Genomic DNA, 144,179 nt, shown 5'->3' with positions numbered 1-144,179 from the left:
ACGTGACATTCCCACAATAAGTTGGGTGAATTTTGGCCCATTCCTCCTGACAGAGATGATGTAACTGAGACAGGTTTGTAGGCCTCCTTGCTCGCACATGCTTTTCAGTTCTGCTAACAAATTTTCAATAGGATTGAAGTCAGGGCTTTGTGATGGCCACTCCAATACCTTGACTTTGTTGTCCTTAAGCCATTTTGCCACAACTTTGGAAGTATGCTTGGGGTCATTGTCCATTTGGAAGACCCATTTGCGACCAAGCTTTAGCTTCCTGACTGATGTCTTGAGATGTTGCTTCAATATATCCACATAATTTTCTATCCTCGTGATGCCATCTATTTTGTGAAGTGCACCAGTTCCTCCTGCAGCAAAGCACCCCACAACATGATAATGCCACCCTTGTGCTTCACGTTTGGGATGGTGATCTTCGGCTTGCAAACTCCCCCTTTTCCCTCCAAAAATAACAATGGTCATTATGGCCAAACAGTTCTATTTTTGTTTCATCAGACCAGAGGATATTTCACCAAAAAGTACGATCTTTGTCCCCATGTGCAGTTGCAAACCGTAGTCTGGCTTTTTTATGGAAGTTTTGGAGCAGTGGCTTCTTCCTTGCTGAGCTGCCTTTCAGGTTGTCGATATAGGACTTGTTTTACTCTGGGTATAGATAGTTTTGTACCTGTTTCCTCCAGCATCTTCACATGGTTCTTTGCTGCTGTTCTGGGATTGATTTGTACTTTTGCACCAAAGTACGTTCATCTCTAGGAGACAGAACGCGTCTCCTTCCTGAGTGGTATGACGGCTGCATGGTCCCATGGTGTTTATACTTGTGTGCTATTGTTTGTACAGATGAACGTGGTACCGTCTGGCGTTTGGAAATTGCTCCCAAGGATGAACCAGACTTGTGAAGGTCTACAATTTTTTTACTGAGGTCTTGGCTGATTTCTTTTGATTTTCCCATGATGTCAAGCAAAGACGCACTGAGTTTGAAGGTAGGCCTTGAAATACATCCACAGGTACACCTCCAAAAGTCTCAAATGATGTCAATTAGCCTATCAGAAGCTTCTAAAGCCATGACATCATTATCTGGAATTTTCCAAAGACACAGTCAACTTAGTGTATGTAAACTTCTGACCCACTGGAATTGTGATTTATAAGTGAAATAATCTGTCTGTAAACAATTGTTGGAAAAATGACTTGTGTCATGCACAAAGTATATGTCCTAACCGACTTGTCAAAACTATAGTTTGTTAACAAGACATTTGTGGAGTGGTTGATAAACGAGTTTTAATGACTCCAACCTAAGTGTATGTAAACTGCCGACTTCAACTGTACATGTACATATTACCTCAATTAGCTCAGCTAACCGGTCCCCCCGCACATGACTCTGTACCAGTACCACCTGTATATAGCCTCGCTACTGTTATTTTCACTGTTTTACAGGTTTATTTTGGGGGGGGGGGGTTTCTTTACTTACATATTGTTTACCTAATACCTATTATTTTCCTTACATTGCACTGTTGGTTAGTGCTTGTAAGTAAGCATTTCACTGTAAGGTCTACACCTGTTGTATTCGGCGCACGTGACAAATTAACTTTGATTTGATTAAGAATAATGGTGGAAAATGAAAGCAGAGTGAGCTGTATGTTGGCTCGAATACAGGAGAAATTATGAATCTGTTAAAGATGATTTTGTGATGGAGTGACATTTTTGGAAAAAGTGGATAGTTGTCTTTTGGCTGATCCATGTGTGGTTTCAGGGTGGGTGAAAACAGAGTTGGGTGCTGTGGAATCGGTGAAGGTAACCAGAAATGGTCTTGTGATAATTGTTTGTGTTTCTGCTGGTCAGAGGGAGCAGGCGCTCCACGTCAAGCGAATGGGAACAAGTGATGTAAATTGTTTTGATCTCAAGAAAAGGGCACCATTGAAAGGAGTGATTACTGGGGTAGCGGTGAATGTGAAAGTTGAACAACTGAAGGGTATTTGTGATGCTCGTTGTTTGGTGCGATGCAGACAGGGTGGCGTGAATGGTGAAACAGAAAAGTCGTTGTCTGTTATTGAGTTTTTGCCGAATACATTACGCTGTTACAGGTGTCAAGCTTATGGGTATGTGGCAGCTCTGTGTAGTAGGGAGGTTCCTAGGTGTGAGAAGTGTGCAGAAGGGCATGAGACAAAGGAATGTGTAGCATTGGGGAAAGAAGCTGTATGTGTTAATTGTAGTGGAGCCCATGTGGCTGGGGATCAGAAATGTCCGGTGCGAGAGAAGCAGGTTGAGGTTTCCAGGGTTAGAGTAGTGCAGAGGTTGTCGTGTTCTGAGGTTGTGAAGAAAGTAGAGGAAGATGGGTCAAGGTGGAGGGATCCTGAGAGGAGTGGTGTGAGTAGTAGATCTGTACCAGTACAGAGGAATAGGCAGGCCAACAAGTGATATGTTTCAGTAAGATTTGATTTTTTTGTTGTTGCATTTATAGCCATGGTTATCAACTGTACTGTAGGGATGGAATGTACGTCGCAGAAAATTGAGGTTGTGGTGGCAGCTGCAGAGAAGTATTTAGGTGTACGAGACTTGACGTCAGAAGAGTTAGTGTGTTGAGTGATGGTGTCCTATCGTTTCAGGCTGTAGGCCTGAGGTAGGACTTGATAGATTTAAATAGTGGAGTATGGCGGTGGGTGTTTAATGAGTGTAAGGTTAGATGTTAGGGTATTTGTTGATTTATTTCGTCATTTTGTATTATTATTTTTTAAGCAAAGTATAAGGGAGTTATACTCCAGTCTAGTACGTGGCGGTAATGAAACATTTATTGGATGCCGTTAACCATTGAAAAAAAGGTTAGTTCCGGTCTACTTAACTGGGTGTGACACCAATGCAATAGTAGCTGGGTCTGGTATTATTTAGTTCATTGAACCAGGGGAAAAAAGCGATTGTGTGTCTCGCTTCCTCTTCCGTCTTTGTTGGAGCGCTTGTGTCAAATATTTTTTATAACTAAACCAAGATAGACCACTGCTTGTCGTTTCTAATAGGAACAAATGAGTCATAGTGGGCAGAACAAGCAAGGATGGGGCAGAGCCAAGCACGCATTACCGATATCCATTTGCGCGTTCTAGCATATAGCGGCATATTTCCCGTTAGGGAACGCCTACTCTGAAGTGCGCGTGTGCAATAACTCAATTAGCTTTTGCACTCCTAAACAGCGCGATTTCTACTCTTGCAAGGGGTAATGTCTAGAAAATTTAGCCCACCCTGTTCATGACCGATTTTGCGAATAGAAAACCGCATTAAGATCAAATGTTTAATCGATGAGAAAATGTGCAGAATGTCAGCCAAAATCCCCCTCGTTACCTCTTCTTCCACTGCGCGCCAGTAGGCTTCCTCTCGCTACCATATTTGGTAGTGAGTGGAAACGCCAACCGGATGCTTCACATTTATACATCCAGTGAAATATCTGTTTCATTGTTCTATCTTTGCTTGTGTAGTGTTGACGTGTCTCTAAAGCGCTTTCTTTCTCAGCTGTAGAGCAATTCGCCGGTAGTCAGAACGAAAACTGGAGAGACCTATTGACACATAAGGACCACACACTCAAAGATCGTAACGCTTGGGAAATCATCATGGGCAGTGAGTATCCCCCAGACTAAAGTAGCTAGCTAAAGTGAAGGACTATTTCACATAATCGGGGAACTTTTGACGAATCCGATGCAGGCTGTCATTTTTCAATGATTGGATCTAAGGCCATTTTCATTGTAGCTAGAGCTAACTGTTAGCTAGCTGGATGACAAGTGGTCTTTGTTTCACGAATATTTTTAACTCCTGTCTTCAACAGCATTGTCTGCAAGAAAATGGCTAGTTTCGTCAGTTGTCAAGAAACGGAAGTTTAAAAGAGCTAGCTAGTTAGCCAGCTAACGCGTTAGCTATCAGTGTCACTTGCTAACTAACGTTAGCTAGCTAGTTTGCTAATGTTAGCTGTACAGATGTTAACTACTTTTTATTATGTCCAGTCAGCTAACGTTACATTGATAACTATATCACATCAATCAGTGTTACATGGTAATTGATATCTCGGAGCATGATAACTACTGCATGCTAGTTAACATGTAACGTTAGCTAGTATAGCTAACGTTAGCTATATTGGATGCAGACGGACACATCCAGATTAGTGATGACGACGCTTAGCTAACAGCCGGTGTTTGACACAGGTTTAAATATCTCGTATCATAAGCAGTACTTGTTTACTGAAACACATTCGCTGGTATGCTAAATGTTTTACATTGGATTAACAATTGTGTATAGAAAGATCTGTTTTCATTGTGAATTCGTTTAGTTTATAGCCAAAGATCCAATCCGCTATGCATGTACCGCTATGCCACGTCCCCCTATAAATTGTTAGGTCCTTCACTGGCCTTTATGTTTATTATGGCGAGTCTATTGAATAACATCCCTCCTTTTGTCTGTTTTCAGTCAAATTCCTGGAGGTAATAAAGCCGTTCTGCGCAGTATTACCTGAAATCCAGAAACCTGAAAGAAAGGTACAGTATTTACTTTATGAAGACAAGTATGTTTTACTTTCAACTGTATAAACCTCTGTTGTTCCTGCTGTCATTGTTGCTTCCATGTCTCACTGTAATTGCTGTTTTCAACAGATCCAGTTCAGAGAGAAGGTACTATGGACAGCCATCACGCTCTTCATTTTCCTTGTGTGCTGCCAGGTAAATATCTGCTGTATTGTTCACACACTCTCTCTTTTCTAGCATTTTAATTGAGTAGAATAAAAAGTCACACCTGAATCTCTGTCACCTATCCTCCAGATTCCCCTTTTTGGCATCATGTCCTCAGACTCTGCAGACCCCTTCTACTGGATGAGAGTCATTCTGGCCTCCAACAGAGGTGGGTTGTCACTTTTGCAATGTAGATACAACAAGTGAATAAATTAATGTCTCTGTGAATTGATACCACAATCAAGGGACATGGCAATGAATGAGTCAATTAGTTAGTTACTGAGTGTGTGAATTGATAGTGTTGAGTGAATGATGAATTGATCGATAGGAGTGAAATTTTATCTCTGACTTGAGTGGGTAATTGGTATTATTTCTGATTGAATGGCTGAACAACTCTATGGCTCTGCTCTCCTGTTAACGTTCTCTGGGTCTCTCCTGTCCATCCAGGTACCCTGATGGAGCTGGGTATCTCTCCCATAGTCACCTCTGGCCTAATCATGCAGCTCCTGGCCGGGGCTAAGATCATTGAGGTTGGAGACACCCCCAAAGACAGGGCCCTCTTCAACGGAGCACAGAAATGTAGACCACAAGCCCCACTTCTTGTTCCTAGTTTGACCTAATTCTGTCAAGTTTAAGCATTACTGTGATTGAGGCCATATAATTTCTAACCCATTGCTATCTCCTACAGTGTTTGGTATGATCATCACCATTGGTCAGGCCATCGTGTATGTGATGACTGGAATGTATGGAGACCCCTCCGATATGGGCGCTGGGATCTGTCTGCTCATCATCATCCAGGTGAGCCCTCCTCTCCACCCCTCTGTCATATTCTTATCCCCCCTCAGATTCAGGACTTGGTCCAATACTCCTTTCTTGCTACATTTTCAGAGGTTATCACTATTAATCTGTAAGTGATTATATAATTTAAAGCGAGGTTCACATCCTAATTTTTAACCAATCCAACCTTCTCCGATTACTTCAATGAATGTATGAAGAAAATGTCTATTTAAAGGAAGTCAAACAGGGCTCCAGTGTGAGTGGTTTGTCTCGGTCTCTAACCCACCTGTCTACCCCTCCAGCTGTTTGTGGCAGGTCTAATCGTGCTGCTGCTGGATGAGCTGCTGCAGAAGGGCTATGGTCTGGGCTCTGGTATCTCCCTGTTCATTGCCACCAACATCTGTGAGACAATTGTCTGGAAGGCCTTCAGCCCCACCACTGTCAACACTGGCAGAGGTAAGACACCAGAGCAGACGGCTGTGGGAGAAGGACAGCAGGTCTCATGGGCTAAACTGAGGCATTGAAACTGATGTGCCCTGTCTGGGTGTACATTTAGGACAGACTTACTAATTTCCACTATCAGAGATAATACCTGGTTATATGCAAGTGGTAATTTCACATAAGACCAACTATGGCTCCTATAGATCGACTTGGTCTTGAGAAGAACCCCAGGGGTCAAGGTTAGTTTAGGTGGTCTCTAGATGTGAGGCTGATGTTTTAGTCTCTTGTGTTTAGGTACAGAGTTTGAGGGAGCCATCATTGCCCTCTTCCACCTGCTGGCCACGCGAACAGACAAAGTGCGCGCCCTGAGAGAGGCCTTCTACCGCCAGAACCTGCCAAATCTTTTGAACCTCCTCGCCACCGTTTTCGTCTTTGGTGTAGTCATATACTTCCAGGTCAGTAACTGTCTTTCTTCCTTTAAACCTGTTAAAGGAGTTGAAGACATTTGTTATTGTCAGAAAACAACACAATGCATTAAAAAAAAAAGTTCTTTACCTTTTTATTAATGACCATTTAGACACTATATATTTATGATATGGGTATGTTCTACTCTCTCTTACCATGTCTCTCTTCCTCCCGTCTCTCTACAGGGCTTCAGGGTGGACCTGCCCATCAAGTCTGCCCGTTACCGTGGCCAGTACAACACTTATCCCATCAAGCTCTTCTACACCTCCAACATTCCCATCATCCTCCAGTCTGCCCTCGTGTCCAACCTGTACGTCATCTCTCAGATGCTCTCCACTCGCTTCAGTGGCAACTTCCTGGTTAACCTGCTGGGTACCTGGTCTGTAAGTACACACCATTTTAAACCATTTCTCTGAACTACCATGTCCGAACTCTAAACTCAAGGTTTGTCACATTAACATCCGCACAGTACCCTGAACTTAAGCCACTGTTACTAGCCCGCTACAATCCTGTATTCATCCCTGTACCTTAGAGACTGCTGCCCTATGTACATAGTCATTGAACACTGGTCACTTTAATAATGTTTAAATACTGTTTTACCCACTTCATGTGTGTATACACTGTATTTTATAGTCAAGACTCATCGTATATAACTACTCCTGTACACACCTTTCTATCTATATAATGTCTATACACACCATAATATACATACAGTATATATTTATATTCTGGACACTGACATTGCTCATTCTAATATTTCTTAATTCCTTTTTATTTTGGGGATTTGCGTGTATTGTTAGGTATTACTGCACTGTTGGAGCTAGGAACATACACCTGTGATAACATCTGCAAAATGTGTACACGGCCAATCAAATCTGATTTGAACATATCCAGCAACACAGAATGTATAAGCTGACCAGACTTGTGTGTTTGTAGGACACATCGTCAGGCGGTCCAGCTCGTGCCTACCCAGTGGGTGGGCTCTGTTACTACTTCTCTCCCCCGGAGTCGTTTGGCTCGGTTCTAGACGACCCCATCCACGCTACCATCTACATCTGCTTCATGCTGGGCTCCTGTGCCTTTTTCTCCAAGACCTGGATCGAGGTGTCTGGCTCTTCTGCCAAAGATGTAAGTCCTTCTACCACATGTGCTGTACATTTGTTAGACTATGTAATCATAAATTCATAATTTTGATGTAGGACTCTCCTAAAATGTCTACGGCATTTGAGGATAGCATGTTTCAGAGGACCTGTACATGTGTTACGTAATGTAATCCATGAGTGTGTGTTTGCTCTCCCAGGTGGCTAAGCAGCTAAAGGAGCAGCAGATGGTGATGAGGGGACACAGAGAGACCTCCATGGTTCATGAACTCAACAGGTAAACTATCTTAGTCAAAACTCGAACCTTTTAGCCATAACAATCCATGTCTTAATTTAACAGGGTTTAATATTACACTTTTCCAAACATGCTTTCTTCAGGTAATGATTGGTGCACTACTACTTGAGTTTGCCTTCTGTATCAAGCTGAAATCTTGCCTCTGTGCTTTCCAGGTACATCCCCACAGCGGCGGCCTTTGGTGGTCTCTGTATCGGCGGTCTATCTGTCATGGCGGACTTCCTGGGTGCTATTGGCTCTGGCACGGGTATCCTGCTGGCTGTCACCATCATTTACCAGTACTTTGAGATCTTTGTCAAGGAGCAGAGTGAAATGGGCAGCATGGGAGCCCTGCTCTTCTAGTCAGACACCTGGCTGCAACACCTGTGACGAAGCAACCCTCTTAATGCACATGGACATGCCCCAGATCAGACCAAGTCCTACCAAATGCTTATTATTCACATTATTTTATGTCCATTTACATTTTTTTTTATCTGCACAATGAATCTGTTCTCTCCTGTGTCATTTTCCGGATGCTTTCTGGCATCTCCCCTGACATGGCCTACAGGAGGTTCAGCCCAAACAGAATGGTGTGTGTGTAGTGAAGTGGTGGGACTGACTACATCCTGACATTCACAACACTCTGATCAACCGCTCTGTAACAGTTTACCTGAGACTGGTTAGCCTCCTCAGGGTCATCTGAAGTGTTTCATATCTATTAAAATGGTCTGATCCACAAGCGTTTATGCGGGGGTGTTGTCCCTTTTCAGACTGCGACAACAGCTCTGTAGTATACAAGCATGTATACTGCACTGGGATGAGGGAAGTCCCTCTTACTGGATTGACTTCATACAACCCAACACAGTATACATAGGAACGCTTTGGATTTCTGCTTAAATTCCATCACCTCAATTACCTGGAGGATATAGGCATGAATGTAGAGTGTACCTTCACAACTGGGCTCTTTGGTATGTTTTTTTGAATGGCCATCAGATTTTGACCTGATGGCCACTCATTTCACTGATTGAGTAGCAAGGGAAGGTTTGGTCAAGACTCTCTGAATATAACCATGTTTGTCCACCAGACATGTGACTGTTTAAAGCCGCGCTCCAATAATACTGTAGGTCAGAAAGTGGAGCGTAGGGCTCTTAGAATGTGGTGCAGCTTTGTCAAGTGTTTACTTTTTATGAAAGTGTGCATTGGAAGAGTTATCAAGTGAACCACTCATAGGTCCCCTGAAACTGGGCTGAAGGGAGGTGGTGTACGTTTAGGGAGATGTAATCGTACTTATATGCCACATTCATACCTTTTTGCCCATTTTGGTGGGTGATTTTTATTTTTGTCTGCTTTGAGCATGACTGTATTAAACACTTTCACACCGTGAATTTTGGTTTTCTGTATATACCAAGCATTGAATTCATCTACAGTGTAAAATAACAGGGGGGGTTTTATATGTAAAAATGCTGTTCTGAACAAATGTATTCTGGGAAGAAAAAAAATAATTCTCAATAAAAACTCATTTTGGGGAAAGTTTTCTTTTTTTCTTTGAGTGAAGACTAGAGATTTTCTTCTTCTCTGTTGAAAGTTTCATAGTTTCTAGCCAATCTGTACCTTTCAGCTCACGTTGTTGGCCTCGCTGGCCTAATGTGCATTTTGTCACGTCCTATTTAATAAGCACTGGGGGGGGGAAGGGGCATTCCCTCCCTTTGTCATAATGTCTGTGCTCACGTGGGTGTGGTCACTGACTGGTTAAGACTTCATATGAAAAATACTTCTCATTTAGAAGGCTAACATCACATTACATCTTCTGACAAATTATTTCATATTTAATCTAATCATATAAGTCCACAACATCTAGATGTGAATCTGATCAATGGGAAATATACACACTCAGATGTTATGTTGTTCTGCTGTCCTTAGTTACATCACAAATTAGTAATGAATTTGACATGATTGTTTAAGTACCCATGGACCCTTCCAACTGTTTGGATTACAGAAATATTGTTTAATTATTCAACTTTTTGATGTTACGTACTGCAACGTCTCTCTCTGGTAACAAAGGGTTTTAACTTCCATTTCTGAAAGAGTGGGAGAGAGAGTTTTCCTGCAGGTATTTACGACCGTCATAAAACTGTGGAGGGAGAGAGAGAGAAGGGGGGAGGATCTGGCGCCTATGATCCTCACCTAAAAGGGCAAGTCATGACAATAGCCATCACTAGCTGGCTTCCAACCGGTTACTCAACCCTGCACCTTAGAGGCTGCTGCCCTATGTACATGGACATGGAATCACTAGTCACTTTAATAATGTTTACGTACTGTTTTATTCATTTCATTTTTACCTTTATTTAACTAGGCAAGTCAGTTAGGAACAAATTATTATTTACAATGACGGCCTACCCCAGCCAAACCCAGACGACGCTGGGCCAATTGTGCACCGCCCTATGGGAATCCCAATCATGGCTGGATGTGATGCAGCTTGGAATCAAACCAGGGACTGTAGTGACACCTCTTGCACTGAAATGCAGTGCCTTAGACTGTTGCGCCACTAGGGAGCCCTAAAATGTCATATGTATATACTGTATTCTACTGTATTTGAGTCACTGGCACTCCGACATTGCCCGTCCCAATATTTATATATTTCTTAATTCCATTCTTTTACTATTAGATTTGTGTGTATTTTTGTGAATTACAATACAGCAATACCATCTGCTAAATATGTATATGTGACCAAATAAAATTTGATTTGATGCTCTGTTCTCCATATTGGGATGCAGCTACCCCCTTCTCTATCAGTGTGACAGTTCACTACGAATTACATCAGGAACTAAGAGGGGCAGATAAAAGGGGTCCTTCGTTCTTATGTCCTGCCGTCAAAGATTTTTATAACTAAGCCAAGATGGAAACGACAGGCTGTGGTCTAATGGAAGCAAATGAATCATAGTGGAGCAAGCAAGGAGGTGGGCAGACAAGAGCAGGCAGAGCCAAGCATGAGCTAACAAGATGCTTTTGGCGCATTCTAGCATATATTTGCATATTTCCGTTAGGGAACGCCTACTCAATGAAGTGCACATCTGCACTAATTCAATTCGCCCTTGCACTCCTAAATAACTGGCAAAGGGTAAAGTCTACAAAACTTAGTCCACTCTGTTAGTAACAGATTCTAGTTTTGGAAACAGAAATGTATTGATATCAAAAGTTTAATCGATGAGAAAAGGAGAAGAATGTCGGCCAAAATCCATCTTGTTCCATTTTCTTCCACTGGGCAACTGGGCTTCCTCTCATCACCATATTTGGTATTGAGTGGAAACGCAACCCAGATGCTTCGTATTTTGGCTTATTGTTCTCTCTGTGACAGTACAAGATAGGTAGCAACTCCTTCTCCAATAGAAATCCCGATCACCCTTGTAGGTGATGTCATGGTGACATTGGCTAGCTGAGCTCATGCGCAGAAACACGCCGGCACGAGAGGATGTTAGTAAGGTCATCTTGCGCCGAACTGTGCATGTCGTCAAATCATTTGATGTAAAGTTGTTTTTTACAGAAATTAAAACGTGCCAGTTTGTCACTTTCACGAGGTTGGAGTAATAACATGTTCAACTACATAAGACATTGGCTCGAATCTAGGTTGTGCCTTTAGATTTCGAGAAAATGAACAACTAAGGAAGAATTTTTCACTTCTCTCATTGACTTCTCAAACCCGGCCTGGTTTGCTTGGGTTCCCGGAAGTCTCGCGATCTTGCGCCTCTGGGTTGAGAAACTCTGTGCTGACGTCATCAGATGCACCAATACAAAAACGGTGTACTGTAACCCTTTTCTTAACCTTAACCTAACTCTCCTAACCTGCTGTAAAAATGATCCTAACCTGCTATGAAAAAGTCACTCCAGGTCGTAGCTGTACTCCCTCTAGTCAGAACAATATGAAAGCGCTAGAAACCAGTGGAGGCTGCCGAGGGGAGGACGGCTCATAATAATGGCTGGAACGGAGCAAATGGAATGGCAATTCACCATGTGTTTAATGTATTTCATACCATTCCACTTATTCCGCTCCAGCCATTACCACGAGCCTGTTCTCCCCAATTAAGTTGCCCACAAACCTTGTGTGTTAGCTACTTAGTTGTGAAACTTATCTCCAGGAAACTCGGAACCACATTGACACCTTGAACAGCACAGATAGATACCACATCGAAGAAATGTCCTGGTCAAGGAGGAAGGTAGCCTAACGTTTACTTTACGTATAGCCCAAAGCGCAGCAGATGACGATATTGAGTTCATCTTACCGTCCAAATGACTTGTATGCAGCCGGCAAAACAGTCATATCCCCTGTGGACCGGTTGGAAACCTAAAACATTCTCCATTCAGGCTGCAAAGGCTTCGATTTCCTCAACTTTATTTAATGGCAAAAATATACATACTTTCTTTATGAAACACCATTTACACCACCATGCTAGAATATTGTTTTTGACCAAGGACGCATCCACCAAATCCACCTCCATAAAATCACTCAGCCTATCTATAAATATACAATCACTGTAAAAGCATACCCTATATTGTCTACTTAATCTACTTACATGAAATAGTATATATAGTTAGTGTGTGTAATGTAGAAAAAGTATTGTTGTCCATCAATAATGAGAAACCACCTGGTATTGACAACTTAGATGGAACGCTACTGAGGATGGTAGCGGACTATATTGCCACTCCTATTTTTTATCTATTTTATTTGAGTCTGGAGAAAAATGTTTGTCCTCAGACCTGGAGGGAAGCCAAAGTCATTCCACTATCCAAGAATGGTAAAACACTCTTTACTGGTTTTTAACAACCAACCAATCAGCTTGCTGCCAACTCTTAGCAAACTTTGTAAAAAATAGTGTTTGACCAGATAAATATTTCTCTGTAAACAAATTAACAACAGACTTTCAGCATGCTTATAGAGAGGGGAACTCAACATGTACTGCATCGACACAAATGACTGATTATTGGTTCAAATAAATAAGAAGAAGGATATGGGCGCTGTACTGTTAGATTTCAGTGCAGCCTTTATATTATTGATCATAACCTGTTTTAAAAAAAACTTGTGTTATGGCTTTTCAACCTCTGTCAAATTGTGGATTTAAAGCTATCTATCTAATAGAACACAGAAGGTTTTCTTTAATGGAAGCTTCTCTAATGATAAACATGCCGCATAGCAGCTCTATTGGCCCTCTACTCATTTTTATTTTTACCAATGACCTGCCACTGGCATTAAACAAAGCCTGTGTATCTATGTATGCTAATGATTCATCCCTATACGTGTCAGCAACCACAGCTAGTGAAATCACTGCAACCCTAAACAGAGTTGTAGTCAGTTTTAGAATGGGTGGCTAGTAATAAACTAGTCCTAAACATATCTAAAACTAAGAACATTACATTTGGTACAAATCATTCCCTAAGTTCTAGACCTCAGCTGAATCTGGTAATGAATAATGTGGCTGTTGAGTGAGACTAAATTACTTGGTGTCGCCTTGGATTGTAAACTGTCATGGTCAAAACAGGGCAGCAGCTACTCTTCCTGGGGTTCAAACACACCAAAGCACCCACTTTACATATAAAATAAAAGATAAATCAGTTGAACTATGTTTGTACTGAATGAGCTAAAGATAAAACAGTTCATCACATAACATCCCTACACCACCACATATCCACAACACAAAAGTTTCAATACCACCATACAACAATACCCCAATTTGTGCATATTGATTCAATGGTTGTGAAGATGGGAGTTGTAGCGTTGTAGCGATGAGACAAGATAGTAATTACTAACAATTGGATACCATGAAATTGGGGAGAAAAAGGGTGTAAAAGTTTTTTTTTTTAAAGATTTTAAAAAGATTTTAAAAAAAGCAGAGCATCTTTTTATGACGGACAGACCTCTGTCCGTCATAAAAAATTGCTCTGCTTTTTTTTTCTCTTAAAAAAGAAATAATTTTAGCCCCTTTTTCTCCCCAATTTCGTGGTATCCAATTGTTAGTAATTACAATCTTGTCTCATGGCTACAACTCCCGTACGGGCTCGGGAGAGACGAAGGTCGAAAGCCATGCGTCCTCCGAAACACAACCCAACCAAGCCGTACTGCTTCTTAACTTAACACAGCGCGCATCCAACCCGGAAGCCAGCCGCACCAATGTGCCGGAGGAAACACCGTGCACCTGGCGACCTTGGTTAGCGCGCACTGCCGCCGGCCCACCACGGGAGTCGCTGGTGCGTGAAGGGACAAGGATATCCCTACCGGCCAAACCCTCCCTAACCCGGACGACGCTAGGCCAATTGTGCTTCGCCCCACGGACCTCGCAAACCCAGAATCTCTGGTGGCACAGCTAGCGCTGCGATGCAGTACCCTAGACCACTGCGCCACCCGGGAGGCCCTATGCTCTGCTTTTTTGACACCACACTCCACAAATCAAGTCATGCAGGGTCTAGTTTTATCTTATCTTGATTATTGACCAGTCATATGGTCAGGTGCTGCAAAGAAAGACCTAGAAAAATTACAGCTGGCCCAGAACAGAGTGGTACATCTTTCTCTTCACTGTTATCAAAGGGCTAATATCAATACTATGCATGCCAGTCTCTCTTGGCTAAAAGTAGAGGAGCAACTGACTGCATCACTTCTTGTTTTTATAAGAAACATTCATGTGTTGAAAATGCCAAATTGATTGCATAGTCAATTTACACACAGCACTGACACCCACACTTACCCCACCAGACATGCCACCAGGTGTCTTTTCACAGTCCCCAAATCCAGAACAAATTCAAGAAAACTTAGACTATTATATAGAGCCATGATTGCATGGAACTCCATCTCAGATTGCTCAAGTGAACAGCAAACCTGGTTTAAAAAAAACAAAACAGATAAAGCAACACCTCACCGCACAACGCCTCTCCCCTATTTGACTTAGGTATTTTGTGTGTATGTACTGATATCTAGGCTGTGTAGGGGAGAATATAATATCTATATAATGCTATGTTTTAAATGTATGTAGTTCTGTCCTTGAGCTATTCTTGTCTCTTAATGTTCTGTATTATTTCATGTTTTGTGTGGATCCCAGGAAGAGTAGCTGCTGCGATCACAATAGCTAATGGGGATCCTAATAAAACACCAAATACCAAATGTAACAACATAGTGTGGTCAAAGACTTATTAACTTAGTTGTAGTCACAATCTGGTTACCTATAAGTACAAACATCGTTATGTTTTGGGGTTATTACATATTTATTAACTTATTTCCGGATATCTTCTAAACTATCCACAATTTACTATTTCTCAACATCATATGTAGGATCTACTCGGTGCTATCTCAGTAGCTAGCTCAAGCTGACTAATGTTAGCCACACCTCATGCTCTTCACAGACATTGTGCTGTGTTATCTAGTGGGAACCCTTTAGCACGGTAGGCTCTGGTGCCTTCTTGACATGGGCTCAAAATGAAAGAGAAATTCATACCTGCTTCTCTAATTGTGTAGTACCTCGTCTGTTCTCCTTTTAGTTTTATAAACTTTTCGCCATGTACTCTGTGAAGTAGGCTTCGGGAGTTTTGTAACTTTTTCCACCTTGGCTTAGTGCTAGAGCACTAGCTGACTGACATCTGGAATCTATCTATTTAGGATTTATTTTCCAGGATTTCCCTGACTCTATCGGCCCGTTGAAGCACCGCCTCCCCCTCGCTTTGGTTGCTAACTCAGCCTGCACTCTTTTAAAAGTTTTAACATCAGATGGGCCCCAGCCATCAATCTGTAAGTCTCTGCTCTCTCTTTGTTTATGTTTTAGTTGTGTATCATTAATTGGGTTCTAGCTGGTCTCCAGTAGTTGGGCTCTAGCTTGACAACAATAACCATGGTGGTTGGCTAGGCTGGTTAAGCTAATAGCTAGGTGGCTAAATAGCCAACGTTAGCTTGCTGGCTAGCTTGCTGGCTGTGATAACTGCATAAAGCTAACATTCTTCGATAACTGGTTAGATGGCGTTCTGTTTTTCCAAAACGTTGGTTTATTTTAATGTAGCTGCAAACTAAGTGTTGATATCACTGAATGAGTCAGCCAGTTGCTAACGTAACATTAGCAGTCTGGTAGGGCTAACATTAGCAAGCTAGTAGGGCTAACGTTAGGAGGCTGGCAATCTTGCAAGTTGATTTGTACGTTTTCGTGCGAAGACAGATTCTCGGGATGTCTCATGGTCTGACAAACACTGCTGTAGCTCGGCCACCTTCCACTGCAGATGCGGAAGGCTGACATATGCTGATGCAGTGGATTGAGACACAGACCAAGCAAAAAACATGATATCTATAGCTTAACTGACAGATTTTGATGGGGATTTCTTTATTCTATTATTTAGATTGAATCACGGGTGGACTCTTAAGGTGTGTTTGTGTGGGGGTAACATGGGCCTTGCCAAAGGTTCTGAGATGCGCATGTGAGTGTGTTTTTCTTTTGTGTAACTGAGTTACATGTTTTAGCTGAGTGGTCAGAGGTCAGTGCTCGTTTGCATCCTAAATGGAACCCTATTCCTTAAGTAGTGTACTACTTTTTATTAAGGCCCATAAGGCTGGCTCTAGTCATAAGTCATGCACTACTTAGGGAATAGGGTGCCTTTTGGGATACATCCCCAGTGTTTGTCGACTGAAGCGTGTGCAACATCATGTTCACTAGAAAATAAATTATTACCACACACCCTTCTCTGGCTCTGCCCTGCTATTGGTGGGGTGAGGAGGGGAAAGAGGCCAGATAGCCAATGGGAGTGGCGATAGGAGGGTGACCCTTATCTCAACCTTATACAGGTAGCTGTCCCACAGACTACAGACCCTTTACTCTGATAAACAGTTGTCAGCAGTGAGCTACAGAGCTGCGTGCCCATTTTCCTGCGTTCCCAGACATTGTGTGTCTCTCTGGGTTTGTCTCTCCTCTGATCCTGCTTAAATTGCCCATAGTGTGACAGGACACAGTGGACAGGATGTCAAACCTGAAGGAGTTGTGTAGCGGCCTGCCTCTGGACCCCATGCCATCCAATCGGGGCCGGGACCCCAGTGTGCCACATGCACCCGTCAGGATGCCCAACCTCACTCCAGAGGAGGAGAGGGTGAGTCCACAGACGTACTGTCACATCTCTGAATGCAGAACGTGTCAACGAGCATTGACGTCATACTCAGGGATTTATCTGCAGATTTAGTATTGCAATACTGAAGTATTTTTGCTTTTAAGGCCTCTCTGTATATCTATGAGTGAAACCATGATGCTTTTAATGTGGTATGTTAGTAGTAAACTAGACCAAAGATGCATATCTTCACAAGATGATTATACATCTACACTGAGTATACCAAACCCGACCCCCTTTTGCCGTCAGAACAGCCTCAATTTGTCGGGGCATGGACTCTATAAGGTGTCGAAAGCATTCCACAGGGATGCTGGCCTATTTTGACTCCAATACTTTGCACAGTTGTGTCCTTTGGGTGGTGGACCATTCTTGATACACACGGGAAACTATTGAGAGTGAAAAACCTAGCAGCATTGCAGTTCTTGACACAAACCAGTGCGCCTGGCACCTACTACCATACCCAGTTCAAAGGCACTTAAATCTTTTGTCTTGCCCATTGACACTCTGAATGGCACACAATCACAATTAAATCAAATCAAATCAAATGTTATTGGTCACATACACATGGTTAGCAGATGTTATTGCGAGTGTAACAAAATGCGTATGCTTCTAGATCCGACGGTGCAGCAGTATCTAACAGGTAATATCTAACAATTCCACAACAAAACATAATACACACAATCTAATAAAGGAATGGGATGAGGATATATAAATATAAAACATGTGGATGAGCAGTGACAGAGCGGCTAAGATGCAATAGATAGTAAATAATAGATAGCGAAGGATGCAGTATACAGTATAAAATGTACATATGAAATGAGTAATGCAAGATATGTAAACATCCTTAAAGTGTCATTATTAAAGTGACTAGTGCTCCATTTATTAAAGTGGCCAATGATATCAAGTCTGTAGGTAGGCAGCCGCCTCTCTGTGCTAGTGGTGGCTGTTTAACAATCTGATAGCCTTGAGATAGAATCTGTTATTCAATCTCTCTGTCCCAACTTTGATCACCTGTACTGACCTCGCCTTCTGGATGGAAGCGGGGTGAACAGGCAGTGGCTTGGGTGGTTATTGTCCTTGATGATATTTTTTGCCTTCCTGTGACATCGGGTGTTGTAGGTGTCCTGGAGGGCAGGTAGTTTACCCCCGATGATCTTTTGTGCAGACCGCACCACCCTCTGGAGAGGCCTACAGTTGTGTTTAATAGTCACAGTGGGTATAACATCTCCAATACATTTCCTTGTAAACTCGCTCACCGAGTCAGCGTATACGTCAATGTTATTGTCTTAGGCTACCCGGAACATATCTCAGGCCACGTGATCGAAGCAATCTTGAAGCCTGGATTCTGATTGGTCAGACCAGTGTTGGATAGACCTAAGCACGGGCGCTTCCTGTTTTAGTTTATGTCTATAGGAGGGAAGCAACAAGATGGAGTCATGGTCAGATTTGCCAAAAGGAGGGCGGGGGAGGGCCTTGTATGCATCGCGGAAGTTAGAGTAGCAGTGGTCAAGTGTGTTACTCACTCGTGTACTGCAATCGATATGCTGATATAATTTAGGTAGCCTTGTTCTCAGATTAGCTTTGTTAAAATCCCCAGCTACAATAAATGCAGCCTCAGGATATATGGTTTCCAGTTTGCCTTTAGTCCAGTGAAGTTCCTTGATGGCCGTCTTGGTATCCACTTGCGGGGGGATATACACGGCTGTGACGATAACCGAGGAGAGTTCTCTTGGGAGATAATACGGTCGGCATTTGATTGTGGGGAATTCTATGTCAGGTGAACAAAAAGACTTGAGTTCTTGTATGTTGTTACGATTATATCATGAAACACTCCCGCCCTTCTTCTTACCAGATAGATGTTTGTTCCTTTCGGCGCAATGCACTGAAAATCCCGTTGGCTGTACGAACTCCGACAGCATGTCCCCAGCTAGCCATGTCTCCGTGAAACAGAGTATGTTACAATCCCGGATATCTCTTTGGAAAGCAACTCTTGCCCTAATTTCGTCGACTTTGTTAACCTCTCTTGGGTACGTGAGACGTTAGCGTCCCACCTCTTCAACAGCCAGTGAAACTGCTGGGCGCAAAATTCAAATACAGAAATACTCATTATAAAAATTCAGAAAACAAAACATATTTTACATACGTTTAAAGATTAACTTCTTGTGAATCCAACCACGTCAGATTTTAAAAATGCTTTACGGCGAAAGCATACCTTACGATTATTTGAGAACATAGCCCAGCAGACAAATCATTACAAACAGTAACCAGCCAAGTAGAAGAGTTACACAAGTCAGAAATAGAGATACAATTAATCCCTTACCTTTGATGATCTTCATATGGTTGCACACTAAAGACATTCATTTACTCAATAAATGTTCCTTTTGTTCGATAAAGTCTCTTTATATCCAAAAACCTCAGTTTTGTTCGCACGTTTTCTTCAGTAATCCACAGGCTGAAACGCAGTCAAATCAGGCAGACAAAAAATCCAAATTGTATCCGTAAAGTTCATAGAAACATGTCAAACGATGTTTATATTCAATCCTCAGGTTGTTTTTAGCCTAAATAATCGATAATATTTCAACCGGACAATAACGTCGTCAATATAAAAGGTAAACAAGAAAGGCACTCTCTCGGTCGCGCACATGAAAAAGCTCTGTGACACTTTAGGGTCCACTCATTCAGACTGCTCTTACTTCCTAATTTTTCAGAATGCAAGCCTGAAACAATTTCTAAAGACTGTTGACATCTAGTGGAAGGCATAGGAACTGCAATTTGAGTCCTAAGTCAATGGATACTGTAATGCCATTGAATAGAAAACTACAACAACAACAAAAAACTACTTCCCGAATGTATTTTTCTCAGGTTTTTGCCTGCCAAATCAGTTCTGTTATACTCACAGACACTATTTTAACAGTTTTGGAAACTTTAGAGTGTTTTCTATCCAAATCTACCAGTTATATGCATATCATATCTTCTGGGCCCGAGAAGCAGGTAGTTTAATTTGGGCATGCTTTTCATCCAAAATTCCGAATGCTGCCCCCTACCCTAGAGAAGTGAACTAAGGACTGGATATTAGAGAGTAATATACTTGGAAGCGGTGGGTGGTGTGCGCGCATCCGAAGATTCACTAGAAGACCGCTCCAGCACCCTCTCCTCCGATGGCATTGTTTTGGGTCGGCCTCTGGAATCAGTTCAAATGCCCTAGGAGGTGCAGACAAGGTTCTGCTTTGGGAAAGTCGTATTCCTGGTCGTAGTGCTGTTTGTGCTGGTAAGTTGACGTCTCTCTGATATACAATAGTTCTTCCCAGCTGTATGCAATAACAGTTAATGTTTTCTGGGCTAACAATGTAAGAAATAATACATAAAAAAACTAAATACTGCACAGTTTCCTAAGGACTTGAAGCGAAGCTGCCATCTCTATCAGCGCCATCTTACAATCCATGTCACAATTGTCTCAAGGCTTAAAAATCTTTATCTTCTTTAACCTTTCTCCTTCCCTTCATCTACACTGATTGAAGTTGATTTATTAACAAGTGACATCAATAAGGGATCATAGCTTTTACCTGGATTCACCTGGTCAGTCTATGTCATGGAAATAGCAGGTGTTCTTAATGTTTTGTATAAATGTACATTTTTGTTGTAGTTTGCTTTTTGCCGCTATAAAAAGGTATTTGCTTGTCTTACCTGATCCAGACAGAGGTAGAGTGATTGTGAATGTAATAAAGATAGGAATTGGCAGTTAATGTGTAAAATCATACCCAATGTTTTATTACTCGTTGAGAGTGAATCTTTAAAGCTGAAGGGGTTGAGATTCAAGCTTGTGGAATGTTGTATCCACATACTGTTGGAGAAACATGAGGACACAGAACACAACAACGCACAGTGCATGTGAATTATTTTATTCAATCTATTGGGATCAATAAAGCACGGTTCACATACTCAGCACAGTGGAATGTTTTGGCTTAAGGGTAGGAGACAGCGTTGGTTCATCCCCTCAGAACCTTCTATCAGCTTCGCTAATGTTTGGGAGCAAAGGGCACTGTCAATGATTAAGAGAGATAAGAGTGAGTGCTTTCATGGATAGAGAGTGGGAGTGAAACACAAATGACCAGAAAGTTAGGGGAAAAAAGGATGCAAAAGAGGAAGAGGGCCACCCCATTCTGAACTCTGATCTCACCTCCTCATCTACTCCCCCTCTCTAGCTGGCCCTGAGGAATGTCCTGCGCTACTTTCCCCCCTCCCACCACAACATCCTGGCTGCTGAATTCGCCCAGGAGCTCAGGCAGTATGGACACATCTACATGTACCGCTTCTGCCCCCTCATACATATGAGGTACGTACAGTATAATCACCTAACACCACCTCTCATCTCCCCATCTGTAGTATTCCTCTTTATCTGTTGATGCCGTGATATGGTCTACCACACCCTGATCAGTCCTTGTGTGTGTGTGTGTGTGTGTGTGTGTGTGTGTGTGTGTGTGTGTGTGTGTGTGTGTGTGTGTGTGTGTGTGTGTGTGTGTGTGTGTGTGTGTGTGTGTGTGTGTGTGTGTGTGTGTGTGTGTGTGTGTGTGTGTGTGCATGTACTGCACGGGCGTGCGTGTGTCCTCAGGGCCTACCCTATAGATCAGTACCCCTGTCGTACACGCCAAGCTGCCTCCATCATGCTCATGATCATGAACAACCTGGACCATGCAGTTGCCCAGGTAACCACCACTCTCACATAGTGTACACAACAGCTCACTTTATTTAATTTAACTAAAACAATGTATTAATCCACCTAAGTCACGCTATCTATGGCTGCTTTATCATCTTCCCATGCTCTGCTCTCCAGTTTCCCCAGGAGCTGGTTACCTATGGGGGAAATGGACAGGTGTTCAGTAACTGGGCCCAGGTAAGCACAGAACATGCAATTATGATGGCATTATGTAGATATCTTTGTATGGTAATGTGTGTGTAATTTTATTTGTACGGCGTGGAGACCGAATTTAATGAATCGCTCTATATCTTTGCGTATGTGTGTTTGTGTGTAGTTCCGCCTGGTGATGTACTACCTGAGTGAGATGACAGAGGAGCAGACTCTGGTCATGTACAGTGGTCATCCAGCAGGGCTGTTCCCCAGCCTGCCCTCCTCCCCCCGCGCTATCATTACCAACGGCATGGTAACCACACATCCCTCCCTCAGCCTCTCCTCACTATACTCTTGGAAAAAAAGGGTTCCAAAAGGGTTCTTCAGCTGTCCCCATAGTAGAACCCTTTTTGGTTCCAGGTAAAACCCTCTGTGGAAAGGATTCTACATAGAACCAAAAATGGTTCTACCTTGAACCAAAATGGTTATATCTAGAACCAAAAAGGGTTCTTCAAAGGGTTCTGCTATGGGGACATCCGAAGAACCCTTTTAGATTCTAGATAGCACCTTTTTTTCTAAGACTGTGCTCTACAGCATTTCAGTTAGATACTGATTTGGCATTACCATTTAGGTTTTCCCAGTTTGATCTCCCTCCTTCTCTCTGCCATCATCCTCCCATCCTCTCTCTCGCTCCCTCTCAGGTCATTCCAAACTACTCCTCCAGAGAGCAGTATGAGAAGATGTTTGCTTTGGGTGTATCAATGTAAGTAACAAATATAACCCAGTTAGTTTTTTTTACCCATTCATAGTTTTTTTAACCCCCCAAAGATGTGTTTTTTGTTTGTTTTCCTAGGTATGGTCAGATGACTGCTGGTAGCTACTGCTACATTGGGCCTCAGGGGATTGTCCATGGCACCATGGTAAGTTCTCACAGTCAACAGTAGAGGGCACTATCCCCTTTGAAACTCACATTGAAGTTGTCTTAACATTGTGTCTGTCTCTCTTTCCTCTCCTTCCCGTCTCTCTCTCTCCCTCCCTCTTTAGCTGACAGTGTTGAATGCAGGGCGGAGGTATCTGGGGTCTGATGACCTGAGGGGGCGGGTGTTGGTGACGTCGGGGCTGGGGGGAATGAGCGGGGCACAAGCCAAGGCTGCTGTCATCGCTGGCTGTGTGGGGGTCATTGCCGAGGTCAGTGTGTTTACTTTGTTATTGGCCAATAACACCCTCCCTGCTGTTAATCTACCTATGTGATGGTAGCGATGTCTGTTTTTTTTTTGTGTGATGGAGAGAGTTGGGGTGTGTGTTAATGTGATATGTGATTGTGTTTTGCATGGATCCTGTTTAGGTAGATGAGGTGCCCCTGAGGAAGAGACATGAGCAAGGCTGGTTAATGGAGGTAACCAGTGACATAGAACACTGCATCCAACGCATTAGGTAATAGCAGATAAAGACACACACACACACACACACACACACACACACACACACACACACACACACACACACACACACACACACACACACACACACACACACACACACACACACACACACACACACACACACACACACACACACGTCATGACTTTAGCACCTGTGTGTTTACGTTATGTGATTTATCAGATCGTCCCTCTGATTTTGTATTCTACAGAGAAGCCAAGAGATCCAAGACTCCCCTCAGCTTGGGTTACCATGGCAACGTTGTGGACTTATGGTAAGTATGGGATGTCAACCAAGGGCTGGACTTAAGTAATACCATGTCTATATGGGGCATCTACACCTCAGTCACTATTAGTATAAATACCTTTGGGATCCCTTGTTTCCTTCTCTGCCAGGGAGCGTCTGTTGACGGAGTATGAGAGGACAGGAGAGCTGCTGGTGGACCTGGGCTCAGACCAGACCTCCCTCCACAACCCCTTCAGTGGAGGGTACTACCCAGCTCAGCTCAGCCTCCACCAGGCCAAACAGCTCATGGCCACAGACCCAGTACGCTTCAAAACCATGGTCCATGAGAGGTTAGACCTTGATGCTGTACCTTACCTTTTTTGAAGGCAGTTGGTGTAACGTCTGGAGAGTGATGGGTGTGGAGTCAGACGCAGAGAGCAGAAGGTAGAACGGGAAAAACACTTTAATGTCCTTTCGTAAAGTAACTAGTCACAAACATGGGTGAAGCCCAAAACACAGGTGCAACAAACCCAAAACCATAGTTACAAAAATACCGGACAGCGAAAACCCAAAAGAACACAAACACCACATACGTCAAAATAACAACAAGCCCGCACAAACACCAGCGGGCTAAACAAACTTAAATAACACCCATCCCAAAACCCCAACAAGGAACAGGTGAAAACAATTAGACAAAACAAACGAAAAGGAAAAAGGGATCGGTGGCAGCTAGTAGACCGGCGACGACGACCGCCGAGCGCCACCCGAACAGGAAGGGGAGCCACCTTCGGTGGTATTCGTGACAGTACCCCCCCCCCCCCCCCTGACGCGCGGCTCCCGCAGCGTGCCGACACCGGCCTCGGGGACGACCCGGGGGGCGAGGAGCAGGGCGATCCGGATGGAGGCGATGAAACTCCCTTAGCAAAGTGGGATCCAATATATCCCCCACCGGGACCCAGCACCTCTCCTCCGGCCCGTACCCCTCCCAGTCCACGAGGAACTACAGGCCCCTCACCCGGCGTCTCGAGTCCAGAATGGCCCGTATCGTGTACGCCGGGGACCCCTCGATGTCCAGAGGGGGCGGAGGGACCTCCGGAACCTCACCTTCCTGCATGGGACCAGCTACCACTGGCCTGAGGAGAGACACATGAAACGAGGGGTTAATACGATAATACGAAGGGAGTAACAATCGATAACACACCTCGTTTATTCTCCTCAGGACTTTAAATGGCCCTACATACTGCGGACCCAGCTTCCGGCAGGGCAGGCGGAGGGGCAGGTTTCAGGTCGAGAGCCAGACCCTGTCCCCCGGTGCAAACTCGGGGGCCTCACTGCGGTGACGGTCAGCGCTCCTCTTCTGCCGTCCACTCGCCTGACGCAATGATTCCTGGACGGCCCTCCAGGTCTCCTTAGAGCGCTGCACCCACTCCTCCACCGCAGGAGCCTCAGTCTGGCTCTGATGCCATGGTGCCAGAACCGGCTGGTACCCTAACACATACTCAAACGGTGACATGTTGGTAGAGGAGTGGCTTAGTGAGTTCTGGGCCATTTCAGCCCAGGGGATGTATCTCACCCACTCCCCTGGCCGGTCCTGGCAATACGACCTCAGAAACCTACCCACCTCCTGGTTCACTCTTTCCACCTACCCATTACTCTCCGGGTGATACCCCGAGGTCAGGCTGACCGAGACCCCCAGACGTTCCATAAACGCCTTCCATACTCGTGACGTAAACTGGGGACCCCGATCAGAAACGATATCCTCGGGCACCCCGTAGTGCCGGAAGACATGGGTGAACAGTGCCTCCGCAGTCTGTAGGGCCGTAGGGAGACCGGGCAAAGGGATAAGACGGCAGGACTTCGAGAACCGATCCACAACGACCAGGATCGTCGTATTCCCCTGAGACAGGGGAAGATCCGTAAGAAAATCCACCGATAGATGGGACCGCGGCCGTTGTGAAACGGGGAGGGGTTGTAATTTCCCCCGTGGCAAGTGCCTAGGAGCCTTACTCTGAGGGCACACCGAACAGGAGGAGACATAGAAGCGCACGTCTCTCAACAAGGTAGGCCACTAGTACTTCCCTCTAAGACCTCGCACCGTCCTCGAAATACCCGGGTGACCTGACGAGGGTAGACTATGAGCCCACCGAATCAATTGATCATGAACAGCGAGCGGCACATACCTACGACCCTCCGGGCACTGTGGAGGCGCAGGTTCCTCCCTTAGTGCCCGCTCGATGTCCGCGTCCACCTCCCATACTACCGGTGCTTCCAGCTTGGCAGCCGGAATGATGGGAGTAGGATCGATGGACCGGTCATCAGTGTCATATAGGCGGGACAGCGCGTCGGCCTTAGTATTGAGGGAACCTGGTCGATACGAGATCGTAAAACGAAATCGGGTGAAATACATGGCCCACCTTGCCTGACGAGGATTCAGTCTCCTAGCTGATCGGATATACTCCAGGTTACGGTGGTCAGTCCAGATGAGGAAAGGGTGCTTAGCCCCCTCAAGCCAGTGTCTCCACACCTTCAGGGCCTTAACCATGGCCAACAGCTCCCTATCCCCCACATCATAATTCCGCACCGCTGGCCCGAGCTTCTTTGAAAAAAAAGCACAGGGGCGGAGCTTCGGTGGCGTACCCGAGAGCTGTGAGAGCACCGCTCCAACCCCAGCCTCGGATGCGTCCACCTCTACGATGAATGCCAAAGAAGGGTCCGGATGCGCCAACACTGGCGCGTCGGTGAACAGAGCCTTTAAACGACGGAAAGCTCCGTCCGCCTTTGCTGACCACGGCAAATGCACCGGACCCCCCTTCAGCAGTGAGGTAATAGGAGCCGCTACTTGGTCAATGCCCCGGATTAACCTTCAGTAGTAATTGGCAAACCCTAAACTCCGCTGCACCTCCTTTACCGTGGTCGGAGTCGGCCAATTACGCACGGCCTTGACGCGGTCACCCTCCATTACCACCCCCGAGGTGGAAATGCGATAACCCAGGAAGGAAACGGCTCATTTGGAAAACTCACATTTCTCCGCCTTCACGTACAGGTCATGCTCCAGCAATCGCCCAAGAACCTTGCGTACCACAGACACATGCACGGCGCGTGTAGCGGAGTAAATCAAGATGTCGTCAATATACACCACTACACCCTGTCCGTGCAGGTCTCTGAGAATCTCATCAACAAAGGGTTGAAAGATGGCTGGAGAATTCTTTAACCCGTACGGCATGACAAGGTACTCATAATGGCCAGATGTGGTACTAAACGCGGTTTTCCACTCATCTCCCTCCCGAATACGCACCAGATTATACGCGCTCCTGAGGTCCAGTTTCGTGAAGAATCGCGCCCCGTGAAATGATTCCACCGCCGTAGCGATGAAAGGTAGTGGGTAACTGAAACCCACAGTGATAGAATTTAGACCTCGATAATCAATACACGGACGGAAACCACCATCCTTTTTCTTCACGAAAAAGAAACTCGAGGAGACAGGTGACATGGAGGACCAAATGTACCCCTGTCCCAGGGCTTCCGTGACATATGTCTCCATAGCCAACGTCTCCTCCTGGGACAAAGGATACACGTGACTCCTGGGGAGTGCAGCGTTTACCTGGAGGTTTATCACGCAATCCCCCTGTCGATGAGGTGGTAATAGGGTCGCCTTCTTTTTACTTAAGGCGATAGCCAAATCGGCATACTCAGCAGGAATGCGCACGGTGGAAACCTGGTCTGGACTCTCCACCGTTGTCGCACCGATGGAAACTCCTAAACACCTGCCTGAACACTCATCAGACCACCCCTGGAGAGCTCCCTGTTTCCACAAAATCCTAGGATTGTGTATAGCCAGCCAGGGAATCCCCAGCACCACCGGAAACGCAGGTGAATCGATAAGGAACAGACTAATCCGCTCCTTATGATTCATGTGCGTAATCATCTCCAGAGGAATCGTGGCCTCCCTGACCAGCCCTGACCCTAATGGTCGACTATCTAAGGAGTACACGGGGAAGGGGGGTTCTACCTTAACTAACGGAATCCTCAACCTCTGAGCGAGTCCGCGATCTATATATATACTCCCCGCTGCGCCTGAATCGACTAGTGCCTTATGCTGGAGAGAGGGGAAAAACGTCAGAAAACAAATTAACAAAAACATGTGACCAACAGGAAGCTCTGGGAGAGTGTGGTGCTGACTCACCTGGGGTGACCGAGGAGTGTTCTGCCTGCCCCCTCGACTCCCAGATGGACTCCTCCAGCACCAACTGGAAGTGTGCCCTCTCTGGCCACAATGGCTACAGGAGGAGCCTCCTCCTCCGGTCTCCCTAGATGCAGCCCCCCCTAGCTCCATCGGGATGGGAGCGGGAGGGCCAGGAGGTGGAACTGACAGGACCCTTTCAGAACGTCCGCGAGCAGCCAGCAGATGGTCTAGCCGGATGGACATGTCGATCAGCTCATCCAAGCTGAGCGTAGTGTCCCGACAAGCCAGCTCCCTGCGGACGTCCTCTCTTAGGCTACACCTGTAATGGTTTATCAGGGCCCTGTCATTCCACCTCGCTCCAGCGGCTAAGGTCCGGAATTCCAGCGCGAAGTCCTGCGTGCTCCTCATCTCCTGCCGGAGATGGAACAACCTCTCACCCGCCGCTCGGCCCTCCGGAGGATGATCGAACACGGCCCGGAAACGGCGGGTGAACTCCGGGTAGTGGCCCTTCGCTGAGTCGGGCCCGTTCCAGACGGCATTGGCCCACTCCAGGGCTCTACCCGTCAGGCAGGAGACGAGGACACTCACGCTCTCCTCGTCCGAGGGAGCCGGCCGAACGGTGGCCAGGTAGAGCTCTAGTTGTAACAGGAATCCCTGGCACCCCGCCGCCGCTCCATCGTACTCCCTCGGAGGCGTGATACGCAGAGCGCTGGCACCAGATCCCGCTGGAGGAGATGGTAGAGTTGCTGGTGGGAGGGTAGGTGGTGTAGTAGGGAGACCACTCCTCTCCCAACGATCCATCCTCTCCATCATTTGATCCATCGCTGATCCTATGCTATGGAGGATGGACGTATGATGAAGGACTGGTCGCTGCTCCTGCTGACTCCATATCGGGGTGCGGGCTTCTGTAACGTCTGGAGAGTGATGGGTGTGGAGTCAGACGCAGAGAGCAGAAGGTAGAACGGGAAAAACGCTTTAATGTCCTTTCGTAAAGTAACTAGTCACAAACATGGGTGAAGCCCAAAACACAGGTGCAACAAACCCAAAACCATAGTTACAAAAATACCGGACAGCGAAAACCCAAAAGAACACAAACACCACATACGTCAAAATAACAACAAGCCCGCACAAACACCAGCGGGCTAAACGAACTTAAATAACACCCATCCCAAAACCCCAACAAGGAACAGGTGAAAACAATTAGACAAAACAAACGAAAAGGAAAAAGGGATCAGTGGCAGCTAGTAGACCGGCGACGACGACCGCCGAACGCCACCCGAACAGGAAGGGGAGCCACCTTCGGTGGTATTCGTGACAGTTGGTCTAATTCAGGCGTCTGCTCCAACTCTGGTCCTGCAGAGCTACTGGGTGTGCTATCTATGGTTCCATCCCAGTCACACATCAAACAACTGATTCAGAAAATCAACTATTCATCAAGAATTACCATGATTGAGTTGGAGACCCCTGATCTGTTTGTGGTTAAGGTTGAGGGGGTTGTTCTCTAACTTGTGGTGGTCTTCCCATCCTCTCCCCCAGCCTTTGTAGACAGGTAGCTGCCATCAACAAGCTGTCTGAGGCAGGGATGTTCTTCTGGGACTATGGCAACGCCTTCCTCCTGGAGGCCCAGAGAGCAGGTGAGTCCTACAGTTAAACCACCACCACCACCATACTGATTCACTGACACAGGGTCGGATATTATATCACCCCCCTAATGGTTAATATTAGCATTGGGAGTAAGGTAATGTGATCCAAGATCTGTGGTTAATGCTAAGGGGTAACTTTAAGGTCCCGATACACATGCTGAAGAATAGACTGAACACAGCATGTCTAGTGATGTCCACAGTCCTCTCCAGTTTGATAACATCTAGGTTTGTGTTCATTTCTTTCTTTCTTCAGGAGCGGAGGTAGAGAAGGAGGGAGGCGGAGCGACAGAGTTCCGCTATCCATCCTACGTCCAACACATCATGGGGTGAGTGGCAGGGTGAGTTTTCTGGTCAGGTCACATGATCAGGTCAAACTCTTGGCCCTAACCCTTGACCACTCTGCAGTGACATCTTCTCCCTGGGCTTCGGACCATTCCGCTGGGTCTGCACCTCCGGTGACCCCCGTGACCTGACACTGACTGATGACATCGCCGCCACTGTCCTGGAGGAGATCAGCGCCAATGTGACTGAGCGTGTGCGACAGCAGTACAACGACAACATCCGCTGGATCCGTGAGGCCGGAAAACACAGCATGGTATTAATTAATAGGACACATATAAGACACAATGTTAATCATTAATATCCTGATACTAGATAAATAAGAAATGTATTATACAACTGCCAATGCCATTTCTGAATGTTCTCTGTGTGTAGGTGGTGGGCTCCCAAGCCAGAATCCTCTACTCAGACCAGAAAGGCCGTGTGTGTATTGCCTTGGCCATCAATCAAGCTATTGCTGATAGGAGAGTTTCGGCAAGTCTTACTTACCCATCTCTATGTTATGGTTGTTTATATGTTCATATAAAGTTAAATGTTTTGGTTGGTGTCCAGTCAGTGGGTAGGTAAATCTATGGTGATAGAGAGTGTGTGTGTGTGTGTGTGTGTGTGTGTGTGTGTGTGTGTGTGTGTGTGTGTGTGTGTGTGTGTGTGTGTGTGTGTGTGTGTGTGTGTGTGTGTGTGTGTGTGTGTGTGTGTGTGTGTGTGTGTGTGTGTGTGTGTGTGTGTGTGTGTGTGTGTGTGTGTGTCTGAGAGAGACAGTGGGAGAGTGTGTGTGTTCACCACTTAGCCTACCTTCTCCTCCAGGTCCCGGAGACCAGCAGTAAGCTAGCAGTAGGCAAACAGACACAGTGACACTGTGTGTGTTTTCTGTCCAGGCTCCTGTGGTCATCAGTAGAGACCACCATGACGTCAGTGGAACAGACAGTCCCTTCAGAGAGACCTCCAATGTGTACGACGGCTCTGCCTTCTGTGCAGGTACACTAGAGCACACATCATTTAGACAGACATTATTTTGTCATGATCATCATTATATTAGTCAGTGTGTTAGTCTAGATGGCTAGAAATCATCCACTTTGACTGAACTCGGGTATGTGTAAGTGTGAAAGTGTGACTTTGTCACTGTGTGCCTGTCTTGCCCCCTGACAGACATGGCGGTCCAGAACTTTGTAGGCGATGCATTCAGAGGAGCCACCTGGGTGTCCCTGCACAACGGTGGAGGGGTCGGCTGGTAAGATCTGAGTTTCACCTTTCAAACTGGGGATAGGAAGGAAGAAAGAATGATAGGATAGCACACAAAAATCTATGAGACCAAAATCTATATATTTTTTTTCACCTTTATTTAACCAGGTAAGCTAGTTGAGAACAAGTTCTCATTTACAACTGCGACCTGGTCAAGATAAAGCAAAGCAGTGCGACAGAAACAACAACACAGAGTTACATGGAATAAACAAGAGTACAGTCAATAACACAATAGAAAAAAAATAAAGTCTATATACAGTGTGTGCAAATGGCATGAGGAGGTATGGCAATAAATAGGCCATAGTAGCAAAGTAATTACAATTTAGCAGATTAACACTGGAGTGATAGATAAGCAGATGATGATGAGCAGATGATGGTGTGTAAGTAGTGATATTGGTGTGCAAAAGAGCAGCAAAGTAAATAAAAACAATATGGGGATGAGGTAGGTAGATTGGGTGGGCTATTTACAGATGGACTATGTACAGCTGCAGCGATCGGTTAGCTGCTCAGATAGCTGATGTTTAAAGTTAGTGAGGGAAATGTAAGTCTCCATCTTCAGCGATTTTTGCAATTCGTTCCAGTCACTGGCAGCAGAGAACTGGAAGGAAAGGCGGCCAAATGAGGTGTTAGCTTTGGGGATGACCAGTGAGATATACCTGCTGGAGTGCGTGCTACAGGTGGGTGTTGTTATCGAGCTGAGATAAGGCGGAGCTTTACCTAGGATAGACTTGTAGATGACCTGGAGCCAGTGGGTCTGGCGACGAATATGTAGCGAGGGCCAGCCGACTAGAGCATACAGGTCGCAGTGGTGGGTGGTATAAGGTGCTTTGGTAACAAAACGGATGGCACTGTGATAGACTGCATCCAATTTGCTGAGTAAAGTATTGGAAGCTATTTTGTAGATGACATTGCCGAAGTCGAGGATCGGTAGGATAGTCAGTTTTACTAGGGTAAGTTTGGCGGCGTGAGTGAAGGAGGCTTTGTTGCAAAATAGAAAGCCGATTCTAGATTTGATTTTGGATTGGAGATGTTTGATATGAGTCTGGAAGGAGAGTTTACAGTCTAGCCAGACACCTAGGTATTTGTAGTTGTCCACGTATTCTAGGTCAGAACCGTCCAGAGTAGTGATGCTAGTCGGGCGGGCGGGTGCGGGCAGCGAACGGTTGAAAAGCATGCATTTGGTTTTGCTAGCGTTTAAGAGCAGTTGAAAGCCATGGAAGGAGTGTTGTATGGTATTGAAGCTCGTTTGGAGGTTAGTTAACACAGTGTCCAAAGAAGAGCCAGATGTATACAGAATGGTGTCGTCTGCGTAGAGGTGGATCAGGGGAATCACCCGCAGCAAGAGCGACATTGTTGATATATACAGAGAAAAGAGTCGGCCCGAGAATTAAACCCTGTAGAGACGGCCAGAGGTCCGGATAACAGGCCCTCCGATTTTACACACTGAACTCTATCTGCGAAGTAGTTGGTGAACCAGGCGAGGCAGTCATTTGAGAAACCAAGGCTATTGAGTCTGCCAATAAGAATACGGTGATTGACAGAGTCGAAAGCCTTGGCCAGGTCAATGAAGACGTCTGCACAGTACTGTCTTTTGTCAATGGCGGTTATGATATCGTTTAGTACCTTGAGCGTGGCTGAGGTGCACCCGTGACCAGCTCGGAAACCGGATTGCACAGCGGAGAAGGTACGGTGGGATTCGAAATGGTCAGTGATCTGTTTATTAACTTCGCTTTCAAAGACTTTAGAAAGGCAGTGCAGGATGGATATAGGTCTGTAACAGTTTCGGTCTAGAGTGTCACCCCCTTTGAAGAGAGCGATGACCGCGGCAGCTTTCCAATCTTTAGGGATCTCGGACGAAATGAAAGAGAGGTTGAACAGACTGGTAATAGGGGTTGCAACAATGGCGGCGGATCATTTTAGAAAGAGAGGGTCCAGATTGTCTAGCCCAGCTGATTTGTACGGGTCCAGTTTCTGCAGCTCTTTCAGAACATATGCGATCTGGATTTGGGTGAAGGAGAAGCTGGGGAAGCTCGGGCAAATAGCTGCGAGGGGTGCGGAGCTGTTGGCCGGGGTTGGGGTAGCCAGGAGGAAAGCATGGCCAGCTGTAGAGAAATGATTATTGAAATTTTCGATTATCGTGGATTTGTCGGTGGTGACCGTGTCGCCTAGCCTCAGTGCAGTGGTCAGCTGGGAGGAGGTGCTCTTGTTCTCCATGGACTTTACAGTATCCCAGAACTTTTTGGAGTTAGAGCTACAGGATGGAATTTTCTGTTTGAAAAAGCTAGCCTTTGCTTTCCTGACCAAAACCTATAAGACAATTACTAACTAGGAAACATTGTGCCCCTGACAACCAAAATGTTGAGGTCTTTCTCATGGATGGACAATCTTTCAATGTCTTTGTTTCTCCCCGAAGGTCAAATACAGTTACCTAATCTGAATATGGAACCACAGTTTAGAGCCCCGGTCATGTTCCCTCCTCCGCTCAGTCAGACTGTGTTGTCTGTCTCTTGTCTCTCTCCAGGGGTGAGGTGATGAACGGAGGGTTTGGTCTGCTCCTGGACGGGACAGAGGAGGCAGCGAAGAGAGCCAGTCTGATGCTCAACTGGGACGTCTCTAACGGGGTGAGAGAGGGGTGATAATGGGGACTGGAGGGGGAAGCTATCTTGGATATCTATTCATATATACTGTTCTTAGAATTATTATGACAGAATAGGTTGAAAGGGTGCATGTAATATAAATCGCATTGTGTCACAGATCCTATTAATAAAGGATTTATGTTTTATACTTGAGTGACATAAAACTCCCTGGCACCTAATCCCTGCAGGTGGCTCGTCGGTGCTGGTCGGGGAACTCCAACGCCTATGAGACCATCCAGCGTACCATGGAGGAGCAGAAGCAGCTTCGAGTCACTATGCCCTACCCTGTGCAGGACGAAGATGTGTTAGACAGGGCCCTGAAGGGCTAGATCAGCACACTGCTCACAACAAAGCTAGCTAGTCACAGGGAGTAGCATGATCAAGGACGCAAAACAGAATATTCATTGTGTCAATCCACACCACCATTCACAATACTAGATTGTCCTGAATTAAGAGCAGAACCAAGATGATCACTTGATCATGGATATCATACAGTTGAAGTCGGAAGTTTACATACACTTAGGTTGGATTCATTAAAACTTGTTTTTCAACCACTCCACAAATTTCTTGTTAACAAACTATAGTTTTGGCTAGCCGGTTCGGACATCTACTTTGTGCATGACACAAGTAACTTTTCAACAATTGTTTACAGACAGAATATTTCACTTATAATTCACTGTATCACAATTCCAGTTGGTCAGAAGTATACATACACTAAGTTGACTGTGTCTTTAAACAGCTTGGACAATTCCTGAAAATTATGTCATGGCTTTAGAAGCTTCTGATAGGCTAATTGACATAATTTGAGTCAATTGGCAGTGTACCTGTGGATGTATTTCAAGGCCTACCTTCAAACTCAGTGCCTCTTTGCTTGACATCATGGGAAAAATCAAAAGAAATCAGCCAAGACCTCAGAAAGAAAATTGTAGACCTCCACAAGTCTAGTTCATACTTGGGAGCATTTTCCAAATGACTGAAGGTACCACGTTCACCTGTACAAACAATAGTACGCATGTATAAACACTCTGGGACCACTGAGCCGTCATACCGCTCAGGAAGGAGACACGCTCTGTCTCCTAGAGATGAACGTACTTTGGTGCGAAAAGTGCAAATCAATCCCAGAACAACAGCAAAGGACCTTGTGAAGATGCTGGAGGAAACAGGTACAAAAATATCTATATCCACAGTAAAACGAGTCCTATATCGACATAACTTGAAGGCCGCTCAGCAAGGAAGAAGCCACTGCTCCAAAACCGTCATAAAAAAGCCAGACTACGGTTTGCAACTGCACAAGGGGACAAAGATCGTACTTTTTGGAGAAATGTCCTCTGGTCTGATGAAACAAAAATAGAACTGTTTGGCCACAATGACCGTCGTTATGTTTGGTGGAAAAAGGGGGACGCTTGCAAGCCGAAGAACACCATCCCAACCGTGAAGCACGATGGGTGGCAGCATCATGTTGCGGGGGTGCTTTGTTTCAGGAGGGACTGGTGCACTTCACAAAATAGAGGACATCATGAGGAAAGAAAAGTATGTGGATATATTGTAGCAACATCTCAAGACATCAGTCAGGAAGTTAAAGCTTGGTCGCAAATGGGTCTTCCAAATGGACAATGTCCCCAAGCGTACTTCCAAAGTTGTGGCAAAATGGCTTAAGGACAACAAAGTCAAGGTATTGGAGTGGCCATCACAAAGCCCCGACCTCAATCCTATAGAAGATTTGTGGGCAGAACTGAAAAAGCGTGTGTGAGCAAGGAGGCCTACAAACCTGACTCAGTTACGCCAGCTCTGTCAGGAGGAATGGGCCAAAATTCACCCAGCTTATTGTGGGAAGCTTGTGGAAGGCTACCCAAAACGTTTGACCCAAGTTAAACAATTTAAAGGCAATGCTACCAAATACTAATTGAGTGTATGTAAACTTCTGATCCACTGGGAATGTGATGAAAGAAATGAAAGCCGAAATAAATCCTTCTCTCTACAATTATTTTGACATTTCACATTCTTAAAATAAAGTGGTGATCCTAACTGACTTCTAGACTAACTTCAAACTTTTACATGGATTAAATGTCAGGACTGATGAAAAACTGAGTTTAAATGTATTTGGCTAAGGTGTATGTAAACTTCCGACTTCAACTGCATATATATATATATAAGTCTTATTGCCAATCATCAATTGAAAACAATGAGTTAACATGGTGTTCTTTGATGTACAGTGCATATGGAACGTAATTCAGACCCCTTGACTTTTTCCACATTTTGTTACATTACAGCTTTATTCTAAAATTGACTAAATTTTTTTGTTTTTCTCATCAAATCGACACAATACACCATAATGGCAAAGCAAACCGTTTTTAAAAAATGTTTGCAAATGTATTAAAAATAAAAATCTGAAATATCACATTTACGTAAGTATTCAGACCCTTTACTCAGTACTTTGTTGAAGCAACTTTGGCAGCGATTGAAGCCTTGAGTCTTCTTGGGTATTGTCACGTTCCTGACCTGTTTTCTGTTAGTTTTGTATGTGTTAGTTGGTCAGGACGTGAGTTTGGGTGGGCAGTCTATGTTTTCTGTTTCTATGTTGGTTTAAAGGGTGACCTAATATGGCTCTCAATTAGAGGCAGGTGTTTTTCATTTCCTCTGATTGAGAGTCATATTAAGGTAGGTGTTTTCACACGGTTTGTTTGTGGGTGGTTGTCTCCTGTGTCTGTGTCTATGTTGCACCATACGGGACTGTTTTCGGTTTGTTTGTTCGTTTCGTTTTATGTAGTCATTTTTCCTGTTCGTGCGTTCTTCGAGTCACATGTAAGTTCTTACGTTCAGGTTTGTCTACTCCGTTTGTTGTTTTGTTAGTTATATCAAGTATAGTTCGTTTTCGTCTTCGTCTGTTTTGTTTAATAAATATCATGTCAAATCGCAACGCTGCATTTTGGTTTAATCCCTGCTCCTCCTCTTCGGATGAAGAGGAGGAGGAACGCCGTTACAGGTATGATGCTACAAGCTTTGCACACCTGTATTTGGGGAGTTTCTCCCATTCTTCTCTGCATATCCTCTCAAGCTCTGTCAGGTTGGATGGGGAGCATTGCTGCACAGCGATTTTCAGGTCTCTCCAGTGATGTTAGATCGGGTTCAAATCCGGGCTCTGGCTGGGCCACTCAAGGATATTGAGAGACTTGTCCCGAAGCCACACCTGCGTTGTCTTGGCTGTGTACTTAGGGTCGTTGTCCTGTTGGAAGGTGAACCTTCACCCCAGTCTGAGGTCCTGAGCGCTTTGGAGCAAGTTTTCATCAAGGATCTCTCTGTACTTTGCTCCGTTCATCTTTCCCTCAATCCTGACTAGTCTCCCAGTCCCTGCTGCTGAAAAACATCCCCACAGCATGATGCTGTCACCACCATGCTTCACAGTAGGGATGGTGTCAGGTTTCTTCCCGATGTCACGCTTGGCATTCAGGCCAAATAGTTCAATCTTGGTTTCATCAGACCAGAGAATGTTGTTTCTCATGGTCTGAGATTCCTTTAGGTGCCTTTTGTCAAACTCCAAGCGGGCTGTCATGTGCCTGTTACTGAGGAGTGGCTTCCGTCAGGCCACTCTACTGTAAAGGCCTGATTGGTGGAGTGCTGCAGAGATTGTTGTCCTTCTGGAAGGTTCTCCTATCTGCACAGAGGAATTCTGGAGCTCTGCCAGAGTGACCATCGGGTTCTTGGTCACTTCATTGACCAAGGCCCTCCTCCCCTGATTGCTCAGTTTGGTAGTCGGCCAGCTCTAGGACGAGTCTTGGTGGTTCCAAACTTCTTCCATTTAAGAATGATGGAGGCCAATGTGTTCTTGGGGACCTTTAATGATGCAGACATGTTTGTACCCTTCCCCAGATCTGTGCCTAGACACAATCCTGTCTTGGAGCTCTTCGGACAATTCCTTCCACCTCATGACTTGTTTTTTGCTCTGACATGCACTGTCAACTGTGGGACATTATATAAGCAGGTGTGTACCTTATGGTATGTTACATTTAGATTGGTATGTATAAATATGTGGATTTCCATCACCCATTTTGTGTGTATACGAATCACAATTCGTATTATATGTTACGAATTAGCAAAACGTACAATATGTCACACACTTTTAAAACATACTATATGTTACAATTTGAAAAACGTATGATATGTTAAAAATTCTTGATAGGTGGCTAGGTGGCTAACTTTAGCTAGCTTGCTAACGTAAGCTAGGCTAGGGGTTAGGGTTAAGGTTATGATTAAGTTTTGGAGTTATGTTAAGGTTGAGGTTCGGGGAAGGGTTAGCTAAAAGGGTTAAGGTTAGAGTTAGGGGATGGGTTAGCTAAAAGGGTTAAGGTTAGGGTTAGCTATCGTCCTAAGTAGTTGCAAAGTAGCTAAAAAGTATTAAATACTGGAAAAGTTGCTAATTAGCTAAAATGCTAAAGTTGTCTGTGATAAGATTCTAACTTGCAACCTGTGGGTTGCTAGACGTTCGCACTATACGCACACCCAACCACTCTGACCAACCATCTTGCTTTTGGTTTTCTTAAGTAACCATATGTAACCATAGCAAACTTACATATCATACCAATAATTTGAGTATCCCAGATTTACATTTACTATGTTATGTCTAGTCTGTGAGACCAGACGGACACTACTTGACCACTGCTCACTGGTGACAACCTGCACTTATGGAGTGGCCACTGAGCAATGCATGGTTATGCATGGTTACCATGCATAAACATGCACGAGTGGAACCCGCTGCGCTCCCTAACAGTTGACAGCCTTGAGAAGTCACCAAAATGCTGAAACCAAAACTGCTGTCTGTATTTCTCCATTTGAATAAGATAAGAAAAAAAGAAGAAACCCGCACACTGCTCTTGATAGTATCATTGCTCTTTAATAAGCTTTAGGTATCGGCGACAAAGCAAATATACATCTAAAACCATTTCATTTTACAAGATCTATAATCTCAAGAGCATAAAAAATAAAAATGTATGATTTGGAGATAGATGAACAACTGGCGCGGATTAAAAAGAGAGATTTAGTGCAGACATATTTCTTCAAAATAGCAAGCAGAGTGTTCGGTCCCACTAAAACAAGGGACAGGATTTTCATCGTGTCACGGATGCCCAAACGACCCGTGTGCATGCTTAAGCCTGCAAGCCAAGTGCCGACAAAAGGTCGACATGGGTCAGTGGCGGCCATAGCATCAGGAGCACGGGACAGAGACAGTAGTACTTCAAGGACAGAGATGCCTTTGGATTTTAATGACGCCACACACCAGGACTGGGTTAACCAAAGGAGGTCCATTGTCAAGAGTTGGATAGTCTATGAGATTTGTCGAAGTGGGCAAGCTGACGGTGACCGAGTGAGCAAGCTGACGGTGACCGAGTGAGCAAGCTGACGGTGACCGAGTGGGCAAGCTGACGGTGACCGAGTGAGCAAGCTGACGGTGACCGAGTGAGCAAGCTGACGGTGACCGAGTGAGCAAGCTGACGGTGACCGAGTGAGCAAGCTGACGGTGACCGAGTGAGCAAGCTGACGGTGACCGAGTGAGCAAGCTGACGGTGACCGAGTGGGCAAGCTGACGGTGACCGAGTGGGCAAGCTGACGGTGACCGAGTGGGCAAGCTGACGGAGTGGGCAAGCTGACGGTGACCGAGTGAGCAAGCTGACGGTGACCGAGTGAGCAAGCTGACGGTGACCGAGTGAGCAAGCTGACGGTGACCGAGTGAGCAAGCTGACGGTGACCGAGTGAGCAAGCTGACGGTGACCGAGTGAGCAAGCTGACGGTGACCGAGTGAGCAAGCTGACGGTGACCGAGTGGGCAAGCTGACGGTGACCGAGTGGGCAAGCTGACGGTGACCGAGTGGGCAAGCTGACGGTGACCGAGTGAGCAAGCTGACGGTGACCGAGTGAGCAAGCTGACGGTGACTGAGCTGGAGATGTTGGTTGAGGAGAGAGAGAAAAAGATTCAGAGAACTCCCTCACTTGTCCTGCGTTTTACTTTGACACCCTCTGAGGCTTATAAGGTAAATCATCAATGAGTAGTGCTACCATGGCTCTTAGAGCCCATTAAATTAATTGTCTTACTCACTTTTCTTTGTCTCTTCTCCAGGCCAGAACACTTGCCAGGCTGACCGGTCCTTCTCAACGGACTAATGTGCCTTGTGTGTGAGCAGTCCGGTCCACACAGTGCAAGGTTAACAGGTACCCATGCACTCACGATCTCCGACCCTCTGAAGTGGTCAAAACGCTTGACAAACATGGCAAGGGATGCATCAGTCAGAATGACCCCCAAGCTGTGTTTGAGAAGGTAGTGATCTTAGCAAAAATAACATGGCAATCATTATCTGCCTAAGTGTAGGCCTATGTGTGTGTTTATTAACATCGATGCAACCCCATCAGCAGGGCATCCCTGTAGTGTCAGAGCGTCTGGATGACCTGATGTCCAGTCCAAGCAGAATGGAGGGGGGCAAAGTGACAGTGAAGGATTTGGCTGAGGGCATCAAGGCCTGGAGCCAGGTGAGGGAGTGGGAGGAGAGGGCCAGCTGGGGTCACAGGAGCCTGCCAGAGAGAGGGGAGCTAAGACTACCCCTGGAGCTGGAGAAGGGGGGTAACGGACATAGAGAGAGTGAGGGAAAGGGAGCAGTGGGCCCTGAGCCCCCCAGGTTAGTAAAGATGGAGACATGATCTTCTCAGCTCATCACCCAAACAGCATTGTGTAGCATTGTGTTAGGTTGTATGATGTGATTGAATGGCTACAAATGCAGTGCTAGAAATAACTCCCATTGTCTACTCCCCCCTCCTCTCATCTACTGTCCTATCCTCCACTCTCCTCTCCCCTCCCTCCACTCCTCTCAGTGCCAAGCCAATATGGAGCTGTGGTTTCAAGGAGGGCTTGGGGAGGCAAGGTGCCAAGCTCCTATCCCTCCCAAGCCCTGAGATGTGTCTGGAGACTCCCCTGTCTCAGGAGCAGGCTGTCATCCAGCAGCAGCGCCACAACAGAATCAAGGTGAGGGCAGGACCATTACAATCAAATCCTACAGGCAGGATGCCTCCTGTCCTGAGACAGTTGTCACTACAGAGCATCAAGGCTCTTAAGGTCACTCTCTCTTTCAATGGCCCTATCATGACCTAACCTCTGACCTCTAACCTTGTCGGCACTAGGGCATGCAGGATAAGGAGGTGCTGGCCATCATGCGGACAGTGTGTATAGGGAACCCCACCCAGGACGCGCACTCCCACCCGTCCTCTCTGGGGGGAGACATGGCCAGAGTGGTGGACAGGTTTAGGAAACAGTGTCTGGGGGAGTATCTGGACTCACCGGACCAGTGTCACACAAAGCGGGTCACAGTTCCTCAAGGTTCCGTTTTAGGACCACTATTGTTTTCACTATATACTTTACCTCTTGGGGATGTCATTCGAAAACATAATGTTAACTTTCACTGCTATGCGGATGACACACAGCTGTACATTTCAATGAAACATGGTGAAACCCCAAAATTGCCCTCGCTAGAAGCTTGTCTTTCAGACATAAGGAAGTGGATGGCTGCAAACTTTCTACTTTTAAACTCGGACAAAACAGAGATGCTTGTTCTAGGTCTCAAGAAACAAAGAGATCTTCTGTTGAATCTGACAATTAATCTTGATGGTTGTAAAGTCGTCTCAAATAAAACTGTGAAGGACCTCGGCATTACTCTGGACCCTGATCTTTCTTTTGACGAACATATCAAGACTGTTTCAAGGACAGCTTTTTTCCATCTACGTAACATTGCAAAAATCAGAAACTTTCTGTCCAAAAATGATGCAGAAAAATGTATCCATGCTTTTGTTACTTCTTGGTTAGACTAATGCAATGCTCTACTTTCCGGCTACACGGATAAAGCACTAAATAAACTTCAGTTAGTGCAAAATACGGCTGCTAGAATCCTGACAAGAACCAACATTTTGTATCATATTACTCCAGTGCTAGCCTCCCTACACTGGCTTCCTGTTAAGGCAAGGGCTGATTTCAAGGTTTTACTGCTAAGCTACAAAACATTATATGGGCTTGCTCCTACCTATCTTTCCGATTTGGTCCTGCCGTACATACCTACACGTACGCTACGGTCACAAGACGCAGGCTTCCTAATTGTCCCTAGAATTTCTAAGCAAACAGCTGGAGGCAGGGCTTTCTCCTATAGATCTCCATTTTTATGGAATGGTCTGCCTACCCATGTGAGAGACGCAGACTCGGTCTCAACTTTTAAGTCTTTACTGAAGACTCATCTCTTCAGTGGGTCATATGATTGAGTGTAGTCTTGCCCAGGAGTGTGAAGGTGAACGGAAAGGCACTCGAGCAACGAACCACCCTTGCTGTCTCTGCCTGGCCGGTTCCCCTCTCTCCACTGGGATTCTCTGCCTCTAACCCTATTACAGGGGCTGAGTCACTAGCTTACTGGTGCTCTTTCATGCCGTCCCTAGGAGGGGTGGGTCACTTGAGTGGGTTGAGTCACTGACGTGATCTTCATGTCTGGGTTGGCGCCCCCCCTTGGGTTGTGCCGTGGCGGAGATCTTTGTGGGCTATACTCGGCCTTGTCTCAGGATGGTAAGTTGGTGGTTGAAGATATCCCTCTAGTGGTGTGGGGCTGCCCTTTGGCAAAGTGGGTGGGTTTATATCCTTCCTGTTTGGCCCTGTCCGGGGGTATCATCGGATGGGGCCACAGTGTCTCCTGACCCCATATGTCTCAGCCTCCAGTATTTATGCTGCAGTAGTTTATGTGTCGGGGGGCTAGGGTCAGTTTGTTATATCTGGAGTACTTATCCTGTCTTATCCTGTGTCCTGTGTGAATTTAAGTATGCTCTCTCTAATTCTCTCTTTCTCTCTTTCTTTCTCTCTCTCGGAGGACCTGAGCCCTAGGACCATGCCTCAGGACTACCTGGCATGATGACTCCTTGCTGTCCCCAGTCCACCTGGCCGTGCTGCTGCTCCATATTCAACTGTTCTGCCTGCGGCTATGGAACCCTGACCTGTTCACCGGACGTGCTACATGTCCCAGACCTGCTGTTTTCAACTCTCTAGAGACCGCAGGAGCGGTAGAGATACTCTTAATGATCGGCTATGAAAAGCCAACTGACATTTACTCCTGAGGTGCTGACTTGCTGCACCCTCGACAACTACTGTGATTATTATTATTTGACCATGCTGGTAATTTATGAACATTTGAACATCTTGGCCATGTTCTGTTATAATCTCCACCCGGCACAGCCAGAAGAGGACTGGCCACCCCTCATAGCCTGGTTCCTCTCTAGGTTTCTTCCTAGGTTTTGGCCTTTCTAGGGAGTTTTTCCTAGCCACCGTGCTTCTACACCTGCATTGCTTGCTGTTTGGGGTTTTAGGCTGGGTTTCTGTACAGCACTTTGAGATATCAGCTGATGTAAGAAGGGCTATATAAATAAATTTGATTTCATTTGATTTGATGACAGTCAACCAGGCCACACTGGAGAGAGGTGAGAGCCATAGGAAAACACACACACATACATAAAATATACTCACACCCACAGTACACAAACACAGTACACAAACACAGTACACAAACACACAAGAAAACACCTTGAGGCAGGCATTAGGTAAAGCACACACATATACTCCTTTGGCTATACACACAAACAATTCCAGATGATGTTGACACCTTTTCTGTTCTAATCACATAACCTCATGTCACACAAGTACCCTTCATTACTGAGTAATAGCACTTTAAAGCTCCATGATTGCACTTTAAAGCACCTTGATTGCACTTTAAAGCACTTTAAAGGCCCAGTAACCGTACTTTAAAACACCAGTAATCACACTTTAAAGCACCAGTAAAAGCACTTTAAAGCAACAGTAATCACACTTTAAAGCAACAGTAATCATACTTTAAAGCACCGGTAATAGTACTTTAAAACACCAGTAATCACACATTAACGCAACAGTAATCACACTTAAAAGCAACAGTAAAAGCACCTTAAAGCAACAGTAATCACACTTTAAAGCAACAGTAATCACACTTTAAAGCACCAGTAATCACACATTAAAGCAACAGTAATCACACTTTAAAGCACCAGTAATCACACATTAAAGCAACAGTAATCACACTTTAAAGCACCAATAATCACACATTAACGCAACAGTAATCACACTTTACAGCAACAGTAAAAGCACCTTAAAGCAACAGTAATCACACATTAAAGCACCAGTAATCACACTTTAAAGCACCAGTAATAGCACTTTAAAGCACCAGTAATAGCACTTTAAAGCACCAGTAATAGCACTTTAAAGCACCAGTAATAGCACTTCAAAGCAACAGTAATCACACTTTAAAGCACTAGTAATATCACTTTAAAGCACCAGTAATCACACATTAAAGCACCAGTAATAGCACTTTAAAGCACCAGTAATAGCACTTTAAAGCACCAGTAATCACACTTTAAAGCACCAGTAATCACACTTTAAAGTAACAGTAATCACACTTTAAAGCACCAGTAATCACACTTTAAAGCAACAGTAATAGCACTTTAAAGCACCAGTAATCACACTTTAAAGCACCAGTAATCACACTTTAAAGCACCAGTAATCACACTTTAAAGCAACAGTGATCACACTTTAAAGCACCAGTAATCACACTTTAAAGCACTAGTAATAGCACTTTAAAGCACCAGTAATCACACTTTAAAGCACCAGTAATCACACTTTAAAGCACCAGTAATCACACTTTAAAGCACCAGTAATCACACTTTAAAGCACTAGTAATCGCACTTTAAAGCACCAGTAATCACACATTAACGCACCAGTAATCACACTTTAAAGCAACAGTAATAGCACTTTAAAGCACCAGTAATCACACTTTAAAGCACCAGTAATCACACTTTAAAGCACCAGTAATCACACTTTAAAGCACCAGTAATCACACTTTAAAGCACCAGTAATCACACTTTAAAGCAATATTAATCACACTTTAAAGCACTAGTAATCACCCTTTAAAGCACCAGTAATCACACTTTAAAGCAACAGTAATCACATTTTAAAGCACCAGTAATAACCCTTTAAAGCACCAGTAATATCACTTTAAAGCACCAGTAATATCACTTTAAAGCACCAGTAATCACACATTAAAGCACCAGTAATAGCACTTTAAAGCACCAGTAATCACACTTTAAAGCACCAGTAATCACACTTTAAAGCACCAGTAATCACACTTTAAAGCACCAGTAATCACACTTTAAAGCACCAGTAATATCACTTTAAAGCACCAGTAATATCACTTTAAAGCACCAGTAATATCACTTTAAAGCACCAGTAATCACACATTAAAGCACCAGTAATAGCACTTTATAGCACCAGTAATAGCACTTTAAAGCACCAGTAATCACACTTTAAAGCACCAGTAATCACACTTTAAAGCACCAGTAATCACACTTTAAAGCACCAGTAATCACACATTAACGCACCAGTAATCACACATTAACGCACCAGTAATCGCACTTTAAAGCACCAGTAATCGCACTTTAAAGCACCAGTAATCGCACTTTAAAGCACCAGTAATCACACTTTAAAGCACCAGTAATCACACTTTAAAGCACCAGTAATCACACTTTAAAGCAACAGTAATCACACTTTAAAGCACCAGTAATCACACTTTAAAGCACTAGTAATAGCACTTTAAAGCACCAGTAATCACACTTTAAAGCACCAGTAATCACACTTTAAAGCACCAGTAATCACACTTTAAAGCAACAGTAATCACACATTAAAGCACCAGTAATCACACTTTAAAGCAACAGTAATCACACATTAAAGCACCAGTAATCACACTTTAAAGCACTAGTAATATCACTTTAAAGCACCAGTAATAGCACTTCAAAGCAACAGTAATCACACTTTAAAGCACTAGTAATATCACTTTAAAGCACCAGTAATCACACATTAAAGCACCAGTAATAGCACTTTAAAGCACCAGTAATAGCACTTTAAAGCACCAGTAATCACACTTTAAAGCACCAGTAATCACACTTTAAAGTAACAGTAATCACACTTTAAAGCACCAGTAATCACACTTTAAAGCACTAGTAATAGCACTTTAAAGCACCAGTAATCACACATTAACGCACCAGTAATCACACATTAAAGCAACAGTAATAGCACTTTAAAGCACCAGTAATCACACTTTAAAGCACCAGTAATCACACTTTAAAGCACCAGTAATCACACTTTAAAGCAACAGTAATCACACTTTAAAGCACCAGTAATCACACTTTAAAGCACTAGTAATAGCACTTTAAAGCACCAGTAATCACACTTTAAAGCACCAGTAATCACACTTTAAAGCAACAGTAATCACACTTTAAAGCACCAGTAATCACACTTTAAAGCACTAGTAATCGCACTTTAAAGCACCAGTAATCACACATTAACGCACCAGTAATCACACTTTAAAGCAACAGTAATAGCACTTTAAAGCACCAGTAATCACACTTTAAAGCACCAGTAATCACACTTTAAAGCACCAGTAATCACACTTTAAAGCACCAGTAATCACACTTTAAAGCACCAGTAATCACACTTTAAAGCAATATTAATCACACTTTAAAGCACTAGTAATCACCCTTTAAAGCACCAGTAATCACACTTTAAAGCAACAGTAATCACATTTTAAAGCACCAGTAATAACCCTTTAAAGCACCAGTAATAGCACTTTAAAGCACCAGTAATATCACTTTAAAGCACCAGTAATATCACTTTAAAGCACCAGTAATATCACTTTAAAGCACCAGTAATCACACTTTAAAGCACCAGTAATAGCACTTTAAAGCACCAGTAATAGCACTTTAAAGCACCAGTAATAGCACTTTAAAGCACCAGTAATCACACTTTAAAGCACCAGTAATCACACTTTAAAGCACCAGTAATCACACTTTAAAGCACCAGTAATCACACTTTAAAGCACCAGTAATATCACTTTAAAGCACCAGTAATATCACTTTAAAGCACCAGTAATCACACATTAAAGCACCAGTAATAGCACTTTAAAGCACCAGTAATAGCACTTTAAAGCACCAGTAATCACACTTTAAAGCACCAGTAATCACACTTTAAAGCACCAGTAATCACACTTTAAAGCACCAGTAATCACACATTAACGCACCAGTAATCACACATTAACGCACCAGTAATCGCACTTTAAAGCACCAGTAATCGCACTTTAAAGCACCAGTAATCACACTTTAAAGCACCAGTAATCACACTTTAAAGCACCAGTAATCACACTTTAAAGCAACAGTAATCACACTTTAAAGCACCAGTAATCACACTTTAAAGCACTAGTAATAGCACTTTAAAGCACCAGTAATCACACTTTAAAGCAACAGTAATCACACTTTAAAGCACCAGTAATCACACTTTAAAGCACTAGTAATAGCACCTTAAAGCACCAGTAATCACACATTAACGCACCAGTAATCACACTTTAAAGCAACAGTAATAGCACTTTAAAGCACCAGTAATCACACTTTAAAGCACCAGTAATCACACTTTAAAGCACCAGTAATCACACTTTAAAGCACCAGTAATCACACTTTAAAGCACCAGTAATCACACTTTAAAGCAATATTAATCACACTTTAAAGCACTAGTAATCACCCTTTAAAGCACCAGTAATCACACTTTAAAGCAACAGTAATCACATTTTAAAGCACCAGTAATAACCCTTTAAAGCAACAGTAATCACACATTAAAGCACCAGTAATCACACTTTAAAGCACCAGTAATCACACTTTAAAGCACCAGTAATCACACTTTAAAGCACCAGTAATAGCACTTTAAAGCACCAGTAATATCACTTTAAAGCACCAGTAATATCACTTTAAAGCACCAGTAATCACACTTTAAAGCAACAGTAATATCACTTTAAAGCACCAGTAATCACACTTTAAAGCACCAGTAATATCACTTTAAAGCACCAGTAATATCACTTTAAAGCACCAGATATAATATTGTACTTGCATAGGGTAGTTCAAATACTTTTTTGATGTTGGAATATGGAATATGGTTACTGGGCTATTATTTTGTATGTGAAGGTAATAAAGACTAACACTGACTGACTAGCATTTTTGTCCTTTTCAACTTTTTGTTTCAAGTGTAAGGATAAGAATTGGATGTTAGTGATTGGTTTGTAATGCATGACGAGTTCCTATGAACAGAGATCTGTATATAATGACGAGACACCAATGTATCCGCCCTAACAATGGGAGTAGTTGTCCCAAAGGCGGGAAGACAGGCGACAAGTTTACATCCAAAATAAGCTCATTGTAACGTATTGGGTTTATTTCGGACAGATTTTGGCGAGAGTGAAAACTCTCGCTTCGCCTCTTCCTCTCTGCTATAAACTGCTATGCCTTCTTTACGCGTGGTGGCTCCTTAAAGATAAACGCAGTGAGAATGAATTTGAGCCGTGCTGCGCTGACGTAGGGGACTTTGGCGTAGACCCAGACGAGGGTACAGGAGAGGAGAATAACGGAGAGAATAAGGACTGTTATCCTGGTTTTATTTGGCCTATGGTTTTGCAGGAAATGTTCTTGGCATTTTGATCAACCAAACTGGACATGCGGTACAAATTTATTTGCTGGGGTACAATGACCTGTGTTCCATTTATTGAGATACAACATCATATTTTACATAATCAATTGTAAACTATACCACAAATTAGAATGTCCTTCATAGTGACGTTCAAAATGCTTAATTGAACTATTCTAGATATACAATCTGAAAACGTATTATTCTGTCAATGTGCCAATATTATTATAGAGTAGCTACTCCTCGAAAGAAATAAAACAATTGGGGATTAGTTAGCCTATTTTTGCGCCATATTCTAAAGTAAAATCGACGACGGTCTCTGAAAAATATATAACTGAGTCTCAGAGAGAGGGAGGGGTTCAGTGACCCTGCGGCCGGACATTGGAGAGGGAGGGGAAAAGTGACATATCCCCAGGACACCACTGCCTCTTCTTGCGCTCTCTCTCTGTTCCCCTGGAGAGCACGGAGGGGGACTTGAACGGCAAGAGACACATCATGCAACATAATGGTAATGGGAAGGAGAAGCAGTCGGTGAACCAATCCGACCCTCAGCTCCAGGGGACGACTGGTGGCAGCGGACCACACATCCCAGGCAATGACACCCTAAGCGGTCCCACACTCTTCCATCTGCCCGCTCATTCCCAACTGGAGTTCAAACGCAACGCGGTCACAGAGGACTACAAAATAACAACTCAAGTACTAGGACTGGGTATCAACGGGAAAGTGCTGGAATGCTACTGCAAGAAGACAGGGGATAAATGTGCGCTCAAGGTGTGTGTGTGTGTGTGTGTGTGTGTGTGTGTGTGTGTGTGTGTGTGTGTGTGTGTGTGTGTGTGTGTGTGTGTGTGTGTGTGTGTGTGTGTGTGTGTGTGTGTGTGTGTGTGTGTGTGTGTGTGTGTGTGTGTGTGTGTGTGTGTGTGTGTGTGAGAGAGAGAGAGAGACCATCAGTCATCAGACCCAAGTGGAACCATGTATTTTAGGTCTTGCTTGCTTTCTTTCCTTGCCCACTGATGTAAATGACAGGACACATGATAATGTATTTGCAGTGGTGATGATAAGGGGGAGAATAGTAATTAATTATTCACTATTCTTCCATCTCAGACAGTCTCCTCAGTCTCTTGCATCTTTCTTATTGGTTTGCTAGTACCAATGGAATCACGTCCTTTGTCTGATTTGCGTTGGAGTTGTATGAAGGACATACGCCCACCTTGGATATAATGCTAAAAACATATGATTGCCAGTCACATCCCCAATAATTTACAGTACATACGTGGGCATCAGTGCACATGCATGCAGTATACAGTGTCTGATGTGCAGAAGTTGACATTCGTGCAGGGAAGTTACTGTCACCTGAGTCTCCCCTTCTTCCTCCCTCTGATATATTTACTGTACCAACAAACAAGACGAAGTTGCCTTTCTCTTTTAAAGAGGTCCACTTAAGCATTGATAACACCAATAGATCAGGGCAGATGAAACTGTCTCTCTGTGAGCCGGTTTGGAGAGGAGCCACAGGCGGCAACAGTGCTGCCCTTTAAACTAACTAGATTACTCCTGCACATACATATAGTGGATTAATCTGGGGAGAGACAGGGATGTGCTGTCTGGGACCAGGTCTTATGCAGAGGGTTTTTTGTTAGTGCCTGTGGTCAATGTAATTTTGTATGGACATTGCCATGCTCTGTCTGGACTGATTCTATGTTCCATCTAGGAGGATTTACTCTGGTGAGGTCCTAAATTAGGGATGGGCAACAGGGACCACAGTGTGCAGACTTTTGTTTCAGCCATGCTCTGACATACCTGATTCAACTCATGAAGGCCTTCAGTTTACATTGCTATTAGTTAAACCTGGTGTGTTTGTACTGGGCTGGAACAATAGCCTGCATATAATGTGACCAAAACTGTCCATCCCTGTCGTTAAGTTCTGCCTTGGCATGCACTCTACGCTCTTATCTATCCTTCTGGACACGGGGTTCTGTGGTCTGATTAACTGTTGAGTGTTTACTTCCATTCTTTGAAGGTCAACCACTGAAACCACTGTGAATACATGCTTATGTTCTGTTCTGTCAGTGTTTGTGTTATGAACAATGTTTAGGCTGAGTATTAGGTTCCTCCTCTATAAACAGTTTAATCTCAACCTGCCCTCTCCTTCCTGTCCCACAATGCACTAGTTCCTGTCATAAACAGAGGAGAGGCTAGTTTCTCTGACTGTGGTGTCTGGGGATATGGGATCCCTCCCAACCTCACATCCAATCCCTTTGCAAGGTTGTTATTACTGGTACATTTTGAATGCACTCATAAAATGCAGCATGCATTCTTAAAGTTCTGCAGGGAATCCTCCTGCAAAGCAAATTACATTTTTTTTCAATCACTTTGGTGCAATTTGAAGTATGTGGTACATATTAAAAACTCTAAGCACAAAAATCTAAACAGAATCTAAATAAAAAATCTAAACAGATCATCAAATGGCTCATGTTTCAAAATTCCAAGCACATTTTCAATTGACTGAGTACAACAAATACCTATGGGACCTATGATTTCTTCATCCGGCTCGGTATGTGCCACCATTTGGAATTATACTGTAGTGTAGTGTACAATGCACTGCTGAAATGCCTGGATTGTACTAGGCTCCCGAGTGGTGCAGCGGTCTAAGGCAATGCATCTCAGTGCTAGAGGCATCACTACAAACCCTGGTTTGATTACAGGCTGTATCACAACCGGCCGTGATTGGGAGTCCCATCGGGCGGCGCACAATTGGCCCAGCGTAGTCCGGGTTCGGGTTTGGCCATGGTAGGCCGTCACTGTAAATAAGAATTTGTTCTTAACTGACTTGCGTAGTTAAATAAAGGTTAAATAAAAAAAGAAATAATAATATATAACAATATATTCCAATCGTTATCTGAATTTCTGTTATACAATGTAAGCCGATAGATTTCAAGCAGAGAGACGGGAGAGGCGATACTGTATCAGTTAACAAGTCACGTAGAAAAGGTGATCTTTTTCAATGTTGCATGGGACAGGAATGGCATACAACACCGTGCTCCTTTTTTTACAATAGCCAACTGCTTTAAAATACCCCTATTTCTTATGATTTGTCTTACATTTGTGCTCTATAAGGATAATGAAACTGTAAGAATGACATACTTCTCAAAATGCCCACAAACTGCAATTGGATACACATTATAAAAATAATGTGCTTGTCAAGTTACAGTATTATCAAATGCTGTATGAAAAATGATATTTACCATCTACTATTCTTTCTATTCAGCACTTCAAAAAGAACAGTTTTGAAATGTATATATATATACATTTTTTTGCTATTGGATTAAATGGTAGTTAAAATGACTAAATGGTGAGTATCAATATCTGATGTATTGGTGACTAAACTAAATGTATTTTATGGAAAACTTAGATTTTGCATGAATGACTCAGGGATGAAAGATGTGTGAAACCCCAATGAATGCAAAATCAAAGGTTCTGAACATGAAGTACAATTGTTTTCAGTTAAGAGTTTTGTACTTAGAGTTTAGAAAATATACCACTTACATCTGAAAAATGTGCCAAATTGACTGAACAAAAACAGTAATATGAATGAATGGTTCCGGTTTGTATTTTGGATGATGGAATGACTGATATGAGAGTATGGAGAGACTGTGTACGTGTGTGTGTGTTAGAGTGAGAGAGAGCAAGAGTGAATGAGTGAGAGAAAGGGAGGTGAGAGAGAGAGAGCTGTGGGACAAAGATTGGTCACAGGGCTTTTAACCTGATTGAAGCTGTTATTATGCTCTTGATCAATTCCTCCAAGTGGCTATAGACAACATGTACGCATGCACACAAAAACACACTCACAGCACATACATGTTGCACATTCACATTCACGTTCCAATACAGATACAAGCTGCACCCATCATCATACCTTGTCATAGTAAATACTGTATGTTTCTGAAACCTGCACAATATTATCTCCCTTCTTTCTCTGTGTTTCTATCCCCACCTCCTCTGTGGTTGCAGATTCTGCATGATAGTCCTAAGGTGCGGCGGGAGATGGAGCTTCATTGGAGAGTGTCAGGGGGTCCATACATTGTTCGCATCCTCAGCCTGTATGACAACATGCACCAGGGGGAAAAATGCCTGGTTATCATCATGGAGTGGTAAGGAACACACAGACTACATAAACCAGAATGCATCTGTCTATGATGTATGTATTCTCTCTTAGCTTATCTAGCATGTCAGTCTAGACTTTAAAAACATTACTAATGACTAGGGCCAGGAGTTTTTCCTGGCCAGGTCACGTGGTCAGAAAAAAACTCCTGGCCCTAATGAAAGTCTACACAAACATCAAATGATGTTCCTTGGTCATTGTGTTTGGGCTCTGTAGATTGGGCTCAGTAATTGCCTAGTAATTACTAAGGGACAATGCTTGCCTTGTTTAGTGGAATAGCTTTGTTGTCTTGTTAAAAAACTTCTTATGGCTGCAGTCCCGTTAATGGGATCGATATGACAACAGCCAGTCGAAGTGCAGGGCGCCAAATTCAAAAAACAGAAATCTCATAATTAAAATTCCTCAGACATTCATGTGTCTTATATAATTTTAAAGGTAATCTTGTTGTTAATCTCACCAAAGTGTCTGATTTCAAATAGGCTTTTCAGCGAAAGCACTACAAACGATTATGTTAGGTCACCACAAAACCACAATAATCACAGCCATTTTTTCCAGCTAAAGATAGCTTCACAAAAACCAGAATAGAGATAAAATTAATCACTAACCTTCGATTATTTTCATCAGATGACACTCATAGGACTTCATGTTACACAATACATGCATGTTTTGTTTGATTAAATTCATATTTATATAAAAAAATCAGAGTTTACATTGAGGCGACTAGATTCACTAGTGGCAAAAACATCAAGTGACTTTGCATAGCCACATCGTTTCAACAGAAATACTCATAAATATAGATGATAATACAAGTTATACACATGGAATTATAGATATACCTCTCCTTAATGCAACCGCTGTGTCAGATTACAAAAAAACTTTACGGAAAAAGAAACCCACGCTATAATCTGAGACGGCGCTCAAAAGTAAAACACCACAGCCGCAAAGATGGCGTCAACATAAACAAGAAAATATATGATAAATATTCCCTTACCTTTGATGATCTACATCAGAAAGCACACCAGGAATCCCAGGTCCACAATAAATGTTTGTTTTGTTCGAAAAAATCCGTTATTTTTGTCCAAATACCTTCTTTTGTTAGCGCGTCTGGTTTACATATCCAAACGCTAATTCTGGTCAGCGTTATATCGGACAAAAACTTCAAAAAGTGATATTACCGGTCGAAGAAACATTTCAAACTAAGTACAGAATCAATCATTAGGATGTTTTTAACATATAGGTCCAATAAAGTTCCAGACGGAGTATTCTTTCTTGTCTTCATGAGCAATGGAACTTAAGTGACTTCCATGAGGAAAAAGCATGATCAGAAAATGGCTGCTTGATGGACACCTGACTGATTCTGCTATCATTCTCTCCCACAACATCATAGAAGTCTCATTATAATTTCTATTGATGGTTGACATCTAGTGGAACCCCTAGGCAGTGCACAATCATATCTCAAGGGGATTTCATTTGGGACTCTGGTGAATACATACAAGCTCAGATTTCTGACTTCCTGTTTTGATTTCAACTCAGGATTTTGCCTGCCAATATGAGTCCTGTTAATCTCACAGACATAATTCAAACAGTTTTAGAAACTTTAGAGTGTTTTCTATCCAATACTACTAATAATATGCAAATATTAGCAACCATGACTGAGGAGCAGGCCGTTTGATATGGGCACCTTTCATCCAAGCGTGTCATTTACAGTGCTCTGTGATTTACAGTGACCCGTATGCTCTATGTTAATCAGATTTATGTCATGGCTTTTAGTCAGAGGCTTCAGAGATCATGAGGGACATAGGTACGGCCATCGAGTACCTCCACCACATGGACATAGCTCACAGAGATGTCAAGGTGGGACTATACTCCTAGACACACATCACTCACAGACATGTACACCCCTGTATCTCTTTCATCTGACACTCGCTGACAGGTGTCTTTACCACTGGTGGTTTTAGTGATGATGAACTTATTGCTTTCGTCTTTTTTACACCTCCCTCCACACGGACATAAACACAACAGCCTGAAAATCTGCTCTACACCACCAAGGAGAGCAATGGTGTTCTGAAACTGACTGACTTTGGCTTTGCCAAGGAGACCACCCTCCACAACTCCCTCCAGACACCCTGTTACACCACTTACTATGTTGGTGAGTGGTTGGGTCAGTTACACCAGTAGTAGTGTAGTATACTATCCAGATGTGAATGGTGTGTAGGCTATAACGTTTTATGGTTGACTTTTCCCCACATATTGTCCCTGTCTCTGCCTGTCTGTCTGCCTGACTAGTTGTCTCTTGGTCTCTATTTGTGTCTGTCTGTCTATCCATCAGCCCCCGAGGTGCTCGGGCCAGAGAAGTATGACAAGTCATGTGACATGTGGTCTCTGGGCGTGATCATGTACATCCTGTGAGTACCTAGTGTGTCTTTGTGCTATAAGTGTGAGAGTAAGTGTGTGAGAATCAAGTCACAGGCTTCTTATTCACTCTCACTCTCCCTACTGTTCCCTCCTGGGCCTCATTCCTACTCTCCCTTCTCTGCACATCCTGGTTCTCCTCTCCCTCTCTTTCAACACTCGGTTCCTCATGGTCCACTACTTGCTTTCTACCTCTCCTTCTCTCCCTCCTTGTATTTAGTATGAATGACTGTTAAATGATTGTTAAAGGACGGTTAAATTACTGTTGAATTGCTGTTGAATGAGTGTTAAAGGACTGTTAAAGGGCCGTTAAATGAGTGTTAAATGAGTGTTAAATGAGTGTTAAAGGACTGTTAAAGGTCCGTTAAAGGACCGTTAAATGACCGTTAAATAACTGTTAAAGGACTGTTAAATGACCGTTAAATAACTGTTAAAGGACTGTTAAAGGACTGTTAAATTGCTGTTATATTGCTGTTGAATGACTGTTGAATGACTGTTGAATGAGTAAAGTGTGTGCTGTATCCCCAGGCTGTGTGGATTCCCTCCGTTCTACTCGAACACGGGCCAGGCCATCTCTCCAGGGATGAAGCAGAGGATCAGGATGGGCCAGTACAACTTCCCTAACCCTGAGTGGGCCGAAGTGTCGGAGGAAGGTCAGACTAGAGACAATTGAATACTGTGGGGTTGAATGGTCTATACTAGAGGCTTCACTGCAATACAAACTATGTTCTGCTAATTACAAAATATTTTGGACGGATTCGTCTACGGTTGTGATTTGTAGGTCCTTTGACAAACATCTTGTCTAGTTTACCTGATGTTCATGTTTTATTTGATATGCTTGTTGACCTATGACCATACCCTCTGTAGCCAAACAGCTGATCAACCAGCTGCTGAAGACAGACCCAAACGAGAGGATGACAGTTCATGAACCACCCCTGGATCAATGTGAGGGTGCTGCTTACTGCATGTCTGAGAACACTGTCTGAGTGCGGTTGATAATATGAGATTGTGTGTGTGTGTGTGTGTGTGTGTGTGTGTGTGTGTGTGTGTGTGTGTGTGTGTGTGTGTGTGTGTGTGTGTGTGTGTGTGTGTGTGTGTGTGTGTGTGTGTGTGTGTGTGTGTGTGTGTGTGTGTTTGTTGACATTAAAGCAGTCGATGGTGGTTCCTCCGACTCCTCTGCACACATCCCGTGTTCTGACAGAGGACAGAGAACTGTGGGACGATGTCAAGGTGAGTCTAGAGAGCTGTCAAACACTGACACTCCGTGGTATGAAAAACACTGCATATCAATGGCCCAGTTTAATCTAACTCTAACACTAAGAAGCCACTAGATGGTGTTAAACAGTAAATTTGTAAAACCCATATTGCAACTATCTACAGTGCCTGTGGAAAATGATCATACCCCTTGACTTATTCCAAATGTAAATAATGTTGTTGTGTTGCTGCCTGAATTCAAACTGGATTAAATATTTTTCTCACCCATCTACACACAATACCTCATAATGACAAAGTGAAAACATGTTTTTAGGAATATGTGGCAAATATATTGAAAATGAAATAAAGAAATATCTAATTGACATAAGTATTCACACATCTTTTCTATGACACTCCAAATTGAGCTCTGGTGCATCCAATTTCCTTTGATCACCCTTGAGATGTCACTACAACTTGATTGGAGTCCACCTGTGGCTTATTCAATTGTTTGGACATGATTTAGAAAGAAACCCACCTGTCTATATAAGGTCCCGCAGTTGACACTGCATGTCAGAGTAGAAACAATATTATGAAGTCTGTGGAACTGTCCGTAGATCTCCGAGATTGTGATGAGGCATATATCTGGGAAAGGGTATAAAACATTTGTTGAATGTTTCTGGTCTCCATCATTGGCAAATTGAAAAAGTATGGAACTACCCAGACTCTGCCTAGAGCTAGCTGTCTGACCAAACTGAGTAACCAGGCAAGAAGGACCTTGGTAAAGGAGGTGATCAAGAACCCAATGACCACTCTGACAGAACTACAGAAGCCCTTGACTGAGATGGGAGAACCTGCCAGAAGGACATCAGTCTCTAGAGCACTTCACCAATCTGTGATTTATGGGAGAGTAGCCAGACGGAAGCAACTCCTGAGAAAAAGGAACATGACAGCACGCCTAGGCTATGGTGGTGGCAGCATCATGCTGTGGGGATGCTTTTCAGCGGCAGGGACTGAGAGAAAGGTAATGATAGAGGGAACAATGAATGGAGCCAAGTTCAGCCAAATCCTTGATGAGAACCTGCTTCATAATGCAAATGATCTTAGACTGGGGCGAAGATTTACATTCCAACAGGACAATGACCCCAAACATACAGCCAAAGCAACATTGGCTTCAGAACAAGAATGTGAAAGTCCTTGAATGGCCCAGCCAAAGCCCAGACTTGAATCCCATTGAAAATCTGTGGAAAGACTTGAATATTGCTGTTTGCCGCTCTCTATCTAACTTAACAGAGCGTGAGAAAATCTGCAAGGAAGAATGGGAGAAAATCCCCAAATCCAGATGTGTTAAATTGATAGACATACCCAAGACGACTTAAAGGAAAATTGCCTACTAATTGCCTACTTATTTTCCTCTACCTTTTTCATTTAGAAATGTCCCTTTAAAGCTGTAATCCAAGGCAAAGGTGCTTCTACAAAGTATTGACTCAGGGGTGTGAATACTTACTCAGTCAAACGTTTGGACACAAAAGTTCACGGCAATTGGAACGAAAAATCTCAAATTTGGACTCATCAGACCAAAGGACAGATTTCTACCGATCTACTGTCCGTTGCTGGTGTTTCTTGGCCCAAGCAAGTCGCTTCTTCTTATTGGTGTCCTTTAGTAGTGGTTTCTTTTCAGCAATTTGACCATGAAGGCCTGATTCACGCAGTCTCCTCTGAACAGTTGATGTTGAGATTTGTCTGTTACTTGAATTATGAAGCATTTATTTGGCCTGCAATTTCTGAGGCTGGTAACTCTAATGAACTTATCCTCTCCAGCAGAGGTGAAACTGGGTCGTCCTTCCTGTGGCGGTCCTCATGAGAGCCAGTTTCATCATAGCTTGATGGTTTTTGCGACTACACTTAAAGAAACTTTCAAAGCTCTTGAAATTTTCCAGATTGACTGACCTTTAGGTCTTAAAGTAATGATGGACTGTCATTTCTCTTAGCTTATTTGAGCTGTTCTTGACATAATATGGACTTGGTCTTTTACCAAATAGGGCTATCTTCTGTTTACCAACCCTACCTTGTCACAGCACAACTGATTGGCTCAAACGCATTAAGAAGGAAAGAAATTCCACAAATTAACTTTTAACAAGGCACACCTGTTAATTGAAATGCACTACCTCATGAAGCTGGTTGAGAGAATGACAAGAGTGTGCAAAGCTGTCATCAAGGCAAAGGGTGGAAACTTCGAAGAATCTCAAATATAACATATATTTTGTTTTGTTTAACACTTTTTTGGTTACTACATGATTCCATATGTGTTATTTCATAGTTTGATGTTTTCACTATTATTTTACAATGTAGAAAATAGTAAAAATGAAGAAAAACCCTTGAATGAGTAGGTGTGTCTAAACTTTTTACTGTTATTGTATGTAAATTAGATATTTCTGTATTTATTTTTCACGAAATTTGCACAAATTTCTAGAAACATGTTTTCTTTTCACTGTCATTATGGGGTACTGTGTGTAGATGGGTGAGCATTTTTAGATTCAGGCTGTAACACAACAAAATGTGGAATAAGTCAAAGGATATGAATACTTTCTGAAGGCACTGACCTTCTTTAAGAGGCTCCTCTGTCCTCCACTCGTTACCTGTATTAATGGCACCTGTTTGAACTTGTTATCAGTATAAAAGACACCTGTCCACAACCTCAAACAGTCACACTCCAAACTCCACTATGGCCAAGACCAAAGAGCTGTCAAAGGACACCAGAAACAAAATTGTAGACCTGCACCAGGCTGGGAAGACTGAATCTGCAATAGGTAAGCAGCTTGGTTTGAAGAAATCAACTGTGGGAGCAATTATTAGGAAATGGAAGACATACAAGACCACTGATAATCTCCCTCGATCTGGGGCTCCACGCAAGATCTCACCCCGTGGGGTCAAAATGATCACAAGAATGGTGAGCAAAAATCCCAGAACCACACGGGGGGACCTAGTGAATGACCTGCAGAGAGCTGGGACCAAAGTAACAAAGCCTACTATCAGTAACACACTACGCCGCCAGGGACTCAAATCCTGCAGTGCCAGACGTGTCCCCCTGCTTAAGCCAGTACATGTCCAGGCCCGTCTGAAGTTTGCTAGAGAGCATTTGGATGATCCAGAAGAAGATTGGGAGAATGTCATATGGTCAGATGAAACCAAAATATAACTTTTTGGTAAAAACTCAACTTGTCGTGTTTGGAGGACAAAGAATGCTGAGTTGCATCCAAAGAACACCATACCTACTGTGAAGCATGTTGGTGGAAACATCATGCTTTGGGGCTGTTTTTCTGCAAAGGGACCAGGACGACTGATCCGTGTAAAGGAAAGAATGAATGGGGCCATGTATCGTGAGATTTTGAGTGAAAACCTCCTTCCATCAGCAAGGGCATTGAAGATGAAACGTGGCTGGGTCTTTCAGCATGACAATGATCCCAAACACACCGCCCGGGCAACGAAGGAGTGGCTTCGTAAGAAGCATTTCAAGGTCCTGGAGTGGCCTAGCCAGTCTCCAGATCTCAACCCCATAGAAAATCTTTGGAGGGAGTTGAAAGTCCGTGTTGCCCAGTAACAGCCCCAAAACATCACTGCTCTAGAGGAGATCTGCATGGAGGAATGGGCCAAAATACCAGCAACAGTGTGTGAAAACCTTGTGAAGACTTACAGAAAACGTTTGACCTCTGTCATTGCCAACAAAGGGTATATAACAAAGTATTGAGATAAACTTTTGTTATTGACCAAATACTTATTTTCATAAATTCATTAAAAATCCTACAATGTGATTTTCTAGATTTTCTTTTCTCATTTTGTCTGTCATAGTTGAAGTGTACCTATGATGAAAATTACAGGCCTCTCTCATCTTTTTAAGTGGGAGAACTTGCACAATTGGTGGCTGACTAAATACTTTTTGCCCTACTGTAATTTGCTCCTACCAACATGCACAGATCAGATCGAGAGGATGAGCACTACTAGGCTATTAAAGTTTCTTACAGGGTGATCAGCTTAAACTTCAATAATTAGAACTATAGGCCCATCATTCAGGGCAGGTGGGGCAGAACCTGTTTGCATTTTATTTTGGCATTTATTCGTGTCACATATCAGTTTGCAAATACTGTAAAAACAAATGTATTGAGTGAATAAAGCCTCATACAAACATGGTCTCTTTCTTGCTTTCTTGAGTAAGAAAGGGGCAGCCAGTGGAAAATACAGAGCATAGGTGTTGGTAATCTTCTCTAGTTGCGCCGTGATTGGCTCAGTGTTCTGTCACTTATGGGGACACTCCGTCACCGCAGAATCTACAGGGAGAGCTAGGCAGTTCAAGCCCCCTTGGGTTCTGCCATAGATTTACAGTAGAAGTGCCCATCCAAGAAGGCTCAAGGTCATTGGCCACAGATAAAATGACGTCAAATCACGTTATACAGTATCTACCGTAGCTTTGATTGGACTGAACATGTCAACATCATACTTTAAAAATCTTAGCTAGCAAGCTAGACAAGCAGTCATCTTCATGAATCACATCGGCAATGTACTAGAAAATCCTTTTCAATCCTTGTCACATGAAGAGGAATTATAAATATAAAGTATCAGTGCTCATCGGTCATTGGACATAAACATTACACAACAAGTCGGAAATCGCAAATTTAACAATGAGTTGGAAGGAATTAGTGGCTAACTGCAAGCGTTGCAAAGCAATCACTATTTTGCTTCCCCTGCCTGCAGCTCGGTAGAGAGGGTGTGTAGTTGTTAAGAAACCTGAAAATAGCTGTGCAGCGACGCTTCCCATCCAACCTGACAGAGCTTGAAAGGATCTGCAGAGAAGAATGGAAGAAACTCCGCAAATACAGGTGTGCCAAGATTGTGGCGTCATACCCAAAAAGACTCGAGGCTGTAACCACTGCCAAAGGTGCTTCAATAAAGTACTGAGTAAAGGGTCTGAATACTTGTGATATTTCCGCTTTTAAGTTTTTATACAATTGCAAACATTTCTAAAAACCTATTTTTGCTTTGTCATTATGGGGTATTATGTGTAGATTGATAACAGCAATTTAATCAATTTTAGAATAATGCTATAACGTAACAAAATGTGGAAAAGTCAAGAGGTCTGAATACTTTCTGAATGCACCGTAATATGCCAGGGAGATATGTATACTGTAGCTAAGAAAGTAATACTGTGTGCATGTTGTGTAGTAATCTGTTAGTAGCCCATGTGCCTCACCCTAATCATTTTGTCCCTTTCCCCCTCAGAACTTAACCTACTCTTCTGACTTGGTAGTGCACAGGTAGCCTATAGCTTGTTTAAAGAAAATGTCATCATCGAATATTGTAAGAGCTTTCATTGTCTGCTTATATGCCCCCTTTATTTATCCTATGGTTCTGGCTTGGTGTATAGGGAGAATACTGTAAGAACGGCCCATGTTCTGAATTCTGTCGCTGTACTTTTCAGAAGTGCTGAACAAATAGTTATATTGACTACGTCCATCTTTGCTCGCTCATTAATGTCTTAATCGAAATTACTGATTGCCTCTTATGCACTCATCGTTCCCTTATGCCATAGTTTGTACATCAATTGTTATAGGCCTATTGCTTATATAGGTCTATCTCATTAGTATCTTATTCATCATTTTAGGCAATGTTGGAATGATTTCATTGTTTTGCTTTCTTTGTGTATTATAATTAGCTCATAGGCTTTTCTTGACGAGGAGGAGATACTATATAATGTTGTTGGGCCAGTTAATATTACAAGGGTGTCACATTCTGACCTTAGTTCCTTTTTTATGTTTTTATTTTAGTTGGTCAGGGCGTGAGTTGGGGTGGGCATTCTATGTTGTTTTTCTATGTTTTGTTCTGTTGTTATATTTCTATGTGTTTAGCCTAGTATGGTTCTCAATCAGAGGCAGGTGTCAGTCGTTGTCTCTGATTGGAAGCCATATTTAGGTAGCCTGTTTTCTATTGTGTTTTGTGGGTGGTTGTTTCCTGTGTTAGTGTTTGCACCATACGGGACTGTTTCGGTTGTTTGTTTGTACTTTTGTTATTTTGTTCAGTGTTCTGTGGATTTATTAAATATCTCATTATGGACACTTACCACGCTGCACATTGGTCCGATCCTTGCTACTCCTCCTCAGACGAAGAGGAAATCCGTTACAAAGGGTTGTTTTCTGTGCGTCGGTATGTTGTATATAAAAGTGGATCCTCATGATTGTATTTTCCTTCCTTTTTAGACCACATAGGCCTAATAAAATACTTCAAATGGTAGGCTAACCAAATCTCTCTCACACTCTCTCTCTCTCTGTGGTGACTTAAAGAATAGTAAAGTTAAGGCCTCAACATGCTGAATTTATCTGAACTAACATCTATCTGAATTTCTGTCGGTGTCCATTTTGAAAGTGCTGAACAAATTGGCCTAACTCGTCACGGCTCATTTGTTTGCACTTGCTTATACTTAGAGCTAAGTGTTAATGATATAAGAATAAACATGAATTTCGGAACATGAATGTAATAATGTTTGTGTATGGGTCAAAACTCATTTTGGTGTTCGTTATAATTGAAGGAGAATGTGGTTCTTATCCACATACACAAATCCACAAGGAGTCAGTAATAACCACATTTGTTTAAGCAAGTCAGCCATATCAGCTATGGTTTTTAAAAAGGCAGTAAATGAGGCTGTATTAACTGTGTCGCTGCCAGACAAGGCACCGCTGAAAGCCAGGTGTAGCGTGGTAAGGATTCACTCCATGTTGCTGAAAAGAAATCTCTGCTGTTGGTCCGGCTTATGCAGGCCCTAACAGTTTGTGGGCACCGTTTGTCACCGTTACAGTGCAATTAATGTATAGTTTAGTGTTGTGCCTTTCCTGGCATGCATAAAACATAATTTGTTTTGTTTGCCCCACCAAGATTTACAAGCTAAAATCGGCACTGTATAGACTACATTTCTGTCTAATTTGTGACACTACGCAATGAGCGTAACCTACAGTAAGCCAAGCCGCCACTTCTCCAGACGCGCAATATTTTCTGTGGGACAGTTTCAGAAAAGCAAACTAAATGGTCCTATACTACTGTGACACACAAAATGTAGGCCTATCTGAAATGCAGCCATATACACAATAACTGTCATTTTGCACACAAGAAAGCACGCGATGTTGAAGAGAAGCCCCATGGAGACTGGTAGCCCATGATGCGCTCATTAAAACAGCACACACCATAACCATGATTCAGGACCATGGACAGAAGGCTACTGCCAGTCAGCGTGATGAAAGGATGTGCTGCCAATTTCAGTAACACTGAAGTGGACATCCAGGACAATAGGGGCAACGCACTAGGCCTCACCTCAGAGCACAACCAATAAGCTACATTGGTTATTGTCCCTATACCCATAAAATAACGCAAAGCTGATGTAACATGGTCAGTTTGTGTTCACTGAATAGGTTCTTCAGGGTGGAGAAGGAATTTTCGCACATTGCTGCAGATGCCCCTAATGGTAATCCATGTTTCAGTGCCAACAGCATTGCTGACAAAGGCCCACCGTATCTTTGAAGAACACTGAGTGGGGTCCATTTGTTGTTGCTGGCTATGGTTGCAATTTCACTTTTCAAGAATGTGCGAGCCACAATAAACTCAGCTTCCACTGGTTCAGTTTTGGTAAGATACAACAATGGCCTGACCTTGTTCACATCCAAAAAGTCTGGGCTCTTTGGATCCATGGCACACAAAGCTTCCACCAGTTGATTATTTTCTTCCCTAAATTGTGATGACATTTCCCCCAGCACAGCATCCAAAGTGCTAAAGAACTGTCATTAACACTCCCTCTTGTCTCCATCATCATGCTGACCCACTGTGCTTTCAACTACATACTCTTGCAGAATTTTACTCATGAGTCTCTGTCGTTTGCTTGGAGCTGGTGTGCTCATGCCCTCCTGGCATGCCTCCCAAAGCTTTTTGAATTTAGCATCACATCACAGTTTTTCAATGCACCCATACGTACTGCAAACAAGTTTTACACCGGTGTGCAGATCAGTTGCTTCAGACTGCAGTAACTTGTTAGGTGGGTCGAGGAGCCCCAGGATTTTGTGTCATATTAGCAAGGAACTTCTAATAGTTCTTTGGGCTGCAAGCCCGAAGCCGGGCGCAATATGACAACAGCCACTTCAAGTGCAGGGCGCGAAATTCAAAATATATATTTTAGAAATATTTAACTTTCACACATTAACAAGTCCAATACAGCATATGAAAGATAAACATCTTGTGAATCCAGCCAACATGTCTGATTTTTAAAATGTTTTATAGCGAAAACACCACGTATATTTATGTTAGCTCACCACCAAATACAAAAAAGGACAGACATTTTTCACAGCACAGGTAGCATGCACAAAACCAACATAACTAACCAAGATCCAACCAAACTAACCAAGAAACAACTTCATCAGATGACAGTCCTATAACATGTTACACAATAAATCTATGTTTTGTTCGAAAAATTTGCATATTTGAGGTATAAATCAGTTTTACATTGCAGCTACCATCACAGCTACCGTCAGAAATAGCACCGAAGCAGCCAGAGTAATTACAGACACCAACGTCAAATACCTAAATACTCATCATAAAACATTTCTGAAAAATACATGGTGTACAGCAAATGAAAGACAGGCATCTTGTGATTCCAGCCAATATTTCCGATTTATTAAGTGTTTTACAGCGAAAACACAATATAGCATTATATTAGCTTACCACAATAGCCAGAAACACAAGCCATTTCCCAGCAGCAAAAGTTAGCGATCGTAACAAACCAGCAAAAGATATATAATTTTTGACTAACCTTGATAAGCTTCATCAGATGACAGTCCTATAACATCAGGTTATACATACACTTATGTTTTGTTCGAAAATGTGCATATTTAGAGCTGAAATCAGTGGTTATACATTGTGCTAACGTAGCATCTTTTTCCCACAACGTCCAGATATTTTTCTGACACTCACATATTCTGACCAAATAACTATTCATAAACATGACTAAAAAATACATGTTGTATAGGAAATGATAGATACACTAGTTCTTAATGCAATCGCCGTGTTAGAATTCTAAAAATAACTTCATTACAACATCCAGCTTAGTTATAGCGAGAGAGTGCCCAAAATCTGGGCGCAAACTACTAGTACAACATGTTCGACAGATATATGAAATAGCATCATAAAATGGGTCCTACTTTTGATGATCTTCCATCAGAATGTTGTACAAGGGGTCCTTTGTCGGGAACAATCGTTGTTTGGTTTTAGAACGTCCTTTTTCCCTCTTGAATTAGCAAGCACACTAGCCAAGTGGCGCGAAGCTCTCCTTCCTGAACAAAGGCACACAACGCAACACGCCTAACGTCCCGAATAAATTTCAATAATCTAATAAAACTATATTGAAAAAACATACTTTACGATGATATTGTCACATTTGTCAAATAAAATCAAAGCCGGAGATAGTAGCCGTCTATAACGACAGCTTCTCAGAAGGCAATCCCAGGTCCCTCCTCGCGCTTTCCAGGAAACAGGAAATGGGTGACACGTCATGCCAAGAGCTTTTATTCCACCTCAGACCAAGATAAACACTCCATTTCTTCTCTCACTGCCTCTTGACATCTATTGGAAGGTGTATGACGTGCATGTATACTAATACATATCATGCCCATTTATAGGCAGGCCCTAGAACAGAGCATCGTTTTCAGACTTTCCACTTCCTGGTCAGGAAGTTTGCTGCCAAATGAGTTCTGTTTTACTCACAGATATAATTCAAACGGTTTTAGAAACTAGAGAGTGTTTTCTATCCAATAGTAATAATAATATGCATATTGTACGAGCAAGAATTGAGTACGAGGCCGTTTGAAATGGGCACCTTTTTCCAAGTTACTCAATACTGCCCCTGCAGCCATAAGAAGTTAAAGCTCGGCTCTGTCACTGCTTTCAATAAGTCTGTGGCCTCAAGTGTCACATCAATGCCATATGCGTGAGTAGATTCAATTTAACTGAACATCTCTGTGATGTTGTCACTTGATTTCAAAATAACTGACACCATGGTGAGGTTGCCAGTCCATCTCTGATCAAGAAGTATTTTCTTTTTTCCCCCATTGTACTGTGTAGCCACCATGGGTTTCCTAAAGAAATTGTACAGGGAGCTACACACATTGAAAATGGCCTCTATTGCATCCTCAGACGACAGTGTGTACCACAACCAAATGCAGACCTTATACCAGGCACTACAAAAAGCCCACTTTCTCCGACTGTAAATGCAGCCCGAGTAAGACAAACCTGCCCTGGCTCCTCATCACCTACTGTAGGTCGTCAGGTGCTAGTTGCAGGGGTAACGGAGGTGCAGGTGCTTGTTGTGATGTTACACTCGTGCTGCTGGTGCTAGGCTATGGCTTTTCTCAGTCTTGTTGGTCAGCAGGTGGCATGGGGGATGAGCGGGTATTGCATTTGCTGCTAGGCTCCTCAACCTTGTTGGTCGGGCTAGCAGGCTGCTCGGTGAATTCGGCATCGGTTTCAACATGCTGGTCCTCAGTTTTTTTGCTCTTGGCAGTGCCCCGCCATTTTTGGATATCCATGGTGATCAAAACTAGTTATAATTATTCAGTACGCCACTTCCAAAACTTAACAAAGCTAGCTGTAGCTGTCTGCAAATGAGACAACCATTTTCCCTCTCTGTGAGAAAAAAATTTGCTTAACAAGTCACATAATAAGTTGCATGGACTCACTCTGTGTGCAATAATAGTGTTTAACATAATTTTTTAATGACTACCTGATCTCAGTACCACACACATACAATTATCTGTAAGGTCCCTCAGCATTGAATTTCAAACACAGATGCAACCACCAAAAATGTATGTTGATTTCCAATGCCGCGCAAAGAAGGGGGCACCTAATGGTAGATGGGATTTTTTTGTTTGTTAAGAGCAGACATTGAATATCCCTTTGAGCATGGTGAAATTATTCATTACACTTTGGGTGATATATCAATACACCCAGTCACTACAAAGATACAAGCATCCTTCCTAACTCAGTTTCCGGAGAGGAATTTCACCATGAGGCCAATGGTGACTTTAAAACAATTACAGAGTTTAATGGCTGTGATAGGAGAAAACTGAGGATGGATCAACAACATTGTAGTTACTGCACAATACTAACCTAATTGACAGAGTAAAAATAAGCAATCCTGTAAAGAAAAATATTTCAAAACATGCATCAAGTTTGCAACAAGGTACTAAAGTAATACTGCCAAAAATGTGGCAAAGCAATTCACTTTTTGTCCTGTATACAAAGTGTTGTGTTTGGGGCAAGTCCAGTACAATTACTGAGTACCACGCTCCATATTTTCAAGTATAGTGCTGGCTGCATCATGTTATAGGTATGCTTGTAATCATTAAGGACTGGGGAGTTTTTCAGGATAAAAAGAAAACGTAATTTAGCGAAGCACTTGCAATATCCCAGAGGAAATCCTGGTTCGGTCTGCTTTCCACCAGACACTGGGAGATTAACGGATCCCTTTTCCTAAACAACTGCTGAGTTGCAGGGCGCAAAATATTACTAAAAATATTTATAATCATGCAATCACAAGTGAAATATACAAGTGAAATATTTTGAAAACACAGCTTAGCTTGTTGTTAATCCACCTATCATGTCAGATTTTGAAAATATGCTTTACAGCGAAAGCAATCCAAGCTTTTGTGAGTGTATCAATCAATGCTAGAACAGCTAGCCCCAAATTAGCATGGTCACGAAAGTCAGAAAAGCAATAAAATTAATCGCTTACCTTTGATAATCTTCGGATATTTGCACTCACGAGACTCCCAGTTACACAATAAATGTTATTTTTGTTCGATAAATATTACTTTTATAACAAAAAAACGCCATTTGGGTTGCGCGTTATGTTCAGAAAACCACAGCCTCGTTCCGGTCCTGAAAGGCAGAAGAAAATTCCCAAACGTATCGGATTAAAAAATATTACAAAAAATATTTATAATCATGCAATCACAAGTGAAATATACCAAAACACAGCTTAGCTTGTTGTTAATCCACCTATCGTGTTAGATTTTGAAAATATGCTTTACAGCAAAAGCAATCCAAGCTTTTGTGAGTGTATCAATCAATGCTAGAACAGCTAGCCCCAAATTAGCATGGTCACGAAAGTCAGAAAAGCAATCAAATTAATCGCTTACCTTTGATAATCTTTGGATGTTTGCACTCACGAGACTCCCAGTTACACAATACATTTTATTTTTGTTCGATAAATATTAGTTTTATAACAAAAAAACGCCATTTGGGCTGCGCGTTATGTTCAGAAAACCACAGCCTCGTTCGTTCGACGAAAATGACAAAAAGTATCCGTAATGTTCGTAGAAACATGTCAAATGTTTTTTATAATCAATCCTCAGGTTGTTTTTAACAAAAATAATCGATAATATTTCAACCGGACCGTAACTTATTCAATAAAAGAGAGAAAGAAAATGGAGAGCTACCCCTCTCGCACGCAGGAACTAATCAAAGGACACCTGACTAGTTTTGAAAAATCTCGCTCATTTTTCAAAATAAAATTCTGAAACTATGTCTAAAGCCTGGTCACAGCCTGGGGAAGCCATTGGAAAAGGAATCTGGTTGATACCCCTTTAAATGGAAGAAAGACGGGCAATGAAACACAGATGAAAAAAAATAAAAAATCACTTCCGGGTTAGATTTCCTCAGGTTTTCGCCTGCAAAATCAGTTTTGTTATACTCACAGACAATATTTTGACAGTTTTGGAAACTTTGGAGTGTTTTCTATCCTAATCTGTAAATTATATGCATATTCTACGATCTGGACCTGAGAAATAGTCCGTTTACCTTGGGAAGGTTATTTAAAAAAAAAAAAAAAAAATCTGACCCCTAGCATCAAGAAGTTAAGTCACCTTTCAGCAGGACAATAACCTAAAACACAATGCCAAATATGCACTAGAGTTGCTTACCAAGAAGACATTGAATGTTCCTGAGTGTCACTACAGACACCCTGGTTCGAATCCAGGCTGTATCACAACCAGCCGTGATTGAGAGTTCCGTAGGGCGGCTGTAACGGCTCTCGTTTGTTGAAGGAAGAGTGGACCAAGGCGCAGCGTGGTAGGCATACATCGTCTTTTTATTGATGACACCAAAACAAAATAACAAAGACAAAAAAACGAAAGCGAACAGTTCTGTCAGGCACAGACACTAAACAGAAAACAAGATCCCACAAAACCCAAAAGGAAAATGACAACTTATATATGATCCCCAATCAGAGAACGATCGATAGCTGCCTCTGATTGGGAACCACACTCGGCCAAAAACAAAGAAATAAAAACATGTAGGCCGTCATTGTAAATAAGAATTTGTTCTTAACTGACTTGCCTGGTTAAATAAAAAAATACAATTTACTGGTACTATTTTAATTAAATAAATCTTTGTTTTTAAGGAAGTTTGGGTCAGCATGCATCATGTATGAAGATGTGGTCTCACATGGAGTACAGCACCTTCACTCAGTACTTCCTCATGCAAATGTGTGTAACTGTATACATGGCTGTTTAAGTGACTGATGTGTGTGTCAGAGAAAAACAGTACTATGCCTGTATATTTTTATCTGACATACGCATCAGTCCCTCAAACACCATGCATACCCATACAGACATTTGCATGAGGATGTACTAAGTGAATGTACTGGACGGTAAGCGTAATCACATTTTGTGCACTGTAAATGTACTTGGACAGCTTGGATCTCTGACTGAGACTGCAGTGTGTGGTACATAGACAGAAATTGTCAGTGAATTGCTGATAAAAAGAGAGAGACAGATAGAATAAAGAGAGAAGGAGTGAGGGATGGCGTGCAATGGGGGATGTCCAGTTTTCAGCAACCTCTTGACGGTCCGTGAGAACGCTTTGCTCTTCACTCTCCTGGGAGCCAAGTGTAAGGTCAGTTTAACCCCTAGAGGCATCTGTAACATTCTTCCTTCTTTCTCTCTTTGTTCACACTTTCTGTTGCTGGTTATCCCTCCGTATTTATCCTCATTCTCTCATGTATCTGAGCTCTTGACAGCCAGTGAGGACTCACTCATTTCCCTGTTTTTCTCCAGTCAACCACATGTACAATCCACTAAGTATTTATTTGGACAGTGAAGCTAAAACGTTTAATTTGACACTAGACTCCATAATTTTGGATTTGAGATGAAATGTTTTATATGAAGCAACAGTACCGAATGTCACCTTTTATTTGAGGATATTTTCTTACATATGTTTTGTCGTTTAGAAATGAAAGCACTTGTATCTAGTCCCCCCATTTGAAGGTGTCATAATTGGACAAATTCACATATAGTATATTAAAGTCAGTCAAACGTTTATTATTTGGTCCCTTATTCCTAGCACGCAATGACTACATAAGGCTTATGACTCTACAAACTTGTTGGATGCATTTGCAGTTTGTTTTGGTTGTGTTTCGTATTATGTTGTGCCCAATAAAAATGAATGGTTAATAATGTATTGTGTGATTTTGGAATCACTTTTATTGTAAGTAAGAATAGAATATGTTTTTGAACACTTGTACATTATTGTGGATGCTAGCATAATTACATATAATCATGCATCATGAATAATGTTGAGTGAAGAAGTTACAGGTTACAGAGGCATAAATATGATACCCCCAAAAAATGCTAACCCCCGTTATTGGTACTGGTGAGAGGTTTAAAATGCATTTGGGTCATGATCTTTGTGCATCTGTAACTTTCCCACTCATCATCCACTTTGACATTAGAGTATTTTGTGTAGAATTTTGACCAAAAAATGACAATTAAATACATTTGAATCCCACTTTGTAACACAACAAAGTGGTGGAATACTTTCTGAAGGAACTGTACATAAAGTGCATTCATTTCTCAATGTTAAAACAGATATTTATTCAAATACCCTCAAATAAAAAGGTGACATTCTGAACTGTCACTTCAGAAAACATTTCATCTCAAATCGAAAATGCTGTAGTATAGAGACAAATTAAAAGTTTTAGCTTCATTGTCCAAATAAAAACCATATCCTTGGTTTTAAAAACTTTGCAGACAAAATATTAGGATGAAATAAGTAACAAACAATAATATATAGTATCCAGTCAGTGATGGTGGGTACTTTCCATTGTTATCAGTCCTAGTGAATCACATGTGAAGCCCTGCAGGTGAAAGGGCTGTGTGTGAGGGCAGAGGGGATAATTTGGTTGTGGTTGATACAAATGCCATCTATTTTGAATACCACGACCTAGTAGTAAGTTACAAGTGAAAATGTACAATCATATAGATTGCACATCCAGGTCACCCTTGATACAAGTCAGTATTGGACTATCAAGGTCACCCTTGATACAAGTCAGTATTAGATGACATAGAAACCGGCCACTAGGGCCTTCAAGTATTTTTTGGTTAAGCATCTGATTCCAAAGGTTGTACGTTCTAATCCAGCGATAGACAATTTGTTTGCGATTTTTTCATTTAAGCCTATCCCAAACCTTAACCCTTACCTCAACCATTTGGAGTTAATGCCTAACCTTAAGATTTCGGAGTTAATGTCTGAACTTAACCGTCTAATTCTGTCGTGAGACTGTGAGAGCTAGTGTGTTAAACAGTGAACCTAATCTGTAACCTGTTACAAATTGTGAGTGTGTATATGTGTGTGTGTGTCCGTTTCAGGCAGTGGTCTCAGCAGTAGCCCAGGTGTATGTGTCCGTCCCTGGGCGTCAGGTGTGGAGGCATGAGGGCTGTGGGGTAGTGTGTCTGGTCGAAGACCGCTCACAACACTCCTACTTCCTGCGTGTGTACTGCGTCAAGGTCAGAGGAACCACCACCAAACGAGTCATAACACCTGCTTCACCAGACACTCAGACCTTAAGAGGAGTTACCACTCTCTCTCTCTCAATACTTACACTATTTACAGATTTTTTTTTATCAGCAATCAGAATAGTATGAGACCATATAGTGTGCATAAATATCATATTTTATTTGTTATTATTTTTATGGCTGTTACGGTGTCATGGCTGTTTTCATTGTGTCTCTGGTTTAAAACTAAAAGCAGGAAGTGCTTCTGACCTCTGGCAAGTCTCCATAGAGCAGGCCTCATTGGAATCTCTTTATCTCTCTCCGTGTGTGTGTGTGTGTGTGTGTGTGTGTGTGTGTGTGTGTGTGTGTGTGTGTGTGTGTGTGTGTGTGTGTGTGTGTGTGTGTGTGTGTTTTTTGGCTATGACAGTTTTCTCATGTCTTTACCAGTCACCGTGAGCACACAGGTTCCTTAAAAAACAATAGGCTTTGTGTTAAAGGGTGTGTGCATGTGTTTTTGCTTTGTATATTACTGATGACTATTAACTGCATTTTATTTAAAAACAAAAACTAAGTTTTAAATGAGACGTAGAAATTGGTCTGAAGCCGAAAAAAAAGGAAATTCACATGAGCACCACAATTCCTACTCCCCCCATGCTCTATCAAGGTTTTCCAATACATAGCTTTTACCTACTACAGTAGCTATGTTGGTAATGTACTTCAAACTATGTGTATGCAGGTTGCTTAGAATTCAAACCTTAAAAAGTCTAATTCATACTCTTAGAGGACGTGCTTCCACAATAATGAGATTTGTACCGCGTACAAGGTAAAGTATTGGATTCTTCACACACCAGTATGACATTATCCGATTACGCTACCTTTTCAAGATTTTTTTAATGAAATGAAAGCAAGCTTTGCTTTTATACTTACAAGCCATCAGGCTTGGGCTGTTTTGGCTTGTAGTAATGTGGTGCATGCCTGTATTTCATTAAATCTTTATTTTAGCAATACATAATCATAATAACATATTTCTTTGGTCAGTAGGCACCCAACATAACATGTGGTGGTGTGTTGGACACAGTAGCTCATGTAGATAGAGCCTTTTTGCATTCCTGATCTCTGTAACTATTATCTTAACTGTGTAATATTGACATAAGCTCAGAACCACTGGTGTTTCAGAAATGGTCCTGTTTTATAAATTGCTGTGCTGATGAATGGACAGTTCATTACCTCTGTCAAAATAATATGTAGCTTAAAGTTCTGTTTGTACTTGTATTTCTTTTTGCAATAATGATGGGGACGCAACAATAATACACATTTAAAATAGGCCTATATCTAAAAATAATTACAGCAACATGATATATACAGTGTGAAGAAAAAGTATGTGAACCCTTTAGAATTACCTGGATTTCTGCATAAATTGGCCATAAAATTTTATCTGATCTTCATCTAAGTCACAACAATAGACAAACACAGTCTGCTTCAACTGATAACACACAAACAATTATAATTGTTCATGTCTTTATTGAAGACACTGTGTAAACATTCACAGTGCAGGTTGGGAAAAGTATGTGAACCCTTGGATTTAATAACAGATTGACCCTTCTTTGACAGCAATAACATCAACCAAATGTTTTCTGGAGTTGCGGATCAGACCTGCATAACGGTCAGGAGGAATTTTTAACCATTCCTCTTTACAAAACTGTTTCAGTTCCACAATATTCTTGGGATGTATGGTGTGAACGGCTCTCTTGAGGTCATGCCACAGCATCTCAATCAGGTTGAGATCAGGACTGACTGGGCCACTCCAGAAGGAATATTTTCTTCTGTTCAAGCAATTCTGTTGTTGATTTACTTGTCTTTTGGGTTGTTGTCCTGTTGCGTCATCTAACTTCTGCTGAGCTTCAATTGGCGGACAGATAGCCTTACATTCTCCTGCAAAATGTCTTGATAAACTTGGGAATTCATTTTTCCGTCAATGATAGCAAGATGTCCAGACCCTGAGGCAGCAAAGCAGCCCCAACCCATGATGCTCCCTCCACCTGTGATGATGTTTTGATGTTGGTGTGCTGTGCCTTTTTTCCAAATATAGTGTTGTGTGTTCCTTCCAAACAACTCAACTTTAGTTTAATCTGTCCACAGAATATTTTGCCAGTAGCGCTGTGGGACATCCAGTTGCTCATTTGCGAACTTCAGACGTACAGCAATGGTTTTTTTTGGACAGCTGTGGCTTCTTCCATGGTGTCCTCCCATGAACGCCATTTTTGTTTAGCGTTTTACGAATTGTAGACTCCTCAACAAAGATGTAGGTGAACGGATGATCTCACCGTGAAGCATTGAGGAGGAGAAGTGATGGTGTGAGGTTGCTTTGCTGTTGACACTGTCTGTGATTTATTTAGAATTGAAAGGCACACTTAACCAGCATGGCTACCACAGCATTCTGAGACGATACGCCATCACATCTGGTTTGCGCTTAAAGGGACTATCATTTGCTTTTCAACAGGACAATGACCCAACACACCTCCAGGCTGTGTAAGGGCTATTTGACCAAGAAGGAGAGTCATGGAGTGCTGCGTCAGATGGCCTGGCCTCCACAATCACCTGACCTCAACCCAATTGAGATGTTTGTGGGATGAGTTGGACCACATAGTGAAGGAAAAATAGCCAACAAGTGCTCAGAATATGTGGGAACTTTTCAAGACTGTTGGAAAGGTATTCCAGGTGAAGCTGGTTGAGAGAATGCCAAGAGTGTGCAAAGCTGTCATCAAGGCAAAGGGTGGCTACTTTGAAGAATCTCAAATATAAAATATATTTTGATTTGTTTAACACTTTTTTGGTTATTACATGATTCCATATGTGTTATTTCATAGTTGTGATGTCTTCACTATTATTTTACAATGTAAAACATTTTACAAATAAAGAAAACCCTTGAATGAGTAGGTGTGTCCAAAATTTTGACTGGTACTGTAGCTACTGTAGTAGGTCAAAGCTGTGTGCTGGAAAACCTTGGTAGAGCATGGGTGGAATAGACATTGTTGTGCTCATTTGAATGTCCTTTATTTTTTGGCTTCAGAACAATGCCTACTTCTCACTTAAAATATTTTTGTTGTGCAAGGGACCTTGTACAAGGGACAATAAAAAGCCACTCTAAAATGTGTCACACAACACAATGCCACAGATCTCTCAAGTTTTGAGGGAGTGTGCAATTGGCATGCTGACTGCAGGAATGTCCACCAGTGCTGTTGCCAGAAAATGTATGTTAATTTCCCTAGCATAAGCCGCCTCCAACGTTGTTTTAGATCATTTGATAGTACGTCCAACCGGCCTCACAACTGCAGACCACGTGTAACCACGCCAGTCCAGGACCACCACATCCGGCCTCTTCTCCTGCGGGATCGTCTGAGACCAGCCACCCGGACAGCTGATGAAACTGTGGGTTTGCACAACCAAAGAATTTCTAAACAAACTGTCATAAACTGTCTTACGGAATCTTATCTGCGTGCTCGTCGTCCTCACCAGGGTCTTGACCTGACTGCAGTTCGGCATCGTAACCTACTTCAGTGGGAAAATGCGTACCTTCGATGGCCACTGGCACGCTGGAGAAGTGTGCTCTTCACAGATGAATCCCGGTTTCAACTTTACCGGGCAGATGGCAGACAGAGTGTACGGTGTCATATGGGCAAGCGGTTTGCTGATATCAACGTAGTGAACAGAGTGCCCCATGGTGGCGGTGGGGTTATGGTATGGGCAGGTATAAGCTATGGACAACGAACACAATTGCATTTTATCGATGGCAATTTGAATGCACAGAGATACCCCGATGAGATCCTGAGGCCCATTGTCGTGCCATTGATCCACCACCATCTCCTCATGTTCCAGCATGATAAAGCACAGCCCCATGTCGCAAGGATTTGTACACAATTCCTGGAAGCTGAAAATTTCACTGCATACACACCAGACATGTCACCCAGGTAGCCTAGCAGTTAAGAGCGTTGGGCCAGTAACCAAAATGTTGCTGGTTCGAATCCCCGAGTCGGCAAGGTGAAAAAATCTGTCGCTCTGCCCTTGAGCAAGGTGTTTAATCCCCAACGACAACCGGGTGCCAATGATGCTAATGTCGATTAAGGCAGCCCCCTGCACCTCTCTGATTCAGAGGGTTTGGGTTAAATGCAGGAGACACATTAGGTTGAATGTGCTCAGTTGTACAACTGACTAGGTATCCCCTGTTGTGACTTTCCCTCATGGGTGAGGATCAAAGAGAGCCCCCCCCTCTCTCTCCCACCAGAGAGGAAGGGAGGGAAGTTGGGCCGGTTGTGTGACTTAATGACTGGTCGTAAACTTTCTCTCTCTCTTGCCTTTGCAGGATTGAGACTGGAATGTCTGAGTGTTACAACAGAGAGAGACTTTGCAATACTTTAACATCAAAAGATTGGACATTGAAACAATATTTCTAACATAAATAATTTGGGAAATGGTTAGTGGGGCTCCAAACAATAATCATGTCAAATCAGTTGTTGTTTTATGATATCATTAAGGATAGTATAACTAAATAACTGCATCTCTGGAGGTGTACGCATTCAAGGGATTAGGTTTACATCTAAATGTTGTAAAACTTATATGATTAAATATGAAACTATTTGTGAAAAGACAGCAATATGTTTTTAGCCTTCTAAATTAGATAATTGTTGTCATAGAAAGCTTTACCCAGTCAGTAACCTTGCCGACGTGAGAACAGACATTATGCCAACAGGATGGAACGCCTTTTTTTTACAGAGTGCATAAAAGTACTTCTAACGAAATGTACATTAGACCAGTACATTGCCAGGTTGCTACTGGCATGTAAAATGGTTTAAAACTACTAGACCAAAACATGCCGGGTTGCTGCCGGTGTGTAAAGTGATTGTAGCTGTACCCTGAATAATCAACCATTGAGACCAGTACATTGCCGGATTGCTACTGGCGTGTAAAATGGTTTAAAACTAACAGACCAGAAGGCGGTGGCTATACGTTGAAATGGTTGCAATTTAAATACAGACCAGCGTGACCGACAGCATGAGCTGAATGTTAGGAAATGGTAAGACCCTCTGAAACTCAACAGAGAAGAAGACTAGACTAAGACACACATCTAGATGGCCGTGCGGTATTTCTGCACCCTGCCCGGCCATCTAGATGTGTGAAAGTTAGTGTATAAGCTAATGATCCATCATGTATGACATTCCTGGGAGTGTGTAAACTTAAATGTTTTATTACCATAGCATTTTTGTATGTTCTCTATAGTTATGTAGTTGAAAATGTATCAATTGACCAACTCCTGGCAGACTAGATACAAAATATTGTGCAGTAATGTAATTCTTCACTGGATCAGTCTGAAACATTCCACACACACTGCTGCCATCTGGTGGCAAAAATCTAAATACACCTAGACTCCATTCTGAAAGTATTGCCTTTCTCTTGCATTTCAAGGATTCTGAAAAAATAATAATAATAGAAAATGAATGATTTTTCTTTGTATTATCTTTTAACAGATCTAATGTGTTATATTCTCCTACATTCATTCACATTTCCACAAACTTCAAAGTGTTTCCTTTCAAATTGTATCAAGAATATGCATATCCTTGCTTCAGGACCTGACCTACAGGCAGTTAGATTTGGGTATGTCATTTTAGGCAAAAATTGAAAAAAAGGGTACGATCCTTAAGATCCTTACTGTAGCTTGGTCTGTGCAATGCAAATGAATGTGATTAGCAAGGCAGTTTCTCAAAGTTTGGTGGTTTTAAACTGAACGTAACTAATCTTACCTAGCTATGTTTTGTGTAAGAAATTATGATATTGTGGCGCATGAACAGGCTATACACGTTAGCTAACATTACAGTCTTACGTTATCATAGCAGCCAAGGACGTTTGCTAGCTTATTTGTGCATATTTGTTTGTTCTCCAATTACACACAACTGTCTAGCTAAGCAGTTTGCACATGATATAACTTCACCCTTATATGAAAACTTTACTTGAAAAAAAATATAGCTAAGTAGCTTTCCTCACTTGTTGGTTAGCGACCATGCCAATGTTCTAATCTGACTGGTATAGCTACATAGCTAATCAAAATAAAACCACATTCATTGGCAAGCTTATTTTATTTTCCTGTTCGTTTAGCTAGCTTTCAGCTAACTGGTGTTAGCTAGCTACAGAGGCTAGCTGCTGAACTTTGTACAAGCTAGCTAGGTAACATTAGCTAGATAGCTACGTAGCTAATCAAAATATCTGCTTGTATTTATTGACTAACCTCAGCTTGAATACCACCATATAGCTAGCTATCTACAGTAGCCTAGATGTGTTTGCATATATAATTATTACGACTGGCAACCTGATGCAAGCAGCTGTGTTGTTGCCAAGCAACCGACACAGTGTTAAAACTTTGAGCTTTGGCTAAAAAATTTGTTAGCATTGTCAGAAATGCACCTACAAATTTAGTCAATACAAAAAAAAAAAAAATCTAATGATCACTTTATGGATGCTATAGTCTCGTTTTAACCCGACATCTAGAATTTGAGCTAGGTAGCCGCAGAAAATACTATGAAAACTAATTTGCTAACGACCCTGTTAAAAATCCGGTATGTGGTTCTTGGTAACAGCCCGGCGGCTCATGATGAGAGGTGGGGAGTGTGTCTTGTGTACCTTCAATCAACTTTATGTACACTTAATTATCTAATCTACTCTCTTTCTCCTTTAACCTACCAGAGATCTAAGTTGCTGTGGGAACAGGAGCTGTATGTTCCTTTTCAATACTCTGCACCCCACCCCTACTTCCACACCTTCCCTGCAAATGTAAGTAACATGCCCAGAAATCACATCTAAAGAGTTAAATTATTCCCTTATCAAACAGAACTCTATAATTATGTTTCAACCCTGATGACCAAAGCAACAAAACTGCTCATGGAACAGCTTTTAAGGGCATATTAACCATTCTGCTTTTAAATGGGTTAGGGTTGTGGTGGCTGAGGATTAGAGTTGAAACAGGATGTGGACATGAAGCTAGGGTTATGGTAATGTTTAGGGTTAAGGTTGAGCCTGGGGTAGACATGAAGCTAGGGTTGAGCCGGTGTGTGGATATTAAGCTAGTGATAGGGTTAAGGGTTAGGGTTATGCTAGGGTTAGGGTTATGCTAGGTTTGGGGTTAGGTTAATGTTTAGGGTTAGGGTTGAGCCTGGTGTGGACATGAAGCTAGGGTTAGGGCTGAGGCTAGGGTTGAGCCGGTGTGTAGATATTAAGCTAGTGATAGGGTTAGTGTTGAGACTAGGGTTAGGGTTATGCTAGGGTTGGTGTTAGGTTAATGGCTAGGGTTAGGGTTGAGCCAGGGTGTGGGGCTAGGGTTAGGGTTAGGCCTACAGGGTTATGTGAGTTCATTGGTTGGTTGGTTCTGTAACATGCTCATAATAACACTGGCTCTATAAAGGCTTTGGCTAATAGCATAGCTCTGAAAATGTTATTGTTCTGGTCCTTGATGACCTCCCACCCTGGTTGTGTGTGTTTGTTTAGGACTGCCAGGCGGCCCTGAACTTTGCAGATGATGCAGAGGCAGAGAGGTTCTATGCAGCCGTGGAGAGACAGATCCAACAAGCCCCAGGTTTGGAGAGAAACACATACACGTCAGATTACATTTACATTATAATAAGCTCTCTCAGCTTCAGGCAAGCCAGTCCTCTTCTCTTTCTTACTCTCCCTTGTCTCCTCTTCCCCCATCTCTCTGTCTCAGTCTTTCACTCTATTTCTCCCATAACATTTTATATTTTGCTCTCTTTTGCTGAACCCCCCATCTTTTTCTCTCTCCCCCTCTCTCAGACAGAGCTAGTGGGCAGATGAACCATACTGACAGTGTGGACTTCTCCTCAGGCTGTATCTGTGAACAGGAACAGAGCCCATCTGAGATCAGCACTCCATCTCCATATGTGTCAGAGTGAGAAATATAGTACATCTGCACACTGGAGCTCAGACAGACTCAGACAATTCACTATTAGAGATATTTTATGATGCAGCATTAGAATGGAGTAAAAGACAAATGGCTGATTTAATCTTCTCTCTTCTCCACAGACAGGAGTCCCAGGTGAGAGTAGACCCAGAGCAAGGGCTTAGTGTGAGCACAACACTGACACCACTGTTGTTTTAACACATCCATGACACAACCATTATTATGTAGCTGTCAGATGAAAACCTCTTATCTCCAATTAACAATTATGAAATTCAGAAAGTATTTTGAATATATTTTATTGGTCCTAGAGTCATGAAATGTACAGAGTACATTGATGAGAGTAATTGCTTTTAATACAAGGTTTTGATCCGACAGCGTATTATGATCATCATAGAATAATTCATAAAATTCTAATTGCACATTTATATCTGTTATATCACAGTCATCAATGCTATTGTAATGTCACATGCATCATCATCCTCGCCTGTGTGCAGACTAGAGAGCTGGACCCTGCTCTGAGGAAGCTGGTCAGGATGGAGAGGCAAAACGAGGAGGATATGACAGACAGACACACATCTAAAGTCATCTGCAGCCTCATCTACAGTCTGGGGGGCATGAAGGCCGACAGCAGGGACATGAACAACAGAGGTAGGCCTCCTGCTTGCTAAGAGGGTTCATCTTTTGCATTGCCTTGATTATTAGTTGAATCAGGTGTGTTAGTGCTAAGCTAGAACAAAAGCCTGTGCACCCACTCTGTGTGTCTCCAGAGCCAAGACTGAAGAACACAGGACAGAATCATTTTGGTGTCTCTCACAGGTCCAGCCTCTAAGACCTTACCCAACAGATCTACAGGGACCTCCACCTCCCTGGCCCTGAAGAAGGGGCCTCTGCCTCCTCTCCCGTCCCCCCTCACACGGAGTGTCAGCTCTCGAGATGTCTCCAAGAGCCCTCTCCCACCCTGGGTCCCCCAACCTCCCTCTATGCCCGCCCCCCCTCCTCCTGCAGGGGCACACGCTGAGAGGATCAGAAAGACCATGAGCTTCAGACCGGTGAGAGAACATGACTGGGGCATGTCAATCAAAGTCGTAGACTATGTCCAATGAATGGCGATGTGAGGTTGATACAATGTTGTGTGTGTGTGTGTGTGTGTGTGTGTGTGTGTGTGTGTGTGTGTGTGTGTGTGTGTGTGTGTGTGTGTGTGTGTGTGTGTGTGTGTGTGTGTATACGTATGATAGGTGGGCTCACCCTCTGCTGTAGAGTCTGACCTGGTCCTGAGTGCACTGAGGGAGATATTCCAGAAACGCCAACACCTCCAGCATCATAAAGGTGGACCTACTGTATCTCTCTCTCCATCTCATCTCATCCACAGTCTGTGATGTCAGCTTACCCTGGGGTAGTCTCAAGTCAGGCCTGTTCTGCAGCTCATCATGTCTGTCTTCTCCTCCGCAGATGACACCACAAGCCAGTCAGAGATGGATTCTTACAGCGGGCAGTGGCTGTAGAGATAACAGGTTGAGAGGAGAAATATCCCCCTGCTTTCACAAGCATGTTGTTTCACAAGCATGTTGTTATTTGAAGTCTTCACTTTTGTCTTTCATTTTGAATTAATTCACTGTTAAATAATGATGGATCATTGAAAAAATTGTTTTAGTGAAGAATACCATGCTCAATCAAGCCCTTTCTAAAATAAAATCTGTAAAATCCTCCATCGAACTCTGACTAAAACTTCCCTTGAATTGTGTGTGTGTGTGTGTGTGTGTGTGTGTGTGTGTGTGTGTGTGTGTGTGTGTGTGTGTGTGTGTGTGTGTGTGTGTGAGTGAAAGAGAAAGAGAAAGACAGAGAGATATGAGTTTATGAATTATCTCAATCTTGCTGACCTCATCGCCACTCAACTCTTATTGGGACCCCTGATCTCATTGCCACATAGGCTTGGTTAAACTAACAGGGACATTTGTATTTTAAAAGATAATTAATTTATGGTAGAGTGGCTCACATAGCCTACCTCAGTGGCTGTGCTTAAAACACAACGGTTGTAGCGCATCTGCTGCTGCGTTTGCGCACTCTGTAATCCTCTCCACACTCTACGTTCAGTGTCATTGAACGCCGCGGAGAGACTCACATTAAACGAAACCACGCTGGCAACTAGCAACTGCTCTCCTTCAAACCTGGACAATGAGAGTTTCATGCCGTCCACGAGCCACGCGAGACATGGCAGGTAGGGTACAACGCCGATGGAGTTTTAGCACTTGTCATTTCATGCTGGATGCGATGAGGGAGTTTCAACGATGTGTGCAGCATCCCTATTGCGTTGCGTTTGCTAACTAGCGGAGGACGTAACAAGCTCGTCACGTAAACTAGTTTTCCAACAACAGAGCCTTATTGCCTGCTTAAATCATTATAAAGCGATGTCAACAACATTTTTTTAGAAAGCAAGGGGCGAATATTTGTCATTAATATACTAATTTAGCGTTCGCAAAGACTGTTGTTGATAGTGCCTCTGCTAGCATCGCAATGTGATTTAGCTAGTGGAACGTTAATTGTCCATTATACATCTTTAGGGTAGCCTACATGTTGCATTTTTATCAGCAGATGGGCTATTTGATAAAAATGCATTTATGTTGAAATGTTGTTCAATGATAATGGTATGTTAGATGTTATTTGTTAGTAAATGTAGTACATTTCTGATTTGAACCACGCATAGCCTATCACGGATTGTTGTCGGTCAGTCATTGCCCTGAACGGGACTGAAGCTTCGTTTGGGCATCTCATTTGCAGGACTGGAGAAGTGGGGCATTTGCCATGTTTACCATAGTAGTGGTCAGCTGTAAACAAGCTGCCTGTTGATGATGTAATATTTATGTAGGGGGTTGCCCTTAGAAACGTCTTGTTAAATTGTTTAAAATGGGATTTAAATGTGGTATTTTAAATCCCAATCCTTGTCATAGAATGCTGTGATTTGTTATTATATTGATTGAACCATGTGTCACTGTAAACCATGGTCCTCCTGTATGTCAGATGCAAGCATTTCAGTGCTGCACATATCTGCTGTTCTATGGGATTCTAAAAGACTTGGTGAACTCAAGTCTGTCTGTGGCATGACAAACTGCTCTTTCTCTGTTAATACAAAAAAAGAATGGCAAAAGAATATATATTGTCACATACACCGAATAGGCACCGTGAAATGTTTTGTTTTGCAGGGTCAGACATAGTAGTATGGTGCCCCTGGAGCAAATTAGGGTTAAGTGCCTTGCTCAAGGGCACATCAACAGATTATTTACCTTGGCGGCTCAGGTATTCAAACCAGCGACCTTTCAGTTACTGGCCCAACTCTCTAACCGCTAGGCTACCAGCATATACAGCTACACCTTCAGTTTAATTTACTGACACTGTTTCCTGTTACGAGAGTGCTATGTCTGTTTCTTGCATATGTGGGAGTGTCAAACTATGCCAGCAGAAGATTTGGCTGATTTCTTTATGAACAATCAATGCCTTGTCCCATATAAGGATGAATCATGAACTTGACCCTGAATATAGCCTATATTACAATTTCAGACTGGCCACATAGGCTGGGGCTTGAGTGCACAAACAGTGCTTTTTCACTGAGTGTCCGCCAATGGAAAAACAAACATTACAATGTTTGCAGTTGAATAGGTATATTTTCTTCTGCTGTTGTCAGGCTACACAGTATAACATGTAGTACTATATCCATATTTTAACATCTGATGTGTTATTCCATGACTCAGTCATTACGACACTGCACTATTATGCAAGACCTCTCTTTCTGGGATATGGAGCCTGAAGGCTTCCAATGATGACATCAGCAGCAGTAACATCATCACCACCCTCTTTCTCAGCCATCTATTTCCTGTGTTTGAGGGGGGCAAAATCCACTTGGCACTTAAATCCCGCTGGATTGATTGCTTCCATTTTACTCAGGTGACTTTTTCATACTCTTGCTTGTGCCTGTCGTTTTTCCCTGTTAATGTTACGACTGCGGAAATGTTTGTAATGACCTGTCAAACACACTCCGCAATGTTTGAAATGAGCTCAATGGAATACATTGTCTTTTTATTGAATTTATAAGAACTCTAAAGCTTTTTCTGGGATTTAAAGCACCGTCTCGATAATTACATCAATAGAAAGAGAAGAAAGATTTTTTGTGGAATTGAAAAAAGTACTAATTTAATACAGTTGAAATGAAGGCAACTTCGAATATGAACAGTTGGATTATAGTGATTATGTTATCTCACAAACATTGTAAAGTATGTTTAGATAGGCGTAATTTTATTTATTTTTGTACTTTTTTAAATTTCACCTTTATTTAACTAGGGAAGTCAGTTTAGAACAAATTCTTATTTACAATGACAGCCTTCCCCGGCCAAACTCGGACGACGCTGGGCCAATTGTGCGCTTCCCTTTGGGACTCCCAATCATGCTTGGTTGTGATACAGCCTGGAATCGAATCAGGGTCTGTAGTGATGCCTCTAGCACGGAGATGCAGTGCCTAAGATTGTTGCGCCACTAGGGAGCCCAAATCTAGAGTAATCTAGAGCCAAGCGTGTTGATTTTTAATCCGAGGGTATCCTGCTATTGACACTTGTTGAATTCTGCAAGAGAACGTAACAACAACAGTAATTAATGAGGCAGTCTAGACAGCGCAGGTACTTTAGACAGAGCATGTGCTTGGTGGTTGCAGCGCTATTCCACCCCTTTATGTTAATTTATTAATCTATGCAAACACACATGCTGTATTTAATAATATGAGCCTCATTTGCATATCTTTATTTTAGCACAAATGTTTTTTCAATACTTGATACATTTTCCTATTGTATGTCTTGAGTGCATTCTAAGAAGAAGAAAAAAGAAATTATTTTTGGGGGGTGTATCTTACTCTATTGTCCAACTGTTGCATTTATTAGAATTGTTTTAAACTTTTTTACAATTTAGATGACAGTGGCTACTTTTCTTCAGAATTGTTCCAAGTCAGGTTGGACCACGTGACCTGATCATGTCACCTGACATGGTCCACGTTCAGTTGTCGAGTGTTGCAGGTAGAAATGCCATGAATATGTTGGAGAGGCTTGTTTGTTCTACATTTACATATCTGAATGCTCCAAAACATCCTGCGCCCCCCAGGGAAAACTCCAGGGCCCAGGTTATATGGGCAGAAAAAACTCCTGGCTCTACTTATGGCCCATGTCGATCCACTGAGTCTAATTTTATTCTTATTTGATGAATGTAAAGTGCCCTTCACAGTGGTGCATGAGATCACAAAATGATACAGAGAAGAACAGACACAATAAAAAGCTGATTAGTGACTGCAAGCATCAGTCAGACCACACAGAGGGAGGTAGCCTAGTTGCAACATTTGCCAATTCCCTATTAGTCATTTAAACATTGACATTGTTTTTAGACATTGTGGGCCACCAAAATATTTGCACTGTCTCGGATGTAGAGCCAAAGAATCAGAATCAGAAGAATTTAAGGATTTTGGGCACTGGCCAGCCGGGCTAGTATACCAACATTTCTACTTGCCTGGTCCAAAATCTGCTATGCAATAATCGAAAAGACTAAATTTCACCTGCATCTCGGGCTAGTTTGGCACATTTTCTATTAGCCCTGTCTGAAAAGTGCTAACTAGCCTCGGGCTAGTGCGCTAGCTTAATTTCCATCCCTGTCTTAGACACTAAATAGCCTAGCTACTGAGGTCAGAGTGACCGAGAGGCTGTTTAGCCCCTCATCCCAGAATGTTTTTAAGGTTATGTGAGTGTGTATGTTAAAAGATTTAGGGGTCCACCTGTTTCTATGTCAGGTATATACAGAAGGCGGTGATTTGGAGGTCTGTGCTGTGGTAAGGAGAGGACCGAATTGGTAGGATCAGGTCAGTAATGTGTTCACTGTGACTGTATGCCACGGCATATTCATCTCTCTGGGCTGCTGCTCTGCCAACAACAGCCTCCAGGTTTATAAAGCGCTTGTAATCTCCCTTTCTATCCTTTTTTCTTCTTGGCCCATCACTTTCTCCCTTATCCTCATTCTCTGCCTCCCTCTATCTGTGTGAAAGTTCAACCCACACTCAGAATCCCATTAAAGGCTCCAGGGAGGGATTTGTCTACTAGTGTGTGTGTAGGTGTGTGTGTGTAGGTGTGTAGGTCATAGGGCTCAGCCTTTTTATCCCCATCCAGATAAGAATGCATTGTCTTCCTAAATAGCATAGCGTACATTGCATAATGAACAAAGAGTAAGAGTAGCATGCATTGAATGTATTTTATTACTAACATGCACAAATATAATGTCCTTAGGCTCATTTCATCAACGATAAAGGCTTATTTAATTTTCTCATTGATACTAGTCTAATGAAGCGGGACCATGAGGTAATTGTTTTGACTATTCCATGAATCAATATTAGTTAGGTCAGAGAGAGGCTGATGAAATTGGTTGTATGGGTGTGTTTTTGGTTTGTGTTAAGGCTTGCAATGCAGAGCTGTGTTCATTGGCGTAGCACAGTTTTGCAATGCCAGCAGGCAAGATCCGAGCAAGCCCCCCCAAAAAAGATATTTGTTTGTTTTAGGAATTGTAAAAAAAAAAAAATTGCCATGGGGTTGAGAGAAAATGTTGCTGTTTTTAAAGCTAATTTCCTGCAATAAACAGATTTTGCCATGGGGCAGATTAAAAGTGTGCTTTTTTAATAGCTAATCTCATGCTATACACATTTTGCCATGAGGTTGAATGAAAATGTTGCAGTTTTAAAGCAAATTTCCTATAATTCGAAACATTTTGTGTTCATATAGCTTCAATGCCATACAACTCTCCTTCCGTGGCCTCCAATTGCTCTTAAATACAAGGAAAACTAAATGCATGCTCTTCAACCGATCGCTGCCTGCACCTGCCCGCCTGTCCAACATCACTACTCTGGACGGCTCTGACTTAGAATATGTGGACAACTACAAATACCTAGGTGTCTGGTTAGACCGTAAACTCTCCTTCCAGACTCACATCAAACATCTCCAATCCAAAGTTAAATCTAGAATTGGCTTCCTATTCCGCAACAAAGCATCCTTTACTCATGCTGCCAAACATACCCTTGTAAAACTGACCATCCTACCAATCCTCGACTTCGGTGATGTCATTTACAAAATAGCCTCCAAAACCCTACTCAATAAATTGGATGCAGTCTATCACAGTGCCATCCGTTTTGTCACCAAAGCCCCATATACTACCCACCACTGCGACCTGTACACTCTCGTTGGCTGGCCCTCGCTCCATACTCGTCGCCAAACCCACTGGTTCCAGGTCATCTACAAGACCCTGCTAGGTAAAGTCCCCCCTTATCTCAGCTCGCTGGTCACCATAGCAGCACCTACCTGTAGCACGCGCTCCAGCAGGTATATCTCTCTAGTCACCCCCAAAACCAATTCTTCCTTTGGACGCCTCTCCTTCCAGTTCTCTGCTGCCAATGACTGGAACAACTACAAAAATCTCTGAAAGTGGAAACACTTAACTCCCTCACTAGCTTTAAGCACCAGCTGTCAGAGCAGCTCATAGATTACTGCACCTGTACATAGCCCATCTATAATTTAGCCCAAACAACTACCTCTTTACCTACTGTATTTATTTATTTATTTTGCTCCTTTGCACCCCATTATTTCTGTCTCTACTTTGCGCTTTCTTCCACTGCAAACCAACCATTCCAGTGTTTTTATTTTTTATTTTACTTGCTGTGTTGTATTTACTTCGCCACCATGGCCTTTTTTATATTTTTATTTATTTATACATATATTTGTTTGCCTTCACCTCCCTTATCTCACCTCACTTGCTCACATTGTATATAGACTTATTTTTTTCACTGTATTATTGACTATTGTTTGTTTTACTCCATGTGTAACTATGTGTTGTTGTATGTGCCGAACTGCTTTGCTTTGCTTTATCTTGGCCAGGTCGCAATTGTAAATGAGAACGTGTTCTCAATTTGCCTACCTGGTTAAATAAAGGTTAAATAAATATGCTATCTGGGGGGGTCCATAAAGCTTGGGGGTCCCCCCGGTTCGCGGTGTGCTTCCTACGCCACTGCCTGTTCTATTGTTAGGGCCAAGGAAAAACTCCTGGTCCTACTACAGAGTAGAACCAACCAATGCAGTGAAATTAAGACTGATTAATGTCATTGCACTGCCAGCCCCTCACTTCATCCCATTTTAGCTGGAGGAGAGTTGATGAGGTGAGTGGTGGTTGTTGTGACAGAGTAATAAGTCATTGATATTTCACAAGGACCAGAAAGAGCTTGACTTTAAAAGCAGAGTCTGTTCTGTCTGTGGGGTGGCTGGGTCATCTCTAAAAGCTTTGACTGTGGCCAGTACCTTTACATTGGGACATGGTGTCTGTGTTGATGCAGCCCACTGTGTATAATAAATACACAGCTAGTTTCCTTGATCATCACACATTCTTTTTTTAACTTGTTTCTAAAATGATGAGTATTGCTTCCTGGTTCCTGCATGTGACATGGCGCTCCTACATTAGACCTTTTAGAAGGTCTAATGGTTATTCCAGAACTACCCTTGATCCGGCTGGTTTGGCAACTCTGTGATGTGTTAATAACTCATGCCTTACTTGCCTATAGGACGGGTTAGCTGACAATGTCACAAGAACAATGCACGCGCTTCAATGGGTCAGAATTCCATGTGTTGTGATTCTGGATGGCCAGATAGCTAGCAACAATGACAAGAAGCTGCCATGTGGGGAATCATAGGTGGCTGTTTTGATTTTTTTTGACTGATGTCAAGTTTATGCTAATATAGCCAAAATTCACTAGGTAGTTAACCAACAACTGTAATTATGTATTTGAGAGACAAGCAGTGCTCATTGTGCATATTTATTTTTGTTTTCAATAAACATTTGAGACTAAATATAGCGTAGTTTACATGTTGTCAACAATCCTAAACCAACCCTGTCTGTTTTTCCCCATTGTTGCGCACATGTCAGTTTTCTTGCTAAACAACCAACCCATCTATAAGCATGCATCTCTTTCTCAATCTCTCTCTCAATTCAATTCCAGGGGCTTTATTGGCATGGGAAACATATGTTTACATTGCCAAAGCAAGTGAAATAAACAATAAAAAGTAAATATTACACTCACACAAGTTTTTCAAATGTCATATGTCTATATACAGTGTTGTGACGATGTGCAAAAAGTTAAAGTAAAAAAGGGAAAATTAAACATATGGGTTGTATTTACAATGTTTTGTTCTTCACTGGTTGCCCTTTTCTTGTGGCTACAGGTCACAAATCTTGCTGCTGTGATTGCACACTGTGGTATTTCACCCAATAGATATGGGAGTTTATCAAAATTTGATTTATTTTTTAATTATTTGTTGGTCTGTGTAATCTGAGGGAAAGATGTGTCTCTAATATGGTCATACATTTGGCAGGAAGTTAGGAAATGCAGCTCAGTTTCCACCTCATTTTGTGGGCAGTGTGCACATAGCCTTTCTTCTCTTGAGAGCCAGGTCTGCCTATGGCAGAGGCTATGTTCACTGAGTCTGTACATACTCAAAACCTTCCTTAAGTTTGGGTCACTCACAGTGGTCAGGTATTCTGCTACTGTGTGCTCTCTGTTTAGGGCCAAATAGCATTCTAGTTTGCTCTGTTTTATTAATTACTTGACACATTGGAAGGAATTATCTTTTTGTTTTCTCATGATTTGGTTGTGGCTAATTGTGTTGCTTTCCTGGGGCATGTTTCTGTTTGCGAACAGAGCCCCATGACCAGCTTTTTTAAGGTACTCTTCTCCAGGTTCATCTTCCTGTAGGTGATGACTTTGTTATGTAAGGTTTGGGAATTGTTTCCTTTTAGGTGGTTGTAGAATTTAACGTCTCTTTTCTGGATTTTGATAATTTACTGTCAGGGCCCAGGTCTGACAGAATCTGTGCAGAAGATCTAGGTTCTGCTGTAGGCCCTCCTTGGTTGGGGACAGAAGCACCAACAAATTGCCCTCGCCAATTCGTTTTTCGTTTATATATATATATATATATGTGTTGAAGAGGTTTGGCGCTTAAGCAGCATCCCTGTCTCACCCCACGGCCCTGGGAAAGAAATGTGTTTTTTTGCCAATTTTAACCACACACATGTTTTGTGTACATCTCTCTTGCTCTCTGACACACACACACACACACACACACACACACACACACACACACACACACATATTGCAGCTGCATGAATTAGACTCATCCACACACAAAAGAGTTGCATGAATTAGACTCTTCCGCCATATGATGCACACATTCACAGAGACATGTACGAGCACGCATTCGCACAAAACCACACACAGTGGATTATTAAACCAGGCATCCTCCTCTAAGATGCCTGGGACTTGTTAAAGTAAAATGAAGAGCCATTTAAATAGCTTCTGTTCTATCCCCTACTCTGAATTACATGGGATGCAACATATTACTCAGTTCTATTAGATCTATTTATAGCGCTAATGGAGAATCCTCTCTCTCTCGGGAGGTGATGATGACACGTTTGCCAAAAGCAGGTCTGTCTGTCTTTGGATGAGTGAGGGCAGGCTTTTCCACTGACAGAACTGAGTCTGTACGTCATCAGAGGTAGCAAGAGGGAGTAAGGGTGAGCACGAGAAAGTGAGAGGTGGAAAGGGAGAGACAGACAAATGATGCCAGTTCAATCCAGCGCTGGATTTATGATTCCTTTTTTTTGTCTACCAGAAGACAGGATTAATCTAGCTTGACTACCCATCCACATTGCTCCGGCCAAACGCCACGCCCACTATTTTATTTATTTATTTTATCTTTATTTAACTAGGCAAGTCAGTTAAGAACAAATTCTTATTTTCAATGATGGCCTAGGAACAGTGGGTTAACTGCCTTGTTCAGGGGAAGAACGACAGATTTTTACCTTGACAGCTCGGGGATTCGATCTTGCAACCATTCGGTTACAAGTCCAATGCTCTAACCACTAGGTTACCTGCCGCCCCGCACTAGCATTTCTTCTCCATGGTGAGTGGATTTACTTCCCATCCTGATGTCTTCTAGAATGCAAACACATTCTGAACGTTCTAATTGGTCCCAGAAACTGATGGGTTGGACCAGACCCGGTCAATATGATGACGTTATCAACGTTGATACTCTGATTGATTAGATTGGTTTGAGAAAATCCAATCGCTGATGAATTTGTTTCGTACAATGACCCTCGTTTTTACGTTAGCACAACGACTTCTAGGATGGCAGTTTCAGACAATGTCGTCAGGCAAGCATTAACGGAAGTTTAAAAAAAAGGAAGTTAGATAATGATGCTTCCAAATGAAAAACATAGAAGTAACATGCAACAGGGCCAGGAATTGTCTGTAAGTAACTACCTCAAGTCCAGGGACATTGTGTGTGTCAGTGAGAGTAAGATGATTAGGCCTACCAGTAAGTGTGTACAGCAGGTGTCTACCTATTGGCTGATGAGATTAGTCCTGCTGACCTATTGACTAGTCTGGGATTGGGACATCTTTGACTGTGCTGTCACTCTAATATAGGCAAGGGGTGGAGAGGGTCAGTTGAGCACTCCTCAGTTTAGCATAGACTAAGATTTTCCGTGTGTGTGGTCGTCATAGGTTGACCAGGTCACCACCATATAGACATTACTTTTATTAAGGGGCAGACAACGGAGCTGATTGTGGACTACAGGAAACGGAGGGCCGAGCACGCCCCCATCCACATTGACAGGGCTGTAGCAGAGAGGGTCGAGAACTTCAAGTTCCTCAGTGTCTACATCACTAAGGAACATGGTCCACACACAGCAACACAGTGATGCAGGCACAACAACGCCTCCCCCCTTCAGGAGGCTGTCATGCCAAATAGTGTCACACAGCCAAAATGTCTCCCCACACACACAATGGGATTTGAGAAGCTATTAGCAAAGTTCATTTTTTTTATAAAGAAACCAATATGGACTATAGCCCGTCGTCATAGTGGGCAGAACAAGCAAGAAGGTGGGCAGAGCCAAGCACGAGTTAGCGAGATCCTATTGGTGCGTTCTAGCAAACATTTGCATATTTCTGTTAGAGAACGCCTACTCTGTGAAGTGCATGTGTGTAATAACTAAATTTGCTTTTGCACTCCTTCTAAACAATGCCATTATTTTATTTTTGGGGGAAAGGGTAAGGTCTACAAAATGTAGTCCACTCTGTTCATAACAGATTGTAGTTTTGGGAACAGTATTGAGATCAAATGTTTAATCGATGAGAAAATGTGCCATATTTGGTAGTACCATATTTGGTAGTGAGTGGAAACGCCAAGCGGATGCTTTACATTTATACATCCAGTGAAATATCAGTCTCATTGTTCTATCTGTCCTATTAGCGTCCGTTGCTACGGATGTTGCTAGAACATGCCAAAATCTGCCCAGTCTACGTAATGAAAGAACAAAAATTGATAGCATTCGTTGCTATGCTGGTTGTTATGTTCTGATTGTTCTGAGGCACATGCAGTCAAAATTCAGGGTAAAATGCGATCATTGTTATAGGTTATTTACACTATTTACGATATTTTTTAGCTTTAAATCTCAGATTATTATTGGATAAAGTACAAAACATGATCCATGCATGGTCATTGACGTTTACTTGCATGCAAAACTTGATTTAGCCAGCATGAGCATGCTGCAAGCAAACATGGATACTGCAAATGATGGATGCAAACACTACTGTGAGGTAAGACCATTTTTCCAAATCTCTTTATTTAGCTAGCTAGCTAAACTTTGTATTGTATTACTTGTCTTTGTAATTCAGTTGATTTAAATAGCTATCTCTTATACAGAGTAGCATTTGAAAGTGCTATATCATCTGTAAAATGTGGGATAAAGGTGAACTGCATTAATTAATCTTCTGGTCATCATGAGTGATCAGATTGTACCTGGGTCTACCATTAGAGAGGCTGGTTTCAGACTATGATCTATAAGTAGATCATAGGAAACCCTGTTGCAGTGAGGTTATTTTAGCAATAACTGTACTCATTGTATATCAATGTATGTGTGTCAATTAATTGATTTCTTGCTGAATTACTACAATCATGATAGGTAGTTTATCCTTTGTTTTTCTTGTTCCATACCAGGCTGCCATGGTGTGGGCCTCTGTCAAACAACTTCCTCCCAGCAACAACAGAAATGCGAGCCGAGCTTTCAAAAATAACATCAGGACAATAATAAAAGTACTATATAGGATCCAACCCTATCAGAGTGAATAAATGTAGAGCGTTTGTAGTAGAGGTCGACCGATTATGATTTTTCAATGCCGATACCGATTATTGGAGGACAAAAAAAGCTGATACCGATTAAATCGGCCGATTTATTTAAAAAAAAGTTTGTATATATATATATATATAATATATATATATATATATACAGTGGGGAGAACAAGTATTTGATACACTGCCGATTTTGCAGGTTTTCCTACTTACAAAGCATGTAGAGGTCTGTAATTTTTATCATAGGTACACTTCAACTATGAGAGACGGAATCTAAAACAAAAATCCAGAAAATCACATTGTATGATTTTTAAATAATTAATTTGCATTTTATTGCATGACATAAGTATTTGATCACCTACCAACCAGTAAGAATTCCGGCTCTCACAGACCTGTTAGTTTTTCTTTAAGAAGCCCTCCTGTTCTCCACTCATTACCTGTATTAACTGCACCTGTTTGAACTCGTTACCTGTATAAAAGACACCTGTCCACACACAATCAAACAGATTCCAACCTCTCCACAATGGCCAAGACCAGAGAGCTGTGTAAGGACATCAGGGATAAAATTGTAGACCTGCACAAGGCTGGGATGGGCTACAGGACAATAGGCAAGCAGCTTGGTGAGAAGGAAACAACTGTTGGCGCAATTATTAGAAAATGGAAGAAGTTCAAGATGACGGTCAATCACCCTCGGTCTGGGGCTCCATGCAAGATTTCACCTCGTGGGGCATCAATGATCATGAGGAAGGTGAGGGATCAGCCCAGAACTACACGGCAGGACCTGGTCAATGACCTGAAGAGAGCTGGGACCACAGTCTCAAAGAAAACCATTAGTAACACACTACGCCGTCATGGATTAAAATCCTGCAGCGCACGCAAGGTCCCCCTGCTTAAGCCAGTGCATGTCCAGGCCTGTCTGAAGTTTGCCAATGACCATCTGGATGATCCAGAGGAGGAATGGGAGAAGGTCATGTGGTCTGATGAGACAAAAATAGAGCTTTTTGGTCTAACTCCACTCGCCGTGTTTGGAGGAAGAAGAAGTATGAGTACAACCCCAAGAACACCATCCCAACCGTGAAGCATGGAGGTGGAAACATTATTCTTTGGGGATGCTTTTCTGCAAAGGGGACAGGACGACTGCACCGTATTGAGGGGAGGATGGATGGGGCCATGTATCGCGAGATCTTGGCCAACAACCTCCTTCCCTCAGTAAGAGCATTGAAGATGGGTCGTGGCTGGGTCTTCCAGCATGACAACGACACGAAGCACACAGCCATGGCAACTAAGGAGTGGCTCCGTAAGAAGCATCTCAAGGTCCTGGAGTGGCCTAGCCAGTCTCCAGACCTGAACCCAATAGAAAATCTTTGGAGGGAGCTGAAAGTCCGTATTGCCCAGCGACAGCCCCGAAACCTGAAGGATCTGGAGAAGATCTGTAGGGAGGAGTGGGCCAAAATCCCTGCTGCAGTGTGTGCAAACCTAGTCAAGAACTACAGGAAACGTATGATCTCTGTAATTGCAAACAAAGGTTTCTGTACCAAATATTAAGTTCTGCTTTTCTGATGTATCAAATACTTATGTCATGCAATAAAATGCAAATTAATTACTTAAAAATCATACAATGTGATTTTCTGGATTTTTGTTTTAGATTCCGTCTCTCATAGTTGAAGTGTACCTATGATAATAATTACAGACCTCTACATGCTTTGTAAGTAGGAAAACCTGCAAAATCGGCAGTGTATCAAATACTTGTTCTCCCCACTGTATATATATTTATCATACACACACACACACATTTTTGTAATAATGACAATTGCAAAAATACTGAATGAACAATGAACACTTATTTTAACTTAATATAATACATAAATACACACACGCACACAGCTCTGAAGTGACAATGATACTGAAGAGTCTGCTTAGGAGACAAATACTCTCAACTGTTTGAATAAAAATAGAGTTTAGGTTACCTGTGATGAATGTTGAAAACAAAAACTTTAATTTCTATATGCAGGAAATCCTATTTTAATAATGGGCATGGTAAGAATTGACAACCAAAGTGCGAGTCATAATTCCCATCTGAAAAGCGGTTCCTTCATTTATTCCATAGGATATTTGTGTTTCGTGTAGGCTTACATCACCGTGCCAATTTTATAACTGTGTAGATATCCATAGGACAAGGTAACTCTGATCAATATTGGCTAAATATAAGCGAAGATTAAAAAAAATTGTAGAGTGGATTTATGAAAATATGTTGACAAACGTTACCTTATCCTAGTGAGATTTACACGGGTATCAAAACGCCGAGACGGTTTAAGCCTGCACGAAACACAGACCTTATTTGAAGTAGATCAAAACATTCTCTATGGAAGACATGAACTGTAAAATAACGAAGGAACCCCTTTCAAATTCAGCCGCAAGTTATTACAGGAATTATAACGCGTCGACTATTTCTCTCTAAACCATATACCTTTGGCTAATCTGGAAACTATCACCTCGAAAACAAAACGTTTATTCCGTTCCGTATTTTATCTAACGGGTGGCATCCATGAGTCTAAATATTCCTGTTACATTGCACAACCTTCAATGTTATGTCATAATTACGTAAAGTTCTGGCAAATTATTTCGCAAAGAGCCAGGCGGCCCAAACTGTTGCATATACCCTGACTCTGCGTGCAATGAACGCAAGAGAAATGACACAATTTCACCTGGTTAATATTGCCTGCTAACCTGGATTTCTTTTAGCTAAATATGCAGGTTTAAAAATATATACTTGTATTGATTTTAAGAAAGGCATTGATGTTTATGGTTAAGTACACATTGGAGCAATGACAGTCATTGATTGATTGTTTTTTATAAGATAATTTTAATGCTAGCTAGCAACTTACCTTAGCTTACTGCATTCGCTAACAGGCAGGCTCCTCGTGGAGTGCAATGTAAGCAATGCAAGATTGGATCCCCCGAGCTGACAAGGTTAAAAATCTGTCGTTCTGCCCCTAAACGAGGCAGAACGTTCCTAGGCCGTCATTGAAAATAAGAATGTGTTCTTAACTGACTTGCCTAGTTAAATAAAGATGTAAAAAAAAAAAAAAAAGGCAAATCAGCGCCCAAAAATACCGATTTCCGATTGTTATGAAAACTTGAAATTGGCCCCGATTAATCGGCCATTCCGATTAATCGGTCGACCTCTAGTTTGTAGACTAAGAAAAAAAATATTAAGTGACAGTTTCATCAGTAAGTGCTTATAGAAAGTCATATCACAAAGAACAAGTTCTCATTTACAACTGCGACCTGGCCAAGATAAAGAAAAGCAGTGTGACACAAACAACAACACAGAGTTACACATGGAATAAACAAACGTAAAGTCAATAACACAATAGAAAAGTCTATATACAGTGTATGCAAATGCAGTAAGATTAGGGAGGTAAGGCAATAAATAGTCTGTAGTGGCGAAATAATTACAATTTCGCAAATAAACACTGGAGTGATAGATGTGCAGAAGATGAATGTGCAAGTAGAGATACTGGGGTGCAAAGGAGCAAAAAAGATATAAATAAAATAAATAACAATATGGGAATGAGATAGTTGGATAGGCTATTTACAGATGGGCTATGTACAGGTGCAATGATCTGTAAGCTGCTCTGATAGCTGATGCTTAAAGATAGTGAGGGAGATATGAGTCTCCAGCTTCAGTGAGTTTTGCAATTCGTTCCAGTCATTGGCAGCAGAGAACTGTAAGGAAAGGCAACCAAAGGAGGAATTGGCTTTGGGGGTTACTAGTGAAATATATCTGATGGAGCGCGTGCTACGGGTGGGTGCTGCTATGGTGACCAGTGAGCTGAGATAAGGCGGGGCTTTACCTAGCAAGGACTTATAGATGACCTATAGCCAATGGGTTTGGCGACGAATATGAAGTCAGGGTCAGCCAACGACAGCATACAAGTCGCAGTGGTGGCTAGTATATGTTGCTTTGGTGACGAAATGGATGGCACTGTGAATACTCAGCAAATTGGATGCAGTCTGAGTGTTGGAGGCTATTTTGTCAAGGATCGGTAGGATAGTCCGTTTTACGAGGGTATGTTTGGCAGCATGAGTGAAGGATGCTTTGTTGCGAAATAGGAAGCCGATTCTAGATTTGATTTTGGATTGGAGATGCTTAATATGAGTCTGGAAGGAGAGTTTACAGTCTAACTAGACATCTAGGTATTTATAGTTGTCCACATATTCTAAGTCAGAACCGTCCAGAGTAGTAATGCTAAGTGGGCGGGCAGGTGCGGGCAGCGATTGGTTGAAGAACATGCATTTAGTTTTGCTTGCATTTAAGAGCAGTTGGAGGCTTACAGAAGGAGAGTTGTATGGTTAGTTAACACCGTGTGCCAGAAGTATACAGAATGGTGTCGTCTGCCTAGAAGTGGATCAGGGAATCACCAGCCGCAAGAGCAACATCATTAATGTATACAGTGAAAAGAGTCGACCCGAGAATTTAACTCTGTGGCACCCCCATAGAGACTGCCAGAGGTCCGGACAACAGGCCCTCCGATTTGACACACTGAACTCTATCTGAGAAGTAGTTGGTGAACCAGGTGAGGCAGTCATTTGAGAAACCAAGGCTGTTGAGTCTGCCGATAAGTTCCTAACTTCCCTGAAAAGTTGCATATCGCAGGGGCTATTCGATGCTAATGCAGTACGCCACAGGATGTTTTTGTGCTGGTCAAGGGCAGTCAGGTCTAGAGTGAACCACGGGCTATGTCTGTTCCTGGTTCTACATTTTTTGAATGGGGCATGCTTATTTAAGATGAGGAAAGCACTTTTAAAGAATAACCAGGCATCCTCTTCTGATGGAATGAGGTCAATATCTTTCCAGGATACCCGGGCCAGGTCGATTAGAAAGGCCTGCTCGCTGAAGTGTTTTTAGGGAGCGTTTGACTGTGATGAGGGGTGGTCGTTGACTGCGGACCCATTACTGATGCAGGCAATGAGGCAGTGATCGCTGAGATCCTGGTTGAAGACAGCAGAGGTGTATTTAGAGGACAGGTTGGTCAGGATGATATCTATGAGGGTGCCCGAGTTTACGGATTTGGGGTTGTACCTGGTAGGTATCTTAGATTGTAGGACGGCCGGGGTGTTAAGCATATCGCAGTTTAGGTCACCTAACAGTACAAACTCTGAAGATAAATAGGGGGCAATTAATTCACATATGGTGTCCAGGGCACAGCTGGGGGCTGAGGGGGGTCTGTAACAAGGGGAAACAATGAGAGACCTATTTCTGGAAAGGTGTTTGAGTTCAGTAGGTCACATGACCAAGGAGCTATTGAAATGTAACATTTTGAAAAATGTATGTCAAATCTTGTGAGATAAATGGACAAATTAAAGGGTGTGCAATGTGTAGGCCCACTGAGTGGACATTCTGAACTTTGTTTGAAGTCACTAGGTCACATGACCAAGGAGCTATTGAAATTCTACGTTTTGAAAAATTCATGAAATCTTGTGAGATGAAAATGGACGAACTAAAGGGTGTGCAATATAGAAGGGTAGTCAGTGGACATTCTGGGCCTTGTTTGAGTTAAGTAGGTCACATGACCAATGATCTGTTGAAATTCGAATGTAAAAAAAGTTTGTACTTTGTTTACGCTCCCTAACTAATTCAACTAGGAATACAAAATGCTGCTCACAATTCCACATGTTTATTAGCTTTGGAAAGCGAATTAATGTCCATATCGTGAAAACAAGACCTGTGCAATGTTGTATGCAATTTTTCCAACATAATGACACTTACACGGAACCCAAACCGGCTGCGAGCGTGCACCATCGTGCGCTATCGTGCATACATTTATTTTGTCCCCCTACACCAAACGCGATCACGGCACGCAGGTTAAAATATCAAAACAAACTCTGAACCAATTACATTAATTTGGGGACAGGTCAAAAAGCATTAAACATGTATGGCAATTTAGCTAGTTAGCTTGCACTTGCTAGCTAATTTGTCCCATTTAGCTAGCTTGCTGTTGCTAGCTAATTTGTCCTGGGATATAAACATTGAGTTGTTATTTTACCTGAAATGCACAAGGTCTTCTACTCCGACAATTAATAAGCACATAAAACGGCCACCCGAAACATTTCTAGTCATCTCTCCTCCTTCCAGGCTTTTCATCTTTAAATTTATATGGTGATTGGCATCTACACTTTTACCACGACAACCGGCAAAACATTTCGTTTTACAATCACCCACATGGGTATAACCAATGAGGAAATGGCACGTGGGTACCTGCTTCTATAAACCAATGAGGAGATGGGAGAGGCAGGACTTTCAGTGCGATCTGCGTCAGAAATAGAAAAGAGTTCTATTTTAGCCCTTGGCTACGCAGACGCTCGTTGGCGCAATAATTGAATAACATGGATTTCTAAATGTATTTTGCAACGTGTCCGGTCTGGTCAGCATTTTATTTGTAGAAAATCGAATAGAAAATCTTTGGAGGGAGCTGAAAGTCCGTATTGCCCAGCGACAGCCCTGAAATCTGAAGGATCTGGAGAAGGTCTGTATGGAGGAGTGGGCCAAAATCCCTGCTGCAGTGTGTGCAAACCTGGTCAAGAACTACAGGAAACGTATGATCTCTGTAATTGCAAACAAAGGTTTCTGTACCAAATATTAAGTTCTGCTTTTCTGATGTATCAAATACTTATGTCATGCAATAAAATGCAAATTAATTACTTAAAAATCATACAATGTGATTTTCTGGATTTTTGTTTTAGATTCCGTCTCTCACAGTTGAAGTGTACCTATGATAAAAATTACAGACCTCTACATGCTTTGTAAGTAGGAAACACTGCCGATTTTGCAGGTTATCAAATACTTATTCTCCCCACTGTATTTGTTTATTTCTGTCATTACTTCATCAAATCTCTAGTAATCGATTATACACACATACAATTTGTCACATTTCCATATATTCACAGAATCCATATATAGCGTTAGAAATTCTTAGATACTCACATCAACCATTCCATTTGCGTTTTCAAGGACTCCACAGCTACGAAGCAGCTTTCCAAACATACTCCCAGCGGAAAAAAAATATATATAAAAAATTGTTTCCCGGACAATGACACCCCGCCCTTGATATTCTATGATTGCCAGTCAAGGAACGGAACCCCAAGATAACGTTATATCAAAGCTTATTATTCAAATCTCAATCATTTTACTATACATATTTCTATGTTACTATCCAAACTTCAGATTAAGAGTAATTTCCACATCTCTCATATCACATTCACACAATGCTATTCCCAACCATACTTCGTCAATATTTTTATAACCTGCAGGAATATTTTCTTACTTATATAGGTGGATTTGGTTTATAGCTTTCACATATGTACCTAACTATTTTAAACCATTGCATATCATTAACTTATCTACTAATTATTATTTCTCTCAGGCTCACAGAGCCTTCATGATCACCCACACAGGATTGATGAAATGCTCACACAGAACATTACTAAATAACCATCCACACAGGATTGGTCAGACCACTCATACAGAGTTGGTCAGATGTCCACACAGAACATCATTGAAAGGTTACCCACACAGAGTCAACCTACCGCGCACCCACAGAATGCTTTGACAGAGATTTCCCACACAGGATTTCAATCCCTGTCTATATGAACAGGGAAACCCATACCATTATCAAAATATTGCCCAATTAGTGGTCCCAAAACCCTATCTTACATCATATTTTCTAAGTACCAGAAATATCAAAAACATGCACAATTACACCTTTTTTATTTTATTTAACCAGGTAGGCTAGTTGAGAACAAGTTCTCATTTACAACTGCGACCTGGCCAAGATAAAGCAAAGCAGTGCGTCACAAACAACAGATGGAATAAACAAACATACAGTCAATAATACAGTAGAAAAAGTCTATATACAGTGTGCAAATGAGGTAGGATAAGGGAGGTAAGGCAATAAATAGGCCACCTAACAATAGTAACCCAGAGCATACCCGTTTACCTCATTTAACAAAACATTTTATCAATTAAATACACGTTAAAATTTGAACTTCAAGTCAGATGCCCTCGCAAGGCGTCACCTGCAGTGTAGTTCCTCGTTCAATACATTAACCTCACCAATCCTATTGTTGATCAAACCAGTACCACGGATCTGGACTTTTGGTAGCCTGCAGCTGGCTAGTTAACAATCATGTCCAAGGATACCTCACTTAAGAACACTCTTATCAACTCAACTCAGTAAGTCCTGCTAGTTACCCCAGCTGTGGCCCTCTTAAGGAAGACCTCACTCTGAGTGTACCCTCAACAGGGGATTTTGTTATTTTTTATATTGTTTTTCTTTTTTCTTATCCTTTCATCACTTCAATGTTCAGTTAGTCTAATTAGTACTATTAAATCTGTGCACTTTCAAGTTCAATTATTGACAGAAACCAGTCTCACCCTTAATCCAATTCTGCTGGAAATAATGTATCCATTCAGCTGACGCTTCCAGCCAGGTGGGGATCTGATCTGCTCCAAATAGTGCAGAGTGGCTTTCCCCTGGTTGCATCTAATGCAACTCCCCGTGCACGGTTAACCTGGATTTCACTGGGAACAATCAGAAAAATGAAGTTCATCATCGCATCCTCGTCGCCAAAATTGTGGTGGAATTATTGTAATCAAAAGGAGAGACTTTTAAGATTTCTTCAAAACAATCCAACTTGTGAATTACTGCAGTAATGGAGCTGGTCGGTAACCACCCCTGGAGGTGATCACTGAGAACAACAAGCTGGTTTGAGCCTCAGCATTTTATAGCAAGGTCCATCCTCCTTCAGTCTACATAACACACAACAGATGTATGGAATGGGTCACAAGGTTAAGATTTGTATATAGAACAGAAACATTAACTCATGCTCTGGAATGCAGTATCCCCAAAGACATCGGAAATCTCCTGTCAGTGTTATCTCCCAGACGCCCACTTTCAGTTCACACAGACACAATAGAGAGTTATAAAAACCCTCTATTCTGTTGCATAAAACAACCATTTGATGCAATACAAGTATTATAACATAGGCTTGTAATTTCCACCATATACCGCATGACAAGTGGTACCAATGCACCAAGTCTGGAACCAACAGGACCCTGAACAGCTTCTACCCCCAAGTAATAAGACTGCTAAATAGATACCTGGACTATCTGCATTGACCCTTTTTGCACGCTGCTGCTACTGTTTATTATCTATCCTGTTGCCTAGTCACTTTACCCCTACCTGTATGTACATATCTACCTCAATTACCTCATACCCCTGCACATAGACTCTGTACTGTTGCCCCATGTATATAGCCATGTATATAGTATACACTCATTGTGTATTTATTCCTTGTGGTATTATTTTTCTATTATTTTTTTATTTTTCTCTCTGCATTGTTGGGAAGGGCCCGTCAGTAAGCATTTCACTGTTAGTTTACGAAGCATGTGACAATTAAAATTTGACTTGAAAATGTGATTTGAGATCATCCTTTTTACTGTAGTAGAAAGCGGGTTAAATATATAGCTGGTCAATAGGCTACCTGTGCACATTGATTGACCGTCTCAGCTCTGTTAAGGCTATACACAAAGTCAGTAGGATATCTCTGATTTTGTATTATCCCAAGTAGGCCTACTTACAGTATATACCTACCCAATACCAGAAAAGGTGGCATCTGCAAAGGCAGGCATATCACTGTGGAGGGAGAACAGGAAGAGGAATGACTGAAGTTAACCGTTAACATTTATAACAATGGAACAACAATGGTCCAGGGTCCTGAGAGCAGCCTGGAGGAGTTCGAAAGGAGGTTCCCAACAATAAGTGGTCACAAAGTGCTTTAAACAGGAGGAGCCAGAGGTAAAGGATACCTGTGAAGATGTCAACATCAGAAACAAAAACAGGGTACCCCTCTTCACCTCCTCATTTTCGCCACACCCCCAGAGTTAACGCTCTGGAAGACAGCCTGGCTAAACAACCGAGAGACTACACCGTCGTCAATGAAAATATCATCTCCAGCGACCAGACCAGACCTGACCCACAGACCTGCGACCAGCACAAATACAACAGATGTGCTGTGCTGTAAGGCAGATTGAAGAGGCAAACCACAATCTGCACGAAGGAGGGAACTCATCAGGAGGGAGCAGCACAGCTAGTCCCTGGAGAGACAGCTGGAAGAGATGAGGACCATCCTGCTTTCCACCCTGACAGACAGACATCCACACACACACACTCCTGGCACACAGACCCACAACCTCTCCAAAAACACCCAAACACACCACTCCTGATACTGACAATCATACAAACATCACACATACCACTGACATGCATTCAACACCCTGCATTGACAGCCACACATCCAATATCCCCACCACTAAAACACACATTCTCAACCCCTGCCCCATGGAGAGCTTCACTCCAGACACCACCCACAACAGCAGCACACAGCCAACGCAGCAGATAGAGGACAACATTGTCATCCTGTGTGACTAATTGAAAATACCTTGATGGAAGATGGCTGTTCCCAAGGAGAAGAATGAGGAAGATCTGCCCAGTCTTCCTTTGGATTCCTGGCAGAGCAGAGACTGAGAGCACCGACCCACATAATCATCCACACAGGGATGAATGATCTCAGCACAGGCTGGGTGCATGTAGCCAAGACTCTGACCCAGGTGACTATAACAGCCACAATAGACCTACCCCACAGCCATGATCATCGTCTCCACTCTTAATCCCAGAACAGACACAGAATAAATGCAAGTATCTTGTAACTGTGCTCCGATTCAGATTGTGCACATCACAAGGACATTTGTCATGACCAACTCTATGACCACATCAACAGAGAAGGGATGATAGCGTTTGCAAAGGTTCTGAAGGACACAGCTTTGGACAGAAGGTCACACAACCACACTGACATCAGAAGACCAACCAACCACTAACAACCTCAAAGGGACTCTAAGTCAAGGCAACACAACACCCATAACCCTCGACAACACAAGCAGCCTGAGTAAAGGAATAGCAAACGCCAGCCATCTACCCAGAGGGACATTTACGCTATAGTAGCATCCAGGGGAGCACCCACAGATCCCATCCAACAGAGCTCCAGAACAGTCAGCTGAGCAAATCCCTGGAGCTCAGCCATAGAGCTATGCTGAGATAGAGTAGCACGCAAGCCTGAAAACCATGCAGCATCTCAACTTAATCCGATAAGACACCTCCTGAACATCATCTGCAGCCGAGTAACGCATTCATTTTGTTTTATTCATTTTATTGTTATTATTTACTCCTGTCTAGTCCAGATAGATACTAAAGGCTTAAACTATACATGTAAACATTCGTAGCCTGCTACCCAAAATAGACATGCTCAGGGCATGGGTAGAAACTCACATATGAGCAATTTTAGAGACATGGTTGAATACCAACATTTCTGACACTGAGTTAAAAATCTAGGGTTACATATTATATAGAAATGATAGGTGCACTCGAGGTGGGTGGAGAACAAGTCATTGATTGGTAACATTTACAGACCACCCAATGCCCTAGACATAAATAAATAATATCACCACTTAATTCAATGCATTGGTCAAATTAATGGATTATTTTAGGGGATTTTAATAAGATTTGTCTAGATAAATCCTCTGCTAATGATAAAAAAAACTATTGAAAATATGTATTTTACTCAATTAACTAAAGAATGAATGAGAGTCAATCCACCAACTCATAATGGGTTTTTGCTGGATTGGCTCTTAGTGACGCGTCCTGACAGGATAATAAATTCAGGTGTCCTTCCAGACTGTTTCAGTGATCATTCCATCATCGCTGTGTTTGGGAAATTAAGATACCTAACCACCCAAATTGATTAATTTAAGACAATGTAAAAATGTAAATATTGATTATTTCATTGATGACTTGATATCCATAAACTGGCAAAGATTTCCCAACTAATCCCAACAGCCAAAAATGCATGGGATTACTTTCTCACTGAATTCACAAAGGTATGTGATTAACACGCTCTTTGGAGAACAGTGAAAATGAAGGGCTGTCACATTCCCTGGGATAGCTCTGACTTAATACATCTGTTCAGAGAAAGAGATAAAGCCTGGGCTTAGTACCAACTGATTGGAAGTCCTATCGAAAATGTAAGAAACGCAAGTAAAACTAGAAATGCAAAAGCCTCCTATTTTAGTCTTACAAAGCGGAGGGCTGCCTTCATCTTCAGATAATATTTTTGCATCTCCTTGCGAATGATTGGATAGTCTTACAAAGAATTTCAAAAATCCACCACAGTTCTGGAAAAATACAAATGACCTTTTCTTTTTTTTAAATAGGTCAAATAAGGGTAAGGGGGATACCTAGTCAGTTGCATTCAACTGAAATGTGTCTTCCGCATTTAACCCAACCCCTCTGAATCAGAGAGGTGCGGGGGGCTGCCTTAATCGACATCCACGTCATCGGCGCCCGGGGGAATAATCAACCTATTCAGCAAATAATCCTAAATGGCGGTGTCATTCAAGATGTATCTGATGTTTTTTTTTAAAGCATTTTCCCTCTATTAGCTCATCTGTTATCTCAAATAATAATTTCACCAACAATTCCATCAATGCTAGGTATAAAGTGCCTTCGGAAAGTATTCAGACCCCTTGACTTTTTCAACATTTTGTTACGGTACAGCCTTATTCTAAAATGTATTAAACGTTTTTTTCCCCTCATTAATCTACACACACTACCCCATAATGACAAAGCAAAAACAGGTTTTCCGAAATGTTTGCTAATTTATTAAAATAAAACTGAAATAATAAATTTACATAAGTATTCAGACCCTTTACTCAGTACTTTGTTGAAGTACCTTTTGGCAGCGATTACAGCATCGAGTCTTCTTGGGTATGATGCTACAAGCTTGGTACACCTGTAATTGGGAAGTTTCTCCCCTTCTTCTCTGCAGATCCTCTCAAGCTCTGTCAGGTTGGATGTGGAGCAATGCTGCACAGCTATTTTCAGATCTCTCCAGAGATGTTTGATCGGGCTCAGGGGCAGAACGACAGATTTTTACCTTGTCAGCTCAGGGATTTGATCCAGCAACCTTTCGGTTACTGGCCCAACGCTCTAACCACTAGGCTACCTGCCTCCCTGGGTGGGGGCACCCCACCGGAATCCCCATCGGCTAGGTACAAGGTAGTCAAGGGTTCTCATTAGTAGCTTTGAGAATGTCCTTGTATATTATGCTCTCCCATCAGGGGGCTCAGGCTTTGTAGGACCAACCTGCCAGGCAGACTCAGAATCTTGCAGGGGCTGTGCTGCTCTAGTAGGTCTCGGTCCACATTCCTCTTTCTGTTTTGGCTACTTATAGGAAACTTACATTAAGCCCATAAAACAGATAAGGACTTCTCTTTAGTAGATGGGTCGCTCAGGTGGGTGTCTAGGGTATAAGGTTGGGGACCGTTCCATCGCGATAGGACAATAAATAAATAAATTAGATGTGTAATTTATTTAAAAAATGTATATCCCTCATCTGCACAAAATTAAAAGCGCTCTTTCGCAAACCCCTGCTCACAGACACACATTGGTTCTGGGATATGCAACCGTTTCCTTTCTTATTCACTTAACACCACACTTTTCCAAACACAAAAACACCTATCACAATACATCCACACATACTATGCCTTATGTCTTCTGTTTGTTAATGTTTTTATCAACCATGTTGATTGAGTACTTGTGTTCCAATTCGTTATATTTGAAGATGTATTATTTTACTAGTTATCATTTCTTCTAATGCCATCTTATCCATTTATTAAATACTATATATGGAAAGTTAAATAATTATTTTACAACATTCCCCATCTTGAATGGTATAGTGTAGTTGATTTAACAATTGTTTAATTTTATTGCTTTTCTATCTATTTTTTTAAATTATGATTACAATCCTACCATGGCGAGTATTTTGTTTTCCATTTTTCGACGACTCTATGAGAACTTTGTCATTTTTAGAATAGCCATGGAGTAGTCTTTGTGTCTCGGAACATTTGGTTGTCAATATACAGTTTGACTACGAGAGCTATACGCTTCCCTTTTAATCTATTCTTCTTGAAGATTGGGTACAGAACTTTGCGCCGTTCGGCAATCTCCCTCGGGAACTGATCATTCACTCGCCTTCAACTCCTTTATATCTTTACTGACTAATTGAAGTATGCCCAGTTTGTCATTTATCGACAGATCGCTTTCCACCCTTACCAGTCCCGGTGGTGAAAAGCATAAATCGTCTGTATCCGTCGAGTAGTCACGTTTTCTTTTGGAGATTGATTCTCCTTGTTTACTCTCCGTCATGTTTGAGTGTTGCTTGTTTTCGTAATATTTGTAGATACATTTCTCAAGTCTTATGATTTGTTTCGTATTGTTATCCAGATTGAATGTTATTTCCCACGAGTATATGAAGTGCTAATATATAGTCTAATTTACAGATAGAATAATCACGTCTTTATCTTGAGGCAATCTGCACCGCTGTGTTCAGTCCGCCTTGCACACTCTTTCCTGCATCGAACTGATCTAGGGTGTAATCATTAGTCCAACAGTTGCAAATGACAGTTTCTATTAGACTAATTCAGGTATGTTTATCCCCATTTCTTTCTGTTTGCTCCTGTTTTAAGAAATGTTTTTCAACAGAATCAGTGGAATGAATACATCCCTGATCACACGCAAACACCGTTCACTTTCATAGCAGCCACATACAAATCAGCTGTCTGTGACCAGGTGAAAAAACCTTTCCAAGCCAAACCTTCATATCATAACCACTAACCGTTACATACAGCCTACATCGTTGTCACCATATTAGCTAACATCATAGTCAACATAGAGCTAATGCGTTAATAAACCCGCTACAAACATGCAGTACAGTCAGTGTACAGTCAGCAAGCAGATACACCGGCAGGCCCCGGTGACAATAAATTTATAAAACCAAAAGCTTACCTTGACTTGGAAGATTTCCAGTGTTGGTTGACCATAGCCAGCTAGCTAACATAGCATCCATCTTTGTTTGAGCCGGGTGTTTGAGTAGGCTAAACTAGCTAGCTGCATTCTCTAGCTAAGTGAAGAAAAATAATACAACCAAATATGCAGTGCTAGCTAGCTGTATCTTATGCTTTCAGTACTAGATTAATTCTCTGATCCTTTGATTGGGTGGACATGTCAGTTCATGCTGCAAGAGCTCTGATAGGTTGGAGGACGTCCTTCGGAAGTTGTCATAATTACTGTGTAAGTCTATGGAAGGGGGTGAGAACCATGAGCCTCCTACGTTTTATATTGAAGTCAATGTACCCAGAGGAGAACGGAAACTAGCTGTACTCCGGCTACACAATGGTCTTACTTTACATAGTGCTGTTGTGGCTACTGTAGACCTGAATTGAAAAACAGTGTGTTTTTATCAATTATTTAGTGAAGTGAATATATTTAATATAGTTTTATCTAAAAAGGATAACTTTTATGTTTCACTATTTACATTTTTATGAAATTCACTTAAGATGGTTCTCCCCCTCCTCCTCCGAGGAGCCTCACCTGCATCACTTCCAACATTCCGTTCACTGTAAATGCAACAATGCAACAATGCCACTTTTGACACAAATCAGCTACTTTGATCACTTTGCCAACAACTGAGACAAACAGTTATATCGTATATGTGGCAAATCTCTTAAAGATTAGGAGCGTTTGTCACAAATTAAGTGGGAAACTGTCACCAAAATCACCCCAGAATGAGAGTTCTTTCGAACAGGACAGTACCTGTGTGTTTGTTTCTCCGTCCTGGTCAACCCAGGCCGCAGGCAAGGTCAAGGATAGCAGGGTTCGGTACACAAATCAGGTTCTCGGTAGGTCCAGATCCAAACGCCAACAGGTAAGTCCAAACAGTCCAGCTCATACACAATAAATCCAGCCGATATATATCGTCTCTTTCTCTATGGTTCACAGATCCTTCCAGCCCTTTCTCTCTCCCTTCCTGGTTTGTCTTGACCCCTTATCTGTGGGTTGGCCCCACCTTCTGAGGGTTCCCCTTGCTTCTGGGAATTGTAGTTTTGGCAGTCGGACATTTTGTGATCTGTAGTTCTGATCGGGGTGGCAATTTTAGTGATAGGGCAGAGCCCGTTTATTAGTTCTGCTCTCACATATCTTCAATTTATCACTCGACCCCCTTCTTTGTCACATATGAAATCTTCCTCTACTTCTGAACAAAAATATATTATACCTATCAAATAAAACAGCTGTTTAACTAACCGTGTTAAAGACATTTCCTCTAACCTTTTATAAACTACTGACAACAATTACTGACCACAACCACACAACTACTCACAACCACACACCTACTGACCACAACTACTGACCACAACCACATAACTAGTGACCACACAACTACTGAACTACTGATCACAAGTACACAACTACTGACCACAATTACTGACCACAACCATACAAGTACGAATACTGACCACAACTACTGACCACAGCAACACATCTACTGGCCACATCTACTGGCCACAACTACTGCACACAACTTCTGACCACAACTACTGACCACAACCACACAACTATTGACCACAACCACACAACTACTGACCGCAACTAATGACCAGAACTACAGACCACAAGCACACAACTACTAACCACAACACCACTGACCACACAAATACTGACCATAATTTCAAACACAGATTAAACCACAAAGACCAGGGATGTTTTCCAATGCCTTGCAAAGAAGGTAATCTATTGGTAAAGTTAATTCGGAAAGGATTCAGACCCCTTGACTTTTTCCAAATTTTGTTATGTTGCAGCCGTATTCTTATATGAATACGCCGGGAGTAAGGAATTACGTGCAGAAGGTGAGTTTAATAATGATAAATGCAGATAAACAAAACATGAGAAGCGTACAGAACATGAATCAAAAACAATACTACCTAGTGGCTGATGGCTATTGAGGGCTAAATGATGGGTCGGTCCGGACGGCGGAGATGGAAATCCCGGATGATGTTGGGGTCCAGGATGTCGGCCGCCAGACCCAACAGCACTCCTATGTTCCGTACCCGTCCTAGTCCACCAGGTACTGGAGCCGATCCCCACAAGGTCAGGATTCAAGTAGGGACCTGACGGCATAGGTGGGGGTCCCATCGATGTCCAGGGGAGGCGGAGGGGTGTCATGGGGGATGGAACCAGCCAGGGACCAGGAACCACCGGCCTGAGAAGGGAAACATTAAAAGAGGGTGAGATCCAGTAGTTGATGGGGAGTTGTAATCGGTATGTTACCTCATTGACCCTCCGGAGGACTTTGAAAGGCCTCACAAACCGCGGGCACAGCTTCCGGCAGGGCAGGCGGAGCGGGAGGTTCCTAGTGGAGAGCCAGACACGATCACCAGGATGGAACATGGGAGCCTCACTGCTGTGGCAGTCTGCCTGCTCCTTCTGGCGGTGGACCACTCGTCCACCGCAGGGGCTTCAGTCTGGCTCATGGTCCATTGGGCCAGGCCCCGGCTCATACCCCAGGACGCACTGAAAGGGAGACAGCCCGGAAGAGTGACAAAGTGAGTTCTGGGAGTACTCCACCCAGGGAAGGAACCGGGCCCACTCCCTTTGCCGGTCCTGACAGTGACTCCTAAGAAACCTCTCCAGCTCCTGGTTGGTCCTCTCCACCAGCCCGGTGGACAGAGGCCGGTACCCAGATGTGAGGCTGCCTGTGGCCCCCAGCTTCTCCATGAAGGCTTTCCATACCCACGACGTGAATTGGGGGCCACGGTCGGAGACTATGTCCTCTGGAGTGGTAGGGAGACCAGAGAGAGGGATAAAACTGCAATATTTGGAAAATCTGTCCACAACAACCATAACAGTGGTGAAACCATCAGACGGGGGAAGATCAGTAACAAAATCTATGGACAGATGGGACCAAGGCCTCTGAGGCGTGCCGATGAGATTTGGTTTGGGCACATACAGAGCAGGAGTTGCCGTGGTCCCAAGGTGGACCAAGGTGGACCACCAGTACTTAGCGGAGATGGATTTCATGATGCGGGTGATACATGGGTGTCCGTGGCGAGGGTTGTGTGTGCCCAGGTCAACAGCCGATCCCTTACCCCTGTAGGGATGTAGGTGCGCTCCAGAGGGCAGGTAGCAGGCGCAGGTTCCTTCTCCAGGGCCTGGTGGATGTCCATGTCTACGTCCCAAAGCACGGGAGCAATGATTCAAGAGAGTGGAATAATGGGCGCACTCAGGATCGGAAACCTCTCCCGAATCGTAAAGATGGGACATGGCATCGGCTTTGATGTTCTTAACCTGAGTAATATGACTGGGTGAAGTTGAATCTAGTGAAGAAAAGGGCCCTAATTGCTTGGTGCGTGTTCAGCCGCCTCGCCGTCCGTATGTACTCCTGGTTCCGATGGTTGGTGAGTATGAGGAATGGCTCCTTGGCGCCCTCCAGCCAGTGTCTCCACTCCTCTAATGCCAACTTCACCCCCAGGAGCTCCCGGTCGCCGACGTCATAGTTCCTCTCTGCAAGAGAGTAGTATGCACATGGATACAATTTCTGTGGGTTACCGTGGTGTTGGGACAGGATGGCTCCCACACCCACTTCTGAGGCGTCCACCTCCACCACCAAGGGCAGCGTAGGATCTGGCTGTTTCAACAACAGGGCGGAGGTGAAATGCCCCTTCAGTAGGCGGAAGGCCTCATCGGCTGTAGGACTCCACACCAACTTACAAGGACCACCCTTGAGGTGAGAAGAGAGGTTATGGAGCTGAATTTCTTAACTTCTTACGGCTGAAATCCCGTTAACGGGATCAATTTGACAACAGCCAGTGAAACTGCAGGGCGCCAAATTCAAACAACAGAAATCTCATAATTAAAATTCCTCAAACATACAAGTATTATACACCATTTTAAAGATAAACTTGTTGTTAATCCCACCATAGTGTCCGATTTCAAAAAGGCTTTACGACGAAAGCATACCATGCGATTATGTTAGGTTAGCGCCTAGTCACAAAAACACAGCCATTTTCCAGCCAAAGAGAGGAGTCACAAAAATTTGAAATAGAGAGCGTTATAAATATTCACTTACCTTTGATGATCTTCATCGGAATGCACTCCCAGTAATCCCAGTTCCACAATAAATGTTTGTTTTGTTCGATAAAGTCCATAATTTATGTCCAAATACCTCCTTTTTGTTCGCGCGTTTAGTCCAGTAATCCAAATGCACAAGGCGCGGGCACTAAGTCCAGATAAAAAGTCAAAAAAGTAGAAACATGTCAAACGAAACTCTGTCCTATTGCATATTCCTACTTCCCCTACATCCCATCCGTGTGTGACGTATCGAGCCATACAATAATAATGTCCTCCTGTAACTGTGAAAGGGGGAAGTCTGGATGTAATGGGCACATGGGGATACAGATAATGCAGATCAATGCAACTGTCATTGTCCGGCTTCCCTGCCCTCATGAACAGCTTTACCATACAGGCCATTCCCCTGGGTGCATCAAATCCATCAAATGGAAAGGGAATGGTTGTCAACTGAGGTTTTGCTGTGGCGCAGGCATAACATTCTTATTTCGCTACTGATCTGGCTGTATACTGAAACCATAGGTTAGAATCCCCATAACCAGTTTACACCTCAATCACTTCCTTAAGAACTTTGTCTGAACTATCCGCACCGGTCCTTGGCTCTGGATGACTCCACGGTCAGTAGCTGTTTCGTCAGGGGCTCTGCTTGTATTCTGACTGGCTGTAGAACTATCACCGGCCCTAACCTCTTCTACCCGGAATGGTACTATAGTATCAACTGAAACCTGATTAAATCCAACATACCATAACCCGAGATCCTCTTCCTTTACGTTTTTAATGGTAATTCGTACCTTTACGCAATATTTCACTCGCTCCGGATTACAGTCCAAAACCCTCACCTTCACTATACTCCACCTTCTTCCATCTCGGATGGGTCATGGTGTATTAGGACGATGGCTCCCACAATAAGACAGCTCAGACCAATCAGCACTCCTGTAAAGCCCCACCCTTTCCCGTCAGCCAGAGGCCAGCCCACACTTTAACTTCTATGAACGCACACAGGGAGGATAGGGCGGGGTCAGGGAATCTTCGTTAGAGAGGCAACCCCCGAACCCTATTGGTGTTCGGTTCTTCTCCTAACTCTGTGATTGTTCGACAGTGTCAGTGTGTCTTACCCTCTTGCAATGTGTGATATGAACCCAGGTAGTTCTTTCAGCTATTCTCACCACGAAGGCTGTCACCAGGAGTACTTGATACGGCCCCTCCCACCGTGGCTGCTTCCAGTCCTTTTTCTTTAGTGATTGGACCCAGACCCAGTCTCCTGGTTGAATCTTGTGTGCAACCTCCTTCTGTAGTTCTCCTGTTGGGCATAGAATCTTTGACATACAGGTTTGGTTAATGAACAACCTTCTCATGTGTTCAACTATACTGTTCTCTACTTCTATATCTGCTTGTTCCAATCGTCCTAATTCGGGCATTCTATAGGGCCTACCAAAGACCTTCTCAAATGGAGACAGTCCCTCCCTATCAGTGGTTATCCTAATAGTCATTAACACTATGGGCAAGCATTTTACCCAATTCATTCTGGTACTTAGGTGTGTTTTCCTTAATCTATTCTTCACCGTAGAATTCATGCGCTCAATCAAGCCTGCGCTCTGCGGATTATAGGAACAGTGTTTCTTCATGTTTATATTTAATTTCTGACCTACATTATCTATTACCTGATTGGAAAAATGGGAACCGTTGTTGCTATAAATAGTTTCAGGCAGTCCATATCGCGGGATAATCTCCTGACATAATGCCCTAGCCACTGTCTCTGCGTCTGAGGATGTAGGAAACGCCTCTATCCATTTCGTGTATTTATCAATAATTGTTAAACACCACTTCTTACTTTCGCTTTTAGTTAATTCAATGAAGTCCATTTCCAACTGTTGGAATGGGTACTTAGCCGCAGGGTATTCACCCTGTAGTGCCCTCACTTTGCCTTGGTGATTACTCTGTGCGCAAATAACACAACGTGAACAAAAGTTTTTTAAATAGTTAGTTATTCCGTATGCTACGAAGTGCTGTCTAATTAACTCTATCATCCCCCCGGTTGATATATGGCTCAGCCCGTGTATCAATACAGCAGCATATTTAAACAGTGACTTAGGTAAAATAGGTAGTTTCCCTTTGTGCCAGATTCCTCCTTTATCAACGGCCCCCATCTTAACCCATCTAGCAACTTCCTTAACGGCTGACTTTCCTTCAGTAGTTCTGTGTCAATACTAACTTCCTCCTTTAAGTGTGAGTCTGTGGGTGAGTGTGGTTTTCTGCCCGCTCTCTTAGCTTCCTCATCTGCACGTCTATTACCAATGCTGACGCTGTCCGTGCCTTTAGTATGTGCTTCGCATTTACAAATTGCTACTTTCTTTGGTAATAAAACTGCCTCTAGTAAATTCAAGATTAGCTGCGCATGGGTAATGGGATTACCTGCCGTGGTAACCATACCCCTATTTCTCTACTGAGCTGCAAATACATGGACGGTGTTAAAAGCATAGGCACTATCAGTATGTATCGTAATGCATTTACCCTTCCCCAATTCACAAGCCCTGGTAAGGGCAACAATTTCAGCTTGTTGAGCAGAGTAATTTTTTGGTAATGCTTCAGCTTCCAAAACCCCAGTAAGAGTCACTATTGCATAACCAGTGGCATTTGAGCCACCTGGGTTCTTTCTAGAAGACCCATCAACAAACATAGTAATTTCAGCATCTGGTAAAGGCAAATCAGTTAGATCTGGTCTGGGGAGAACAACTTTCTCCGTCTCTGCTACACAGTCATGGGGACACCCATCAGTGGCTATGGGGATTAAAGTGGAGGGGTTCAAGGTCGTACACCGCTCAATTGTTAGATTTGGCATATTTAACAAAATTATCATACAAGACAAATGTCTAGCTGGTGACATGTACGCCATCTTATGTTCTAATAATAAGATCGAGACGGCATGTGGTACCCTTAATGTCAAACCATGGTAAAGTACTACAGAGGCTGAGTCCTCCACAGCCCGTGCTGCAGCCACCACAGACTGCAAACACAGAGGCATTGCTTGCCCCATCTCTTCAAGACGGGAGGAATAATAGGCCACCGGCTTATTCTTCCCTCCGTGTTTCTGAGTCAACACTGATGTCATAAACCCCTCCCTGCAATCCACAGTCTGTGTGAATTCACGGGCATACCTAGGAAATGCCAGAACAGTGTCAGATACCAATAACTGTTTGATAGTCCTAAACTAATTCTCCGCCTCCTTTGTCCATACAATTTTGTCTTTTGCTGACAAACACCTCAGTCTCCGTGTCAATCTTATCCAAAATGTCAAGGTCTAATTTGTCATCAATACAGTCACTGTCACGTTCGCCGTACCAGTCTACTAACTCCTTCCTGACTATTTTAGCCGTATAAGTTTCTAGTCAGGATTCCTCATCTTCATCCTCTGAGTCAGGTTTTGGGCGCCTTTCTCTCTTTTCCTTTTTAGCCCCTTTTTCCTTTGGTTTCTGTTTGCAATCGCGGTGATTATGTCCCTTCTTACCACAATGTTCACATGGGGCCTCACATTTTCAAGCAAAATGTCCCTCTTTCTGACAATTATAACATCTTAGCACCCCCTTCCTCATTTCCCCCCGTTCCCTTTCTTTCTGACCTAGTCCTGTCCTCTCTGTCTTTTCCTCCCATGGCCCTATTTTCTAAGACTGCCATTAGAAATTCATCTTTTCTGTTTTCTTTCTTTCTTTTTTCTGTCTGCCCATGCTGTTCGTGGTGGACAGCATATCTTTTTACCTCCGCCAGCGTAGCCAATCCCCATCCTACCAAATTCTTCCTCACCTCCTTGCTTATTTCTGGGCGCATCCCGGTCAACATCTTTGATTGTTGGTGATAAGGGGTGTTTTGGTCTCCTCCGTGGGGAGGTTCTGGCGTGCCGCTATTTTTGTAAAATACATCTTTTAAACGTTCTAGGTACTGGCTGACTGTCTCATTCTCTCCCTGTCTACATTCAGTTACCTTGGCGAAATCGGCGTGTCTGTGATAATGTACTGTTAGGTTCGCGCATAGTTCCATAATTTTTGCTCTGAAAGGTTCCCCTAGCCCCTCCGTCCACTGAATGACGTTCCCGTCCTGCCCCGTTGGCACCCAAGCCCCGCGCACAGCGAACCAATCTTTCCCTACAATAGTTCTGACTGCTCGTTCTACTTCTCCCGTGTTTAATCAAACTGGATGCTAGCCCGTTCAAATCTCTCTCAAATCCAGCCATTCCTGTCCTTGGGTGGGGGATCCCTTCCCCTGCTTTCTCTATATCCCTCTGTGTCCAGGGTCTGTAGACCCGAACGGTAAGTTCGTTATCCCCCACCCCAGCTTGGGGGTTAGGAAGTTCTATCAAGGGGTACTGCTCTTCTCTCTCCTCAACCTCTTCTTCCCCACTATAATACTGAAACTCTCTCCTTGGCTTTATTCTACTTCTTTCTCCTACGTCCGATGTTCTCCTGAGTAGCCCTGATCGATTCTGTCTCGGAGAAATTGCCCATGCCTTTTCCAACTCCCTCTCTGGCTCTCCGCCGCCCGCACCCCGATCATAAGCAGGGGGAGGCTCAGCCCGGGGCGGCAACTGCACCCTCCTCCGAGCCCCCACCACCTCATCATCGGGGTTCCCCCTCCACGCTTGGTCTACTAGAGATGGGTACAGTTTCTTACCCCCACCCGATTGGCTGACTTTTTCGGCAGAGGGAGCGGAGGGCGGCGTTTCTTGACTTTCTGTGACTTTCCTTTCCTGCCTGGCTGGGATCTTATTCCTATCCCCTTCCACTCTCTTTCTGGCTTCTGAAAGCCAGACTCTAGCTGTGTTTAAACCTTGTTCCCTCTGCTTATTCTCATCCTTTCCACATTTCTTATGTATTTGTTTTATCATAGACTCCAGTTTCTCCACGTCCAGGCGACCTTCAAACCCATATTTCTTTCTCCATTTTGGACCATAATCTAAATTTCGTTTATCCTTTACCTCCATATATCGTTCATCGCCCGTGGGTTCTCCACATCCCTTAGAACCTTTACTTCCCATTTTAACCTGATTCTGTTGTGTTCTGACTATTAATTCGGGTCTATGATTAGTCTATCTTAATTGGTTTTGATTATTTGGATCTATAATTATGTTATCGCGTTTCGTTTAATTTAAACCTCTCGCCTCTTCTCCGTTTTGGACTTTATTTCAGTATTGTCTTTTGAATCGGATCGATGGCTAATTCACTGTTGTTAATTGACCATTTAAGTTATTTGTTCGCATAGGACGGTAATTCTATCTCACAAACCTTGGCAATATCCTCACACTTTAGGATTTTATTTAGATATGTCTTTTGAATTGGATCTATGGCTAATTTACCACATGTTAATTAACCATTTAAGTTCTCCTATTTGCACAAACTCCCCGTCCTATCTCACAGCACCTATTTATATCCCTTGCTAATAACCTCTCGGCCATCCCTCAAATAACATTTCGGCCATTCCTCACAGACCTCAAATATTAAGCTATTTTTATTTATGACCTTAGGTCATTGCGTACCTGCTCCCTCAATCGATTTTTTGTTTAATACACAAAGTAAAGGTCTCCTAGTGAATCTGTTTAGAATAACCAAGCTCCTATTATTGATATATTCTAAGTATTTAGAACCTCAAATCAAGGACATCTTAAATCATTCCCCCAAATTCGTGAATAAAGATTACTGACCTTGTCTTGAAGACTGGGAAAAGCAATGTTGGTTGGATCCCGTCACCGTCTCTGCCGACCTTAGGTATATACCGGCCTGTTATGGAACCCCAATGTCAGGGGACAGGTCTTTAATTTACGGGTCAATGACCCGCCCGTGCACGGTATTTCGGCGTGGTACCTTCGGACGGCTGTAACGTCCTGACCAGAGTTCTTATGTGTTTTGCTTGTTTAGTGTTGGTCAGGGCGTGAGCTGGGTGGGAATTCTATGTTGTGTGTCTAGTTTGTCTGTTTCTATGTCCAGCCTAATATGGTTCTCAATCAGAGGCAGATGGTAATCGTTGTCCCTGATTGAGAATCATATATAGGAGGCTTGTTTTGTGTTGGGATTTTGTGGGTGTTTGTTTCCTGTCTCTGTGGTTGTCTGCTCCAGAAAGGTCTGTCTCGGTTTTTGCACATTTAGTTATTTTGTATGTTGTTTGTAGTGTTTCACTTGTTCTTTTATTAAACATGTTGAACACTAGCCGCGCTGCACTTTGGTCCTCTCCTTCACCTATGGAAGAAAGCCGTTACAACGGCAGGGACAGGTATTGGGATCCGGCTCCGGCTCCAAGGACCAAATTGTTAAGAGAATTATGTTCTCAATGTTCATAAACTGAACTTCAATTAAACTACTCGGTCTGTTACCAAGAATTTGTAAGGTTCTTGTTGAAATGAAACAGACAGAGACCAGTCTACCATAGTCAGCAACGTTTATTTACGAGAGCTCTGCTTATCATTTCCTGTACATTGGTTTATATACCTCTCATTTCGTCAATATAGTTCACAAGTCTTCTCCTACTCATACATTGCCTGCCACCTGTTATACAATCTACTACAAGCCAAAAGTTTCTCCCCTCCCTGGGTGGGGAGACTTCCTTCCCTGTTATCAGTTCCACAGTGGTTACAAGTTGTCTGCCACAGTTCCTCTTTTCTTATGGACAAACATTCTTCATCATTATACAGAGACAGGGTAGCATTCTGTTAGATATAGTCCTATCATTACTTTAAATGTATACATAATTTAGTCATTATACATACAATTCATAACAGAACCGTAGAGTAAGGGAAAGTAGGTGCTCCGGGTACCCAGTCGGTGATTTTCATCCTCGACCAGGAGATGGTGGGGTAATGATGTTGGAGCCTCGGGAGGCCGAGGATGACTTTGTCCACTGGTGCGGTGATGATGAGGAAGGGAAGGCTCTCCTGGTGCATGGATACCAAAGTGAAGGTGAGTGGGCTGTGACATGTGATAATACCGGATCCCACTGGTCGATTATCCATGGCGTGGACCAGAGCGGAGAGCAGGTACGAGGAGATATTCGTGGAGGAGACGAGGGCCTGGTCGATGAAATTCCCGGCGGCATCGGAATCCACTAGAGCGGTAGAAACACCACATTAGGGACATACGCCTTTCCCGGAAGACGGATGATCACTGGGCCGCCCCTCTACTCTCATGGATCCCGGGTTGGGACGCACCGGACTTCGCTGAAGCTGGTGGCCATCCTGGCCACAATAGGAGCAGAGTCCCAGTTGTGCTGTGAAGAGGTGGGTGGACCCTATCTCCATGGGTTCAGGCTCTGCCTCAGGATGGCCAAAGGAGGAAGGTGAGTGGCGTGGTGGGCACGGGCGCTCCTGAAGAAGGTTATCTAGACGGATGGCGATTGCGATGAGTGCGTCCAAGGAAAGGTAATCATCCAGATACGCCAACTCCAACTGGTACTTTTTGTGCAGTCCTCTCTGGAATAGGGTGCGAAGTACTGGCTCATTCCATCCGCTGGATGCTGCCACAGTCCGAAAGGTAAGGGTGTACTCAGCAGCGGTCGCTCACCTCCTTCTCTGCCCACTGAAGGATGGTCGCAGACTGCTCTGAATAGAGCTCTCGTTGGAATCCTGCTCCTCCTCTCCTCTCTCCCAGACAGCCGTAGCCCACTCCAACACCCGCCCGATCAGCAGGGAAATGACCGTGGCAACCTTGGATCTCCCGGTGGTAGGGGCTCCCGTCTGATGGCCAAATAGAGGGAGCACTGGAATAGGAAACCACAGCATTTCGATGGAGTACCGTCATAATTCTCCGGAAGGGACAGTCGGGCATCGTTAGATAGGCTGGGGGACTGGCTCACTGTGACAACGCGTGGTAGGAGGCCCTCTAGTGGTATGAAGATCCTCTCTGGTGGTTTCGAGGCGGTGGAGAATGCTGAGGACCTCCTCCATAGCCGTACCCAGTTGCGCCACCTGGTCGTGGTGTTGGTGGAGTAGATGACCCTGTTCGTTGACCATCTGGAATATGGTTTTATCTTCTGCTGCTTCCATATGTGCAGGTAATATTCTGTTACGTATACGCCGGGAGTCAGGAAGCAGGTGCAGAAGGTGAGGTTTAATGATAACTGCAAATAAACAAAACATGAGAAGCGTACAGCATGCCAACTGAGGCATTGTGTTGTAAAAAACTGCACATTTTAGAGTGTACTTGTATTGTCGCCAGCACAAGGTGCACCTGTGTAATGATCATGCTGACCAATCAGCTTTTTGATATGCCACACCTGTCAGGTGGATGGATTATGTTGGCAATGGATAAATGCTCACTAACTGGGATGTAAACAAATTTGAGCAGAAAGTTTTAGAGAATGTTTTTGTGCGTATTGAAAATGTCTGGGATATTTTATTTCAGCTCATGAAACATGGGACCAAACCTTATATTTTTGTTCAATATAAAATTATTTGGATTTGATGGCAAATCTCAGGGAAGACACTAACAAGGGCACTGAGTTGATTATACAAGCCATAGCTATAACTACACTGAGTGTACAAAACATTAAGAACACCTGCTCTTTCCATGATAGACTGAACAGGTCAAGTCAAATTGTATTCGTCACATACACATGGTTAGCAGATGTTAATGTGAGTGTAGCGAAATGCTTGTGCTTCTAGTTCCGATATCTAAGAAGTAATTAACATTCACAACAACTCCCTTATATGCACAAATGTAAAGGGATGGAATAAGTGTAGTTTTTATTTAACCAGAAGAACAAATTCTTATTTACAATGACGGCCTTGGAACAGTGGGGTAACTGCCTTGTTCAGGGGCAGAACCACAGATTTTTACCTTGTCAGCTCGGGGATTCGATGTAGCAACCTTTCAATTACTGGACCAACGCTCTAACCACTAGGCTACCTGCCACCCCACTAGTTAGACCACTGGGAATGGCTTTGATCACAGAAATAAACTCTCTGAAAGGTATTGGAAACTCATTCAATGTTATAAATTGTTCATATGCAAGAATATTACACCTGTTGTCAAAAACATCAAGAACAAAGTCAATATTCCTCTCATGCCAGCTAGGGTAGAACAATGACTTATTCCTTACAGATATGTCTGAATTATTCCACAAAAGACCTTTATGTGGGGAAAAATTGTGCAGGAAACATATTTTCCAGGCCATTAAAGCTTGTTGGTGAAACCTAGCCAATTTAGCAGGTATTCAGGAATATAATTACATTTCAGTAAAAATGTAAGACCTCCCAACTTATTGGGAGGAATTGTTTGGAATGAAATACCAAATTGATTCAGTATTGACCAAACATCTTTTCAACCAATTGGTCTTGAAAGTGTTATTTATGTCAACAATATCCAGCACTTCCCCAGCTAGCAATGAGTAATCGGCCCAGAAACAGCCCTCTTCCAGGGGACCGGAACTGATTTAATCGGCCCGGAATCGGGTGTCTGACTCGGCCTGGAATCAAAATGAATGACTGCCCAGAATCGGCCCAAGTACATCGGGCCGTTTCCGTCTACCAGAATTCAGCCGACTTTGCCGGCGTCTTACCAGAAGCGGCCCCATTCCCGATTTAGTCATTTTAAATATACATACAAATTATACCCATCCACAAAAAAAACATTTTGTCTCGGAGGAAACACCATACACCTGGTGACCTTGTCAGCGTGCATGCGCCTAGCCCGCCACAGGAGTCGCTACAGCACGATGGGACAAGGACATCCTGGCTGGGAAAAACCCTCCCATAACTCGGACGACTCTGGGCCAATTGTGCATCGCCTCATGGGTCTCCCGGTTGCGGCCGGCACAAGTCTTGACCCAGCATCTGTAGAAACGCAGTTTGCACTGCAACTCAGTGTCTTAGACCGCTGCCACTCAGGAAGTTCCATTCACAAAGTTTTGAATGCTTTTCAATTGCCTTGCACAAAGTATCAAAATACTAAAATACTACACAGGACTCTTAAATATTTTAATTGAAATGTTAATTGTATTTTTTATCACAGAAACAATGAGGAAATTATGGACAAATAAATAAATAATGAAATGTTAATTAATTATATAAAGCAGCCTGTGTAATCATCTGCCAGAATGTAGCCCCAATTGGCCCGAGCCCCAATTAATACATTTGGGCCAGATAACTCACACCGGAATCCCCCCGAGCTCAATCCCTGCATCCTAGCCACAAGTAATACTGCTGAAGGCGGCCCAGACTCGGGGCCACATGACGTCGGCAGAGTGCCACGACTCTCAGCCGGAATCGGCCCAGATCCACTGTGCTAGCTGGGTCCAGACCTCCTTTATTAGAGAGAACTGACTTTTTTTGTTTGTGAGACTTATTTTTCCAGATGAAGTCAAGACAGGTCTTGTTGATCTCTTTACAGGTAGAAGGATTTACAAATAAAGATAATGAGGGGTACACAAAGCGAGCGTGACTATTGCCAGCAAGCAAACGCCTCACGTTATCGAAACCCGACCACAGTGTTTGATTGACAATCAACACAAGTCGGAAACTAAATAGCGAAATGAAGCATTTGAATTTTGACAGTCTTAAAGTATAGAAAAGCATTGACAATTGAGAATTCATTTTATTTTTGGGTCATCACAATTCATGCTACCACAAGGAAATGAAATGACAAACATGAGAAATGATTTGTCATTTAAGCGGACATTTTTTTTTATGTGTCAGTGTTGTACTGGATAGTACCATGGAAATGATCTCAAACGCACTTGCTATTTATTTGTCTAATTAGCAGACAAGTGTACTAAATCATGAAAATTATAATGCAATATCTTTTTTTGCCTTTCAGTTAGAATTTTGTCACATAGAAATGCATACCTATTTAGGAAAAGAAAATTCAAACATGATATTGATTGATCATTTGCATTTCCAATTGGGTTTCGGCAGCTAAGCGCTTCCATATAGTAAATGTTCCTGGGTGGCTCTGGGGGAATAAGTGGGTAGACATCCCCACCTAGTGTTTTTAGAAAGTACAGTTTGTCGCAAAAATATGACACAAGGGGGCGCTGTGATTCCTCTGCTCTGAAAGTGAGTACCCAACTTTGGAAACTGTACCTACATACAATAATATGCTGCTATATTCCATCAACCTTCCTTCTGTAGAACTTTATGTCGATTTGGCCAATAAAACAACAACACTGTTTAAAAGCTGTTTTTATCCTATTGCTACAATTCAAAACACAGACCGAATGTCATATAGTTGCATAATAAACGTGTGTTAATTAACTTTATCCACCATCTTAGTGGCCAACCGGGGTGATTATGAGTTTCCCTACTCACTAATTGTCATTGAAACATAGTTGATTAAAAGCTGACCGAATGCTGTAAATAACCAGTGAATCTACAGTATGCTATGCATGATGTATTGTGTTGTCCCATGTGCGTTGCACGTGAACAGCGGAATACTTGTTTTTCAAAAAACTCGTGTGAGTTAGCGTGCAGTAGCTACATTGTTATATAGGGAACAAAGCATTAAGCATGAAAAAACAAACGTGCTGTATATATTTGTCAAAACTCGAAGTATTTGGAGCATTTTATAGTCTTCCTATATAAGATTACTCTTTGATATTAATGTATATAATTTAAGCCTAGGCCTGTAGGCTAAACCAGGGAAGTCACATTGACATTGGCATTCCCTTTTCAAGTGAGCATTGGACAATAAAATAATACACACACATATACCCACTTAGATGCTCTGTTAATTGCAAATAATTTTCATGGGAATGTTAATAAACAGAAAATAAATTACAGCGTTTTGTTCACCTTTATTGAATGGTCATAAACGTACCCTACTAGCCTGGTCCCAGATCTATTTGTGCTCTTGCCTATTCCATTGCTGTCCTTGTTATGAAAAACATGTTTGGCATGACAATGAGTCACAGTGAGTTGGTATGTTCGCACAAACAGATTGGCACTCGGGCTATAAATGTAGATAACTCTTGAAATCTGATCATCTAAAGGTGTAACGTTAGTCAGTGCTGCTTGCACGAAACACCGCGGTGTGCGGAATTTATGAATATTTCACACCATTTGATGCGCTCAGCGTAGTGACATTACGGTAATAATATACGTTTGACGTTCGTCAGCCGATATGACATCCATCCCCTCGCAGCTCTATTGCGCAGACCAGCCCGCATCACGTACCACTTCTGTCGCTTAGAAACGGGGCATGGTGCAGCAATCAAAATGAATTCCAACGAAGATGTTATGATGGCAACATCACCCCGCGAGCTTACTCAGAACCCGCTGAAGAAAATATGGATGCCATGTAAAAACGGGCTGCCTGAAAAGCACATTTCACAGAGAAGGGGTAAGTTGCCTTGGCTGGCTTGTGCCAATAGCGCACAATGGGCGCAACGGAGGCGTATAGCAGATACAGATTATTTTAAGACATGTTAATATTTTGTTGGCCTAACGTTATCTCATGGAACTTAGGTATTCATATTTTTATACACACACTGCGGCGTTGGGGAGCCTGACCAGGTTTTGTGCGCTCAACATTTTCTCCAAGGATGCAACGTTGCAGAATTTCGTCTCAAATGATTAGACTTTTTAAGATGTTTTTCTTGGTGTTACAATTGTCAAACGTTGTTTATTAATGCCAATTATGCAATTACGCATGACCTACTACGGTATCGAACTGGTAAGGAAGCTCGGTGTTGAATTTGACTAGGAAGATGACAAGCATGACAATGCGCCCATTTGCCCGTGACCGCACAACCCAACCATGTCCATGTACAATACAACAAGGTTATTTTATTGTTTAACTATGGATTGTTAAACATAATTTGAGCTACTGTTAACAGTGAAGGCGACATTGAACTGATGGAACTGACATAGCACAGGAGCGCCTGATTGTGTATCATTATTTGTTTGTTTGGACCCCCACCTGTCCATGGCCCAGCAGCATTTAGAAGGGACTGGTAAACTATCAATATACGCTGCTGTTATTGTTGCAGCCAAACTACTAAAGTCTAACACACATACTGGGGGAAAACATACAGAGTCACTCCTGTGCCAACCGTGATTGGCCAGTGGATTTTATGAATAAAATGTCCTTAGAGGGCATAATTTATGGGGATGATTAGCTGCAGACTTGGTTTGTCTCCCTCGCTGTGGAATTCTGATTACTTTTCGCTGAGTCAACTAAGTGTTCAATCAACAGTGCTTGGGATCTGTAGTCTTTTAGGGTTGATTTGTTCCCTGTTCTTATTATAGGTTAGTGGTCCTCACCCTAAAAAAACTACACTGTCTCCCACTGAACTATTCCAGATGCTTCCTTGTGCTGAGCTCGAGACTCTTCCTCTTTCAGGTGCAGACACTGCAGATTTCAGAGGTGGTTTTCTCCCCCTTTGGCTTGTATATTTGGCACAGTAATGAGAAAGTAGAAAGGAGAACAAAGAACCATGCCAGGCTTTGTGTGATTTCACTAATCCACCCCCCCCCCCCCCCCAAACCTAGCCAATAGGGCCACTGGAGGGGCTTACAATGGTTAAGGAGGAGGGATAGCCAGTTAGCAGCCAGATTTTATAGTACAGTAGACTACTTCTCCCTCTGTTTTGAAGGGGGCCACATAATTACTTTAGGTTAGTAGTGGAGCAGTTGGTCAGTGTTTTATGCTGTGTCACTCTATTTGAACTTTGGTTGACTGTTTCACTTAAGCCTAACCAGTTGACCACTGAAACTTGGTTATTAGTAGTATGCCTGTGTGCAGTCTGGATCACACTGAGGAGCATCAAGTCTTTTTGCTATTTACCCTAGTTTAAAGGTGCAATATGCAGAAGTCGCTCTGCAATTTCCTGGTTGCTAAAATTCTAATAGTTCACCTAATTTCAATTTATGTGACAAAACAAGCAAGAGATTCATTGTACCATCTAAACCGCTGTGAAATATATTTTCATTAACCAAAAATATTGTATTTTCAGCTTTTTGAATCTGGTGTAAAAGACACAACTAAACTTAAGAATGGGGAAATAGCACACATTGAACATATCTACCTCTTCTTAGAGTTGCTTTCAATGAGAATGACAGCTCTATAACTCACATTTCTATGTGAATTTGGTCAGATTGCCCAAAAAGTTACATATTACAGCTTTAATTAAATCTGGAAATGTGTGTGTGTGTGTGTGTGTGTGTGTGTGTGTGTGTGTGTGTGTGTGTGTGTGTGTGTGTGTGTGTGTGTCTCACAGCTTCACCAGCTCTTCCAAAGACATTGTCTGCTTGACTTGCTCTTAGATATGTGAGCGATTTTCCTAGAATCCCTCTGTCAACAACACAAAAGGCTTAATCATGCCTACTGCTCCTCTCTCTGCTTTACTTTCTTCTCGTTCCTCATTTGGCCAATTCGTTCTTCGTTCCACCTGCTTCAGACTCTACCAGGTCATGGCTGTTATGGAGTGGCTGATCTCAAGTCAGTCCTTAAGTGTTTGGCAATGTTCATGACATAGCATCTCTAATCATTTTTGGGGGATTTTCACAACATGTAATCCATAGAAGGGTCCTTTTTTTTGGTGGTGGGGGGAGGGGGATATTTTTATCTTAAAGGGATACTTCGAGATTTTGGATACTTCAAGACTTGATCTACTTCCCCATAGTCAGATGAACTTGTGGATACCATTTATATGTCTCTGTGTCCAGTATGAAATAAATTAAAGGTAGTTTCACAAGTCAATGCTAACTAGCGTTAGCGCAATGACTGGGAGTCTATGGGTATCTGCTAAATGCCCAAATCCCAAAGTATCCTTTTATTAAAGCATAATTGAGAAATTATGAATAGAAATTTGATATTGAAATATATAAAATAACTCTAGATTTGGCAAATTGATCAATATATTGTTGAACATAATATATTCTATGGGCATATCAAAGTTCCAAAGTGGGGTCTCTGCTAGTTTTAAAGAGGTGCTGAACATGCCGATTGGCACATGTTTTTCTGTTAGAAAAATGAGATGTGTTTCCTGACTGATTCCACATTAGGTTAATGATGTTTGTCTCCCATGAGACATTGTAGATGTGGAAGCCTATTTTACTTCCTCAAAATCCCCAGAATGAATCCAAGATAACTCAAGAAATCTGTAATTTAGAAAATTTTTCGGGGGATGTTTTAGTTGTGCAATTTCACATCTATTTAAGGTGTTTGGTGCAGTATTTCGCAAGTAAAGAATGCTCAATGTGTTGTCTAATGTAAACATAGGCGGGCTGCTGGGCAGGTCTGTGTCACTGTATATGCTATTGGATAGAGAGCAATTACCTCCGCTGTTCAACCCCAAGTTAGTGGGTAAATGTACATTGTCAAATCAAAACCCAACCTTTATTAACCTATTCTGACGCACGGATGTTCCAAACTCCGTTTTAGACGCGACTGACTTTATAACCAAAATTATCCTTTTACGCTTTGTAGTCAATTTTGACTCATATCTATTAGAGGTCGACCGATTATGATTTTTCAATACCGATACCGATTATTGGAGGACAAAAAAAGCCGATACCGATTAATCGGCCGATTTATATAAAAAATAAAATAAAAATTGATATGTGTATATATATCATACACACACACATTTTTGTAATAATGACAATTGCAACAATACTGAATGAACAATGAACACTTTTATTTTAACTTAATATAATACATAAATACACACACGCACACAGCTCTGAAGTGACAATGATACTGAAGAGTCTGCTTAGGAGACAAATACTCTCAACTGTTTGAATAAAAATAGAGTAAGTTACCTGTGATGAATGTTGAAAACAAAAACTTTAATTTCTATATGCAGGAAATCCTATTTTAATAATGGGCATGGTAAGAATTGACAACCAAAGTGCAAGTCATAATTCCCATGACACCTAGCAAAATCTGAAAAGCGGTTCCTTCATTTATTCCATAGGATATTTTTTTGATTCACTTAAAATAAGGTCTATGTTTCGTGTAGGCTTACATCACCGTGCTAATTTTATAACTGTGTAGATATCCATAGGACAAGGTAACTCTGATCAATATTGGCTAAATATAAGCGAAGATTTAAAAAATTTGTAGAGTGGATTTATGAAAATATGTTGACAAACGTTACCTTATCCTAGTGAGATTTACACGGGTATCAAAATGCCGAGGCTGTTTAAGCCTGCACGAAACACAGACCTTATTTGAAGTAGATCAAGACATTCTCTATGGAAGACATGAACGGTAAAATAACGAAGGAACCCCTTTCAAATTCAGCCGCAAGTTATTACAGGAATTATAACGCGTCGACTATTTCTCTCTAAACCATATACCTTTGGCTAATCTGGAAACTATCACCTCGAAAACAAAACGTTTATTCCGTTCCGTATTTTATCTAACGGGTGGCATCCATGAGTCTAAATATTCCTGTTACATTGCACAACCTTCAATGTTATGACATAATTAGTTCGCAAAGAGCCAGACTGTTGCATATACCCTGACTCTGCGTGCAATGAACGCAAGAGAAATGACACAATTTCACCTGGTTAATATTGCCTGCTAACCTGGATGTTTTTTAGCTAAATATGCAGGTTTAAAAATATATACTTGTGTATTGATTTTAAGAAAGGCATTGATGTTTATGGTTAAGTACACATTGGAGCAATGACAGTCATTGATTGATTGTTTTTTATAAGATAAGTTTAATGCTAGCTAGCAACTTACCTTAGCTTACTGCATTTGCGTAACAGGCAGGCTCCTCGTGGAGTGCAATGTAATCAGGTGTTAGAGCATTGGACTAGTTAACTGCAAGGTTGCAAGATTGGATCCCCCGAGCTGACAAGGTTAAAAATCTGTCGTTCTGCCTCGTTTGTTCCTAGGCCGTCATTGAAAATAAGAATGTGTTCTTAACTGACTTGCCTAGTTAAATAAAGATTAAATAAAGCTGTGTAAAAAAAAAAAAATATTAAATAGGCAAATCGGCGCCCAAAAATACCGATTTCCGATTGTTATGAAAACTTGAAATCGGCCCCGATTTAATCGGCCATTCCGATTAATCGGTCGACCTCTAATATCTATGCCACAGACTGTTTTCAAAGTGATTAGTTGCTTTTTAAAGGAAGTCTCTTTTTAAAGTTATGGACCACCTCATACAGATAAATTGGCATAGTAGGCAATGTAACCAATTGCTCTCCTTTTAACTTGCATCATTGCACATCCTGCAAATCACCAGCAGATGGTGACCATTTTGAATCCATTTTCACATTCACTCTGTTGGTAACACTTACAAATTGGCTCTTAACTCTAAAAGTAGATGAGATCCCACTCTGGAACTTTGAAATGCTGTAGAGTATATATTTAAAAAATAAAAAATAAAAATGTAATTGCCAGATTATTAAAGATTTTTTGCATTAATCTTTATATTTTCAATATTCATGAATTAATGTAAGAAAATGCTACTCATATTACAGAGCAAGCGGTAAAGCTTCATTTGACACCAACTTCAGTTTTTAAAGGAGGCCAAAATGTCACAAATGTTCCAACTTCAATTCATTATTTCTCAATTATGCTTTAAGATACAAATGTAAAATATATGTCAATAATATTTCCTCCAAAAGGACCCTTCTATGGATAAAATTTTGTGGAAATCCCCCAAAATCATGCTAAACTCAGCAAAAAAAGAAACGTCCCTTTTTCAGACATCTAAATAACTTCACAGATCTTCATTGTAAAGGGTTTAAACACTGTTTCCCATGCTTGTTCAATAAACAATTTATGAACATGCACCCGTGGAACGGTCGATGAGACACTAACAGCTTACAGATGGTAGGCAATTAAGGTCACAGTTATGAAAACTTAAGACACTAAAGAGGCCTTTCTACTGACTCTGAAAAACACCAAAAGAAAGATGCCCAGGGTTCCTGCTCATCTGCGTGAACGTGCCTTAGGCATGCTGCAAGGAGGCATGAGGACTGCAGATGTGGCCAGGGCAATAAATTGCAATGTTCGTACTGTGAGTCGCCTAAGACAGCACTACAGCGAGACAGGATGGACAGCTGATCGTCCTCGCATTGGCAGACCACCTGTAACAACACCTGCACAGGATCGGTACATCCGAACATCACAACTGCGGGACAGGTACAGGATGGCAACAACAACTGCCCGAGTTACACCAGGAACGCACAATTCCTCCATCAGTGCTCAGACTGTCCGCAATAGGCTGAGAGAGGCTGGACTGAGGGCTTGTAGGCCTGTTGTAAGGCAGGTCCTCACCAGACATCACCGGCAACAACATTGCCTATGGGCACAACTCAACCATCGCTGGACCAAACAGGACTGGCAAAAAGTGCTCTTCACTGACGAGTCGCGGTTTTGTCTCACCAGTGGTGATGGTCGGATTCGCGTTTATCGTCAAAGGAATGAGCGTTACACTGAGGCCTGTACTCTGGAGCGGGATCGATTTGGAGGTGGAGGGTCCGTCATGGTCTGGGGCGGTGTGTCACAGCATCATCGGAAATCTCAACACTGTGCGTTACAGGGAAGCCATCCTCCTCCCTCATGTGGTACCCTTCCCGCAGGCTCATCCTGACATGACCCTCCAGCATGACAATGCCACCAGCCATACTGCGTGATTTCCTGCGAGACAGGAATGTCAGTGTTCTGCCATGACCAGCGAAGAGCCCGGATCTCAATCCCATTGAGCACGTCTGGGGCCTGTTGGATCGGAGGGTGAGGGCTATGGCCATTCCCCCAGAAATGTCTGGGAACTTGCAGGTGCCTTGGTGGAAGAGTGGGGTAACATCTCACAGCAAGAACTGGCAAATCTGGTGCAGTCAATGAGGAGGAGATGCACTTAATGCAGCTGGTGGCCACACCAGATACTGACACTTACTTTTGATTTTGACTCCCCTTTTGTCCAGGGACACATTATTCAATTTCTGTTAGTCACATGTCTGTGGAACTTGTTCAGTTTATGTTTCAGTTGTTGAATCTTGTTATGTTCATACAAATATTTACACATGTTAATTTTGCTGAAAATAAACGCAGTTGATAGTGAGAGGACGTTTCTTTTTTTGCTGAGTTTGTTTTTGTTTCATCAACAAATCACCCTAGTGTATACAAGTATCTTTTTGCATCTGCTTCACCTTTTCTCAAATGATACAACAAAACTGCTCCATCCAGTCTACACCTTAATTAAGGTCTGAGTTGTTGATTAGATTCTGCATTAATGGGTCACTGTCCCATTTGATTCAACGACAGACTGTACCATCCACTGACATTCACTGTGTCTGTGTACAATAGTCATTAAACTTTCTGTCTCTCGTCCTATTTTTCCCCCCTATTTTTCTGTATCTCCTCTCTCTCTCAGTATGTATGACCAACTGTCCCACCCTTATTGTGACAGTTGGCCTCCCAGCCAGAGGTAAGACCTACATCTCCAAGAAGCTGACCCGCTATCTCAACTGGATTGGTGTGCCAACCAAAGGTACCAGCTCAAGCTCTCTCATTAGCTGTCTCTTTTGAGGTCTCTCACTCACTCTCTCTCTCTCTCTCTCTCACACACACACACACACACAGGAAATAGGGTTGACTGATAGTATGTCTGTGTTGTTTAGAGTTCAACGTGGGTCAGTACAGGAGAGAGTGTGTAAAGATCTACAAGTCCTTTGAGTTTTTCCGTCCAGACAATGAAGAGGGGCTGAAGATCAGGAGGTGAGGCTGGAGGAGGGGTTTTGGAATGAGCTGAACAGGTCAAGTTAGGCCTAACCCACCACTCTATTCACTTATATCTTATTACAGACCAAAGTTGCAGGGAATGCACTCTTTATTGAGCTTTTTAATAGGCAGAGACCGTTGAAAGAACAAAGAGTTGTATTTACATTAATATTTACGTTTTGACCAGTTGCTTTATATTAGCGAAGTTTGAATTCAGTTCATTCTCGTAGATCTTTACCTACAGTGTCACTTTCTGGTCATCTTTTTGATTCTGTTGTGTATGTGTCCACCCATAGGCAGTGTGCACTGACAGCGCTGAATGATGTGCGCCAGTACCTGAGTGTGGAGCGGGGCCAGGTGGCGGTAAGTAGAGTAGATCTGACCTTGTATGGCTACCAGTCTGTTTAGCTATCATTCCACTTCTTGGCACGCCTTGTCCTGATAAAGATAAGACACATACTTGGAGTGGAATGTTAGATAAACAGACTGGACCCAGATTAGATCCACAGTGACTTAAGTGTGGCTCATGATCAGTTTGTGAATGAGGATGTTGATGAATGGGGGAAAAGGGTGCACAGTAAATGTAATTCAAATCACATTTTATTTGTCACATGCTCCGAATACAACAGGTGTAGACTTTACCGTGAAATGCTTACTTACAAGCCCTTAACCAAAAATGCAGTTCAAGAAAGATTGAGATTGTGTCATCTGTTGAGGCGATATGCGAATTGGAGTGGGTCTAGGGTTTCCGGGATGATGGTGTTGTGAGCCATGACCAGCCTTTCAAAGCACTTCATGGCTACAGACATGAGTGCTACGGGTTAGTAATCATTTAGGCAGGTTACATTCGCTTCCTCTGGCACAGGGACTATGGTGATCTGCTTGAAACATGTGTAGGTACAGTTGAAGTGGGAAGTTTACATACACCTTAGCCAAATAGATTTAAACTCAGTTTTTCTTGGCCGATTTACTTTTGATTTTCCCATGATGTCAAGCAAAGAGGCACTGAGTTTGAAGGTAGGCCTTGAAATGCATCCACAGGTACACCTCCAATTGACTCAAATGATGTCAATTAGCCTATCAGAAGCTTCTAAAGCCATACCATCATTTTTTTTGAATTTTTCATGCTGTTTAAAGGCACAGTCAACTTAGTGTATGTAAACTTCTGACCCACTGGAATAGTGATACAGTGAATTATAAGTGAAATAATCTGTCTGTAAACAATTGTTGTAACAATTACTTGTGTCATGCACAAAGTAGATGTCCTAACTGACTTGCCAAAACTATAGCTTGTTAACTTTTTAGGGATAGGGGGCAGCATTTTCACTTTGGATGAATAGCGTGCCCAGAGTGAACTGCCTCCTACTCTGTCCTAGATGTTAATATATGCATATTATTATTACTATTGGATATAAAACACTCTGAAGTTTCTAAAACTGTTTGAATGATGTCTGTGAGTATAACAGAACTCATATGGCAGGCAAACTTCCAAACAGGAAGTGGAAATTCTGAGGCTGGTCGATTGTCAACTCATCGCATATTGAAATCCCAGTGGAATATGGATCTGCACTTCCTACGCCTTCCACTAGATGTCAACAGTCTGTAGAACGTTGAATGAAGCTTCTACTGTGATGTTGGGCCGGATGGGAGGTGTTTGAGTCAGTGGTCTGGCAGAGTGCCAGTTCCTGGTCATGCGCCATCCACATGATATCGACTTGCGTTCCAGTACTTCTAGAGACACAAAGGAATTCTCCGGTTGGAACGTTATTGGATATTTATGATAACAACATTCTGAAGATTGATTCTCTACTTAGTTTGACAAGTTTATTCGACCTGTAATATAACTTTTTGAAGTTTTCGTCCGAGTTCGCCTGGACCTGCGCGAGCGTTTGGACGTGTACTAAACGTGCTAGCAAAAGTAGCTACTTGGACATAAATAATTGACATTATCGAACAAAACAACAATTTATTGTGGAACTAGGATTCCTGGGAGTGCATTCTGATGAAGATCATCAAAGGTAAGGGAATATTTATGATGTAATTTTGTATTTCTGTTGACTCCAACATGGCGGAGGAATTTTGTTTATATCTGAGCGCCGTCTCAGATTATTGCATGGTGTGCTTTTTCCATAAAGGTTTTTTGAAATCTGACACAGCGGTTGCATTAAGAACAAGTGTATATTTAATTCTATGTAAAACATGTATCTTTCATCAAAGTGTATGATGAGTATTTCTGTTATTTGATGTGGCTCTGCAATTTCTCTGGATATTTTGGAGGTATTTCTGAACATGGCGCCAATGTAAACTGAGATTTTTGGATATAAATATGCACATTATCGAACAAAACATACATGTATTGTGTAACATGATGTCCTATGACTGTCATCTGATGAAGATCATCAAAGGTTAGTGATTCATTTTATCTCTATTTCTGCTTTTTGTGACTCCTATCTTTGGCTGGGAAAATGGCTGTGTGTTTTTTGGACTTGGCGGTGATCTAACATAATCATATGTTGTGCTTTCGCTGTAAAACATTTTTTAAATCGGACACGATGGGTAGATTAACAAGATGTTTATCTTTCATTTGCTGTATTGGACTTGTTAATGTGCGAAAGTTACATATTTCTAAAAAATATTTTTGAATTTCCCGCGCTGCCTTTTCAGCGGAATGTTGTCAGGGGTTCCGCTAGCGGAATGCATGTCCTAGAAAGGTTAACAAGAAATTTGTGGAGTGGTTGAAAAACGAGTTTTAATGACTCCATCCTAAGTGTATGTAAACTTCCAACTTCAACTGTATTACTAACTCGGTCAGGGAAAGGTTGAAAATGTCAGTGAAGACACTTGCCAGTTGGTCCGTGCATGCATTAAGTACACATCCTGGTAATCCGTCTGGCCCCGTGGCTTTGTGAAGCCCCGTGGCTTTTTGTGTTGACGTGTTTTAAAGGTCTTGCTACCGAGAGCGTGATCACACAGTCGTCCGGAACGGCTGGTGCTCTCTTGCATGCTTCAGTGTTGCTTGCCTCGAAGCGAGCATTAAAGGCATTTAGCTCGTCTGGTAGGCTTGCGTCACTGGGCAGCTCGCGGCTGGGTTTCCCTTTGTAGTCTGTAATAGTTTAAGCTCTGCCACATCCGATGAAAGTCAGAGCCGGTGTAGTAGGATTCAATCTTATTCCTGTATTGACGCTTTGCTTGTTTGATGGTTTGTCTGAGGGCGTAGCGGGATTTCCTATAAGCGTCCTGATTAGTGTCCCGCTCCTTGAAAGCGGCAGTTCTAGCCTTTAGCTCGGTGTGGATGTTCCCTGTAATCCATGGCTTCTGGTTGGGATATGTACGTACGGTCACTGTGGGGAAGAATTCATCGATGCACTTATTGATGAAGCCGGTGACTGAGGTGGTATACTCCTCAATGCCATTGGATGAATCCCGGAACATATTCCAGTCTGTGCTAGCTAAACAGTCTTGTAGTGTAGCATCCGCGTCATCTGACCACTTCCGTATTGAGCGAGTCACTGGTACGTCCTTAGTTCATGTAGGCTACTTTGCAAGAAATAACCTTGTGTACCCCTTTTCCCACTATTGATCTTCAGTCTACAGTACTTGTTTGATTTTGCACCGCAACTCATATACATGTTCATGTTTTGCTTGGTGCTCCCAGGACTCTTAACCTTAATGTAATGAGGATGTTGTGACTAACTGGACTTTGGCCTTCATTGCCTCAGGTGTTTGATGCCACTAACACCACACGGCAGAGGAGAGGGACCATCACCAGGTTTGCAGAGCAGAACGGCTTTAAGGTATGGAACCCCAGAGTCAGACATTAGTATCTGTAGTTATTGTCTATTTGTGGGATTCACTACTTTTCTTATAGTGTACAGTATATTTCACTGTAGTGTATTTTATACTGAATCTTCATTTTCAACCTCCCAGGTGTTCTTTGTGGAGTCTGTGTGTGAAGACCCTGATGTCATTGCGGAGAACATAGTGGTGTGTGATATCTCTGCTATCTGTCATCATTGTACGTAGGCCACTAGTTATGTAAAAGATCAGACATGATTGTGCAGAAAATTCAAGACTTCTGCTTTGATATTTTATATTGCTGTAAGACAGGCCTCCTGATTTAATCATTTCTACCATCTTTGTGTTGATATGCCCTGGCTAACTTTCAGAAATGAAGCGAGAGAGCTGTTTTCCAGTTCTGACTAGAGGGTGTACAGCTACGACCGGAAGTTACTTTTCCATAGCATGCTAGAAGAATTTACGCAGCAGGTTAGGTTAATTAACGTGGCAGGTTAGGAGACTTGGGTTAAGGTTAGGAAAAGCGTTAGGGTTAGCTAAAATGCTCTCCTAGCATGCGCTTTCTCTATTTCTCCTGACTCATTTCCTCTTCCTGTTCTTATTTCCTGTCTGTCTGTGCAGCAAGTGAAGCTGGGTAGTCCTGACTACATAGACTGTAATACAGAAGAGGTCGTTGAGGATTTCATGAAGAGGATCAAGTGCTATGAGAACTCTTACCAGCCACTGGATGAAGTTCTAGACAGGTGAGTGTGCACACACACACAAACACACACTAGTGGTTTCAGAATACGCTCTGACAATATACTGGACAGGTGAGAATACACACACATAGAATACACATGGGCAAGGTCCGCAGTCATTTAACAGCCTCACACTGCTAATAAATCTGATTGTCACTCATACTCCACCCCCCAGGGATCTGTCCTACATCAAGATAATGGATGTGGGCCGGAGGTACCTGGTGAACCAGGTCCAGGACCACATCCAGAGCCGCATCGTCTACTACCTGATGAACATCCACATCACACCACGCTCCATCTACCTGTGTCGCCATGGAGAGAGTGACCACAACGTCAAGGGACGCATCGGAGGAGATTCTGGCCTGTCTGGCAGGGGCAAGGAGGTGTTTGTTTGTATGTGTCTATCCTTCTATTCGTAATAGAAATATATACTGCATGTAACGTCATTATTTGTCTCCCTGCCTGTTGGCCAGTTTGCAAAGTGTCTGGAGAAGTTCATCCAAGAGCAGAACATTAAGGATCTGAAGGTGTGGACCAGTCAGATGAAGAGGACCATCCAGACAGCTGAGGCTGTGGCTGTACCCTACGAGCAGTGGAAGGCTCTCAACGAGATAGATGCTGTATGTGTTTGTATGTGTGTGCAAACGTTTGTTTCTTTTTTGGCTATTGGTATTATATTTTGTTTGTATTTATTATTTAATAGATTATAGATCTATCTAAGTTTATGCTCTGCGTCAGTCAATGTGATTGACGGTTACCATGTCTCTTAAGCTTGCTGTTAAACAGGCTTGTTGTGTTGTTTTGTTTTCTCTCCCTCTTTCAGGGTGTGTGTGAGGAGATGATGTATGAGGAGATCCAGGGACATTTCCCTCAGGAGTTTGCACTGAGAGACCAGGACAAATACCGCTACCGCTATCCTAAAGGAGAGGTGAGTCCATCACAGCACGAATTCTCTCTCTCTCGCTTTTTGTGTGTATTAACAGGCCTCTGCTTGTTCCCTCAGTCATATGAGGACCTGGTGCAGCGTCTGGAGCCAGTCATCATGGAGCTGGAAAGGCAGGAGAATGTCCTGGTCATCTGTCACCAGGCTGTCATGCGCTGCCTGCTCGCTTACTTTCTGGATAAGAGCGCAGGTAGCGTATATCTCTTCAAATAAATTTTATTCATAAAGTATTTTTTACATCAGCAGATGTTACAAAGTGCTTATACAGAAACCCAGCCTAAAACCCCAAACAGCAAGCAATGCAGATGTAGAAGCACGGCAGCTAGGAAAAACTCCCTAGAAAGGCAGGAACCTAGGAAGAAACCTAGAGAGGAACCAGGCTCGGGGGGGGCAGTCCTCTTCTGGCTGTGCCCGGTGGAGATTATAAGAGTACATGGCCATTAAGGCCAGATTGTTCTTCAAGATGTTCAAATGTTCATAGATGACCAGCAGGGTCAAATAATAATCAGTGGTTGTATCAGTGGAGAGAGGTCGAGAGAGAGAGAGAGAGAGAGGTCGAGAGAGAGAGAGAGGTCGAGAGAGAGAGAGAGGTCGAGAGAGAGAGAGAGAGAGAGAGAGGTCGAGAGAGAGAGAGAGAGAGGTCGAGAGAGAGAGAGAGGTCGAGAGAGAGAGAGAGGTCGAGAGAGAGAGAGAGAGGTCGAGAGAGAGAGAGAGAGAGAGAGAGAGAGAGAGAGGTCGAGAGAGAGAGAGAGGTCGAGAGAGGTCGAGAGAGGTAGCGAGAGGTCGAGAGGTAGCGAGAGGTAGCGAGAGGTCGAGAGAGAGGTAGAGAGAGAGGTCGAGAGAGAGGTCGAGAGAGAGAGAGAGGTCGAGAGAGAGAGAGAGGTCGAGAGAGAGAGAGAGGTCGAGAGAGAGAGAGAGGTCGAGAGAGAGAGAGAGGTCGAGAGAGAGAGAGAGGTCGAGAGAGAGAGAGGTCGAGAGAGAGGTCGAGAGAGAGAGAGAGAGAGAGAGAGAGAGAGGTCGAGAGAGGTCGAGAGAGAGAGAGAGGTCGAGAGAGAGGTCGAGAGAGAGGTCGAGAGAGAGGTCGAGAGAGAGGTCGAGAGAGAGAGAGAGGTCGAGAGAGGTAGCGAGAGGTCGAGAGAGGTAGCGAGAGGTCGAGAGAGAGAGAGAGGTAGGTAGAGAGAGAGAGAGAGGTAGGTAGAGAGAGAGAGAGAGAGAGAGAGAGGTAGCGAGAGGTCGAGAGAGAGAGGTAGCGAGAGGTCGAGAGAGAGAGGTAGAGGTAGAAAGGGGTCACCAGGCCAGGTAATACGCCTCATGCCCCAGTGACCAGGGGGACTGGGGACAGCCAGGGGTCATCAGGCCAGGTAATATGCCTCCGTGACCAGGGGGACTGGGGACAGCCAGGGGTCACCAGGCCAGTTAATATGCCGCAGTGACCAGGGGGAATGGGGACAGCCAGGGGTCATCAGGCCAGGTAATAAGCCCCAGTATTGCAGCTTAATTTATACTATAAAACAAAACAAAAATCAGAGTGAGTGTTCTGCATGTCCTGTTCACCTGTCATGATCAGATAAGCATTGGTATAGGATTGCATTAGCTCTAATACAACTAAATTGAATCTATTTAGGCATCATCTACGTTCTGTTTTTGTTCTTCAGAGGAGCTGCCTTACCTGAAGTGCCCTTTGCACACTGTACTGAAGCTGACCCCTGTGGCTTATGGTGAGTACACTATTATCAATAACTGCATTAAAAGTGTATTAGTAACACAGCATAAGAGTTTCAATGACATGCTTTATTCCATGTATATTTACTCCAATGACATGTATTCATCCCTTGGATTCGGATCACCTGGATACTTTTATTCCAGTTCAGTAAAGTCCAGTACCACTATTTAAATGTACAGTAGTAGTGTTAGGCCAGGATTCAATCAGGTTAGCGTTAACCCGCGGTAACTGGCAATCACATAGCATGTCATTGTTTTTGTTTAGGCAATGTAGGATCTGTCAAATCCCCAAACGGCTCCTAGCATTATACCTATCGCGGACATTTCCATTGGATGCACATTAGTAGTCACATTAGTAGAAATCCCAAGTAGCCGTGTTACAAGTTCAAACACTGGAATGTGTGATGTTATCTACTCCTCCACTGATGTAAATCCTTATTATTTAATGATATTAATTTGAGTGTAATTGCTTCTACAGAGCCTTCAGAAAGTGTTCAGATCCCTTGACTTTTCCACATTTTGTTACGTTACAGCCTTATTCTAAAATGGATTAGATAAATAACAATCCTCAGCAATCTACACACAATAACCCCTAATGACAAAGCGAAAACAGTTTTTTTGCCATTTTAGCAAATGTACTAAAAATAAAAAACAGATACCTTATTTACTTAAGTATTCAGACCCTTTGCTATGAGACTCTAAATTGAGCTCAGGTGCATCCTGTTTCCATTGATCATCCTTGAGATGTTTCTACAACTGGATTGGAGTCCACCTGTGGTAAATTCAATTGATTGGACATGATTTAGAAAGGGACACACCTGTCTGTATTAGGTTCCACAGTTGACAGTGTAAAAACTAAGCCATGAGGTTGAAAGGAATTGTCCATAGAGCTCCGAGACAGGATTGTGTCGAGGCACAGATCTGGGGAAGGATACAAAATATTTTGGGCAGCATTGAAGGTCCCTAAGAACACAGTGGCCTTCATCATTTTTAAATGAAGGAAGTTTGGAACCACCAAGACTCTTCCTAGAGCTGTCCGCCCGGCCAAACTGAGCAATCGGGGGAGAAGGGCCTTTGTCATGGAGGTGACCAAGAACCCAATAGTCACTGACAGAGCTCTGGAGTTCCTCTATGGAGATGGGAGAAACTTCCAGAAGGACATCCATCTCTGCAGCACTCCACCAATCAGGCCTTTATGGTTGAGTGGCCAGACGGAAGCCACTCCTCAGTAAAAGGCACATGACAGCCCACTTGGAGTTTGCCAAAAGGCACCTAAAGACTCACAGACCATGAGAAACAACATTCTCTGGTCTTTGGAAACCAAGTTTGACCTCTTTGGCCTGAATGCCAAGCGTGGTGTCTGGAGGAAACCTGGCACCATCTCTATGGTGAAGCATGGTGGTGGCAGCGTCATTTACATTTACATATTTACATTTAAGTCATTTAGCAGACGCTCTTATCCAGAGCGACTTCATGCTGTGGGAATGTTTTTCAGCGGCAGGGACTGGGAGACTAGTCAGGATCGAGGAAAAGATGAGCGGAGCTAAGTACAGAGAGATGATGACAACCTGCTCCAGAGTTCTCAGGACCTCAGACTGGGGTGAAGGTTCACCTTCCAACAGGACAACAACCCTAAGCACACAGCCAAGACAACACAGGAGTGGCTTTGAGACAAGTCTCTGAATGTCCTTGAGTGGCCCAGCCAGAGCCCCGACTTGATCCCGATCGAACATCTCTGGAGAGACCTGAAAATAGCTGTGCAGCAACGCTCCCCATCCACCTTGACAGAGCTTGAGAGGATCTGCAGAGAATATTGGGAGAAACTCCCCAAATACAGGTGTGCCAAGCTTGTAGCGTCATACCCAAAAAGACTTGATGCTGTAATCAATGCCAAAGGCGCTTCAAGAAAGTACTGAGTAAAAGGTCTGAATACTTATGTAAATGTGATATTTAATTTTTTTATTTGTAATACATTTTCTAAAAATTCTAAACCTGTTTTTCATTTGTCATTATGGGGTGTTGTGTGTAGATTGATGAGCTGGAAAAAACAGTTTTTAAAAATTAGGCTGTAGCAAAATGTGGAAAAAGTCACGGGGTCTGAATACTTTTCGAAGGCACTGTATATAGCCTACATTTTCTCATTCTTAACTTCTAACGTGTGTGGGATGGGTGTGGCTTCGTGACAAAGAACACTGTGACAAACACGTGACAAAGAACATAAGAACAGTTGCACACTAATTTGACATCTCCAGCACTGTTAAACCTGCAATTGTTGGTTACTGTGGGGTAACACTGATCTAATTGATCCCTGGCCTTAGTCTATGTATTAAACAGTGTACTGCTGCTGCCCTCTAGTTTTCGGACGAAGTAACATAAAAACACATTTGTCCTCAATCTTTTCCCTTTCTATTTCTGTCTAACTATTGTTTTGTTTTCTTCTCTTCCTGTCCCTGTAGGCTGTAAAGTAGAGTCTGTCTTTTTGAACGTGGAAGCTGTGAACACCCACAGGGACAGGCCAGAGGTAGGTACCCCCAGGCAAGTGTCCTCACTGGGCTTGCACTCTTGCACTCAGAGCGAGAAATAGGTTCAGGGTCAATTGGACTAACCTTATCTGTGTCCTAGTGCTGACTGATCTCTTTTCATTGTACAGAATGTAGACACTTCACGGATGCCGGAGGAAGCCCTGTTCACAGTCCCCGCCCACCAGTGATTAGTGACAGTGCCCAAGACTAGAGTGACATCACTCACCATGGCGACTTCCTCTACTCAATCAGCAATCAATACAAATTCCTCTTTTAATTTTTTCCTTGCAGTGGGATTGGAAAAAAAGCATCCGGATCTTTCATTGGACATATTCCTCGTTCAGGTTCACCAGATCTTTCTCTTTCCTTCTGTGCAATGAAAGTCTAGACAACTGGAATCCAGTTCAATGGTGATTCGCCCCACTATCGGGGTATGTGTGAGAGTGTGTGCATGTGAGTGTGTTTTGTATGTGTGTGAGTGTATATGATCAAGATAAGGACAATCTGATTTGAAACCTATTTTAAATACAGGACATATGGCTTTTCATCAAATTGTAGAGTTGAGCTTTTCTGAAATCGTGTCTGTCACAGGCAGCCCAATTCTGGTATTTTCTACTAATTGGTCTTTTGACCAATCAGATCAACTCTTTTTACAATAATTTGGCAAAAGATCAGAATTGGGCTGACTGTGCAAACACAGACTAAGAACCATATATGTTGACATTGTATATTTCTTGTTCTTAGTATTTTAGTGTTTGTCCACCCCATTTCAGAGGCTGTGACATGCACACTCTAAAGCGGGGACACGAATTGTAGATTTTATGTCTGGTATAAAATCAGGCTGTTCCTATAAAGGCAGTTTTGCGTATCTATCATTTTCAATTAAGTTAATCTTCATCTAGTTGAAATCTAAAAAGATTGACAAGTTTGTTTCCATGTCGCATCAGTGATCTGCTATATCTAGAATGTGTTTATCTATTGTTCAATGTCTACTAGTGAAGGATACTTTATCTAAAATGCCGCTGTAGTTCAGTAGCACAGGAATAGTTGTTGGCATCTGTGGTATCATAACAAATCAATTGAAATTACTTCTAATGCCTGTGTAAACGCGTATATTTGTAATGATCACCATAATCAGTTTTCCGTAATGCTTTGAATGTCATTAAATCGCTCACTGGTTTTATATAGTTTTCAGCATGTTCACCGTGTCTTGTTTGTTCATTTTGACTTGTTTGTCAACGTGTCAAGAATATGATTCTTTCAATGTAAATATCTACATCATCCAAATGTAATAAATATTTTGAGTTAAGTCTCTTGCTGTAGTCTTCTGCTCAAAGTATTGAACTGTTTTGTGTAGTCTTCACATTTTGCTGCCTTAGTTAACTTCTTTGGGACTGGGGGGCAGTATTGAGTAGCTTGCATGAATAAGGTGCCCAGAGTAATCTGCCTGCTACTCAGGCCCAGAAGCTGCATATAATTAGTAGATTTGGATAGAAAACACTCTAAAGTTTCCAAAACTGTTAAAATAATGTCTGTGAGTATAACAGAACTCATATGGCAGCCAAAAACCTGAGAAAAATCTAACCAGGAAGTGGGAAATCTGAGGTTTGTAGTTTTTAAAGTGATTGCCTATCCAATATACTGTCTGAGGTCATATTGCACTTCCTAATGCGTCCACTAGATGTCAACAGTCTTTAGAACGTTGTTTCAGGCTTCTACTATGAAAGGGGAGCGAATAAGAGCTGTTTGAACCAGTGGTCAGGCAGAAAGCCTTTAGCTAAGTCATGCGCGCGGCCGTGAGCGCGAGCTCCGTTCCCTTTCATTTCTAAAGACAAAGGAATTGTCCGGTTGGAATATTATTGAAGATTTATGATAAAAACATCCTAAAGATTGATTCTATACATCGTTTGACATGTTTCTACAAACTGTAAAGGAACTTTTTTGACTTTTCGTCTGGACTTGGTGCCTTGTGCATTTGGATTTGTGAACTAAACGCGCAAACAAAAAGGAGGTATTTGGACATACAGATGAACTTTATTGAACAAAACACACATTTATTGTCTAACATGGAGTCCTGGGAGTGCCATCCGGTGAAGATCATCAAAGGTTAGTGATTAATTTTAACGCTATTTCTGTCTTTTGTGACACCTCTCCTCTGGAAAATGGCTGTATGGTTTTCTGTGGCTAGACACTGACATAACATAATCGCAAGATGTGCTTTCGCCGTAAAACCTTTTTGAAATCAGACAATGTGGCTGGATTAACAAGAAGTGTATCTTTAAAATGGTGGATAATACTTCTATGTTTGAGGAATTTTAATTATGAGATTTCTGTTGTTTGAATTTGGCGCCCTGCAATTTCACTGGCTGTTGGCGAGAGAACAGAGAAGTTAAGGACCATTAGTAAATTACATAATGTACAGTTGAAGTTGGAAGTTTACATACACCTTAGCCAAATACATTTAAGTCAGTTTTTCACAATTCCTGACATTTAATCCTAGTAAAAATTCCCTGTTTTAGGTCAGTTAGGATCACCACTTTATTTTAAGAATGTGAAATGTCAGAATAATAGTAGAGAGAATTATTTATTTCAGCATTTATTTATTTCATCACATTCTCAGTGGGTCAGAAGTTTACATACACCCAATTAGCATTTGGTAGCATTGCCATTGAATTTTGGCCCATTCCTCCAGACAGAGCTGGTGTAACTGAATCAGGTTTTTCAGTTCTGCCGACAAATTTTCTATAGGACTGAGGTCAGTGCTTTGTGATGGCCACTCCAATACCTTGGGTTTGTTGTCCTTAACTTCTTATGGCTGAAGGGGCAGTATTGTGTAGCTTGGATGAAAGGTGCACAGAGTAAACGGCCTGCTCCTATGTCATAGTTGCGAATATATGCATA

The 144,179-nt window shown here is 42.6% G+C and overlaps 4 protein-coding genes and 1 pseudogene across 8 annotated transcripts; all 5 read left to right on the top strand.

Moving 5' to 3' along the window:
- The first annotated feature begins 3,440 nt into the window (after nucleotides 1-3,440).
- On the top strand, nucleotides 3,441-9,287 carry LOC139535841 (protein transport protein Sec61 subunit alpha-like). The gene is made up of 12 exons (XM_071335677.1): nucleotides 3,441-3,603; nucleotides 4,444-4,511; nucleotides 4,626-4,691; nucleotides 4,791-4,869; nucleotides 5,148-5,279; nucleotides 5,389-5,498; nucleotides 5,780-5,933; nucleotides 6,213-6,373; nucleotides 6,569-6,766; nucleotides 7,320-7,511; nucleotides 7,684-7,760; nucleotides 7,934-9,287. The coding sequence occupies exons 1-12, from the start codon at nucleotides 3,597-3,599 to the stop codon at nucleotides 8,118-8,120; spliced, it is 1,431 nt and encodes a 476-aa protein (XP_071191778.1). The 5' UTR covers nucleotides 3,441-3,596; the 3' UTR covers nucleotides 8,121-9,287.
- A 7,299-nt stretch (nucleotides 9,288-16,586) lies between these two features.
- uroc1 (urocanate hydratase 1) lies at nucleotides 16,587-35,829 on the top strand. Of its 2 annotated transcripts, none has more exons than XM_071335675.1 (19): nucleotides 16,587-16,859; nucleotides 21,077-21,207; nucleotides 21,484-21,577; nucleotides 21,706-21,765; nucleotides 21,905-22,033; nucleotides 22,422-22,483; nucleotides 22,574-22,640; nucleotides 22,765-22,908; nucleotides 23,066-23,154; nucleotides 23,372-23,434; nucleotides 23,556-23,735; nucleotides 29,105-29,202; nucleotides 29,465-29,537; nucleotides 29,617-29,806; nucleotides 29,926-30,024; nucleotides 30,426-30,525; nucleotides 30,697-30,778; nucleotides 33,311-33,410; nucleotides 33,614-35,829. In XM_071335675.1, the coding sequence occupies exons 1-19, from the start codon at nucleotides 16,734-16,736 to the stop codon at nucleotides 33,752-33,754; spliced, it is 2,028 nt and encodes a 675-aa protein (XP_071191776.1). In that variant the 5' UTR covers nucleotides 16,587-16,733; the 3' UTR covers nucleotides 33,755-35,829. The 2 variants fall into 2 exon arrangements, with proteins under 2 accessions (XP_071191776.1, XP_071191777.1); XM_071335676.1 differs by lacking the exon at nucleotides 33,614-35,829 and adding an exon at nucleotides 31,371-31,466.
- Nucleotides 35,830-47,699: 11,870 nt separating this feature from the next.
- LOC139535274 (MAP kinase-activated protein kinase 3-like) lies at nucleotides 47,700-55,575 on the top strand (annotated as a pseudogene).
- A 13,921-nt stretch (nucleotides 55,576-69,496) lies between these two features.
- On the top strand, nucleotides 69,497-81,290 carry LOC139535234 (actin nucleation-promoting factor WAS). Of its 2 annotated transcripts, XM_071334570.1 has the most exons (10): nucleotides 69,500-69,747; nucleotides 71,499-71,636; nucleotides 78,357-78,443; nucleotides 79,155-79,242; nucleotides 79,458-79,572; nucleotides 79,707-79,749; nucleotides 80,079-80,232; nucleotides 80,401-80,633; nucleotides 80,820-80,910; nucleotides 81,034-81,290. In XM_071334570.1, the coding sequence occupies exons 1-10, from the start codon at nucleotides 69,655-69,657 to the stop codon at nucleotides 81,084-81,086; spliced, it is 1,095 nt and encodes a 364-aa protein (XP_071190671.1). In that variant the 5' UTR covers nucleotides 69,500-69,654; the 3' UTR covers nucleotides 81,087-81,290. The 2 variants fall into 2 exon arrangements, with proteins under 2 accessions (XP_071190672.1, XP_071190671.1); XM_071334571.1 differs by lacking the exons at nucleotides 80,820-80,910; nucleotides 81,034-81,290 and having other exon boundaries at nucleotides 69,497-69,747; nucleotides 80,352-80,551.
- A 355-nt stretch (nucleotides 81,291-81,645) lies between these two features.
- Nucleotides 81,646-142,587, top strand: LOC139536610 (6-phosphofructo-2-kinase/fructose-2,6-bisphosphatase 4-like). Of its 3 annotated transcripts, none has more exons than XM_071337274.1 (14): nucleotides 81,646-81,799; nucleotides 131,210-131,326; nucleotides 131,457-131,553; nucleotides 131,853-131,919; nucleotides 135,276-135,350; nucleotides 135,484-135,540; nucleotides 135,973-136,094; nucleotides 136,267-136,474; nucleotides 136,565-136,711; nucleotides 136,915-137,019; nucleotides 137,095-137,224; nucleotides 138,690-138,752; nucleotides 141,213-141,277; nucleotides 141,407-142,587. In XM_071337274.1, the coding sequence occupies exons 1-14, from the start codon at nucleotides 81,757-81,759 to the stop codon at nucleotides 141,464-141,466; spliced, it is 1,356 nt and encodes a 451-aa protein (XP_071193375.1). In that variant the 5' UTR covers nucleotides 81,646-81,756; the 3' UTR covers nucleotides 141,467-142,587. The 3 variants fall into 3 exon arrangements, with proteins under 3 accessions (XP_071193375.1, XP_071193373.1, XP_071193374.1); XM_071337272.1 differs by lacking the exon at nucleotides 81,646-81,799 and adding an exon at nucleotides 124,001-124,209; XM_071337273.1 differs by lacking the exon at nucleotides 81,646-81,799 and adding an exon at nucleotides 124,001-124,209 and having other exon boundaries at nucleotides 141,213-141,291; nucleotides 141,407-141,544.
- Nucleotides 142,588-144,179: the final 1,592 nt, after the last annotated feature.

This window comes from Salvelinus alpinus, chromosome 12 (genome assembly GCF_045679555.1).
Source record: "Salvelinus alpinus chromosome 12, SLU_Salpinus.1, whole genome shotgun sequence".
Taxonomy (NCBI): Eukaryota; Metazoa; Chordata; class Actinopteri; order Salmoniformes; family Salmonidae; genus Salvelinus; species Salvelinus alpinus.
This window is presented reverse-complemented; position numbering and strand designations above follow the sequence as displayed.

Bases quoted from the DNA above. Each gene is read 5' to 3' on its own strand.
- LOC139535234 (XM_071334570.1), top strand. From the start codon at position 69,655: ATGGCGTGCAATGGGGGATGTCCAGTTTTCAGCAACCTCTTGACGGTC. The intron at 69,748-71,498 runs GTCAGTTTAACC...TGTCCGTTTCAG, and splicing joins TCCTGGGAGCCAAGTGTAAG to GCAGTGGTCTCAGCAGTAGC. The intron at 79,750-80,078 runs GTGAGCACAACA...GCCTGTGTGCAG, and splicing joins ACCCAGAGCAAGGGCTTAGT to ACTAGAGAGCTGGACCCTGC.
- LOC139535841 (XM_071335677.1), top strand. The intron at 5,280-5,388 runs GTAGACCACAAG...TATCTCCTACAG, and splicing joins CTTCAACGGAGCACAGAAAT to TGTTTGGTATGATCATCACC. The intron at 6,767-7,319 runs GTAAGTACACAC...GTGTGTTTGTAG, and splicing joins ACCTGCTGGGTACCTGGTCT to GACACATCGTCAGGCGGTCC.
- LOC139536610 (XM_071337272.1), top strand. From the start codon at position 124,086: ATGAATTCCAACGAAGATGTTATGATGGCAACATCACCCCGCGAGCTT. The intron at 131,327-131,456 runs GTACCAGCTCAA...TGTGTTGTTTAG, and splicing joins GATTGGTGTGCCAACCAAAG to AGTTCAACGTGGGTCAGTAC. The intron at 138,753-141,212 runs GTGAGTACACTA...CTGTCCCTGTAG, and splicing joins GCTGACCCCTGTGGCTTATG to GCTGTAAAGTAGAGTCTGTC.
- uroc1 (XM_071335675.1), top strand. From the start codon at position 16,734: ATGTCAAACCTGAAGGAGTTGTGTAGCGGCCTGCCTCTGGACCCCATG. The intron at 23,435-23,555 runs GTAAGTATGGGA...CTTCTCTGCCAG, and splicing joins GGCAACGTTGTGGACTTATG to GGAGCGTCTGTTGACGGAGT. The intron at 29,538-29,616 runs GTGAGTGGCAGG...ACCACTCTGCAG, and splicing joins TACGTCCAACACATCATGGG to TGACATCTTCTCCCTGGGCT.